Source organism: Toxorhynchites rutilus, chromosome 2 (assembly GCF_029784135.1).
Source record: "Toxorhynchites rutilus septentrionalis strain SRP chromosome 2, ASM2978413v1, whole genome shotgun sequence".
Classification (NCBI taxonomy): Eukaryota; Metazoa; Arthropoda; class Insecta; order Diptera; family Culicidae; genus Toxorhynchites; species Toxorhynchites rutilus.
The window spans coordinates 50935416-51079594 of record NC_073745.1 but is presented as its reverse complement, the minus strand read 5'-3'; the positions used below and the strand labels follow the sequence as shown (position 1 = coordinate 51079594).

General features: G+C 39.1%; 3 protein-coding genes across 10 annotated transcripts in view; all 3 read left to right on the top strand.

The window, feature by feature from the left end:
* The window catches only part of LOC129770286 (uncharacterized), a 76832-nt gene extending 19541 nt beyond the window's left edge, over positions 1-57291 (top strand). For all 4 annotated transcript variants that reach the window (XM_055773021.1, XM_055773019.1, XM_055773020.1 and 1 more), the window contains exons 4-7: positions 38561-38670; positions 38733-39741; positions 55761-55904; positions 55971-57291. In XM_055773021.1, the coding sequence (XP_055628996.1) occupies positions 38561-38670; positions 38733-39741; positions 55761-55904; positions 55971-56298 (1591 nt within the window). In that variant the 3' untranslated portion in view covers positions 56299-57291. The remainder of the gene's footprint in view (positions 1-38560; positions 38671-38732; positions 39742-55760; positions 55905-55970) is intronic.
* A 17140-nt stretch (positions 57292-74431) lies between these two features.
* Positions 74432-75997, top strand: LOC129765736 (alpha-2Db adrenergic receptor). Its single transcript, XM_055766158.1, has 3 exons — positions 74432-74658; positions 74720-74840; positions 74900-75997. Exons 1-3 carry the CDS (start codon positions 74432-74434, stop codon positions 75995-75997), a joined length of 1446 nt encoding a protein of 481 aa, XP_055622133.1.
* A 10344-nt stretch (positions 75998-86341) lies between these two features.
* LOC129768990 (sphingomyelin phosphodiesterase) lies at positions 86342-136050 on the top strand. 5 transcript variants are annotated; one of them, XM_055770963.1, is made up of 7 exons: positions 86342-86887; positions 128137-128286; positions 128351-129880; positions 129943-130052; positions 134527-134711; positions 134780-134962; positions 135542-136050. In XM_055770963.1, the coding sequence occupies exons 2-7, from the start codon at positions 128223-128225 to the stop codon at positions 135591-135593; spliced, it is 2124 nt and encodes a 707-aa protein (XP_055626938.1). In that variant the 5' UTR covers positions 86342-86887; positions 128137-128222; the 3' UTR covers positions 135594-136050. The 5 variants fall into 5 exon arrangements, with proteins under 5 accessions (XP_055626938.1, XP_055626935.1, XP_055626939.1 ...); XM_055770960.1 differs by lacking the exon at positions 135542-136050 and adding an exon at positions 135182-135432; XM_055770964.1 differs by lacking the exon at positions 135542-136050 and adding an exon at positions 135099-135324.
* Positions 136051-144179: the final 8129 nt, after the last annotated feature.

The window sequence follows — 144179 nt, the reverse complement described above, 5'->3', positions numbered from 1 at the left end:
TACCTTTAAACTAGAATACCCCCTAAAGCGCTTAACTTTATCCACATTGTTGATGAACGGAAGCCTCTTCGTGAATCTGATTTTGAATCCATGTTCCGATATTCTGCGATGGATGCTTCGGTCAGATATCGGCAGTGCGAGGTTTTCCTGGATAGTATAGATTGTGACTTCAGGTGATTTCTTTATTTCCCGAATGATTCTTGCATCTACTTTTCGGGGACGGCCTTTTCCGGGTCGGTCGGCTACTGAACCAAAAGCTTGATGGTTTTCTACGATTGCACGAACTGCTACCCGACTGATCCCGAACTTCTCAGCGACCTTCCACTAGGACACTCGGTTCGAATGATCTTTTACTTTCCAGCCATGCTCCTTTTCACTTATGAACCCTTTGTGAAAGTTGCTTTTTGCTCGAATAGATTTGGTGAAAAATCAAATGCCCCAAAAAAATGTAGACAATGTCGGAGGATCCTTGAAATATCAAATCATCAACGAGGGACTTCCCGATGGATTTCAACATAGTACTACGTCTAACCGGAAGATATAGGGTGTATAATGAAAATCTAGGAACTGAACAAGTAGAAACAGAAGAAATATTTCGAACGCTTATAGCTTGAGAATTTTTTTAATAGATCGCAAAGATATTTGCATCAATTGCATCAAACCGCAGCAGCGGCAGCGGCGACAACGTTTTAATTTTGTTTCACTCATACACTAAGAGCCTCCGCAGACTGCAGATATTTCATCGATCGAGAGTTTTGGGTAGTTTGAGCTAGTGCAAATACCGACCCAACTGAGACTATACATTGTGCGCGTATGCATATTTCTACGTACTGATCAAGAAGCCGATCAAACTGTTTTTTTTATTAATTCGTTTATTTTTGCAGGCTCAGTAACTTAAGTTTAAAGGAGCCGAATTCTTAAATATAATTTTAAAACTATATATATAAACAATTTTTTTACATCTATGGTTAGTAAGGTGGAAAACCGATTACTCGCGATGTACTCGAGTTTAGAAGGGTGACATATTTTTAGGAGAAGGATGGGGACGAATTACCCGCAAAGGAAGGAAAGGAGGGTATAAGGACATAGGGACAATCACACACGAAGATCGATAGCTTTAAGGAAAACATATATATGGGACATGTAATAAAGGTCTAACCGAGCCAACACATCTCTCACCGGCACATTGGGCTGTCTTCCTCGGGCCCGAAGGGAGTTTTCTAAATTCGATCTGGCGACCAGATACACCTCGCACGACCAAACAACGTGCTCGATGTCGTGATAACCTTGGCCACAAACACAGAGATTGCTGCCCGACTCAATTCCAGTCTTTTGAACCACGGATTGAGGCTAACCTTAGGGATAATCGAGTGAAACCAACGGCCCAATTCATCTTCATTCCACTTGCGTTGCCAGTTAGCGATGGTATTTTTGCGGACTAAAGAATAAAATTCATTGAAGGCGATTTGACGCTGATAAATATCGCCTTCAATTGCACCTACCTTTGCTAATGAGTCAGCCCTCTCATTACCCGGAATTGAGCAATGAGTAGGGACCCAGACAAAGGTAATGACATAACAGCGTCTGGATAAAGCACTCAAAATTTTTCGTATTCTCTCAAGGTACGGCGAGTTCTTTTCCGGCCTCACTGAACGGATAGCTTCGACAGAACTAAGACTATCCGTTACAATGTAATAGTGTTCAACAGGTCGTGAAGCGACGCTGTCCAGCGCCCAATGAATTGCTGCCAATTCAGCAATATACACTGAGCAAGGATTCTGAAGACTGTGTGAGGTGCTAAAAAATTCGTTGAACACTCCAAATCCTGTGGACTCATTTATAGTGGACCCATCAGTAAAGTACATAAAGGGTGTGTCACATCAAATTGCATCACGGAAAAAACGCTGTAGAAATTCGCCCAGTAGACCGATCCTTTTGAAAATTTTAGACAGTAAAATAAAAACTATTAAACAACTTTTGGCATTTTCTTTTTATTCATACTTCGAGCCCAAGCCCGTATGCTCGTACCTTTCTCTTTACCCCGTCCATAAGGTTCTGTACAACGTCAGGTTGTAGTTTTTTTTGAACAGAAATCCATTTTCTCTTGAAGTCCGCCTCCGATTTGACAACTTTTGGGTTCTTCCGGAGGGCCTGCTTCATAATCGCCCAATATTTCTCTATTGGGCGAAGCTCCGGCGCGTTGGGCGGGTTCATTTCCTTTGGCACGAAGGTGATTCCGTTGGCTTCGTACCACTCCAATACGTCCTTTGAGTAGTGGCACGAAGCGAGATCCGGCCAGAAGATGGTCGCGCCCTCGTGCTGCTTCAATAGTGGTAGTAAGCGCTTCTGTAGGCACTCCTTAAGGTAAACCCGCCCGTTTACCGTGCCGGTCATCACGAAGGGGGCGCTCCGCTTTCCGCAAGAGCAGATCGCTTGCCACACCATGTACTTTTTGGCAAACTTGGATAGTTTCTGCTTGCGAATCTCCTCCGGAACGCTGAATTTGTCCTCTGCGGAGAAGAACAACAGGCCCGGCAGCTGACAAAAGTCCGCTTTGACGTAGGTTTCGTCGTCCATTACCAGGCAATGCGGCTTCGTCAGCATTTCGGTGTACAGCTTCCGGGCTCGCGTCTTCCCCACCATGTTTTGCCTTTCGTCGCTGTTAGGAGCCTTATGAACCTTGTATGTACGCAGGCCCTCCCGCTGCTTGGTCCGCTGGACGAATGAACTTGACAAATTCAGCTTATTGGCGACATCCCGGACCGAACTTCTCGGATCACGTCTAAACTGCTTAACTACGCGCTTGTGATCTTTTTCACTGACGGAGCATCCATTTTTGCCGTTCTTCACCTTCCGGTCGATGGTTAGGTTCTCGAAGTATCGTTTTAGTACTCTGCTGACCGTGGATTGGACGATTCCCAGCATCTTACCGATGTCCCGATGTGACAACTCCGGATTCTCGAAATGAGTGCACAGGATTAATTTACGACGCTTTTCTTCGTTCGACGACATTTTTCCAAATTTACGAAAAATTGACAGTGAAGCATGGCCAACGTGATCTATACACTCTTATCTGATTATAAGCGAAAGCTGAAATTATAATTCCTAAAAATTAAATTTCTACAGCTTTTTTTCCGTGATGCAATTTGATGTGACACACCCTTTATTATCACAATTGATACCCCTATATTTTTCATCGAAGATCGTTGGAGCGATCCTCGATCGTTGGTAATCTGAATATCCATGGATATCTTGCTTCATGGACAGATCAAAATGCACAGAGGAATTGATGTAGTCAGGGAAACAAACACGGTTGGGAATATACGAAGAAGGATCAACCTGCATGGAGATGAACTCATGATATGAACTCATGAATCCGGAGTGAAAATTTAGCTCGATCAGCTGCTCAAAATTTCCGATCACCAATGGGTTCATGACCTTACACAGGATGAAGAACCGAAGAGATAATAAATTGAAGCGATCTTTTAGTGGGAGTAGGCCTGCCAAAACCTCGAGACTCATGGTATGCGTTGAGGGCGATCAAACTGTTGGACAATAAAAATTCTACAGTCTGCGGGGATTCTAAGAACACTGTTCCACGAATATCATCAGCAACAACCAACAAGTTTTCATTCGGACGAATGGACGACCGCAACCCTTCGCTTTCGTGAATTCGATCAGTTGTCTAGAAAATTGCATTAGCAAAATGAAGACACAGATTTCGACATCGCGAGAGCAAGAATGAATCCATTGGCGCTTTTGAGGGCCACCCAACCTTCCACAAAAGAGTTTTTGAAAGTGTACTTAACAAATGTTGTTCCTTTCGTGTGGTCCCACGTCATTCCGGTTATGTCTCAGACATTACCCACCAATCTTTTTTAAGATACATTATGTCTTTAACATTTTTGTCGCACTGGGCTTTTATTTTTTACGTAGAACTACGTCTAACCGAAATATATGGGGTGTAAAATGAAAACTAAAACAAAGTACATGCAGAAGAAAGTGAAAAATTTCGAATGCTTATAACTCAAACATTTTCTTAATGGATTGGAAAGATGTTTGCATCAATTGATAGGACATATTTCTACACATCTATCACAATGAATAAAATTTTATTTTCCATTAGGGCGTTATCTAAACGCCCTAACTGCCACGTTTTGATTGCGGTTTCCCCAACACAGACTTCTAAACCGAGGTGTATGGGGGAAACCGGCATTGCGAATACATCAAAGTAGGGTGTGTTGAAAATGTGTTGCTGCTTATGCTTTCTCTATTATAGTGACTTTCAACACATTACGGCTGGTTCATCACTTTTACTTCCATTTTTGGAAGAATGTCGGGAGTGAGAATTGAACTCGTGTATGGTATGGATGTTACCACTACGCCAGATCGCCTCCACACCGAAATGTGTTCCCTAACAGAGATTTCAAAACCAAGCTGCCAGGGGGAAATCGGCATTGCAAATTCATGAAAGTTGGGGGAACTTTTGTTCCCATCGAGATGTGTTCCCTAACACAGCCATCAGAAACCAAGGCGCCTTACATTATATGGCGTTTGTTCAAATTATTTACTTACACAGCAAATATGTTGAATTCAATTGATTTCAAAAATTGTTTTATTAAATAAATAATTTAATCAATACAACCAAATGATTACTAAGCCAACGGTAGTTCCACGTCAACCTTACAGTTGTATCATAGATATAACCAACCCTAGTTTTGAGATAGTCTCCGCAGAAAAACATATCTCTGAAGGACTAATAGGTAGATATTATGTATCTTCAGCAAAGTTTCATCCAATTCATAGCTCTACGATTATGCTGATGACAAAACTCTACTATCTCAAAAGTAGAAAAAGTTCGTTTTTTCAAATTTTTATTGTAACTTAGTAAGAGTTTAAATGAAACCGTCAAATTATCCGAATCAACATTCTGAACAATTTTTCTGAAGACACTCAACCTTTAAAATGTAAGGTAAGACGAGAAAAGATTTTCGACCATCTTTTTTCAGAATGGCCCCACTGTGCGACGGTCTGTTTGAGGCGCACCTCCTCTACGTGTCACAGATCCGAGCTTCTGGTACTTTGCCCAAATATCCTGTACAGCATCACGACTGATACTATATTTTACAGCAATTTTCCGTTGTGATAGATTGTGCTCCAATGGATTTTTTTCATGTCATTCCTGTTTTAACCAAAAATTACCGTTTTGTCTCATATTCCGAGCAGTCTCAAATTCCGAACACTTCATTTTCAGATATAAATTTACTAAACTTTTATGTTATAAATAATTGAATAATGAAAACACAGACATTCTTTAAAGGTATAGGTTTCATTTTGACACCATTTACAGGTATCAATACAGCCTATAATATATAATATTAGACATTTGCAAAAAAGTGACAGTCAAAACCAATGATAAAATGTTTGCGTTAGCAAATTCCGTAAAAAACAAGCATCGTTCATTTTTCAGTGTTTGTAGTTGTTTAAACTGTTTTGATTGCTGTTTCCATGTTAAGTGCTAGAGAATATAAGAACATACAATGACTGGGTGAAAAAAAAAATTATATTTTATGCAGAAATCTTCATTAAAATTAATATTGAAGTAGTGCAAATGTAAATTTACTAAACTTTGATGTTATAAATAATTGAATAATCAAAACCCTGAAATTCGCTGGGTTATAGCCTTCATTTAAACATCATTTACAGCCTACAATTTATAATATTGAGCATTTGTAAAAAAGTGACAGTCAAAACCAATGATTAAATTTTTACGTTAGGAAATTCTGTAAAAAACAAGCAATTTTTCAAGTTAATTTTTCAGTTTTAGTAGTTTTTCCAACTAGTTTGTTTGTTGTTTTTATGGTAAGTGCTAGAATTTGTACGAATCTACAATAAATGGATGAAAAAAATGATATTTTATGCAGAAAACTTCATTAAAATTAGTGTTCGGAATATGAATCAAGTTGATTACAGTTGCGAACACTTAATTTCTCAATGTGAATTTACGGAACTTTCATGTTATAAATAATTTAATAATCATAACCTTGACATTATTTTGGTTATAGACTTCATTTTAACATCATTTACAGGTATCGATACCGATACAGCGCCCTTGATCCCGAAACCATATAAACTATAAAAAGCAAATACAATCAATAATTACGAAAGCAATATCCAATTTTTCTGCGAGTATAAATTTTTTTCCAAAAAAACTAGCTTATTGACTTTATTTTGATATATCGATCATATGAATCGGTCCAGTAGTTCGAAAGGTATGATTGAAGAAAGAACGAAAAAATGAAGATGTTGGCTGAGGCCCAGCAGCATTGAAAACCCAGAAAATCAGAAAGTGTTGAAAGTTGAACTGGATTTGTAATAACGCCTAAAAACATAATACTACCATATGGTCGAAAAGTACCGGGAATTTTTAAATAAAACAAAATAGAGTTAAATATCAGGCAAATTTTTTTCATCTCCTTTAAAATGAGGGGCTCAAAATGATAAGGGTGTGAGTGACATCATCCATTTCTCTATATCGACTTAGCTGCAAACATATTCCTAGATGTATTTGATAATCTGGAAGATAGGTCAGAACTCAATCTGTCGGATTCTATAGTAAACTCAAATTGGAACGTTTTTGCTGTTGAGTTATTAACTAAAGAGAAAGTTGGATAAGTGAAGTCGATCAAGTCACTTACACCCCTTTCCTTCTGAGCCACTCAAATATGATCCATCTGAAGCAACACACATGTGCCAACGCTTGACCCAGTCCTCTATGAATTCCTAGTAGGCCGACGAAGGGATGGCCTTTGGTTCCCTCGTCGCATTCTTTTTAATCATCTTGATCGTCTTAAGGTCGTACCAACATAAGAAAAACAAATAAACTGGTTCCCGCATGCACGGTACATTTAAACAAAAAAAAATCCGGTACTTTCTGATCATAGTGTACCAATTCACATTGTTTTCTCTTATGGTTTGCTTATGGTATCCAATAGAAACATTCGTATCTTTGAAAAAATAATGGTTGATAGTCGAAATGTAGATTCAACATACGGGCCGAAACAAATTCTTAAAATAAATCAAGGTTCTAGAGTAAAAATGGGACGCATTTCAGAGAAAAAGGAGTCAGATTCAGTATCATTGAAAAAGTGCTACTTACTTCGTGTAATTTACTTCATCTCGTCTCATATGCTTCTATTCCTGCTAAGCTTTTTTATCCAGCGTTATTTTAACAAGAAGGGTATTCTGTGTAATTTAATTTGCGATAGTTAATGAAATCATTGAATTTTATTACTTTAATCCCTTGAACGACAATTTATTTTTCGTCAGCTCTGCTCTGGCAGACGATTTAATTTTCTTAGTTTTAAGAGAAGAGATGTCGAAACTCACGGTTCATATTCACTCAATTCATTTCAGTTCAAAACGCTTCAGGTCTTAGATGCATATATTTCAGAAACAATCATGTCCGTATCTCCTGAACCCTACATCTAACCCAAAGTCTGTTGCTGAATAACGCACCGTCCATTTTTTTTTGTCATATGCGGACATGCGAAATATTTTCGTAATTCTGCTTTCAAAAATCAATGTTTAACTAATGATACAATAATATATAGTTTTTATTTTTGAGAATCGGGAGTTTCGTGAAATCGTGCGGGAAAAATGCTGGAATTCAAATATGGAAATTGAGTGGTTACCCTGCATTAGCACCAGTACTAGTTTGAAAAATAATTGGATACACAGTCAACTCTCTATCGAGATACAGAACATCGAGTTGAGGAGAGTTGACTATAAATGAAACAGAAAATTTCGGAAATATTCACATTTTTCTGAAAATCGTGATCAATTTACCCCAGTTTACGATACCACTATATTCCTGGCACTGCAATTTCTTAGTGTTTCCACATTTTCAGGTTTATAGCCTTCAAATGGGGCACTGGGCAGTAAATGGGAATCACACTGCACAACCTATTTTATTGCTTTCAAGAAATCAGCTCGGTGCGTGGACCCATATTGGACTTATAAGCTTCTAAGCAGCGGAAAAGCACGACGATATAGAAAAAAGACGAGAGAGAAAAAACACTGGGTAATTGGATGCGACAATCGATCAGGGGTCACGTTTAAAAAATAAACAGGAAGGGACAGTTGTTTGTTATGATTTAGTGGATGACTTTTTCATTCTATGAATCGCGCCTCTATGCTGTGTTTGTGTGTGTGTAGTATTAGTCATCAGCACTGTGCAGTTTCACGTTCGACGCGGAGATCATTAAAGGGGAAATCGTGATATTTTCACCAATTGATTGGATAGTGCCATTCCTCGATTTGATTTATTACCCGTGGGAATATTTATTTGCTCGTTTTAACCCGGTGACCTTTCTCGACCCAATTATTTGGAATATGAGTGGTTCGTTCCAAGATGAGGAATGACACCGATTAATCAGCTAAAAAGCTTTTTTGTTTTGTTGGAGTTCATCACTGCTACCGAAGTGTATGAAGTTCCGTGAAACAAGAAGTTCGTGAACAACAAAAATCAAAACAAAGCGATGAGAGCATTGCTCCCTTTTTGTGAATACACCAAACTTTTTTTGTGTTGCTTTCGCTTTTTTTTCCTCTAAACAGATCATCATGTCATCGTTTGTTCTGGGTAGGATGAATATCGAAAAATAAGAACGGTCAATACAAGGCAATGAACGCTGGGCAGCGTAGCAACGGCGGAAACCGCGATGTAATTACAAAACAAATAAGTGCAATATAGTGGCGCGCTTTGCCGGCTATCCTCATCCCTCGCACAATCGTCGATGAGTTGTGATATGTTGTTATCCTGAGACAAATGAGATCACGTGCGAGCGGTCGACCGATGGCAATGTCCGAACCATAACGTAGGCACGGTTCCCATCCCCTGACAGTTCTGTCCTCATCGTGGGTCGGGGAAGTTGAGCTGATAAATGAATCGTTTTTCGGGCTACTGATTTTGGCTATTGCCAATTGGAGATGAAATTGTATTAATTGATATGTCTCTATTCATGATTATATCTATTGCAAATGGGACAGATAAGAGAATCAATCAAATTGGGCATCATTAGTATAAGCAGTTTCCCGCAAAGTTGTCCATCCGTAGCCATCCGCAGTACACTTGAAGATCTTAGGTTCGGTAGAAAGCAAGCTGTTGTGAAACTTACGTTTATGAGATACTTCGTTTTTTTATAATTCCTTAATCATAGTCTTAATCGCCACAAAAAATCTGGTCTTCTAACTGCAGGCTGCTATAGATGTCTTCAAATATTAGGTCACTCCATTTAGTTAATGCATATTTTTTTAACTGGGAATTTATAGCACATGTTACAACGTTAGATACCATGACGTCTCTAGATCATTCAATTAAGCATTCGTTGTAGCAATTAGCTTCGCTTTTCAAGCTTTTTCATACATACGATGGTTCGCGGTTTTGAACTTTTTGAAAATCAAATTTGAATCTAATAAAAAATAATCCTGATCAGTGCCACAAATTATCAAAATTTATTCACGAATGAAGGAATTAACTTTTTCTCAGCGTCAAATGAATTCTCTTCTGTTGAAACTCAACATCATATCTGTCATAATGAGTATAACACAAGGGTTGAGACGCGTGAACTTTGTATATTGAACGAAAACAGCACGAAGTAGATTCTTAAAACATAGTCAAAGAGTTATACTATACATTTCAATGCTTAAATCACATGAATATAATGTGAAGAATGGCCTTCCCTTCCCATTATTAGATTTCACTCTCAATTGATTGACGTTGAATTTTATGCTTAGATTTTCACTAACACGCAGTGATCTTCAATTCTGACGCTTTGAATATCATGACGGAAATGAATATCCAAATATAAAATTAACTCCATGGCATGTTGATGTTGATGTTCATCCCACTCGTGTTCATTGATAGTGTTGTTTCATATTTATCGACTCTCGCTTGAGCAGAAAGGTTATCAATACAAATAGGGCTGAAATTCGCCGTATTTGAATGTCGTGAACGTGAATATTTTCGGCACTGATCCTGATACAGGTCAGACTCGCTTAGGGGTTGTCCGTGGATAGAAAAAGCATGATTTTAGACACCCCCCTCCCCCTCCGTGGACAAGCGTGGACATTTCTTATACCCCTCCCCCTGTTGTCCACGTGGACATTCCTCCGGTTTGAGGAAAAAATCAAGAAATTCTATTTTTTTCGCCTAAATTTCATTTCTATTGATCTTTGTTCGAAAACAGAATTTTATCGTCTGAACATCAATGACTTTCGCTTTTACAGGTTCGGTAGTGCCTGATGGCTATAATGAACCTAGTAAAAATAAAGCATCTGCAGTATCATCGTGATCGATGATTCCGTTGACCTAGAACCCTTAATTGTTAAATCATGCTAACTATTGTCCTGAAAAATTCGTGCCGATTCTAAGGAAAAAACCAAAAGCATATTTTTGTAGACATACATCTTTTCGATCATAGATGCACCGTTTTTTCCTGAATATTTCAGCATCCTTCATGCAACTTGAGAATTCCAGCCTCTCAGAACTTATGCTACGCAGTAAGTTGAAGTTCTTACAAGAATGTTAATGTTAACATAATCTGAAGATGCAATATCTGGTGTGTAAGGCGGGTGGAGTTTTAGAGATGCCCTAGAAGCGTTCTGGATCGTTGATTTTCATACGTTCAGCTGCTAGCAGTACTTGTTGGAATTCATCGTAACTAGTTGCTTGGTAGAAGCTCATGATGCAGATTTTCTTCCAGTCCTACCAGATCCAGCCATAACTTTCTTCGAGCGAAAACCTGCTTCGGGGTTCCATTCACTTGTTAATATTTTTTTAACCCAACATTCTTGTGAATGATTTGCCCTTTACAATTCGCTACAAATATGTATTTTCGTCGCGTTTATGAAACGAATCGCTGATTGAGATAAGTCCCTTTAAGTGTTTTTCGGTAAAATAAACCCTTATTCCGGAATCCGGTCGGATTTGAAATTAGCACAATGTTGCGTTCTTTAAGAGAGTATTCTAGTCTAGAAATTTGAAAAAAAAATCTTTTTTTTTCATATTTCTCTAATTCAGACATTTAAGTATATACCATAGAAGAGACTTTTCGAAAATCTCATTATTTACCAAGTTATAGCCGTTTTAGTGATGCGATATCTTATATAGTACGGCCATAACATTTAACTTCAAACGCGTTTTTCTAGAAACAAGTTTTTTTTTCAAACTGGCTTACACGATATCTCAAGTTCTACTTATCCGATCTATGTTTATATGAATACAATCTGTATGCATCTCTCTATCGCATGAACATAGAAAAAATTATAATTTCGTAACTACTTTTTTACAAAAATCAAGAAACTTAAAAAAATATTTAAACAGCATTTTTTTTTCTTCGAGTTTCCGCCATTTTGTCAAAAAACACGTTTTTGGCTTTTCCGAGATTCATGCGATAGTGGAAAATCTACTGATTCAGAATCTGTTCGATTTGTTTATTTCAGATAACCAAAAGGGCTCGAATCGTGTACGCCATGGCACAACTTTTTTTTTAACACCCTCACTTGATCAGCTTCTAATTATGGATATATTTTTTTCTGTTCAATGTTTGTTTTATTGTTGAAAGATAGATAAACAAATAGTGATATAATGGATGGTAAAAATATTCTTTGTTTTACTTTTTCGGACCTCGAAGAAACGTCCGAAATTCGTGTCTCTATCCCTTTTAATCTGATCGAGTCAAATCCTATCGGATTGTGCAATTGTTGCAACCTTGAAATGCAGAATGCTAAAGTTTATTTCGTTCGAATTGCGATATGTCAAATCCGATCGGGTTCCGTAATATGGGTTAATATGTAGTACATGCATGTTTGCATGTTGCATGCATGTTGTTCGTGATGATTCGTTTCTCATGAACGGTGATTTTCGACATCTGTAGCGAATCTACTAATTTATGGGCATCAAGGATTAATCTTTTCTTTTAATCAATCAGCAGTAGCCGTATGAACTTTCCAGACAACTCAAAAAAAGTGTATTACAAAAATTACCAGACATCAATGAAGAACACCATCATTGCAAGAAATAGATCTCCAGAGATACGGCCCGTACACTCATGGAAGAATTTGTTGTTCGTTTCAATGTTCAGAAATCCTTGAGAGTTCTCGAAAAAAAAACCAAACAGTTTTGTCATCAAGAGCAAAAGCTGAATTCAACCCGCACTGAAGTTGTGATTTTTAATACTACAAAAAATCCAACATTCTTTGTGGTATTGGGTGCCTGACGGATTTAATGGCCTTCTATTACCGATTGGAATAAATTGATGGATCCTAGTTCATGTGCGTTACCTTCAGAATATACATTTCAGGAAAGAGGTTCAGTCATATGAAAAAATATGGATGTTCGACCGAGCAGCACTCTCAGGCAGTTCAGTCTTTTTATTGATGAACACTGAATACTCAGGGCGGGTGTGAGGTTAAAAAAATCGTGTAAATATAAAACAGATCTCATTCAATTTTTACTATTAACTTGAATGTTTTACTTGACAAAATTACTTAACCTATCCACGTGGACATTATCAAAACCCCCTCCCCCTCACCGTGGACATGCGAGGACATTTTCGTAACCCCTACACCCTCTAAAGTTGTCCACGTGGTATGTGGACAGACCCTTACATTCAGACCCCAAATATATTTTTTTCCCTCTTTTTTACAAAATTACTTCTTTCTAAAATTCAAAATTTTTGAATTACTAGATCGGCTCAGATTTCGGACAAGGCTTTCAAAAAATAAGTGGTACAATTTTCAACCAAATAAAAAAAAGTAAGTTAGCAGCCCTTCCACACCAGCTGTCATATAGTTTGCTCCTGGTCGATTATTACTTACGAAAACAACACAGCGCCCACGTTCCGAAAGTTTTGAACTTGAAGTTGTAAGTATTTCCCCAATTCCTTTGTAAACGATTTAGAAATTGAAGTACACCACCTCAGTTAGTAACTAATATGAAATGAAAAATGTGCATACAACGGGGAAACAAAGATCTTATTGATCAGATAAAATTATGATTTGGCTTCGGATGGTGGTGGGACACATTCGGACATCGTTCAAGGGGAACATTCGGACACTGTTTAATACAGTGGTGGTCAAGTATAGACATGGTGCGGGTCGCATTAAAATTTTCATTAGAGAACTACGTTTTTCAGGAAGGGTGTCAAATCAGAAACCAGGTCACGTTTTTATGAAATGAAGTTAACGTTAATAACTATTTTAATTGTGAACGAATTCTCATGATTTCCACACCAATCGAATCGGAAATTCTCTAAGATTTGTAAGCATATCAACTATACATTACAATTCGCTAATCTCTAAACGGTTTAAATTCATGAAAACTGGAAGAAGTTCCTTTTTTCCCATACAATTGTTTTGTCGATTTGTGTGCTAACCCTACCCGTATTTCAAATGCTTACAACTCGAACATTTCTTAACTAATCTGAAAGATGTTTGCATCAAGTGATAGGAAATATTACTACGCGTGTATCACAATTAATAAAATATTATTTTTCATGAGATGAACAATTGAATAACTGTAAAATGTCAAGCGTTATCTAAGTGCCCTAACTGCTAAGTTTTTATTGGCCCGATTTACGGTTTCCCCAGCACATACTTCTAAATCGATGTACCTGTGGAAATCCGCTTTGCAAATATACATGCAAGTTGGGGGTATTTTTGTTCCCACCGAGGTGTGTTTCCCTAACATGGACTTCAAAATCAATGTGCCTGGGAGAATCCGCTTTACAAATACATGCAAGTCGGGGTATTTTTTGGTGTTGAGTACTTTTCTACTTGCTTGTCGTTGTGCAGACCGGAATATGTTTCCCTAAAACGTACAGGGTTTTCCAACTTTAAATTCCGAAAGTAAATTGAAATAAAACACACTTAGAATTCGAATTTCGACAAAACTTTTATTTCAAATTAAAGTTTGGTGTGCCATTATGTGTGAAATACAATATCATTCAAATATCCACCTAGGGCTTCCTCGCACACCTTGATCCGGAACAGGTAATTTTCGATGACTTTTCGGCACATATGGGGCGGTATCTCGGTCATAACTTCACGAATGTTGTCTTTCAAATGTTCAAGAGTTTGCGGAGAGTTGGCATAGACACGGTCTTTCGCATAACCCCACAAAAAAAGTCTAGCGGGTTCAAATCGCATGATCTGGACGGCCAATTGGCATCACCAAAACGCGAAATTATGCGTCCCTCAAATTTCGTTCGCAATATGGCCATGTTCGGTCGTGTTGTGTGGCACGTGGCGCCGTCCTGCTGAAACCACATGTCATCCGTATCCATATCTTCAATTTGTGGCAAAAAAAAATCGGTTAACATGCGGCCATAGCGCTCACCATTCACAGATACCGTCTCGCCGTCCTCATTTTCAAAGAAATACGGCCCGATGACTCCACCAGACCATAATGCGCACCAAACAGTGACATTTGGCGGATGCAATGGCCTCTCAACAATCACGTGTGGATTTTCTGAGCCCCATATACGGAAATTTTGGGTGTTCACATAGCCACCGATCTCGAAATGTGCCTCATCGCTGAAGAAAATTTGATGCGAAAATTCAGCATTTTGTTGCTGTTGTTCGTTCACCCAATCGACGTATGCCCGACGCATTCCATGGTCACCACGCTCTAATTTTTGTACCAGTTGGACTTTATATGGATGTAGGTGCAAGTCCAAATGCAAAATTCGCCACAATGATGTGTTTGATAAGCCCAATTGCTGCGCACGCCGTGGAATCGAAACATTCGGGTCATCCTCCACACTGGCAGCAACAGCAGCAATATTTTCGGCCGAACGCACATTACGATGATGCACAGGTTTCACAATATCCGCTACGGATCCAGTTTGTTCGAATTTACGCACTACATTAGCGATTGTATGCTCTGTAGGCCGTCCATGACGACCAAAATCCGTCCGTAATGCTCGAAAAACATTTGCCGGTTTTTCATCATTTTTATAGTATAATTTAACAAAATTAACACGTCGTGCGATGCTAAAACGATCCATATTGTAAAATGGCAGACATTCAACTAACGATATGACGCTTTGGTTGACAGCTATGTCAAACGGTTGTCAGCGCAGGACTGTATACTTTCGGAAGCCCGAATTGGAAAACCCTGTATATATTTTTATTCAATCACGGAGACCAAGGTTCTTTTTGACAACCTGGGAAGGTCGCTACCCTTTTAATATTCCTCTAATCGACGATATATTCTTAACCTGAGAAGGTCACCGAAGAAATTCTTTTAAACTCGCTAAAACTGACTATGTATTTCGATGTTCGTCACTTTCGTTATCTTTCAAATAGTTATTGTTAAAACTCACGTAACTTAGTAATTTAGACAGTATCTTGAAAGTTTCAAATAAGAAGTTGTGTTTATTAATAGGGGTCGATTTTTAGACCTCGTCAACCCCCAAAATCAGTTTTCGTTTATGTCGACCCCTGGGAAATCGGGATCGACCCCAAGGGGTTCCTGGTCTAGATAAATTTTCGGAAAACAAAGTATGCCAAGTTGCTTAATTAGGTAAGGTCTTCACGCCCAGAAAGTTTCATTAAGTTCTGAGAGGGTCATGCCAATACAATAGACAAGTGGCGCGAAATCCGTCATATAAAAAAAAAGATACAACATCCATCGGAAGCTAATTGGAATGACACAGCAGCAGTATTCATAGAAAGCCATACAATTTGACACTTTTATGATGGCTGCATTAGCGGATGGAACTTTCCATCCCCAGCAATCACTCCAATCGTACATTAAGGCATACAATTAAACACGAGGAAGCGGTGGCGCCTTCGCCAGTTCCGAAAGCCAAACACCGTCAACACGAAATTCCGCCCTGCGCTTGGCCTTTTTTTTTGCATTATCGTTTGCCTGTATACTGTAATAATTTCCCACTAAATGGCGCTGGAGCCGGTGGCATCTATAACAACAGCAATAACAACCAATGCACCCATAGTGGCACCGGGAACGCAGAGCAAAAATAATCGAATGAACAAACAAAAAACTGTTTAAACGAGAAAGTAATTTGATCCTGATGGCAGCAAAAGTGCACTTGCTTGTACTTGTACCGTCGGTTGGTGCGATTTGGAGCCGCCGTGCTATTCTACCAAGCGAACGCGACCTCCTGCGACAAAACTGTCGCGGAACAGTGCCAGTAGTTCTCTTCCGTTCGTACAAACGGATCCGATCCATTGTCGCCGCGCGAGTGGAATCCGCCGAGTAAATAGTGTAAGTAAAAGTGCTCTATTTATTCAGAACGAAACAGAAGTTTCAACAAGCAAGCGAAGCAAGGGCAAACGAAGTGCCACACGACTTACTTCTGCCATAAAGTACTTTATGCCATTAGGAAAGCGCTGGCACTGGCGCGGGAAACAATGTTGCAGAGGAAATCTTCACAAATGGGATGATAGTTTGCGTTTTTTCTATTTAATTTTGCGGCGTCCCGAGAACAGAAAACTAAGTGCATCCTTACCGCTTTGCGACGGTAACGAGTCCAAATAGTGCTTGCCAGAGATAGGGAAGTAAGTACATCTTCATCCCACATTCGGTGTATTGTCGTTATCCCCGCGGGTTCATGAGTGTTTACTTTCTAGGACACGCTAATTGAGTTCCTTTTTTTTTTGCCACGCATTTCACAATGATTATTCGCGTAGAGGAGAAGGGATATGAGTACGATGTTACGTACACTGTTTACACAAGTTGACATAATCTACGGAAGGATCGCAGCGTACTTTGAAGTAGCCATCAAGCGGCAAAGATTTATTGCTGTAGTTCACGAATGTGGAAGGGTGTGTCACCACACGAGAGCAAGTTTTATCGCAAGGACACTATAAACAACTATACACAGTTTACGCTCACAATAAATTGAAACGCCATACATTGGAGCTCCATGAAGTCATTCCATTCAAATTATGTACGCTAATTCATCACGATGCCTATTATCGTTACTGTGGTGTGATGTCGTGCCGTGGTGTTTGACAAATGTTTGTTCAAATATGCATGAAACCAAAATTGTTGCAGATTTTCATGGTATACTAGGCTAAGTTAAAATTCTGGCTGCAGGCGGAAATTTGGCTTGGAGATGTTGATAAACAGATACATAGGTAAAAAGTCTAAATTGGATAATTTTTTGATGGTTTTAAAACTAGATCACGTTTCGCTCAATATTCAGCGATCATACTCTGAGCATAATCGTCATGACTACAGAATAATCTGTGTTTGTACAGATTTTTCAGACATTCCAAAAGCTATTGAATTATTGTTAATATTTATGATTTTTAAATCCATCTATTTGATTTATCTGTTCAATCGAGAAAACCAAGAACTAGGTCGTTTACCTTCGACAGCATGTACGACCATACGGAGTAATCCAAGGGGTGTACATATGGTAAACTAGGAAATCAATAATTTTTGGACAAAAAGACGGTCAAATTTCTCATACAACAGTTCTGAGCCAGATTCGCAATATGAGTAGTTGCCCTGTCCTGCTAAAAAACGTATAATCTTCCCATGCATGGTTCTTCAAGATTCAGGAAATCATCGTTTTCGTAATTTTAAATGTCTCAACCAGAGGCATTGTGGTGGACAGGATTGCCAACTATAATTTGAAAAAATCAGGAAGACTGAAAATAAAAATCAAGATAAATCAGGGGTGGCATTGCGCATTTCGAAACGAGTAACTCGTTTCGAGAAAATTCGAACTCAAATCGAAATGGTTTTAGTATTAAGTATTTTTTTCAAGTTCATATTTTCGGTGTACTAGATTTGGAGCAAAATTTGTCTCCTAGAGAAATGTAAAATTTTTGGGTTCGTAAACAAAACTGGTCAAAGGCATGTCAAAATGGTCGAAACGCACAACATTTCGAAACGCAAACTCACTCGTTTCGAAATGCGCAATGTCACCCCAGGATAGCTCATATTGCTCATATATCCATAGCTCTGTTTCACAATATTTCGCCATCTTTCACACAGCTTAAATATTCTATCCTCACAGAACATGTTTGCTTCCTCGTCGAAAACTGCTGCGAGCCATACATGTGAGAAACAGGTTGCTTGGTCCTTCGAAGACCGGATATGTAAAAGAATTAATAAGCATGGTATGAATCCTCGCATAAGCGGAAATGCTAGTGTATCGCCTGACTTTTTGTTCGTTTATATTTTATCCCGAAAACCCAACAGCATCACTACAGTCAATTGCAGAGGCATCAATATTCAAATTTTCACTGAATTCATCATCCATGCTTTTTTTTCTCGTGTTCACAAGCTGTTGCTTAAAAAAACATCAGAGGCAAATACCTCTGTATTGTCAGCTTGTATTGGCCTCCGAGAGCTGCGGTTAGCCGCAAGCAACTTGTTAACATGTGCTCACTCCTTCCTGAGCCACGATTGATCTTGGGAACTCTCATGGAACTGCCTGGGAGGAACAGTACGACGACAATCGTTCATTGTTGATATATGACCTTTGTAACAGCTTAAATATGACCGTTTTGAATACTGGGGAAACAACACGTGTACCTAAACCTCCTGCTAACCCAAGTGCTCTTGACCTCTCGCTTTGCTCGAATTCACTATCGTTAGATTGCATGTGGAATGTAATCCAGGACCCCAACGGTAGTGATCACTTGCCAATCAAAATTTCCATCACCATTGGGTCGAATTTTTCTGAATCTATAAACATGGCATATGACCTCACAAGACACATTGACTGGAAAAAATATACGGACGCGATTGCTCTAGCCATAAATTCCAGAGATGGTTTACCTCCATTGGAGGAGTATAACTCCCTTTCTCGTTTGATCTATGACAGCGCGGTTCGTGCTCAAACGAAACCCATCCCAGGTTCCACCATTCGCCGAAGGCCTCCCAATCTATGGTGGGATAGCTAATGTTCCAAGCTTTACATAGAAAAATCGAATGCATTTAAAGCTTTTCGGAAACGTGGAACCCCTGAAAATTTTCAAACGTATTTATCCCTTGAGAACCAGTTCAAAAATTTGATCAAAGGGAAAAACGTGCTTATTGGCGAAATTTCGTGGGAGGTTTGTCAAGAGAAACGTCAATGAAAAAATTATGGAAAGTGGCTCGAAACATGAGAAATCGCTCTTCAACGAATGAAAGCGAAGAATATTCACATCGATGGATTTTTAATTTTGCACGAAAGGTTTGTCCTGATTCCGCTCCTGTGCAAAAAATAGTTCGAGATATACCACAAGATAGGTGCGATCTTGATTCCGAGTTTTCGATAGTAGAATTCTCTCTTGCTCTCCTTTCTTGTAACAATTCTGCTCCGGGATCGGATAGAATTAAGTTCAACTTACTGAAAAACCTCCCTGATGTGGCGAAACATCGCTTGTTGAATTTATTCAATCGGTTTCTGGAGCATAATATTGTTCCAGATGATTGGAGACAAGTACGAGTTATAGCTATTCAAAAACCCGGAAAACCCGCGTCCGACTTCAATTCGTACCGCCCAATAGTAATGCTGTCTTGTATACGGAAATTGTTGGAGAAAACGATCTTGTTTCGCCTTGATCGATGGGTTGAAACGAATGGCCTACTCTCAGATACACAATATGGGTTCCGCAGGGGCAAGGGGACGAATGATTGTCTTGCGTTGCTTTCTTCAGAAATTCAAATGGCTTACGCCGAAAAAAAACAAATGGCTTCAGTATTCTTGGACATAAAGGGGGCCTTTGATTCTGTTTCAATAGAGGTTTTGTCAGACAAATTACACTCTCGGGGTCTGCCGCCTCTATTGAATAATATGTTATATAACTTGCTTTGTGAGAAACATTTGAACTTTTCTCACGGAGATTCGGCAGTAAGTCGGGTCTCTTACATGGGCCTCCCCCAGGGCTCATGTTTAAGCCCCCTTTTGTACAACTTCTATGTAAGCGACATCGACAATTGCCTTACACAAAATTGCAGCCTAAGACAACTTGCAGATGATGGAGTGGTGTCTGTCGTAGGATCAAACGAATCCGACCTGCAAGGACCCTTACAAGATACTTTGAACAATTTCTCAACCTGGGCCATTGGGCTAGGGATCGAATTCTCCACGGAGAAAACAGAGATGGTGGTTTTTTCTAGGAAGCATAGACCAGCAAAACCAAAGCTTCAACTTTTGGGTAAACCGATCACTCATGCTATGTCATTCAAGTATCTTGGGGTCTGGTTCGACTCCAAATGTACTTGGGGGGCCCATATTAGGTATATGAGTAAAAAATGTCAACAAACAATAAACTTTCTCCGTACAATTACCGGCACCTGTTGGGGAGCCCATCCCGAAGATCTTATAATGTTGTATCGAACAACTATTCTCTCAGTGATGGAGTATGGCAGTTTCTGTTTTCAATCAGCTGCCAAAACACACCTCATTAAACTCGAGCGAATTCAGTATCTTTGTCTCCGTATTGCGTTGGGATGTATGCCCTCAACGCATACCATGAGTCTCGAGGTTTTGGCAGGCGTACTCCCACTAAAAGATCGCTTCAATTTATTATCTCCATCCGTCCTCATCCGTTGTAAGGTTATGAACCCATTGGTGATCGGGAATTTCGAGCAGCTGATCGAGCTAAATTTTCGCTCCGGATTCATGAGTTCATATCATGAATTCATCTCCATGCAGGTTGATCCTTCTTCGTATATTCCCAACCGTGTTTGTTTTCCTGACTACATCAATTCCTCTGTACATTTAGATCTGTTCATGAAGGAGTAAATCCATGATATTCCAGATTATCTTCTATCGTGGATCGTTCCTACGATCTTCAATACAAAGTATGGGCGTATCAATTGTGATAATATGTACTTTACTGATGGGTCCTCTGTGAATGAGTCCACAGGATTTGGAGTGTTCAACGAACTTTTTAGCACCTCCCACAGTCTTCAGAATCTTTGCTCAATGTATATTGCTGAATTGGCAGCAATACACTGGGCGCTGGCCAGCGTCGCCTCACGACCTGTTGAACACTATTACATTGTAACGGATAGTCTTAGCTCTGTCGAAGCTATCCGTTCAGTGAGGCCGGAAAAGCACTCGCCGTACTTCCTTGAGAGAATACGAGAAAATTTGAGTGCTTTAACCAGACATTCCGGGTAATGAGAGGGCTGACTCATTAGCAAAGGTAGGTGCAATTGAAGGCGATATTTATCAGCGTCAAATCGCCTTCAATTAATTTTATTCTTTAGTCCGTAAAAATACCATCGCAAACTGGCAACGTAAGTGGAACGAAGATGAATTGGGCCGGTGGTTTCACTCGATTATCCCTAAGGTTAGCCTCAAACCATGGTTCAAAAGTCTGGACTTGAGTCGGGACTTTATTCGCACCTTCTCCTGACTCATGTCCAATCACTGTTCGTTAGACGCGTTACTTTTGCGTTTCAATCTGGCCGGTAGCAATCTCTGCATTTGTGGCCGAGGTTAACACGACATCGAACACGAACACGTGTCGACATCTGGATATGAGATTAGGCACTCCTTAAGGTAAACCTGCCCGTTTACCGTGCCGGTCATCACGAAGGGGGCGCTCCGCTTTCCGCAAGAGCAGATCGCTTGCCACACCATGTACTTTTTGGCAAACTTGGATAGTTTCTGCTTGCGAATCTCCTCCGGAACGCTGAATTTGTCCTCTGCGGAAAAGAACAACAGGCCCGGCAGCTGACGAAAGTCCGCTTTGACGTAGGTTTCTTCGTCCATTACCAGGCAATGCGGCTTCGTCAGCATTTCGGTGTACAGCTTCCGGGCTCGCGTCTTCCCCACCATGTTTTACCTTTCGTCGCGGTTAGGAGCCTTCTGAACCTTGTATGTACGCAGGCCCTCCCGCTGCTTGGTCCGCTGGACGAATAAACTTGACAAATTCAGCTTATTGGCGACATCCCGGACCGAACTTCTCGGATCACGTCTAAACTGCTTAACTACGCGCTTGTGATCTTTTTCACTGACGGAGCATCCATTTTTGCCGTTCTTCACCTTCCGATCGATGGTTAGGTTCTCGAAGTATCGTTTTAGTACTCTGCTGACCGTGGATTGGACGATTCCCAGCATCTTACCGATGTCCCGATGTGACAACTCCGGATTCTCGAAATGAGTGTACAGGATTAATTCACGACGTTCTTTTTCGTTCGACGACATTTTTCCAAATTTACGAAAAATTTACAGTGAAGCAAGGCCAACGTGATCTATACACTCTTATCTGATTATAAACGAATGCTGAAGATATAATTCCTAAAAATTAAATTTCTACAGCGTTTTTTCCGTGATGCAATTTGATGTGACACACCCTTTACTGTCATACATTGAATCGGTGCGTTACTATCACAGATGTCACTGGTGTCTTCCGCAGCATAAACCTCTTTGATGCCTGTCAGTGAACGCAACATGACGCAGTAAGTCCTTCTCGAATATACACCCAACGTTAATTTTTAGCACATGTTCTGGCATCCCGATTTATTACATTAAATGAGCTGAAAGATACCATAAAATGTTCTACTCCCCAATACATGTATATCATTTGTATAATATATATGCTAGAGCCAATATGAGGGAGCGAAACAGGAGACACATTTAAATGAAAGCATGCGAAAGCTTTTCTTATAGTTTGCCAAATACACGGCCCAGACAGAGAAAGATATATTCTCGTTCATGTTCTTCTTTATCGTCTTAGAAAACACCTTCCAACTTTATTTTATGATGAGGTGTAATATTATCACGATCCTTTATAATAGCGCTGGCAGCTATATGGATAGCGTGGTCGTGTAAAGTAACTTTGCATTCCAGCCGGCCTTGGTTCGATCCCCATTGACTTCGTATGGTTTTTTTTGCATAATCCCAAATGAAAAGAGAAAAGAAAGCAGAAAGAGGTGTCTGCACGCATACATACAAACCATTTTAAAGCTTTCAAAATAGCTCATTTTTTGCGCATTTGACTCTCATGCACAGGAAATGGCATCTTTTCTGCCAAAGATGACATGTTTTCTGCCAACGCTAGTTTGGGTGTACCAATGGGTTGGAACTATCAACGTATCCCAAAACATGGCACCATTTGTTGAAGTAAGCCAGTAAATTTTCCTTTTGCATATATGGTACTCCAGAAACAATCTGATCATTTATATTTCGATAGCGAGCTATAGCATGATGGGTTGAGCTAGCGGGAACCCAACGAAACAAAGCAGAAATGCTGTGTTGGAACGCTCAATGTGAAAAAACTTTTTGCTTCTTAGCAATTAAGCCAACGCTTTTTGGTACTGTACTTCACTACCTTCCGTATGGCTATAGAGTACACATTCAACGACTACACTTGTAACGAGATCAACAGCAGGTTTTCTCAAGCTTTGAGGGTATTTGCTATTGATAGTTACACTCCATTACCACAGACAACGACAGACGAATTGTGATGTGATGATCTAAGTTGCAGTTAGGTGACGGATGGATGATCCGTTTTTTTGGTTAGGCTCAAACATACGTACGGTTACCCCATCAGGCCATTACCATGAGTCACCGACAATTTCAGAATCGGCTTTTGATACGACAACTTTGAAGGATACGAAAGAGAGATCTTCTAGACTCTTCCCTCGCGGTACTAGCTTGGTGATTTTTAATAGAGACGAGTCAATGTTAACAATATCATGAATTTGCTTCTTCAAGTCCAAGTTCAAGTTTTCGTTCTGTTCCGGTGCGAAGGGGGTAACATAGAAAGACACCATGTCGTTGTCAGCCTAATCCTTTTAATGACGAGGTCTGGTAGAGTACTAGGAAATTTATAGTAAAAGGAATTTGTAAAGGGACAAAATAAATCTAATATGACCAAAATAAACCCATGGACGTTCGCTTAGTAAGAAAACGTGACAGTTTGATAGTATTTATAACAAAAAAACCATTTTGGGCGAGACGAAGTTTGCAGGGTCAGCTGGTAAATCATAAAATCGATCTTTAATACGAAGCATGAATGTATTTTTAACGTTCCAAGAATTAGAAGAGACAAAATTTCTGAGAATGTATATGTATTATATGTAGTGTATCATTCACGTCCAGCAATAATTATCCATTATTTTTATTTTAAATTTTGACATCATCATAACTCAATTTCAACCCCCCTAAATAATTAATATCATCACTCGAAAATACCAACGACTAAACATGCATCGCTTTGCACCACTCATCATTCGGTGCGAACCATCGACAATGTACACTGCACCGTGTATCCTGTTGGTCCTACTAGCCGGAGGCCGGTATCCAGTGTCCGGAATCGTTTACGTACGGGTGAAAAACGAACGTGGTCCAGCGGCCGTTCAGGCGGGTATCAACTGTCTGGAGCTGCTCGCTAATATGTACTTCTATCTGACCGAATCTTCCCAGATCGAGAACATTATGGTGTTCCACCTGCAGAATCTGAGCTCGCCAGCGAGGGAGATCGAGCTGGGCTTCATTCACAACCATCACACCATTTACGCGGACGAGCATCATGAGCCATTCCAGCTGAAGGTGATGTCCGATGGGTTACCGTTGAAAACCATACGGAGAAAGGGTTTCGAGCGTCAGTTCGATTACTACGTAATCGTGACCGACGAGTACGACAAGCTGGTGAGGGCAATGCAATACGTGAGTAGGGCTTTCGCCTTCAATCCGATGGGTAAATTCATAGTTCTGTACAACAATCCGGACGATCGGGCCGTGGAAGAGCAATTCACACTGAAAGCGTTAGATTTTTTGTTCGTGCAACATCACTCGGTTCACGTTTTGGTGGCGTTTGCCATGGATATGGGAACATACAATGTGTACACGGGAGATCCATACCACGGAAACAGGAATGATTGTGGCCGTATGAAGTCGATCAAAATTGCAACCGTGACTAATGGCACCTTCAAGAATATCCCACTTTCAGTAACCATGATCCGCATGCCGAAGGTACCTCCCCAGATGGAATCGTGTACATTCAAACTGTGCACCAGAGTTGCCGAGCCGTTCATCGACTACGGTTGCGAAACTGGTCTTGAACTTCAGATAATGCAACTTTTGCAGGAATCTATGAAATTTAGCGTGAATGTTTCGTGTAGTGCTATGGAGCGTGGAGAGCTGTTGGAGGATGGAATTCATTGGTCGGATTTACTGGGAAAACTACGTGCTGACGAATGTGATATTATAGCCGGATCTTTCTTCCCTGACTATGATGTACACATGGACTTCGCAGGCACAACACTCTATCTTGAGGACGATTACACGTGGTTCATTAAGCATGCTGGATTGGATGGCCATTGGAAAGTACTTTTCCACATCTTCGAGACTTATGTTTGGGAAGTTCTGGCCCTAGTACTGCTAGTATCCTCGATTGTATGGTTTACAGTTGGATCTGCACTTCCAGAGCTAAGAGCCCACAAGGAGTTCTCCACCTGTCTGCTGAAAACATGGTGTGTTTTTCTGGGCGTTTCCACCGATAATCAACCTCGCTGCAACTCGTTACGAATTATTTTCGTGGCCCTCGCTCTGTACGGAATGAATGTCACAACGATCTATACTTCCCAACTGATTAATGTTTTTACATCACCCCCTGGAGGCTACCAGATGGACACTGTAAAGGAGATTCTTGACACTGGAATCCCAATGGGAGGTCGCAGAGAGTACAGAGATTGGTTTGAAAATGATGACTGGGAGGATTCGCGGGTGTTTCGAATTTACAATCACTTGAAGAATTTCCAACCTTCCGTGTCTAACCTACGGGCGGTTTCGAATGGTGAACGGGCGATTTTGATGAGCCGGATGTATGTGCGCAACAGTCGCTACCGAAACGACGTTCACGGTTTGACGCTCAACGCTTTCGATAACCAGCTGGAATTGATCGTGGAAAAGGGGTTCCCTCTGCTGCCGAAGTTCAATCGAATCATAGGGAATCTCAACGACATGGGCATCACCTGGAAGCTGCAACGTGACTTCGTTTATAACGTTACCATTTTGGACAAGATCAGAGAGATTCTGAAACCGGACGCAATGCACGTCCTGCTCGAGGATAGCGATATAGTGCTCACGATGAATCATTTGCAGAGTGCGTTCGTAACCCTACTGATGGGACTTAAACTGAGTTGTGTTATTTTTATCCTTGAAGTAATGAGTAAAGTCGGATGGAAGCGACTGGTTGAGTTGTTTATTCGAGAGAGAAGAAATTGCAAGTCGTGTGAACAACAGCAGAAAAGATTGAAGATCAGAAAACGTTTCGATAAAAAATAGCGATAAACAGGAACATTTACAGGCAGAAAACATTATATTATTTTTTTATTAGAAAGATACCATCAACAGTGTATATTGTGAGGAAGCCAATACAAAGAAGTTTCGTACTGAACTCAAGTTTTTCTTAGTTTATCTATTGTTGCGACTGAGCCGTCTTAGACATTCTTTTCATTGATAATGAGAGACACGACCGTCCTCTTTGACATCTAACTGTAGACTCTCTACTTTTTCGTTTCTTTCCTCCTTCTCCTTGGAAGATATACAACTCTCTAAATCTAACGCTATCTTACAAGCTTTGAATTTTCCATTAGCATAGAAAATCTTTGTTGGATTCTTCACTATCTGGAAGCATTCCTGTTACAGTATTAATTTTTATCAAACCTATTTATAAAGCGGCGTTTTCAACGTTTTAAATTGTCTTTTCAGATTCATCTAGTTTTCAATCAATAAATGTTCCTCGACTTTCAATCGAGATGTTTCGACATGTTTGTTGTTTATTTGAAAATGTTATTGAGTGTTTTGAGCAGGATCCATGTCACAGGCATAATCAGAGTATATTGCCGAAATGTAGTGAAAATATATAATTGCAAATAAATAAATTGAAGTTGCATCAGAGCCGAACATTAACTCACTTGAAAGAACAGATATAATTATTCACAAGATCTTTAGGTCCCATGAAGCTCTTACACGAATTCATCATGAAATCTAGAATTCAATTATAATTTGGTACATTGTTTGCTTTGCTTTTTTAGACCAACACATAGTATAAGTTAGTATAAGGTAATTAGTTCCCCTTCCCTTGTCCATCCTTTTGTATGCGAGAATAAAAGCAATCGAATGTTTGGAAAGTATGTATGTGAGTGTGTTTGGAATTAACCCGGAGTAAGCCGCGAGTAATCGTTTCATCAAAGCTATATTTTTTATTATTAAGTTTATGTTACTATAATGGTTGATTGGCCAAAATTTGCCCTATGGGACAGCTGAGCCTAATTTATTCTAACTCTTTGTGGTCGCTTGTCTGCTCTCAGCCACCATACCTTTTTTACCGTTCTGGTCGTTTGTCTGCTGTCAGCCACCACAGCAAGAAACCATGCTAATCTTATATTTTACTCAACCAAGTATCAGTTTATGCATTTCTCCGCCTGCGAATGACGGATCTCAATAATAGCATGTCCGAATAAAAAAAAATTATTGAGAAACCAGAGCAGTGGGTCCAAAGCCCCAGAAAAGGAGGATGGTTGTAATAGCTGTTATCCATGGTTATTATGGAAAGGAAGTAATGGATAAACCCCTAAACCAAGGTGTGAAGCGACCCGTGCCGAGGGATGAATGGTAGGGGGGGTTTTAAACCTTGCCGTTAACGGAGCCTGTGGAGCACCAGGGCACCCTCTACAGTATCGTCTGCCCTTGTTGCATTAAGCCGGTCACTGATGCAGTGGACCTTTTTTACCGCGAGACTCGTGGGACTTCTATGAATAATCCACATCCAAATGAACAAAACGAGCGGTCGAAAATAACGCAGAACACTAAGGTTCTGCAAATAAATCTCCATCACGCTAAAGCAGCGTCTAGCGTGCTGTCTAGGAGGTTTATTGAAGACGCTATGGATTTAGCTTTAATTCAAGAGCCTTGGGTCCACAAAGGAAGAATACTTGGTATTCATACTGGTTCATGTAAGTTATTCTACGACGACAAGCATGACTTCCCAAGAACTGCTGTTCTAGTAAAAGCAAATATTAAATGCTTTCCTATAACAGAGTTCATTCAAAAGGACATCGTCGCGATCAGAGTTGAGATACCAACCGCCAAGGGAAGATCCGACATAATAATTGCGTCGGTTTATTTCCCTGGTGACGTACCTGAGGCACCTCCCCAAGAGGTTGCGGCGTTCGTAAATTATTGCAGAGAAATCAAAAAAGACTTCATCATCGGCTGTGATGCCAACGCTCATCACACTTTGTGGGGTAGTGACATAAACAGTCGAGGTGACTGTCTTTTAGAATTTCTCTCTTCAAACAACATTGACATTGCCAATATAGGCAATGAACCAACGTTTATAAACGCTATCAGACAAGAAGTCCTGGACCTAACACTGTGCAGTCCGGTAATTTCTTCGAAAATACACAACTGGCACGTTTCGGAAGAGGCGTCTTTGTCTGATCACAGACACATTATCTTCGAATGGGATGGTGGCTTGACAGTACAGAGAGAATATCGTGATCCAAGAAAAACCAACTGGGAACGATATTCACTTGAACTCGAGTCAGAAACTCTTAACACAAGAATAAGGTCGATTCAACAGCTCGAATCAACTTCAAAAGAATTAAATGATACGATAGTTTCTGTCTACAACAGTAATTGTCCACTTAAGAGAGTTTCTTCGACAAGAAACGTTCCATGGTGGAACAAAAGGCTCGAGCGGCTACGTAAAACAGCGCGGTAGCTGTTCAACAGAGCTAAAATTAATTCGGATTGGTCTCAATATAGGAGCGCCCTAACCGAATATAACAGAGAACTAAGACGATCTAAACGAAAATCTTGGGTAAATAACTGCGAAAGCATTGAAAGTACCCCAATCGTTGCAAGACTAAGCAAAACTCTTGCAAAAGACCACTCGAACGGGCTAGGTTCCCTCAAAAAGGACGACGGTTCGTTCACAAAATCTCCCTCAGAAGTATTAGACTTACTGATGAAAACTCACTTCCCGGGATCTACATCGGTTCATTCTGATACCAGTCCTAGCTACAACCGCGACATGAAATGCTCTCGAAGGTATTCTGCAAAGGATGTCGCAAAGATAGTTGCTGGAATGGTTTTCACGAGGGCCAGAGTAGAAAACGCGGTGAGATCCTTTCAACCATACAAATCCGCAGGTGTAGATGGATTTTTTCCAGCCCTGATTCAAAAAGGAGAATCTAAGCTGATTCCATCTCTGATCGAGATTTTTAAGGCAAGTCTGATACTAGAGCACATTCCTTCCACATGGAGACTCGTTAAAGTGGTTTTCATTCCAAAAGCTGGGAAACGTGATAAATCACTCCCAAAATCATTCAGACCAATTAGTTTATCATCAATACTGCTGAAAACTATGGAAAAAGTATTATATGAATACATAAAGTCTGTATTCATGTCCAAATGCCCTTTATCTAAATACCAGTTTGCCTATCAATCAGGCAAATCCACAGTCACAGCGTTACACACGCTTGTGACTAAAATTGAAAAATCTCTTTCGTCAAAAGAAACTGCATTATGTGCGTTTCTTGATATTGAAGGGGCTTTCGACAATGCTTCTTATGTATCAATGGCACAGGCTATGAGAAGAAGACATTTCGATGACTGCATAGTCGAATGGATCAAAGGCATGCTCACAAATAGACAAATCATCTCGGAGCTGGGTGGGTCGTCGACATCTGTGATTGCAACGAAAGGTTGCCCACAAGGAGGGGTTCTATCACCTCTACTTTGGTCACTGGTGGTTGACGACCTCCGGATTAGTTTGGAGGCGAATGGTTTCGAAACCGTGGGTTTTGCTGATAATTTAGTCATAATGGTACGTGGTAAATTCGACGATGTGATATCGAGCAGGATGTAGATGGCCTTAAACCTTACACAATCATGGTGTATCAAAGAAGGTCTGAGCATAAATCCCTCAAAAACAACAATTGTTCCTTTCACCAAAAAGAAGAAACTGCATCTGCAGACTCTAAATCTTGGAGGAGAGGAAATAAAATTCAGCGTTTCAGTGAAATATCTAGGCGTAATCCTAGACGCTGAACTAAACTGGAACGCACACTTAGATGCAATTATCAGTAAGGCCAACATTGCCCTATGGGCATGTTCTAAAATGATAGGCAGAACATGGGGCCTTAAACCAAAAATGGTTATGTGGGTCTATACAGCAATTGTGCGGCCTAGGATAACCTATGCCTCATTAGTATGGTGGTCAAAGACTAAGGAGAATGTAGCTACAAAAAAGCTAAACAAACTCCAACGACTGGCATGCGTTGCTGTAACAGGAGCAATGCGAAGCACACCCTCAAAGGCATTGGAGGCTATCCTTCACTTGTTACCTTTGGGTCAACATGTTCAGCTGGAGACTAATAGAAGCGCTCTAAAGCTAAAAAGATATAAAAAAATATTAGACGGGGACAATACTGGTCACTTGAGCATCCTGAATCTCTTACCCGTTGGACCAACCTCAGAGATGAACAGCGATTGGATGGAACCAAGGACCAATTATGACATTCCATACAGAGTGATCGAACTTTCTCGTTCAGTATAGGGTGAGGGTGGTCCCGATGTTCGTAATGGTTCAATCCTGTTCTACACCGATGGGTCGAAAATAGGTAACAGAACAGGTGCTGGAATGTATGGTTCCAGAATAAAAATTTCTGTAGCTATGGGGAACTGGCCAACAGTTTTCCAGGCAGAAGTAGCTGCAATAATAGAATGTATAAATGTCTGCCTTAAAAGAAATTATAAACATGCTAACATTTGCATCTTCTCAGACAGTCAAGCAGCACTTAAAGCCCTCAATGCTTTCAAGTGCTATTCAAAAATTGTCTGGGAATGCATTTGCCTTTTACGACAACTGTGTCAGAGAAGTTCGGTACAACTGTACTGGATTCCTGGCCATTGCGGTATAGAGGGAAATGAACAAGCAGATGAACTCGCAAGACGCGGCTCAAACTCACCCTTCACTGGTCCAGAACCATTCTGTGGAATTTCTGAATGTGTGTTGAAGAATGAGCTGAAGAAATGGGAAGACCGGGAAGTAATGGCCAACTGGATGGCTGTACAACTCAACCAGTCAAAAAAAATTTATCACGCCGAGTATTAAAATTACTCAACAATTGCTGAGTCTTAATAAGAAAGACTTCAGCACATTCACTGGTCTTATAACAGGACATTGTCCGAGTAAATACCATCTCAAAAACATAGGTTTAGTGCAAGATGATATTTGTCGCTTTTGTAATGCCGAAAGCGAAACCTCGGAACATTTGCTTTGCAAATGCGGAGCACTAACAAGACGCAGACTTCAACACCTTGATAAGGCTATTCTGGAGCCCAAGGAAGTTTGGTCTGTGCCGATCAGGACTATAAATTTTATCAAACAGATTATTCCTGATTGGCACCTATCTCGCTATAGCTTTCAGTCTACTTCTTCATCAATAAGCAGTAGATAAGCTTGAAGCGTAATACAAAAAATGGGGCATACCACAATAGTTCAAACTAATGGACGCAGTGGTTCACACCCAACAAGGGAAAAAAATGCATTTCTTGAACGAAGCTTGATGTCTAGTGAACCTGTTCACGAATCAATACGGTATCCTATGAGTAATAGATAACAAAGTAGTCACCCACACAAGACAACGCACAGTGCGTTGAATGCATGGAAATGTGGGACAAAAATCATAACAGCAGAATTTAGTCATTGTAACACTTTGGTGTGATGGAAAAGATTATCATATGTATCAGAGCTACTGTTTGCATAAATGTCTCATGTTACTTGAATAATCGCATGAGTGTCCCAAGCGATTAAATCTTTGTTTACCTAAAGTGAAAAGTTCTGATCATTTCGGATACGTAGAAATCATTATTTGAGTAACTACTGGTTCAAATTATGTTGAAGTAGTTTTTAAAGAGCAGAATAATTGTTTGGATAAGTGTCTTATGTCATCTGAATAATCTCATGTAAAAAATCTTTGTTTGTTAGAAGTGAAAAGTGCTGATCTTTTCGGATAAACATTGCTGACATTAATTACACATTTATTGCATCAACGGCAAAAGTGTCTCATATTCAACGGATAATAAAAATAAAATGATGTATTGATTATACTTCAAATGTTTTACTCTTGGAGACTGTTTCGAAAGATTTCACAAGAAATAAAACATCACATTAAAACACATTGTTAAGTTCACAAAAAAAAAACTAAAAAATGTTTATTTTTCATAATATTGCATGTATCACTGCTTTTTCAAGGAAAAATAATCCCGACCAGCACGGCACCCATGCCCAAATGTAATACGACCGCAAAGGGTTAATAAAGGAAAAAAAATATCTTTAGGTCACTAACAAAATATAAAAGATACTTAGGTGGAAGTAGGATGATCGCCAGCTCTTAGATTGCGGCAGGGTTAACTGATTGTTATTCTTCTAAATTAATTTATATTTCAATAAGCTGTTTTTTTATTTTTATTTTGTTTTTGATCGAAAAGTGCCTTTATTGATTTTGAGAAGAAGGGGTTAAAGTTTGAAGTTGTGTATTCTGCATTTTAATTCTTGTTCTTTTTTTATTAAACGGTTTTATTTAGCTTTACCCGTTTATGTGTACGTTTGTACGTTAATTATGCAACTTTGTAACTTTGTAACTTTGCAAATTTGGCTGTAGCGCTGTCCCACATTAATTGATATTTAACCACCTTCCTGTTGATTTATTGATCTGAAGTTTTGAAAACATCTTTATCTCTGCTGTCATCATGAAACTGCGTATTACTTGATCTTGAAAATCCAAAATGGCGGATTAAATATTTTCTTAGAACCGCTTCAATATGGATATCAAATAAAAGTGCTCGACTAGTAGAACACAGCAGATAAAGAAAAATCCAAGTCCAAGATGACCGCAAGCCCCAAATAACCAATTACTTTTTTATATACAGCGCGGAATCGATTATATACAGTTTATGATTTCTTTTTTCTGTATATAATCGAATCCTGTATATAATCGTGTCAAAAAAAGTTTGTTTTCTATTTGTTTCTTTTTTTTGCATGTATTTTTCGTTTTTTGAAAATAAAAGTGGAATTTGATTTTTGATTCATCCCCTTAAAGTCAGAAAACACCTTTCTCTCATGAAAAAAATAAATTTATCCAGATTCTCTCAGAAGGTGATAGAGGATCATATTTTATGAAAAAAATACTCCTACGCATATGTTCGAAATTCAACAATAATAGAGTTATAGAACTTTTTTTTTTGTTTCGTACTCTGTTGCGTCAAACCGGCTCTACATTAAACAGTACGCTACAGAAGACGATTATGATACCCTCATTTGAAAGATGAGAAAATTTAGTACAGGATATTGTAGTGGAACAACAAAATTAGTGGATTTTAATAACATTTTAGAAGTGAAAAACTTAAAAGTTCATTTTTAAAGTGTTATTTTAATTTTATTCTCGAAATTTATATGAAACTAGATTGTTTCTATCAATTAAATTCAAGCTCTTTAATCGCTCTACAATTTGTTCTTTGGCACCCAACTTCTATCTTTCTTAATTCAGCTGAAATATCGATATAGACAACTACTGGTGAAAATTCAAGCAAAATCTTCAAAAATCACGATTTTTACCCCACTGTACATGTAATAGCCACTTAAACTTCACCTTAAAGTTGAAAGTTTCTTCTTGAAATAAGTCATATTTGAAATATAAAAAATAGTTTCTCCGAACTGTATATAATCGAGTTCAAGATTGTGTATAATCGAATCACATATAATCGAGTCCGACCTTTAGTTTCATTCAGCTTGACCTGTTTGCATGTATGTTTGAATGTTTGTAGGGTTGTCGCACTTTAATAGAAATTTGACCCCGTTCATTGATTGATCTGAAATATGGATCACACATTTATATCTGCTGTCATAAGATTGCTTATTCCATATATATAAAAAATATTTTAAAATTCGATTTGGCCGCCGCTAAAAAATGATCGAATTACCTGACTTGGAGAACACATTACATGATGAACAACATAAATTCGAAAAAGGTTGCCGTCACTAAATGGTCGACTATGTATTTTTTATATCGGTACCAACTGAAATGATTTGACTAATAAAATACAGTTCGTCATGAAAATATTCCGAAACAAATTAGGTATGAAATAAAACTTTTGAAAAAATTGTTAAATGGTATAATAAAATATACTAATGATATAGATAATGTACTAAAAACTAGAAAATAAAATAAGTAAAAGAAACTTTTGAGGTTCATTGTTATTAAACATATAAATAATACAGATAATTAGTCAATTAAGCAAGTAACGGTTAGTAGTTATCACACCTCTTCCTTCATCAATCTAGGGCATTGATGAGACTAAAATTAAATCGTGGGCTACGTCGGAATTCCATTATCCAAAATAAGTTTTTTCATCATATGCCCCACTATTTTTTAGTGATAGTGATATCTGCTAACTGCTACTTGCCTAAGCATTTTCCAACTTTTAGTACATTACAGTGATGCTTCTGAATCCGGAAGCTTTTTAATCCGGACACTTTTTTATTACATTCAAAATCATGCCGAAACCATGATATTTTTTGCATGTTGAATTAATGTGAGTGATAGTTACTATTGTGTCAATTTAGTTTAGATTTCGATTTGATTAGGTTGTATAAAACAACCGTTCTATCTGTTATGGAGTATGGAAGTTTTTGCTTCAGGTCCGCTGCCCGTACTCATATTATACAACTGGAAAGGATCCAATATCGCTGTTTGCGTATTGCTCTAGGATGTATGCAGTCAACACATACAATGAGCCTAGAAATTTTAGCTAGTATCCTTCCTCTTTCTGTGCGCTTTTTCGAGTTATCATTTCGTTTTTTGATACGTTGTGAAACACTCAATCCAAACAAACTTTGAAAAAATGCTAACCTTAGGCACTCAATCTAAGCGAATGTCGCTATATCTTGAATTTCTGACCCTGGAAAGCCCATCTGCTTTACTTGGTTTCCAGACCATTCCTTCAATTTTGTTCAATCCTTCTATTAATTTTGACTTGTCAATGAAAGTTTATGTGAGTGGTATTTCCAGTGATCTCCGCCAAATAGTCATGCCTGCAATTTTCTTGTCAAGATATAAACATATTGACTCAACCAAAATTTTTTTTACTGATGGATCTAGTCTTAATGGTTCCACAGGTTTTTGGGTATTTAATATTAACTTCTCCATATTCCGTAAGCTTAGTTTACCCTGTTCGGTGTTTGTTGCGGAATTGGCTGCAATATACACTGCATTACAACATATTCAGACCTTGTCCCCTGAACATTTTTACATTTTTTCTGATCTTCTCAGCTCTTTAGAGGCACTTCGTTCGGTAAGGTCTAGATATTCTTCGTATTTCTTGTCTGGAATCCAACATCTTTTAAGTGTTTTGATAAGTAGATCATTTAATATCACTTTTGTATGGATTCCCTCTTATTGTTCGATACCAGGAAATGAAAAAGCTGATCTTCTTGCTAAGAAGGGCGCTGCGGAAGGACTGTTATTTTATAGGCCAATTACTTTTGATGAATATCTCCATTTTCCTCGTGAACGTGCACTTCAATGTTGGCAGACAAGTTGGAATGGTAGTGATAAAGGTCGGTGGCTGTATTCTATCATTCCTAAAGTTCCCCTCAAACCATGGTTCAAAGGATATAATTATTCTCGTGATTTCATTCGAGTAGTGTGCAGACTCATGTCTAATCATTATTCCTCGAATGCACATCTTTTTCGAATTAACATCAGTGATAGTAACCTATGTATTTGTGGTACAGGTTATCACGATATTGATCACATTGTATGGTATTGCTCTGAATTTCAAAATAAAAGGTTATCTTTTATAGAAAATTTTCGCAAAAAGGGAATGCCACTCAATGTTTCGATCCGTGACGTTCTGGCTACTCGTAATCTCGATGCAATTATGTTGATTTATTACTTCCTCAAATCCATACACTTTCAAGTATGAGTATGTGTATATTTTTCTTTTATTTTTGATTATCGTTTACTTCTCCAACTTTTTTGTTTTTTGTTATGAATATTTTTATTATTTATCAATAATATATGGTTATTTACGTTTTCATTTTTCTTCAACTATTTTCCTCAATACTCAAAAATACTCAGATGCACGCAATTGCTCGCAATCTTCAAGGAGGTGGTTTTCTCTATAAAAAATCCTCAAGAAGAAGTCTTAAATAATATTTCATAATGAATTGTTGTATAATTATTTATATTGTTCTATTTCTTGAAAAAATCATAGGGTTTTTATGCCTTTATGAGAAAGAACATTTGCATAGTTCTACTCACAGAGGCTTTTCCCTATACATAAACACGGCTCATTGATGCTTAACGTTGCTGAGCCAGTTGAAAATAAATTAAATTTAAAAAAAAAATCTTTGATTTACATTTTGCATAAATTATTGTATTCTACTAATCAAGCCCTTTCATTTGATACCCATATTGATAGGTTTTTGAAAACATATTTTCGTTTTCACCGTGAAGTGTGTACGGGAACAAGGTCCTATAATCTAATGCCAAAAGTAGCCCTCTCATTATCACCAAACTCTGATCAATCGAAAAGAAATGTTTTTAAGGTAGCATCAAGGTAGTCATTTGCTGGAAATGAGATATATTCCACTTTGAAGGTAGTAGCTCCATATTTCACAAAGTTAAGTAGTCTAAAAATAGCTGAAAAAAATAACTTTGCTCCGTTGTTTTTTTTTATTATTATGTTGTTCGAAGCGTATATTCTTTGACGTAGAACTAAGTCTTTCAGGAAGGGTGCCAAATCAGAAAACTGGTCAAGTTTTTAAGAAATAAAGTTAGCGTTAATAATTATTTTCACTGTGAACGAATTCTCATGATTTGTATACCAATCGAATCGGAATTTGTTTGATATGCTATACATTACAACTCGCTAATCTCTAAACGGTTTAAATTCATGAAAACTGGAAGAATTTCCTTTATTCCCATACATTTGTTCTGCCGATTTGTGTGCTAACCCTACCCGTATTTCAAATGCTTATCACTCGAACATTTCTTAACAGATCGGAAAGATGTTTGCATCAAGTGATAGGAAATATTTCTGCGCGTCTATCACAATTAATAAAATGTTATTTTTCATGAGTTGAACAATTGAATAACTGTAAAATGTTAAGCGTTATCTAAACGCCCTAACTGCCAAGTTTTGATTGGCCCGATTTACGGTTTCCCCAACACAGATTTCAAAATCGATGTACCTGTAGAAATCCGCTTTGCAAATATACATGCAAGTCGGGGATACTTTTGTTCCCACCGAGCTGTGTTTTCCTAACACGAACTTCAAAATCAATGTGCCTGAGGGAATTCGCTTCGTCAAAACATGCAAGTTGGGGATTTTTTTCCCACGGAGCTGTGTTCAAAATAAATGTGCCTGGGGGAATCCGCTTTGCAAATACATGCAAGTCGGGAGTATTTTTTGGTGTTGAGTACTTTTCTACTCGCTTTGTACTGAGAAGCCTGGGAAAATCGTCATTTCAGATACTAGAGTTGAATGAACTTTCGCGCTTCGAGAACTACGTAAACATGAAATGTGCAATAATTTCAAAGGGAAATGTAAAATACAATAATCGTTTGACAACTTTTCCGTTCAAATATTTTGGTAGTTCTAGGAATTATATCAAATGTAAAAGGACGTTCATCAAATTTATTTGTAACGAAGAACATAATCTATTACAAAAGTTTCGATGCATTCTAAAATAATATTCGAAGTGGTAAACAAGTGGATTCCATAATATAATTTCGTAGTTCTACGTCGATGCGGTCGTGTCCTAGATACAACCCCTTACAATTTTTTCTTATATTCTAATATTTAAATTTTATTATTTAAGTTATTGTAATTAAATTTGTAGGTATTGCATAACTTGATATTTATCTTCCCAGCGACGTCGGTTGATACAATGAAACAGTACCCGTGTTCACACATATTTGTTCACAAATCATCATCAGGATTCGATAATCATTATCGAATTTGTAAAGATATTTCCTGCATCCACGAAAACAACTCGAAAATAATTTTCCCATCAGACAACAAATACCAATTGAGAACAAATCATTGAAAACATGGACCTCTTGAAAGCTTTTCGAATACATGAAACAATTGAATATCGATAACATCACCACAAACAATCTTTAATTGAGCAATAATTTTCCCCAAATTCGTTTCAACGACCGAATCTTGCAATGAGGACCTTAGCCTTGAAGTGTAGAATAATCTCATTGTGTAAAGACAAGCAGCTAAGAAAAGAGAACCGTTCATTTTACACATGAAAGCGCCCGGGAAGAAGGAAGACAAATAAAACTGTCTTTACGACAATTGCAATCGGTATGATAAATCGTCTGCATATTTCCTCGTGTGAGCCAGACAATCGCAGAAAGGATAACGTAAGAACGTCGGGGAATTCCCAAAACTATAAACATGACAAATCACCGCAATTAAAACTGTATAAATTAGACGGAACGTTGTACTGATGGTTTTATTTTGCTGTCTCTTTCCAGATATGTGATCCATCTAGCGGATACGAGTCCACTTTCCATCGTTATCACACCATCTTGCACCCCAACTATGGAAGGGGAAATCCGATGGACGGTCGTCTACAACGAAACGAGTGGGTGGTAACTGATATATGATTTCCCTGTACATCCGCTGACATTATCCTTGTCTTGACAGGCATCCTTGAAATCCACAACGCTTTCAACCGAAGTTCCTTTCTGTTGCCCTGTGCGGTACAGGGTATCTACCACGTGTGGGTTCAAATCACCAACGTGTACTGTTCGGCTGAGATTTCCTACAACACACGAAACCTCGTCGACCTGTGGCCACTGCTGAACCGAACTGCACTGTCCCCTATCAAGTTTCATCAGCATCCCCGGAAGCACCAACTGCTAGTCAAGTGGGAAAAAAGTAAATTCGATATTCACGCGATGCACTATTGTTTGGTCATAAGTCGGGATCGTCCCCAAGAAACCCTTTGTCGGGCACTTGCAAATAACCAACATGGATCCAAATGTGGTGCAAGCAGTACGGAAGTGCTCCAGCGAATCAGCATTGAAGAGGAGAAAAAGATTCATCCGGATGCGAAGACTACGATCGTGTGCACGGGTGTTCGAACGAAACAACTGATTAAAGGTCTGAGATCGAACACCTCGTACTTCTTGGAAGTTTTCTCTGTGCACACTCAGAAGAACAATCTTTCCTACCTGCTTGGATCGACAACGGTTCATGTGAATCGAACCCGTCCCACACAGCTGATCGAGGGGAAATTGTTCGTCGGGAAATTGTCTACCTTAGGCGGATTGACCCTTTTCAGTTTCAAGGTTCCTAAGAAATCATCGAGTAATTCCACCCTGAAACTTCTGGTGACACCCTGTGGAGGAACGGTGAATCTGGAGATTTACCGAAAAAAACGGCTAATTCTGAGGCCAATTGTTGACATTTACTATCCCAGGGTAATTACGCTGGGGAAGGCTGTGCCTGGCGAGCGATATCTGATACAAATTTCGGAAGCAGACGAACACTACCGAACCAACCGGATACAGATTGCGGTAACCACGCGGGATGCGTTTGTGAATCTGCCCCAGCTGCCCGGCAACACAACGGTGGCTGAGCTGACCCAGCTGAGGACTTGTCACGCTACCACGATCGCCTGGTTCAGTTCACCAGATCAGAGGAAAATAAGGTAGGCTTTGAAGGAAACTTGAGACTACTATTCACAAAAAACGATGAGAAGATACGTAAATGTGTTACTGCTTGGTTTTTTTTGTTGCAAAAATATAATTCTATTTCCAAGATCATTGGTGTTCTCGTGGCCGATTGGTTAGCGTCACACATAGAATGCCGAAGGTTTCGTCTAAGAAATTTCTACAGATTTTCACTGTAGCCTATTCTTTGCCACTCAGAATACATTCAAGGCGTGTTATGTAAGTTGGTGTTAACCAACTAATACATGCTCGTGCAGACTTATCCTGTACATTCGCAGAGGCAGTTTGGCGTTTTAGGATGGCCTTTTTTCACCGACGTTAATAGCTCTGTTGGGGTTATCACTCGCATTATTTCAACCAAACTTTTTTGCAGCCTTGTTAACGCTCGACATTTCCATCTCGCGGGGAACAATGATAGTATTCTTGGGCACTAGCAATTTATTATCGTTCTTTTTGCGTTCAATTTGATTTATTTCATTCCGTTTTTTTAAAGTTTCAATTTTTATTTTTTTTTTATGATTTTTTAAATAACAATTTTTGTTGAAAATACTACTAATCTTTATTCAGATGACCACCATTTAGAAAATTATTCGAATTTTCAAAAACCACTACGTAACTGTTTAGATAATTCATTTTTAGATGCTGAAAAAAAATCCACCCAGATCGATCCACTAGATTCTGAGAAAAACGTACCTCCAGCGATTGACACCATTCGATTTCTGTCTGTTTTTTCAAAGATTTTGTGAACTAACACAAATTTTTGCTAACTAGATAGAAAAACCAATTTTACTTATTTATTTAGTTCCTAGAACGTCCTTTCAGGACCTTTCCATACAGAGAAATTTCTGTTTGAATGAAACATTATTTCTTGGTCTTTGATGATGAATAATTCTATGAACAACAATCGCACTGCAAACCGAAGTGTAGTTTTGAAAACTTTAATAAGTTCTGAACACTTTTATTTTTGACATAGGACTATGTCTTTGATTTCAATATAAGGGGGTAACTCTACGAAAAATGTAACGATTCATTGAGAGTTTTCAAACGCATATTACTAAAAATCGTTATTACGACATATGTTGTGTTATATACCATTAGACAGTAAAGGGACTGGCCGGGTAATGGAGTAAAAAGTGCCCCCAAACCCAATCAGCAGCTGTATGCCAAATATTGTATAGGATATAAATAAGTGCACCCTTGGCCGAGTGGTTAGCGTCTCACATTATCATGCCGGGTGTTCGGGTTCGATTCCCGTTCTGGCCGGGAGATTTTTCGTCAGAGAAACTTCCTTCGACTTGCACTGTGGTCACGCGTATTCTAGAGCTTGCCCTTCGGAATACATTCAAGGCGAATTATTTGGATTAAGAAATCTCAACTAAGTCTTAATAAATAACGCTAGTTAATGCATACGTTGAGACGGCAAAAAATCCACAGGGAACGTTAACGCCATTCAAGAAGAAGAAGAATAAATAAGATATTTTGGCGGTTTTTTGAAGCCCTATGTGGTTTAACATAGGGTCTATGGTGTAAAACGTATTTTTTCGTTTATTTCACGCCATCCTCAAGGGCTTCGAGATAAAAATTTGAAAAAATACTTAATATGCATTTTACTACGGTGTATCAAGAAAAATTATCAAAAAAAAATCATCAAAAATTTAAGTACTAAAAAAATATTGAAATTTTGAAAAACTTTTTTTGGGGATTCAGAGATTCAGTACTGCTCTAATTCATATTTATATGTGTTCCCACGGCTTTTCTAGATATGTGTGATTTTTTTTCTGTCTTGCGTGGAACACAAAATTTTTTTTTAACATTTCCAAAGGGTCTGGTTGGGTAAGGGAGTAAAAAGTGTCCCCGAACAAAATCATCAGCTTATATGGTACACCATAGGATCTATGGCCATTATCAATAGCTTTGAGACAAAAATAAGAAAAAAAATACTGAAAGTACATCTTACTATTTTTTCATGAAAAAATCTAATAATAAAAAAAATTAAATACGCGGTACAAAAAAAAATTATATATTTTCCGGCATTTAAAAATTTTGAAAAAAAATATAACTTTGAGACCCACTTCTGCTCTTATTTTTATTTGCATGTGTTTGTATGTGTCTTTTTTTCTACATGTGCCATAATTTTTTCTGAATTTTTAAGAGCATTGCTATACACAAAAACAACGCATTTAAATAAAAATTAGAGTAAAATTGGGTCTCAAAGAATTTTTTTTTTCAAAATTCCTATATACCGGGAAATGTGTAGAATGTTTTTTGTACCGCGAAAACCACTCAAAAAATTCTGAAAAAAATCATATATACCTAAAATAGACGCAGGAAGAAATTTGAATACGAACTAGGGTAGTACTGAATCTTAGAATTAATAAAATTGAATTCAAAATAAAAATGTTTAAAAAAAAAAGTTTTTTGTTTGAAAATATCGATCGATACACCTTAGTAAGATGTACTTTAAGTATTTTTTCATATTTTTGTCTCAAAGCAATTGAGAATGGCGTGAAAAAAAAACGAAAAGCTGCATTATTCACCATAGATCATATGGTGAACCATATAAGGGCTCAAATATATGGTACTACTGCCAAAATGTTTTATTTAGTACCCTATACAAAATTTGTCATACAGCTGGCAATCTGGTTTGAGGGACTTTTTACTCCCTTACCCAGCCAGAACCTTTGGAAATATAAAAAAAAACATATTTTTGTACCGCGCAACACTGAAAAAAATCACACATATTTAGAAAAGAGCCGTAGGAACACATTTGAATATGAATTAGAGTAGTACTGAATCTCTAAATCCCAAAAAAAATAATATTTTTACAATATTTTTTTTAGTACTCAAATTTTTTAATGAAATTTTGTTTGATAATTTTTCTTGATACACCGTAGTAAGGTGCATTAAGTTTTTTTTTTCAAATTTTTATCTCGAAGCTTTTGATGATGGCGTGAAATAAACGAAAAAGTACGTTTTCACTATAGATCCTATGTAAAACCACATAGGGGTTCAAAAATACGCCAAAATTTCTTATTTAATATCTTATACAATATTTGCCATATAGCTAGTGATTTGGTTTGGAGGCACTTTTCACTCCCTTACCCGGCCAGGTCCTTTTTCCAGCAATTTCTTGCTTAAAAAACGGACAGAAAATATTGTAAAAAAATCAAACATTCTGACGATTAAAATGGATATGTTTTTTCGATGGCATTAACCACTAGCTTTCTTCCCTGACGCAACAAGCAACCTTTTTGCCTACATTCGGACGTTAGTTCACAATGTTAATCGCTGCGTATTATGAATTATTTTCCATTTGCCGATAATAGACACTTATCAGTTGTTGCATTGTATGTTGTCCAATCAATTCATGCTTTTTTTTTATTAAATCGTTTATTTTTACAGGCTCAGTTACATAAGTTTAAAGGAGCCAAACTCCTATCTGTATAGTTACAAGTATACATAAACATTTTTATTAATTCTAATGTTAATGAAGTAGAGAACCGATTACTCGCGGCTTGCTCGAGTTTAGAAGGGTGACATTTTGTTTCAGGAAAAGGATGGGATATAAGGATATGTTGACAATGTTCACACTCACATTCGCACTCACATTCATCATACTCAATTCTTAAGCCTATCTTATATCTAACATGTATTTACATTTCACCTTATTCTATTGTTAGTAAGAAGGGATTTGATTTCTCGCGAAGGAAAAGGAAAAGGAGAATATAAGGATATAAGGACAATCACACACGAAGATCGATAGCTTTTAGGAAGACATATATTTGGGACATGTAATCAAGGTCTAACCGAGCCAACACATCTCTCACCGGCACATTGGGCTGCCTTCCTCTAGCCCGAAGAGAGTTTTCTAAATTCGATCTGGCAACAAGATACTCCTCGCACGACCAAACAACGTGTTCGATGTCGTGGTAACCTTGGCCACAAGCACAGATATTGCCATCGGCAAGATTAAAACGAAAGAGTAGCGCGTCTAACGAACAGTGATTGGACATGAGTCGAGAGAAGGTGCGAATAAAGTCCCGACTCAAGTCCAGACTTTTGAACCATGGTTTGAGGCTAACCTTAGGGATAATCGAGTGAAACCACCGGCCCAACTCATCTTCGTTCCATTTACGTTGCCAGTTAGCGATGGTATTTTTACGGACTAAAGAATAAAATTCATTGAAAGCGATTTGACGCTGATAAATATCGCCTTCAATTGCACCTACCTTTGCCAATGAGTCAGCCCTCTCGTTACCCGGAATTGAGCAATGTGAAGGGACCCAGACAAAGGTAATGACATAACAGCGTCTGGTTAAAGCACTCAAAATTTCTCGTATTCTCTCAAGGAAGTACGGCGAGTGCTTTTCCGGCCTCAGTGAACGGATAGCTTCGACAGAGCTAAGACTATCCGTTACAATGTAATAGTGTTCAACAGGTCGTGAGGCGACGCTGTCCAGCGCCCAATGTATTGCTGCCAATTCAGCAATATACACAGAGCAAGGATTCTGAAGACTGTGGGAGGTGCTAAAAAGTTCGTTGAACACTCCAAATCCTGTGGACTCATTCATAGAGGACCCATCAGTAAAGTACATATTATCACAATTGACACGCCCATACTTTGCATTGAAGATCGTAGGAACGATCCCCGATGATAATCTGGAATTCCATGGATTTTCTCCTTCATGAACAGATCAAAATGTACAGAGGAATTGATGTAGTCAGGAAAACAAACACGGTTGGGAGTATACGAAGAAGGATCAACCTGCATGGAGATGAATTCATGATATGAGCTCATGAATCCTGAATGAAAATTTAGCTCGATAAGCTGCTCAAAATTTCCGATCACCAATGGGTTCATAACCTTACACCGGATGAGGAACCGAAGAGATAAATTAAATTAAAGCGATCTTTTAGTGGGAGTAGGCCTGCCAAAACCTCGAGACTCATGGTATGCGTTGAGGGCATACATCCCAACGCAATACGGAGACAAAGATACTGAATTCGCTCGAGTTTAATGAGATGTGTTTTGGCAGCTGATTGAAAACAGAAACTGCCATACTCCATCACTGAGAGAATAGTTGTTCGATACAACATTATAAGATCTTCGGGATGGGCTCCCCACCATGTGCCGGTGATTGTACGGAGAAAGTTTATTCTTTGTTGGCATTTTTTACTCAGATACCTAATATGGGCCCCCCAAGTACATTTGGAGTCGAACCAGACCCCAAGATACTTGAATGACATAGCATGAGTGATCGGTTTACCCAAAAGTTGAAGCTTTGGTTTTGCTGGTCTATGCTTCCTAGAAAAAACCACCATCTCTGTTTTCTCTGTAGAGAATTCGATCCCTAGCCCAATGACCCAGGTTGAAAAATTGTTCAAAGTATCTTGTAAGGGTTCTTGCAGGTCAGATTCGTTTGATCCTACGACAGACACCACTCCGTCATCTGCAAGTTGTCTTAGGCTGTAATTTTGTGTAAGGCAATTGTCGATGTCGCTTACATAGAAGTTGTACAAAAGGGGGCTTAAACATGAGCCCTGAGGGAGGCCCATGTAAGAGACCCGACTCACTGCCGAATCTCCGTGAGAAAAATTCAAATGTTTCTCACAAAGCAAGTTATATAACATATTATTCAACAGAGGCGGCAGACCCGATCAATTCATGCTCAATTCACATTTTTATCGCGTAGGATTTGTTACAGCTTATGCAATGTATGTCCAGGATATCATGACATCGAGCATGTTGTTTGATAATACAAAATGCAAATAAAGCATTTAACTGCCTGCTGATTTAGAGGTTCGGAAGTATATACTCATGCATATCATATCAGATCATATCATGCATATCAGATAATGATAGCTTGATTGATCTTAATATATGTATGTCTTCCTTAGAAGCCCACTTCATTTCCTCGAATGCACTTGACCATTCTCCTTTCCCTTTCCTCTACAGAGCACACAATGAGATCAGTTCACTTCAGCAGCTACACGAACTTCCCAAGATAGCACTGATAGGCATAGGATACCTAATATATATCACTTGGCTATAAAATTATTACAGCCACCTACAAACAATGTTCCGGACAACGAAGGAGAAATGCTATTTTTATATATAATATATTTCTGTAGTCATAGATTTATTTGAGGCTTATATTAATGTAGATCATAACTATTTAGACTTGTGATAAATGATAAATGATAAATGATGACTCTTTGTATTTTTCTGCATAATTGAACAAGCAGAAGAAAAGGGTATAAATAACTTTAATGATATTTATGTGCACATTTTTGAACAAAATGTGGTTCCGGATTCTACCACTTCATCTCATCTAACCCGTTTAGAAGATACAAGTTCATACAAGTAACATTTTTAAGGGCCTCCATTTGATGTATCAATAGAGAAAAAATACCGTGCCCCTAGGCTCAGACCCATCAATTTTTTTCTCTCTCTTTTTAGTGACTTTCAACACATTTCGGCTGGTTCGTCACTTTACACATTTTTACACAATTTGATATTTTGACAAAAAAAGATTTATTTATTTTTTGCATCGATTATAATAAAATGCATACTCATTTGTTTACTACGAATACTACATTTACATTTGCAAGTCATTCTTGTGTTTGATGATCCTTATACATCGGTTTTCTGAATCTAGACTGCATACTATCATTTATAAAAAAAATCGAGCTGCCACCACGGTGTTTGATCAAATCTTTCGATCTCAAAATAGCGTCCATCGTATCTTTGCTGAACCGATTTCCAAGCTTATTTTTGTTCTGATAATATTCAGAAAAAAAAATGCTCGACAGTTGCCGAGGAGTGAGATACAGTGAGAACGTTACAAATAGTGATGTCTAAATTTTTCATTTATTCGATTATCGATTAATCGTTGGGGCATTTTTTAATATTCGATTCATTCGAATAATTGTCTTTCAATATTCGATTAATTGAACGAATATTATTTCTTGAAATAATATCGTGATCTTTCGGGTTGTCGATGTTGGATGGTTGGATAAAAAATGTTGGGCAAAAAAAATCGTTGTATTCATATTTTGATTTCACATTATTCGATACAAAATTAATCGATTATAACTTCAGATATACGAGGGTCTCCGTAGCCACATTGATTGCGCGATCGCTTAGTAAGCGATCGATCCCTGTAAGAAATTTCGTCCTAATGAAACTGATCTATTATTGCATTGTAAATACTTTTATGATCAGTCGCACCAAGCGATAATGCGGCGTAAAAGTCGACATGTACCTTAATGTTGCTTTGTTCAAATGTAAGAAATTTCTCATGCGGAAAAACACTGTACCAATCTGTACTTTTTGACGAAAATCTGTACTTTGTATCGTACAGAATCTGTACCAAAAATAGCGAAAAAATCTGTACCTTTCCAGATAAATCTGTAGGTGTGGCAACACTGGTCACCCGTTATTATTTTTCATTTTTTTTGTTAGGTTGGCACTTAATTGACATTCTACAAAATTTGTAGTGTAACAGTTTTATATTTCTAAAAAATACGCTGTATTGAGTATATCTGCTATTGTGCGTGCCTCAATTCTGCACAATTTGCAAAATCAATCGTTATTCGCCAAAAACGAAACTAATTCCATTCAGCAACCACCGAATTTACTTTCCTATTCGAACGACTCAAGAAACCACGTTTCAGCACCCGAAATAAGATAATGAAAAAATCGAATATGTTGACCGCAAATCGAATATAATAAATGTTTGGAGGATTGGATCAAGCGCTGGCATAAGTGCATTGCAGTCGATGGGGAGTACTTTCAAGGGGACAATATCGATATTGATGTACAATATTGTATTTTTCATTTCCTGAATGAATTCCGGGAACTTTTTTATTCAAGAAATGAACTTATTTCAGATGACGAAGAAAAAGAACCTACTAAAGAAAATTCAATGGAATAAATTCTTCTTAAATCCTGCGTTCTGAGATAATATCCTAATTCTGAGATAATATCTTTGTGCCTTTTTTTATTTTTGACAATAATTTGAAAAACTTCGAATCTTTGCATCTTGGGTATTTATTCTTGTGTAACTCACTTATATTTTATATGTTATGAAGCTATAGAATCCTTTTCACTTTGATTCGTGTTTTAGCTTACTGCTTAAAGCTAATTTTAGTTCACTCTCTCTTTGAGTCAACATTGCAATCATTTCCACAAAAATGGAAATGATTGCAATGAATGTTCTAGCTTCGTGTTCTGTTGAGCAATGTGCCGACATTTTCAAGCACTTTGAAAATAATGTTAAATTTTAATTTAAAGAAAGTTGTAGAATTCGCCCAGGTACAAATGCTGTGATTTAATATTTTTTCAGTCGTTAATAAGGTCTGAATCACCAAAAATCTCCACATCGAATTTTCTTCGCTTTACTTGGGATAGTGTTTTAATGTTTTTTCAACTGACGACTTCTAAAAGTATCTGACCACTCTTAAATTTTTCTAAGGCTGCAGAAAGTGTAGGATATTAATTTGGCAGTCACTTTCATGTAACAACCCGCGATTTTAAAACGCTTACAGAAAATTCTGTTGAAATTCGTTGAGAATCCAATAAGTTGATAAGTTTGTAACTAGAAACGTTCTATTTAGGGCCTTCTGTGTAAGATCGTGCAGTTTTTTCGATAAAATAAATAGTTTATTTGGTGAAAACTTTCCAATTTTCAATTTTCCCTTTGTAAAGCAGTGGCATCTATACTGCTTCTCAAAAACAATTTTTTTTTCGCCGCACTACAAATAATGTTTTTATATTTTGTTTAAATAAGCCATTTTTGTCTTAATTGTTCTATTGTTTATTTTATACTGGCAATCAAGTGAATTTACAAGGCAGCGGCAAAAATATTGCCACCAGTGTTTTTGGGGTTAACGGGCAGTGGTAACTACAGGTCGGACTCGAATCTATATGATTCGATTATACACAATTTTGGACACGATTTAAGGGGAACGAAAAATATACAGGCAAACCTGTTTTCGTGCGATCCCTTTTTGTGCAATTCCTCGTTTGTGTGAATCTCTTTGTGCGATTTTATCATGAAATCGGTGTCAATAACACAAACCAATATCACAATCAATAAAATCACACGAAAACAATCACACGAATGCGGAATTGCACAAAATGCGATCGCTCAAAAACAGTTTTGCCTATATGTATAAAAAAGAAATAAATAAAATTATTTTTTTTAAATTTTTGACTCGATTATATACAGGGTTCGATTACATACAGTTGAAAGAAATTGGAGATTGTATATAATCGAGTCCGCCCTGTATATTGTCACATTTTTTTTTCAACTGACTCAATAGTTTTTTTTTTTTTTATCCAAAAAAAATATATATATTATTAAGGCTCATATGGCGTCAGCCTAACGGGGCCGGGAGTTCAATATTTTTACAAAGTTTGCTTAGACTATGTTAGTAATATGTAACCGATTACTCGCGGTTGACTCGAGGTTAGTATTACAAGTGTTCTCAAAATTGGTATGTCGCAGTCATCGATGCTCTGTACGTGTGCCCGACACAGGATACTTCCTATTGGGATGCAGCTGACCATTAATCAGCAACGCCCCCCTTGTCTGTACCCCATATCTAGCGTGGTGCGTCTTTCTCGACTCGAGGAAACCAGGATAGAATGGTCACTAGCCGGCGCAATCATCAGCTCGTGTAGAGTTGTCATAAGCGGTACAACCTTTGGCTCTTGTTGAATAATCAGTGGACTGCACAACCTTCGGCCCGTGCATCTGTAAAGAGTGTGTGTATGTATTGCCGCGACTAAGTAAAAGTTTATAGATCGGATAGGAGGGATATGAAACGGGGACACAACGAAGGAAACATCATTAAACGTTGACATCGGCGTTTCTGAGGAACAAGTATAGATGAAGCAGAAGATCAGGATCCCGGCTACCTAAGATATCCCGGACGGGGATATCCGATTGTCTGCCTTGTGCTCTCAGTGCTCTAGAGAGCTGAGAGCGAGCAGCATGGAACCGGATACACGACCAGACAACATGCTCGATGTCGTGGTAGCCATCGCCACAATCACAAAGATTGTTTGCTGCGAGCCCAATGCGATAGAGATGCGCGTTTAGGTTGTAGTGATTGGACACAAGCCGAGATATCACGCGAATGAAATCACGACCTACATTCAATCCCTTGAACCATGCACTCGTCGAGACCTTAGGGATAATCGTGTGTAACCAACGACCGAACTCATCACCACTCCACATGCGCTGCCAACTTACGAGCGTATACTGACGAGGAATGTGGAAAAATTCATTATTAGCAATTTGCCTTTCAAAAAGTGTGCCTTCTAAAGCGCCCACCTTAGCTAGCGAGTCCGCTTTCTCATTCCCCGGAATCGAGCAATGAGAGGGAACCCATGCTAAGGTAATCTTGAATAATTTTTCGACCAAAACTCTCAATAATTGTCTTATTCTTGTTAGGAAATAAAATGAGCGTTTATCAACTTTCATTGAGCGGATTGCCTCTATTGAGCTGAGACTGTCTGAAAAAATAAAATAGTGGTCGATGGGCAATGTTTCAATGATCCCTAATGCGTAATATATCGCACCCAGTTCAGCGACATACACGGAACAAGGATCTTTGAGTTTGAAAGAGGCACTGGAATTTTCTCTGAAGATGCCGAAGCCAGTGGACCCGTTTATGAATGAACCGTCAGTAAAGAACATTTTATCAGATCCAACTTTCCCATATTCTGCCGAAAATATCGGTGGAATATAATCGGAGCGTAGATGATCTGTGATTCCATGGATCTTTTGTCGCATGGACAGATCAAAAATGACAGAGGAATTGCAGAAGTAAGGGAAGCAAACTTGGTTGGAGATGCCTGGTGAAGGGTGCACGTCGTGTGTAAGGTACTCATGGTATAAAGACATAAAACTTGACTGAGGAGTCAGTTGGAGTAGATTTTCGAAGTTATCAATTACCAATGGATTCATGATCTTGCAACGGATGAGAAATCTGTAGGATAATTCTGTGAACCGAAGAGTAAGCGGGGGTACTCCTGCCAAAACTTCGAGACTCATCGTATGTGTCGAATGCAAACACCCCATGGCTATACGCAAGCAACGATATTGTATTCTCTCCAGCTTGAGAATATGAATCCTGGCAGCTGATCGGAAGCAAAAACTGCCATATTCTAACACTGATAATATCGTTGTTTTGTATAACTGAATAAGTTCTCCTGGATGGGCACCCCACCATGTTCCGGTAATTGTTTGGAGAAAATTGATTCTTTGCTGGCATTTCTGTTTCAAATACGCAATGTGTCTCCCCCAGGTACACTTAGAATCAAAATATACACCCAGGTATTTGAAAAACATAGAGTGTTGGATCTTTTTGTCGGATAGGTAAAGCTGGAATTGGGCGGGTTCGTGCTTCCTAGAAAAAACGACCATTTCAGTTTTCTCCGTAGAGAATTCGATTTCCAGCTTGAGGGCCCACGTGAACAGATTGTTCATGGTATCTTGCAACGACTTTTGCAGAGCGACGGGATTAGTACCCGTGATGGAAATAACTCCATCGTCTGCAAGTTGTCTCAGCGTGCAGTCTCTAGTTAGACAATCATCCATATCATTGACGTAAAAACTGTACAAGAGGGGGCTTAGGCAGGAGCCTTGTGGTAGGCCCATAAAACTGTAACGAGAAGATTTCGAGCTGCCATGAGAGAAAATCATGTGCTTTTCTGACAGTAAATTGTACAGGAAATTGTTAAGAATTGGTGAAAGTCCACGATTATGAAGCTTCTCTGAGAGAATTTCCATGGAAACTGAATCAAATGCCCCTTTGATATCGAGAAAAACGGAAGCCATTTGTTCTTTGCGAGCAAATGCGATTTGGATTTCAGAAGATAGCAGCGCGAGACAATCATTTGTCCCTCTACCTCGGCGGAAGCCAAACTGCGTATTTGACAGCAAATTGTTCGTTTCGACCCACTTGTCCAAACGAAGTAGAATCATTTTCTCTAACAATTTACGAATACAGGATAACATTGCAATCGGCCTATACGAGTTGTGATCGCTAGCCGGCTTGTTGGGTTTCCGTATGGCTATCACTCTCACTTGTCTCCAGTCATGCGGGACAATATTCAGCTCCAGAAACTTGTTGAACAAGTTCAGCAAACGCTGTTTTGCCAAGTCGGGAAGATTCTTCAACAAGTTGAATTTAATCTTGTCCGACCCCGGAGCTGAATTGTTATATGAGAGAAGGGCAATTGAGAATTCCACCATCGAAAAATTCTCATAATCGTTTTGAAGTGGAATGTCGCGTACGACGTTTTGTGCAGGAACGGTGTCGGGGCAAACCTTCCTTGCAAAGTTAAAAATCCAACGGTCAGAGTATTCCTCACTTTCGTTTGTATGGTTCCAGCCACGCATTTTCCTAGCCGTATTCCAAAGAGTGCTCATAGCGGTCTCCTTTGACAAACCATTGACGAACTTCCGCCAATATCCACGCTTTTTTGCTTTAATCAAACCTTTTAGTTTGGCTTCTAGAGCTTGGTACTTTAGAAACCATTCCACTAATCCAGTTTTCCTGAATTTTTTGAAAGCGGATGATTTTTCAAGGTAGACCTTTGAACACTCCTTGTCCCACCAAAGTGATGGAGGACGACGTCGGAAACTGGTAGCCGGTACACGTTTCTTTTGAGCTTGAAGTGCGCTTTCGTAAATCAAACTCGATATAAAGTTATACTCTTCGAGTGGAGGAAGTTCATGCATTGAAACAATTGCTTCAGATATTATTTCCGCAAATGTTCTCCAGTCAATATTCTTCGTGAGGTCATACGAAATATTGACTGACTCACGAGAGCTTGATTCATTAGCGATCGATAAAATTATTGGTAGGTGATCACTACCGTGGGGATCTTGGATTACCTTCCACATGCAAGTGATATGTCTAGCATGCTTGCCCGTGCAGGAGGGTTGGCTATTCTGGTTGCTTCCCCAGTATTCAAAACTGTCAATTTGAAGTTGTCGCACAGATCATAAATCAAAGTGGCACGGTTGTCATCGTAGAGTGATACCCATGCTGTTCCATGGGAGTTGAAATCACCTAAGATTACCCGCGGCTCCGGCATTGCCTCGATAGTATCAAAGAACTGATGGCGGCCCACCGTAGTTCTGGGAGGGATATATATCGAAGCAATGCAGAGGTCTTTGCCATTGATTTGTGTCTGGCAAGCAACAACTTCAATGCCTGTCATCGATGGGAGAGTGACTCTATAGAAGGAGTGACATTTTTTAATCCCCAATAGTACGCCACCAAACGAGTCATTTCGATCGAGGCGAATAATGTTGAAATCGTGGAAATTCAGCTCATCGGCTGAAGAAAGCCATGTTTCACAGAGAGAAAATACATCACAGTTAGAGCTGTGAACTAAAAATTTAAACTGATCTAGTTTGGGAATAATGCTTCTGCAATTCCACTGTATTACAGTGGTCAAATCCTTGACCTCTTGCACTGAATCAGGCATCGAGGGAAATGAACACTGCCAAAAAACCACATTTTTCTTTCAAAAATGTTCTCACAATCGGAAGCAAACATAATACTATGCTTTTAAGAGGGTCGTTTATATTTAAAGCATTTAAAATGTTGTCCACCAGGTCAGAAAGCGCAAGCAAGCCAGATTGTGGCTGTTGCCTCGACCGCGAAAAAGGAGCAGACGTGTTGGGTGCTGCTCCGGGAAGTGCTGAGGACCCCTGGTGCGTAGAAGAACCGCTTAAACCAGGAGGTACTTGCTTCGGTCTATTCTCAGCACGTTCGATTCGAGTTTTCATTCCAACTTGGGAAGTTTCGGTTTTCTTTCTGGGGAGTGATGGAAAAGAAGTAATTTTTCTTTTCCTGATGGCACCCTGCGATGTACCAGAACTTCCTGCATTGGGAGCGTCAGCGACAGGCTCGTCGTTCTGCAGAATGGAGTAGGGATTGTCCTGAGTCGTTGGAACGGGACTCTTAAGCATTTCTGCATAAGTCCGCTTGGAACGTTCTTTTAAGGAACGCTTGATTTTTTCCCCTCGTTGTATGTACACCGGGCATTGAGTAAGATCATGAGGAGTCCCGCCGCAATGAAGACACTTGCGCTCTTTCGGGCAAGGATTCTCATCATGGCTCTCTCCACAATCTGCGCAACGTTTTTTGTTGCAACAATAGGCGGCCGTGTGACCGAGTTGCATACATTTGTTGCATTTCAGTACTCGGGGTACAAACAACCGAACAGGTAAACGAAGTGCACCTATTGCAACGTAGTTAGGAAGGGCAGAACCCTCAAATGTCACACGAAAAGAGTTTGTCCGATTGAGGACTCTTTTGTCATTTTTAAGACACACAGATTTCAGTCGATCGCATGCAAGAATCTTCACACTTTTAAGTGAAGAGTTCTTGAAGCGACCGACACCATCGAGTATCTCTTTTCGAGTCAAACCCTTTTCGTTTATTACACCGTCTATTTCAACGTTGCAACAGGGTACGTATACGCAATACTCAATCGCAAAGAGATCACAGCGCGTTATTGCATTCGCTTGGGTCCTGCTGGAGACGACAACTCGTAATTTGTCTGGCCCCATCCGAGTAATCTCGGTAACTTCGGAAAATTTCTGTGTCAACTCTTTTGAGATGCGAATGACGTTAAGAGGTTTGGATTTTCGTCTAAAGTATACGATAAATGGGCCTTTGGCGCCATCAGGGTATTCTTTTAGACGAAAATCCTGCTACTCGTCTTTTTCCTCATCTTCAGAGCTTTGTATCTCGTAAACAGAATTTTCCTCCTCATCTTCTGTTTCATCCTCCTGCTCTTCAGGAGGAGGTTCATTATCTGATATATTCTTTGGCGTGGATGGGGGATCCTCCCCGCCCTCTGCCATATTAATAAAAACGAAGAAGTAGACAACTGTTCGATATGAACAGAATATAATAATTTGGAAAATATAAATTAGTAAAAGAAATTATATTTCTATATTAGTTATTGTTGAAAATTTCATTTATTTCAATTTTTGTTATTATGTGTAATTTGAAAATGAAAAAAGTTCCAATAAAAGTTCAACGGTGATGTAAGAAATGAACACCCCTAATGCCAACGCTTGCCGAATTGGTAAACACAAAGTTTAAACAATGGTGTAAATCGTGCACAGAAGCTATACAGAATGATGGAAGAAGAAAGAGGAAAATAAACTTCTACTTGCCGCCGCTGTGTAGCGTGTGTGATGATGAGTCTTGCTGCCGGATTGTCTCGATAGCGCACCACTTTTTATGAGCTTTACTTCGCTCGCAGCGCACCAGATGAAAAAATACACACTAGAAACGGATGTAAAAAAAACACCTGTATCGGATCAAATATAGGTTCGACCGATCCTGCTTGCGAGTTGTCGAAGCAATGAAGCTCTAAAAGTTGTACGAAGACAGTTTTGATGTAGAATTTTAAATATAAAAGTTAGAGTGAAAAAAAAACCCGGTTTTTCATGGTTACCCTAATGTAACTTAGATAGAAAGCGCCAAAAACAACTTCGAGGGAAATATTTATTCTTTAGACAAAAAAAAGTTATATTTTGTACATCATCGACAAGTTTGATCACCCTATTCTTGATAACATCAAAATGAGCGCTCTCTCATATGTAACAACTTTGTCTAAGACAGTTTTTGTCTAGAGAATAAGTGTCGAGCTCTAAATACTAATACGCTTAAATGCATCTTCTGGACCTATGCGCATTGTGCAACGTAATGGGGATGAAGGGGATGAACTTGTATGTTTTTGCTGTTTATTCAAGCCAATATATCACAAACTACGTTCTGAAGAAAACTACCTGCGAGAATGCGTGCCTGCCTGTATACCAAATGTACATATTATGCCATGAACACCATGACCATGTACTTTATTCATTCAAATTGACTTTAAATTTATCATTCAAATTAAAGGTTCAACACCCAACATCCTAAGAATCTAAATTGTTTACTTATGTTCCAGATATTGCACATATATCTTCAAGCAGCACACGAAGCACCAGTACTACAGCAACATAAAAATGCCATCCTACTGTGAGCTGGAGAGTCGAGATATTTACAACCATCCGCAGCTACAGCAAATGCACTGCATCTTCTCGGACCAATTGTAAGTTTCGATGCCAAAACGTTTCTTACATCATACAATTCAATCTCAAACGCACTGCTCTTCCAGGAACCACACCGACCTTACGCCCATGTCGATGTCCATAAACAACCTTGCGCCGGCTCACTACTATCTGATATTTGTAACGGCAAGCTTGGGAAACAGCCGCAGCCTCCCATACCGCTCGGCAAGGATAAAAACTCATCCGTATTGCCGTGAAAACGATCCCAGCAACATCCAGCAGCAGCAGAGGCTCCGAGGCGTTTCCGTTGCCAAAAAGCAGCCGCACCATCCTCGAAGCAATAGCAGTGTAAACATGTTAAAGTCGGCATCCAGCAGCAAACAGCATCAGCTGATCGAGAGGAGAAATAATCGCCTCAAGAGGGATGATGATTAGGATGCCATCCTATTTAGAACGCAAAGCAGTAGCAATTCTTAATACGATACTTTACCGTACCACTGATTAGTGCTTGGTTTTACAGCGCGTTTAGAAACCGTGTTACCCAGTTAGCATCCACAACGGATTTACAACTAACAAGCAGGCTCGCATCCTAATTGATTTGGCACGAGGTCAAACGGGCTAGACTTGTCGCTTATCACACCCCGAAGAGGTCCTGATTTATAGCACTCGTTTCTCGTTCCTTGACAACGATGGCATCTAATGGCACGCGTACGCGTACAGTTACACCCATGAGATGCGTTCAGTTCCCCCCAAAAAGCAACAGAAAAATTCATTGAACATAAAAAAATTAAACGAACAAGTCACTCGGGAAATTTATTTCCATGCGGCAGCATTTCCGTTTTTTTCCGGGATCGTACAGAGGGAGTTGGACCATTCTACCGGCGAGTAACGGCGAAATAAAATTGTATTGCTTCAATAAATTAGACAATACGACAGCAAAGACAAGTGGAAAGCGAAAGTGGAATGTGATGCAAAAAAAAAAAGAATGTTGTAAAATTTATGACAGCTGGAAGGATATTGCTTTCAAGTGCTGCTTCATGTGTTTTCGGTAGTTGGAGAATGAGGCATACAGTAGCTTTGTAACTTGGTAGGGCTTTTCAGCAATGGCGAAAACGCTGTTTGTTCTGTATAGTAGAAGTTAAGCATATTACTATAACCACACTATGAATTGTACTAGTAACGATTACAAGGATAGATTTTGTTCTAGAAGTAAGGTTCTACATTCGAGAGGACATTTTGACATCGCTATGCTTATATATTGGTTTTATGAGCGCGAATACTTCTATTGTACGGAAGACTATTTATTATACGATATTTTCTACTTTAAAAAAATATTTGACGATAAGAATTTCTACAAATACACACACAATGTTCTTGTATGATCATAACGATTAATTGTGCTGGATTTACGAATAAAATACCAAATTTTCATTCACTACACTATGTTATAGAATAACAACATCATTATGATACTCTGCCCTTAACCCTTCACCGAACTCTATAGTCTCGGGAGTATCTACGAAATAGACGATCTGTTCATCTGTTATTATCATGAAAGAATTTATTTCGCTAATATTTTCTATATCTTGCCGTTGAAAAAAACTAGAAGTGGGTTATATCTTTGATATAACTGCAGAGTGGACGTAGGACTAACGTTGACTTAGCAACAAATAAGTAACAAGCATATAAATCTCAGACATTTCATCTCTTAGACATATCACTTCGTTTAGCCGGAAAAGCATCATTAACGCTCAAAGGGGGCATCGATTTCTCCTCGGAAATACCCAGCGCAAATAGTACCCACTCCCCAAGCCCCGACAACTGGAATAATCTTGAGAAGAAATGAATTCCTTCTACAAATTACACAGTAAAAATAAAGCCTCCTTCCCAACATTTCCAACTTCCCGATAACGATCGTTTGCAGCATTCGTAAACAAATATTGATATGTAATATAACATCTACTACACCATATCATATCGTGTTCTTCACTATCAAATCCATAGTCAATGGCACCCATCGATACCTCGGTTTTCGCTAAATGGTCCGACTGCAGAGGAGAAATGGAATTGAAAAGCGACAAACGGAGATGTTGGAAGTTGAAAGGAGATTGGCAGAAAATTTCTGCATTTCTGCAGATGGTATCGATGTGGCTTCTTCACACTTCTTGCGGCTGGTGCACTTTTCCGAGCTGATTTCGTGGTGCCTTACCACCGAAAGACTAACGAGCTGTCTGCTGGGTCCCAAACAAACGAGTCCTCACGGTGCGAGAGTAGAGTAAGAAATGAACGAAAGCAAAAGAAGCTTCATATTAGAAACCATAACAGTATGAAATGTAAATCCCACCCCTTTTATTATGTTCGTAGCTTAGCCTGAGAGAGAAATGAATAACATCGAAGTAAGTATACAGTAATGTATTTGAAACCGGACGCTTTTTGATCCGAACACTTTGCATTACATACAATATCATACCGCAGCCATAACATTCTGTGCATGTTGAATTATTACGATTGATAGTTACTAATCAATCGCATTAATTCAACATGCACAAAATGTTATGGCTGATCCGCAAGCTACCTTTGCAGCATTTGGTTCGTGGAATTGTCCAGGACTTCGAAACCGACTTGCGCTTCCAAAGTTTTCCGCCGTTATGACACTGCAGGAGGCAAGCGAGGCATATTTAGTCGGCCTGTTCGAAGATACCAATTTGTGTGCTAAGCCACGCAAAACGCGTCATATTATGCTCAACGACATCCAGCTGGCCCATCGTATCCGAGGAGAGCGTGCTTAACACGTTGAGCCCCGGCCAAAATAGAGGACCAACAGTGAGCTTTTCGTCTGGCCCACGTCGGTCCCAACGAATCGATAGTGAAATTTTCTAAATATCTATTTGTAGCCTGGTTGTTGTCGTTTCCAATGCCGACACTCTTCGAACGAAAATTCTACTGTCGGTCCGGTGAGATTGCCACAAAAAAGACGTAAAATTCAGTGTCAGTCCCCAGGGACCGACGCGGGGCTTAACGTGTTAAACAACTGCGCTTCCGCTTTCGTCATTATTATCTTAGTACCTTAGCATATAATCAACGGCCCTTTTCCGGGACACCAAAATTTTAGGATTAGAGTTCAGAAAAGTTTTTGCAGACCGAAATGAAAGAAGCATTTAGCGAAAATGGTGGTGTCGATGATAATTCGATACAGATGGGTGCCATTGACTATGGATTTGATAATGAAGAATACGAAATATATGGAAGTGAATATTTCACCATATCGAAGAAATCATTTTGAGGAAAGCTGTGTATAAAATTATTTGTGTATGAATGCCGCAATCGATAGTCGACTCTAATTTGCGCTGGGTATTTCCTCGGAGAACTCGATTCTTCCTTTGAGCATTAATAATCTCTTTCTGGCAAAACGAAGTGGTATGATGATCACATTATTCGAAAGATAAAATGAAGAAGTTTTCTGCCAATTTCCTTCAGCCTCCAAACATCTCTTTCCCCCGTTTGTCGTTATTGCGTTCGCTAATCCTTTCTCACAACACCCATTTCTCGTTTGAAAAATTGTTGAGTGAACATCGTTTGCCAGTACGCGTAGAGCGGGAATTCCTAAAGATTCATTGCACCTCTAATGAATTGCCGAAAGACGTAAGATCGCACGTTGATCGCACTTGATTGAAAAATCCAAAACGAAATGTATTTGGTCGCAGCATTATACGAGTAGGAAGCAAATAATCGCTCGAAAATTACATGATTTTCGCGATGTGAAAAATTTTCCGTTTTTCATGTTATGCATCCAATATTGGATACGAAAATTATCTACTGATGGGGAAAAATAATATTCAGAAGCTTTCCTGTTAATTGCGATTGATTGAAAAATCACAAAACCAAATGTATTTGGTTGCAGTGTTATATGGATAGAAAACATTAAAATAAACTCTTTCGCATGAATGTATTTGTCAATTCTCAGGGGAACTGGCAGATTATTTTTCACCAAAGATGATAGTAACGAGAGTTCCGCGCGTGTATGTGTGTGGCGGCTGCTCCGATGTTTCAAGCGGAACCGTGGCATCACTCTCCTCCTGATGGATTCCCTTCTGGCCTGAGGTGCACAAACAGGCTCTTGGCGACACCATTCATCAGCGCTTTCATGATAAACGAAGTTAGCTTCACCACAACAGCGACAACATGCTCCAATCGCTGTTAAATTATAACTGAGTGGGTTTACGAGCGGCGCTCGCTTATATACCGATTGGTGATTTCAATAGCCTGTTTTGAAAGCAATTTTAAGGCCATTGAAATAAGTTTTTCTATGAAAAAGTAACAAGTATATAACTCGTAGACATTTTATCTTTCGAATGAAGTGTTTATCATACCATTTCGTTCAGTTGTTTAGGAGCTATTACCGCTCAAAATCTCGGTCTCCGGCGTAGCTCTCTCGTTTTCGAAACATTGATTTTACACCCCGGTATAGAAATGAAAGACGTAGTCCTACGTCAAAAAAAAATCTAGACTCGAATTTGCAAATTTGTACTGCACTGTTCTGAAATGTGATGTGCGTCACACATGGCACATGTTTCTGAAGGCCAAGTGTTCAGTTTAAGTTGTTGATTTTGATGTTGTGTTAAATTATAGAGGCTTCAAACTCGGAGAGCTGATTCGTCTCTAGTTTAATATCACTGATAATGCAAGCAAACTGCAGAGGCTATTGTACCCAATCGAAAGAATTTCGCATAGTCGCAAGATGTGCAGTCCCCGAGGAGAAGCTAACACTGCATCGCAAGCCCCACCCCATAGCTAGCTGGAAATGCATAAATGTATCGATCTGGCAGCGAGGAGCATCCCAACTTTCTAATTCAAAGATGTTTACTTACATACAAAGGTTATAGTTTAAGCTTGAGAAATCATTCGTTTTCAAAATATTCAGAAAAAAATCGAGGGATTGTATCCGAGACACGACGGCTTAGGACGTAGGACTACGCAATCTTTTTTCTTTCCAATTTGTTGGTTTATCATTTCGGGTATTATTTGCGAATACGTCGGAATTTCATAAATAACTCTTTAGTAAAAAGTTCTGGGGACTTTGAAAAGGTTTAATGCCTTGCGTGGTTTTGTAGAAAGATTCGAGAAGCAACGATTCTTTCTTGCCTTTGCGAGAACAATACACTAATTAGCCATATGTCGCAATTTTTTTATCCCATCTGTTTATTTTTATTATTAGGCTCATCTAGCAATCCAGCTGTAACAGAGCCGAATTTATCGTGTACATTTCTCATGTTGCCATTTAGGCGTAAAAGTTTTCCTATCTCATCGACACACATTTTTATCTAATACACATCAGCCACATAGGCGTAAAAGCATTCCTATTCTATCGATACACAACACATGTTGCCTTTTTTCGGCGTAAGAATATTACTATTGTTCGAAAGTTCACAGTTGGACACAGCGGGACTGTTGATATGAGGCTTCCATTGTTGTGTTTATAAATAGCTCCAATTACCGATGCAGCAGATCGTTCGTATGTGGAATGAGAGGCTGGGATTGCCCAGCTCCCATGTAACAATTCAGCTCCGGGATCGGACAAGATCAAATTCAACTTGTTGAAGAATCTTCCCGACTTGACGGACGCTTTTTAATCCGGACAATTTTTTTTTCAATGTGATAACCATAACATTTTTTGCATGTTGAATTGATGTATCTGATTGTTATTATTGCGTCAGTTTAGTATAGTGTCAAGCATTGTACCTAGCTGTTGACAAAAAATGGCAAAAATAAAAAAAAATATATAGGTGGTTCACAAAACCATGTCTTGAATAAAAAGCATTCTTATTGAAAGAGTTGCATAAGAGTGTCCGGAATTAGAAGCAAAAGTGTCCGGAGTGCCCGGATTTAAAATCACGACACAATGAAGTAACAAATTTTGAACAAATATAACATGATTTTGTGGAATTCTGTGATTCATAATTTACATGAAAGCCTTCTTATTCTACTGGAACGTTAATTTTTCATGCTATGATATTATCAATATTTATCAATTTTTTTAGTAGTTGAAGTTATCATCGTAAGCGATTAAGTGTCTGGTTTTCGATACATTACGATATTTGTTTCCATGGCAATCGAGTAACAAGTGCTACACAAGTGCTTTCTGTTGTGCTACAAAAAAATTCTTGGTAGAAAACTACTCAATACCTTTGGTTATGCAAACATTAGTAGAATGTACATATGTTCTGTACATATTACCAACCGTATGGCGTCGTGCACTTATTACGTAACGCGATAAGGGGGGGGAAGGGGGGTCGTGGTTGCGTTACTTTCTGTGTATTAGAAATAGGAAATTGCGTTACGTAGGGGATCCAATATCCGGATTTTTAGCGTTACGTAATTTGTGCACGACGCCTATGTAAAATGAAAGTCAGATGCAGTGTACATCCCTACCAGAGGTTAGTATATTTTAATCGATAATAAAGTAAATTTGGATGTTGTCGTATCTGAAGACTGTTGTGAGAAAAGCGCGCATTAACCATTTTTATTGTTGTCATAAGGCAATACGGAGTAGGAGTTTTGTTATTATTCTAACGGTTCACCCTAATACCATTCACCCGAGGTACATTTATCCGAATTGAACACATAACCGAATGCAACATTCACTCGAATGAATATTTACCCGAATGCAGCAAATACCCGAATGCGACATTTACCCGAATGCAACATTTGCCTGAATGTAACAAACACCTGAATGCGACATTTACCCGAATGCAACATTTTAACGAATGTAGCGTTTACCCGAATGAAGAAGGAAAAACTCTAACAAATCAGATTACGAGTTTTGTCAAATCTCCTGTTGATAAATATTAGGCTGTCTAAAAAGTCCTGCGGTATTTTTTTTGAATTTTCATTTGTTCATATAATTAGTTACAATCATCTGTTTTAAGTCAAATATGCGCCGTTTTGTTCGATGACTTGTTCCCAACGAGATGCCAACTTCATAATACCCCTGTTATAGAAGCTCGCTTCCTTATTGTCAAAAAACTCGGATAGCCAATTTTCACAGGCCTCTTATGTGGCTAACTTCTGACTACCTAGCTCGTTCGCCATGGACAAAGCAGGTGGTAGTCACTTGGTACAAGGTCCGGACTATACGGCGGATGCAAAAGAACCTCCCATCCGAGCTCCCGGAGCTTCTGGCGCGTCACCAAAGAAGTATGTGGCCTGGCGTTGTCCTGACGGAAGACAATGCGGCCTCTGTTTATCAAAGATGGCCTCTTCTTCATGAGTGCTACCTTCAAGCGGTCCAGTTGTTGGCAGTACAGGTCCGAATTGAGCGTTTGGCCATAGGGAAGCAGCTCATAATAGATTATTCCTTGACAATCCCACCAAACACACAGCAGAACCTTCCTGGCCGTTAATGAGGGCTTGAGCCGCTTCAGCGGGCTTCGACCACGACCGTTTGCGCTTCACGTTGTCGTAAGTGGCCCACTTTTCATCGCCAGTCACCGTCCGCTTCAGAAACGGGTCGATTTTGTTGCGATTCAGCAGCGATTCACATGCGTCGATACGATCAAAGATGTTTTTTTGCGTCAACGTGTGTGGCACCCATACATCGAGCTTCTTTGTGAATCCAAGCTTCTTCAAATGGTTAATAACGGTTTAATGACTTATCCCCAGCTCTTGGCCGATGCTACGGCTGCTACTATGCCGGTCTTCTGCGATTTTGTCGCAATTTTCAACGACAGGCCTTCCGGAGCGTGGCGCATCTTCGACGACCTCTACACCAGAACGAAAACGTTGAAACCATCGTTGTGCGGTGGAAATGGAAACTGTATCGGGTCCATAAACTGCACAAATTTTATTGGCAGCTTGAGATGCATTTTTGCCTTTGTCATAGTAGTACTGTAAAATATGTCGGATTTTCTCTTTATTTTGTTCCATATTTGCGACACTATAACTCACGAACGACTTAACCAAACAAAACACTGTCAAGGGCTATATTATAGCGCGCAAAAATACCTTTCCAACAAGCTGTAGTATGACTCGATACAATGAATACAACTAGAACTACGCGCTTACAACGACACCTCGCGGAAATACCGCAGGACTTTTTTGACAGCCTAATATGATTGAATCGAAACATGAGAGACCATCAAAAGTACAAAGAAAATGAAAAATTGTATTGAGGAAATTTGAAAATGATGCTGGAGACTTCACTGTATCATTTACAGAAATTAGTTTAGACACAATGAATTGGCTGTCTTTTTGTCTATCAGTATCCCTCTTTAAGGCTAAGAGATTATTTAGAAATAAACACGGGCTATGGAATGTTTCGAAACTTAAGCTGGTAATTTCAATATACAAATTATAAAGCATAAATGCCTGGAACATGTGAAAAGAATTTGTGAGAAATAAAATTGTATTTACGTATTAACGCCGCCGCAGCGCAATTATTTTCATCAATTTGTTTGTTTGTTATGAAATTTATTCTGAGATCAATGAAATGGGGGCGATGTCCCCAGGTAACGCAATCCGAGTCGGCCGCCGACCCGCCGTAGTAAGCGGCGGCCCTTGCAAGCAAGCTTGTGCTCCGCCGATTGGCCGGTTAGTTTAAAACATAGGACACGATCCGACCGAGCGTTAGTGTGCGTCGGACGACATACGTTTGCTCTCGGTCGGACGATGGAAGATCCATAGCGAACAATATCTTTTTCATGACTTATGACTTAAATACAGCACACAACTCCGCTTCCTTTCGTTTTTGCTCTACTCACGCAGTATACGAGCTTTGGATACCAGATTGTGTCTGAAGGTGATTATTTTAATAACGCTTATCAGTATTGAATATAAAAACACTTTCTAAATAAATATGACTGTAAATAGTACACTTGGGTAAGTGTTACTTTCGGGTAAATTTTGTAATTGGGGAAATGTAGACACATGACCAAGTGAGCTACCTATTCAATCAACAATGGTATGTGTGTTCTATCGTTTCCATTGGCTTCGTTCAGCACAAAACTTTGAATCTCAAATATCATTTTTACGCAAGACAGGTAGTGATCGCTTCATACATGGCTGACTGCCATTGCCCTGTCACACTTGCAGATGCAGAAAAGTGTTTGAATGACGGCGTGTTCAGATGAAAGGTTTGAACCCGGTAGTCATTATTGCTAATTTCGTAGTGTTGTGTTGCGTGCGAGTTGGGTGGTATAGTCAATTTTAGCCTTTTGATAACATTCTTCACGGTGAAAAATTTTCACCTAAACAGAAAAGAAAATAAGGATTTTCGGGATGATATAAAAATTACAAATAAATTACCTTCGATGATTCCTCATCTATGCTTTTTTTCCCTGCTGGGTACATTTTCCACTACGACCAGTTAATTGGATTGATTTCCACTTGCTGACTGTAGGCATGATCCTAATAAGGTATTACAGGTCGGACTCGATTATCCGGAATTTTAGACTTGATTATCCGGAGTATTTTATTTTCGATTTTCGGAAATTTTGGATCATTTGTACAATAAAACCATTCAACTTTTTTAAAATTTTTATTTCTCACCTAACTTTCTTCGGAATATTTTAATTATTTACTGTATTCTATCATTCAAATCATTTTATTTGATAACAATACAGCGTAACTTCGATATAACGTACATTTTACTTTCAAAATTATACGTTATATCGAAACATAATAAAGAACTCAGAAACGTAGCTTATATTACTTTATTGTGTTGCTGTTTGATTAAGGTTAATGGATAAATTCAACTGGAAGACGAAGCCAACCTTTCTCATGACGTTTCTCTTCGTACTGTTGATTAAAATTTGATTCATTCAGAATCCGGAATCACAAAACAGTTGTACTCCGGGATTGGTTGAAAGTACAAACCAAGCTTTAGTATCAAAATACAGATAATTCATTATTCTTTCAGAAAAACACTATTCAAAAAATTATTCCTTTGGACTTTGAAAATGTGTACGTTATAACGAGGGTACGCTATATCGAAGTTTCCCTGTATTGAGGGGAATGCAAAAAATACATAGTCGACTATTTAGTTGCGGTTACCTTTTCGAATTTATATTGTTCATAATGTAGTCTATTCTCCAACTCAAGCCATTCAGTCATTTTTTAGGGGCGGCCAAATTGAATTTTCAAGCAGTTTTAGAATGACGGTATAATTAAAGGTATGTTCCAAATTTCAGAACAATCAGTGATCAGGAACGGGGTCAAATTTCAATTAATGTGGGGCAATCCTACAAACACTCAAACATACATACAAACAGGGCAAGCTGAATGAAACCAATAAAAAGGAATCAGTTATTTGCGGACTGTGGTCATCTTGGATTTGAATTTTTCATGATCTACTATGTTCTACTAGTCGAGCACTTTCATTTGATACCCATATTGATGTAGTTTTGAAAAAAATATACATATTTGGCGCCACTTTGTGGTGGCGGCCATTTTGGATTTGCATTTTTAATAAATAACTGTGTTGTACTAGTCAATCCCTTTCATTTGATACAGGTCAGACTCGATTATATACAGACTCGATTATATGTGATTCGATTATATATAATTTTGGACTCGATTATATACAGTTTGGAAAAAAATATTTTTTTTATGTTTCAAATATGATTTATTTCACGAAGAAATGTAACCTATCAACGTTAAGGTGAAATTTGAGTGGCTATTACATGTACAGTGTGGTAAAAATAGTGATTTTTGGAGATTTTGCTTGATTTTTACCAGGAATTCTTTATATCGATATTGCAGCCAAATTACGAAAGATAGAACTTGGGTGTCAAAGAACAAATTGTAGAGCGGCTTGAGAGCTTCAATTTAATTGATAGGAACAATCCAATTAGTACAAGTTTTAGGATAAAAGTAATTAATTTTTAAGTTTTTCACTTCCAAAATGTTATTAAAATACACTAATTAGATGTTCCACTACTATATCATATACCAAATTTTCTTATCTTTCAAATGAAGGCAACCGAGTTGTCTTCCGTAGCGTACTTTTTAATGTAGAGCCAGTCTGAGGCAACAGATCGAAACAGAAAAAAAGTGCTATAACTCTGTCATTGTTGAAATTCGAACATATGCGTAGAAGGATTTTTTTCATCAAATATGATTGCCTATCACCTCATGAGAGAATCTGGATAATTTTTTTTTTCATGTGAGAAAGGTGTTTTATGACTTCAAGGGGATGAATAAAAAATCAAATTCTTCTTTTATATTCAAAAAACAGAAAATACATGCAAAAAAACGAATAAAAAATTTTGTTTTGACTCGATTAGCCGGAGAATTTGATTATCCGGAGTGAAAAAAAAATCAATACTCCGGAAAATCTAGTCCGACCTGTATAGCACGAATAAACTTTATTGCGTTATTGGAGGAAGTTATCCACACATCCAACCACAACCACACACATTAAACCTTTATCAAAGAAATTGCGCCTTCTATAAAAAAGTGCTTCGCAATTACATAATAAATGTTCCGAGCTTTCACTTTCTAGGTTACAGAAACGACAGGTATCATCTTCCAATTTACCTAGTTACATTAGGTGGTATTTACTTGGACAATGTCCTGTCACTAGGCCACTGAAAATGCATAGGTCTTTTTTTGTTAGACTGAGAAGTCTTTCAGTAACTTTCTTACCTGGTGATATAAACGCTTTAGCCTGTCGAGCTACTGTACTACGTGTCCAGATGTCATCAATCTTTGATTTTTCCCAGTTCTTTAATTCCATTTTGAGGATACATTCAGGGGCCCCACAAAATGGTTCTGGTCCTAGGAATGGTTTCGGTGATCCACATCTAGCCAACAAATCTGCTTTTTCATTACCTTCAACTCCACAGTGCCCTGGAACCCAGAATAGGTTCACTGAACTTTTTTTTAGCTATCTTTGAAGAAGTTGAATACACTCCCAAACTAATTTAGAAGTACAGATAACTGACTTCAATGCTTTCAGTGTAGCTTGACTGTCAAAAAAAATGCATATGTTTGCATGTCTATAATTGCGCCTTGGACCAATTGTTGCACATTCAATAATTGCCTGTACTTCTGCCTGAAACACAGTTGGCCACATGCCCATTGAAATTGATATGTTCACTCCAGGACCGGTTATTCAGCCCCGGCTCTTTCGTTAAATCTGGAACCATCAGTGTAGAAAATTATACAGCCTGGGTGAATATCAGGTCCCCCTGACTCCCATTCAGTACGGCTTGGCTCAGTCACATTGAGTAGTCGTTCAAAGTTGTATTGCCTGCTCATCCAGTCCTCATGAGTTAGTATCGGATTAGGTTGAATTCCTTTAGAATACATAAATGACCCTTAAGGTCTCCATCAAAGAACTGCTTTGTTCTTTTCAACCTTAGTGCGTTTTTTTCCGCCTCCAATTGAACGAATAGATATAAGGGAAGTAGATTCAACATTGCATCTAGTGCTTTAGATGGAGTACTACGAATTGCTCCTGTGATGGAAATTGTAGCTAACCTTTGTAATTTTCCTAGCTTTTTCTGGGCGTGCTTGAATTTTGTTTTTAGTCACCAAACTAATGACGCATATGTTATTCTAGGTCTCACTATAGCAGTGTAGATCCAGTAGATCATTTTAGGTCTAAGGCCCCATTTATTACCGAATGTTCTTTTACTAATCCATAATGCATTCATAGCCTTATGTATTATTTCATCTAAATGCGAGTTCCAATTGAGCTTGCTATCAAGAGTTACTCCTAAATATTTCACCTTTGTAGAAAACACTTTTTTAGTTCCCAGCAAATGCAAATCTGGTATTTTAATTTTCCTTCTACGTGTAAAAGGAACAACGGTAGTTTTATGAGGATTTATAGATAAACCCTCATTCTTACACCATGCTATAGTTAAGTTTAAAGCATATTGCAATCTATCTCTGATTACATGCTCATATTTTCCACGAACTACAATTACAATATCATCTGCAAAGGCTATGATTTCAAATCCTATCCTTCCAAGGAGTGCCAGTGGGTTATCTACTACCAATTACCATAACAGAGGTGAAAAAATCCTCCTTGTGGGCATCCTTTCACAGTTCTTATTGTAACTGTGGCCCCTCCTTGATTACACGTTATTTCCCCTTTGTGTAGCATTTGAAATATCCATTCTACAACAGTTTCATCGAAATTACGCTGTATCATAGAATTTCTCATTTCTCATATCTAAGAACACGGCTAGTAGCAACTGTTTGACTTCAAGTGATTTTTTCAATTTTCGTTACTATGAAGTGCTGTTACTGTTGATTTTCCTGGCTGGTATGTACAATGAAATTTACTGAGTGGTGTCGATTTCAAATATTTCGATTTGATATAGTCATCAATTAGTGTCTCCATTGATTTCAGCATAAATGACGAAAGGCTAATAGGCCTAAATGATTTTGGACTTTTTTATTAGCTTTGGAAATAAAAACAACCCGAATTTGTCGCCAATTCTTTGGAATATAGTTCAATCGTAAGCTAGCTTTGAACATTTCTGTTAAGCAGGGCACTACAGTTCCTCCACTTTTCTGGATCATCACAGGACGGATCTTATCATTACCCGGTGATTTAAAAGGATCAAATGAATTTATTGCCCATTCGACTCTTGCATGAGTGAAAATACAACTCGCTAGATCTTGCTTCTCTGCACTGATCATTTCATGCCCAGGTTTACTGGTTTTACCATTGAAATCTTCAGACGGTAAAGTGTGATTCTGTTGCAAACCAGTATGTGGAACTATGCATGTCGTCCTATCACTCAAGACCTGGAAAATGAACTTGCATCATTAAACTCAAGGTCTCCGATGCATTAGAAGTGAACTTTCCGTCTTTTTTTTTTTTTTTGAGAGTTCCTAAACCATTGGAATGATCATTTGCCAAAACTTTTTGTAATCTTGCAACGACTGGAGTACTTTCAATATTTTCACAGGTGTGCCTCCAATTTTTACGTTTAGATCTTCTGATCTCTTTAAAGGGTGTGTCACATCAAATAGCATCACGGAAAGAACGCTGTAGAAATTTAATTTTTAGGAATTAAATCTTCAGCTTTTGCTTATAATCAGATAAGAGTGTATAGATCACGTTGGTCATGCTTCACTGTCAATTTTTCGTAAATTTGGAAAAATGTCGTCGAACGAAAAAGAGCGTCGTGAATTAATCCTGTGCACTCATTTCGAGAATCCGGAGTTGTCACATCGGGACATCGGTAAGATGCTGGGAATCGTCCAATCCACGGTCAGCAGAGTACTAAAACAATACTTCGAGAACCTAACCATCGACCGGAAGGTAAAGAACGGCAAAAATGGATGCTCCGTCAGTGAAAAAGATCACAAGCGCGTAGTTAAGCAGTTTAGACGTGATCCGAGAAGTTCGGTCCGGGATGTCGCCAATAAGCTGAATTTGTCAAGTTCATTCGTCCAGCGGACCAAGCAGCGGGAGGGCCTGCGTACATACAAGGTTCAGAAGGCTCCTAACCGCGACGAAAGGCAAAACATGGTGGGGAAGACGCGAGCCCGGAAGCTGTACACCGAAATGCTGACGAAGCCGCATTGCCTGGTAATGGACGACGAAACCTACGTCAAAGCGGACTTTCGTCAGCTGCCGGGCCTGTTGTTCTTCTCCGCAAAGGACAAATTCAGCGTTCCGGAGGAGATTCGCAAGCAGAAACTATCCAAGTTTGCCAAAAAAGTACATGGTGTGGCAAGCGATCTGCTCTTGCGGAAAGCGGAGCGCCCCCTTCGTGATGACCGGCACGGTAAACGGGCAGGTTTACCTTAAGGAGTGCCTACAGAAGCGCTTACTACTACTATTGAAGCCGCACGAGGGCCCGACCATCTTCTGGCCGGATCTCGCTTCGTGCCACTATCCAAAGGACGTGTTGGAGTGGTACGAAGCCAACGGGGCCACCTTCGTGCCAAAGGAAATGAACCCGCCCAACGCGCCGGAGCTTCGCCCAATAGAGAAATATTGGGCGATTCTGAAGCAGGCCCTCCGGAAGAGCCCAAAAGTTGTCAAATCGGAGGCGGACTTCAAGAGAAAATGGATTTCTGTTCAAAAAAAACTACAACCTGACGTTGTACAGAACCTTATGGACGGGGTAAAGAGGAAGGTGCGAGCATACGGGCTTGGGCTTGAAGTATGAATAAAAAGAAAATGCCAAAAGTTGTTTAATAGTTTTTATTTTACTGTCTAAAATTTTCAAAAGGATCGGTCTACTGGGCGAATTTCTACAGCGTTTTTTCCGTGGTGCAATTTGATGTGACACACCCTTTATTATACGAAGTGAGTGCTTCCCTATATACATGCCACTGCGAAGTACGCTTTGCTCGGTTGAACATTTTTCGAGCGTGTTTTCTTCAATGTTCCAGCCTAGCATTCCACCTTGGTACTTCCGTACCTTGACTGGGCAGCTCTTATTGTAAGCTTGAATGATTCTTGTTGTATCATAAACAGAGGTTTTTTCGAGTTCCTCACTAGTTTTAATACTTTTTTCCGGGAAGCTACCCCTCACCGCTAGATAGGAATAGTAATGTTCTCAGTTTGATTTCCTGGGATCCCTAAAAGTTTCTCTAATAATATTATTCACTTTATAGTCAAACATTATGTGTTTGTGATCGGACAGCGATATTTCTTCAGAAACATGCCAATTAAATATGTTTTCAGAGAGAGTATTACTGCAAAATGTCAAATCCAAAACTTCCTGCCTTATGGAGTTCATAAAAGTACAGTTGGTACCTGTATTACAAAGATTTATATTATTGGTTGTTAAATATTGTAATAAACACTCACCTCTTGTGTTAATATCTGTGCTGTTCCATATCGTATGATGTGAGATCTGAGATTTACAGAAAGATATAAATGCTTGCTCTCCAGAGGGAATAACTTCATTTACGTCTCCTGGAAAATATGCAGACGCCACGCAGATTTCTGTTCTTCCACGAGTAGTAGGAATTTCAATATTCCGCTACAATATCTCGTTGTATAAATTCTGTAATAGGTAACATTTTAACGTTCCCGTTCACAAGGATAGCAGATCTTGGAGACTGCTGTGTTTTATCATATATCAACTTACACGATTTAGTTTCTATACCTAATATTTTTCCATTATTTGTCCTTGACTCATCCATGCTACAAAAATAATTAAACATTTTTATTCTGAGATTGCTACCTGTCCTATGAACAGTTTGAACAGACGGATGAGACGCCACTGGGTAAATGCTGCATTCGGGTAAATGTTCCATTCGGGTTCCTGTCGCATTCGGATATTTGTTACATTTGCGTGGTTGGAATTCAGTTAAATGTCTTTCGGGTAGCTGTCGCTCGGGTAATTGTCTTTCGGGTAAATGTGACACAATCTATTCTAATGGCGGGTTTACATTAAGGAGAGCTATAGCTATAGATGGATTTATTCACGTGAATATAGATGTAAACGGGTGAGAATAAATATGATACACTTATTCGTGGTATATATAACTTGAATAAATTCAGCATATGTAAACGCTTGTGAATTTCTCACTGGTGAGAAATCACTAAAGTTGGATGCAGTTCTACTTCAGGTGAATAAATTCACCGAAAATATGAATATATTCATTCACGCTAGTGTAAACAGTTGATGCGATTTCTATAAATCTCATCATATTTCTTCACATGAATATATCACTAGTCTAAACCCACCCTAATACGTGCTTTTTGCCGAGAAAATTAAGCCGCTATTGGACTTACGGATCATGGTTTTGCTAGACATATAGAGGAAGGGTGGTAAAGACCGACACCTTAAGGAAAAGTCGATTTTTTTAGGAATGTTTTCAAAACTAAATGTTTTGTCTTTCCCTTCGGTGGAGTGTCTGTCTTATCCGACTTGATTAGTATTCTTTTAACATCAATATTTCTGGAATAAAAATGAGAAAACTTACCGCTGATTCGATAAAATGGGAGGAAAGTGATGCTAAAACACTCACGTAACGAGAAATATAAAAAAAAAAGTTAGCCACGAGAAGCTTATTTTCTGCAGATGAAAATTTACATCGAACTGTTCTTTACAGATCAGTTTTATGTATTTAATCAGTACGGTAGAAAATGACTACAGATTAGTATCATTTACAAAAAAAAAAGTTATATTTACTAATTATTTCTCTCAGTGTAGACAACAGTGTGAAACAAATATAATAGGAAGGATAATTGGTCAGCGTAATTTTCCCACATTCATATAAAAGGGCAAAACCTCGTTTAGAAAATGTAGGTTGTTTAACGTCCAACTGACCAACACGTGTTTCGTTTTATTTGCAAGAAATACAAATAATTTCAAATGCCAAGAATTTCTATTGCAAAGATTTATCCAACTGATACCTGTGCCAAGGCAAACGTAGGTATCAGTTGGATGCTTATACAAGCTTATACAAGCAGTGGCGTCGAGTGAAGTTTTCGCACACGGGGCGGAAGAGTCGATTTACACCCTCCGTCAGAGAAGGAGAATCTATTATATCTATTCAATTTATTCATATTTATTCGGTTCATTCTGCACCCCTAAAATAAAGCACACGGGAGCGGTCCATCACCCTCCCCCCAGGTGATGCCACTGCGTATAAGACCATGTATTTCATGGCTCTTCGAATTCCAGTTCCAGCTGATACATCGGTGGCATTCATATCCAGCACCACTATTCCAGTGGCAGCCTCCTAGTTCCAGCTACCAATAAGGTGGTAGCCCCTCCCTGCAATAAGTTAGTTTCAAGTCGTCAACAAAGAGCTATTAGTGATGTTCGGCGTTTATGTAAATAATAGTGCCACATTGAAAGCATTTATGATTTAACCCCCAATCAGAATAGCTAGAATGTACCACATTACATGAACTCGATATACGCATTTCTTATCGGAAACCCTTAGTTTTTTGGGTTTGACCATTTGTTACGTTTTTTAGTTTTTCAAAAAAGCGTCCCAAGTATCTCGGCCTTCAACTTTTCTTAATGTTTGAATCCTATCTCTTGATTACACCAAAATACACAACTTCACCACACTCTATGATTCTGCATTTGAAAAATATTCGATCGATGGTCGAAATTTTATATAAACCTCCAGCCTTCCTACCTTTTTTTTCACACACACAAGATTGAGTTTGTTGATGTAAACATTAAACTTTTTTTCAGGAGCACAGTTTTAGAAAAAAAATCATCGTTCAGAATTCTGTACACAAATTTACTGCGTATTCACTAATATCACTAGTAATTAATTTGTCTTACACGCGAGTGATTGTCTGCTGCTTATCTTTTCGATAGATAGCAGACTGTCTAGTACTACTCTAACATGTATAGTCCCTCTTATCAGCAGTTTTTCCGATATGAAATGATTCGTGAAAATTTTCGCCTTGTAGCGATTTTTCCTTCCTTTCTTTATAGATATAAACGTAACTGTCGAAGTCAGTCGTAAATCTCATTCTGCACTCTTCAACCAGAACATTGATCCGCGTTCATCCGATGCATCCGGCCTGTGGATAGGATGCCCGTTTTGAACCCGTTCGGAGGTTAGTTCTATTTAAGACGTCTTCGCGTGAGGTTTTCGACCAGCACACAGTATCGACAAAATGGCGACCAAAATCACCGGAACAGAATACAAGCGGTTAGCGGCGTTGAATTTCTCGGATGAAGGTGTCACGCTGCGAAACGATGAAGTTCAATGGATTGCCCAGTGGGAACACATGCTGAAGAACCTTACTACGCAGCAGCGGACCGTTTTCACAGCGATTGTGATTGTGATAACAGCGTTAGCGGTTTTTGAGAATGTTCTTACGGTCATTATCAATATTAAAAGGTGAGATTTGTCTATAAGGGTAAAAGCTTTCCCAAAAAAAACATATTTTTTTCAAACACAGGAAGCAACGTCATCTATTTCGACTCTGTCTACTTTCACTGGCTTTCAGTGATATCATTTTCGTGGTCGTGACTTCCATCATATACCTTTCGCAGTTCAACGGTGAATATAATTCGTTTTGGGTAAATAACTACATTAATTAGTGTTTCCTGTATAACAAGATTTTTTTTTTCATCCGTAGACGCTGGGAGATCTAATGTGCTCTGTGGCGCCCTTTTTGCAGACCATGGCAGTGTTGGTGAACAGCATAACACTTGTCGTGATCGCTCTAGACCGCTATATGGCGGTCACCCGTTTCAACAACGGTTCCTGGGAGCCAAGTGGAATATTCTGCTTCATCTGTGCGGTATTAATATGGAGTTTAGCAGCAGGAGTATCAGCACCAATGGCAACACTCTACCAAATCTACAACATAATCCTTCTGATGTCCGAAGCTGTCAACCCAGAGGCGATCACCGGATTCCTTTTAGCCCAGGTCTGTGGCACTGAGAAGAGCAAGAATGGTTACTACTTCGTTATCGTGTTCACGGTGATTTTCATCCCACTGCTGCTAGCCTTTCTGTGGCTGAATTCCGTAATTGCTAAGGAAATCTGGGTTCGTCGGCATCCGATTCAAAATCGCTACAGCTCTCCCAAAAAGCGTCAAACATCCAGTTCGGCAGACAATCCCAGCGAACGAAAAACCACAACTACCAACATTATATCGGAACGGTCGATCCATTCTCGAAACTCACAACCAACGCCTGCCATCTTCACCACGCATAGCTGCACGTGCACCAACTGCTGCGACCCTTTTGCGCCTCCTAAGGACGCTGCCCCACCACCGCCTCCTCGAGCGACTACCGTAAAAATGATTGATAAGACCATAATCTCAGCAGCGGACAGCAGCCGCAAACGTCGTCAGCTGCGTATGTTCAAGGCCATCGTATGCATCATGGCGGTATTTTTCGTGTGTCGCTTACCGACTTGGATTTTTCTGCTTATCAAACTGCACGGTGTCGCCAATACCAACGTGTTCTGGGTGCTGCACTACACCTTTGGGATAATGGCGATGCTGAACTGCATGCTCAACCCATTGCTTTATACCTTCCTCAACGAGACGATCAAGTTTAGCGCATTTCTCAGAACGATTTGCATCCGCACTTGGTTGGATCCTTGCCGCGAAAGGATGAATGGATTTAGGGTCAAATTTTGGAAGTGGAAAACCCACAGCAAACAGGGTAACAGTACGGTAACGATTAGACGAACACACAGGGATGGGATTTTCCTGGGAGAGTGATAGCTGAGAGCAAATTACGATGTGCATATTAACGCAACAATTTTCAGAAATATCAGTTTATGTAGTGCTGTGAAACAACGCAGTGTTTTTGAAGACATAAGACGAAAGAAAGCCCACATACCTACGGATACGCCTGAATGTAGATAATGAAAGAACAATTGCTGTCAGTTCATTGCGCGCCAAAGCAACACGTGCATCATAATAATATATATATCTGGGATGGCCAAACGGCAGTTCGCGGTCTATCGGTCGCTCTCGTAGGTATTCATAGGCGCCCGCCAGTGGGTATAGGTTAAGTCACCTCCAAAGCAATGAATTAAATGCCCCCCAACTTTTGCCGTGATCATTTCATCAGGCGTTCAAGCAAACGCCAATAAAACATATTTGTTGTAAGAGTAGATATTTCTTCGTTAAAGTTCCCCTTTCAATATTTTCTTTCAGATTGTTGGTTATTTAATATTCGTTGTTCGACCATAATTTGTAATAAGGCAAAAAATTGTTACTAGGAACAATTTCAACAAATTGTTGTATGTTGAAAATTGAAAACGTTCGAAACATCCGGAATAAGGTTTCGAAAATCAATAAAAACTATTTTTTTTTGTAGAAAACTTCGCCTTTCAAAGCCGAATGCGAGTTTTATTGAAGTATTGTTATTTTAATTTTAAAAACGATGATAAGTAATGTCAATTAATTGAATTATTAAATTATTTACCAATTAGGTCGGGGTTCTGCCAAAACGAACCGAGCGCCATTTTTTTTCAAAATTGAGTTACTCACATCACTGTGTTCAGAAACTGATAATCTATCGACAATAAATTAACCGTGTCATTCGAACAATTGACAACGGCACCAAAACAAAAATTCTATTTTGCAGGTTGTCAAAAAAGCCTCAATTTTGGAAGAAGAACTTACGTATGAATAATAGAGCGGGGCACGATTTTCAACAAGTCTAGTCAGTTTATCTGCTTCGCCGACGACGTGGACATAATCGGAAGAACACATGCGACGGTAGCCGACTTGTATACCCGACTGAAACACGAAGCAGGGCTGATTGGGCTTGGGATCAATGCGTCTAAGTCTAAATACATGCTAGCTGGAGGGACTGATCGCAACAGAGTTCTTCTTGGTAGTAGTGTTGTGATCGACGGCGACGAGCTCGAGGTGGTAGAGGAATTTGTCTACCTTGGCTCGTTGATAACAACTGACAACAACAACAGCCGTGAAATTCGAAGACGCATTGTCAATGGAAGTCGTGCCTACTATGGGCTCCGCAAATCCTTGAGGTCCAACAAACTCCGACCCCGTACGAAGTGTACCATGTACAAATCCCTAATTCGACCGGTTGTTCTCTATGGGCACGAAGCATGGACGATGCTTGAAGAGGACTCACAAGCGCTTGGAGTTTTCGAACGCCGAGTGCTCAGAACAATATACGGTGTTGTACAGGAAAGCGGAGTATGGAGAAGGAGAATGAACCACGAACTGGCGCAACTCTACGGCGAACCCAGCATTCAGAAAGTCGCCAAGGCTGGACGAGTGCGATGGGCAGGGCATGTTGCAAGATTGCCGGACAGCAGCCCTGCAAAGATGGTGTTCGCATCGAATCCGGTAGGAACAAGAAGGAGAGGAGCCCAGCGAGCGAGGTGGTTGGACCAGGTAGAGCAGGACTTGGCAAGAATCGGTGCAGCCGGGAGTTGGAGAACTGCAGCCATGGATCGGGACTATTGGCGAAAAATTGTGAAGAAGATCTAATCTCTCAATGGGATGTAGTATCATTATAAATAAATAAATAAAATGAATAATAGAGATGCGGGCAAACTATTCATCAACACACGTCTGTGGATGTCCAAAAACTGTTATAATAAAATGTCTTGGGGCAACGTCTGTCAAATATCAAGCAATTTTACGAAAAACCTCATGGGAGACACCCCGACCCTGGATGATCCCTTCTTTCAGTTAGACTTGAGGAGGATATTAGGAGGCCCTTCACCGTTTTTTCACCGTCAAACCAAAATGGAACCTTCACATCCAAATGGACACAGCATTCTTCGTGCAAAGTTCATTTAACAGTCAACATCTGATGAAATATGTATCTCCTGTAAACCACGAATTCTTCATGAAGATGGTTTCCGATGATCGAAACATTGTTGATAATTATTACCTGATCAGCGACAAAGAATCTTGAGTTTTCATCGACCATTTTAACATTATTATTGCAGTAGGTATTCAGACTTAAACACATCCAACCACACTGGACTGAAAACCAAATTCTTTAGTTTTCATTCTGCCAAAGTGAACAGAGTGCAAACATACCAAAACTAAAAATCATTTATTTTTATTATTTATGTGTTATTTTAGATAAGGTAAATGATGTTGGTTTGCCCGATTTTAGGTGTTTTCACGCAACTAGCAAGTGCAAATCGATTTTTCTCCATGAAAAGCACATGTAATCAAGACGAGTTTGGGTTTGTTGAACAGGCCCAAGTCTCTAGTTGCTAATAATAAGGCGCTAACGATTCTCTTCAAAGAGAAAATATGATCATGGTTTAACGGTTTTTTTTGGAAATCAGCATTCTTGAATGAAAAAATTCGGATTTTCAGGTAGATGCTGCATTTCCATTGCGGCTACCATAGTCATCATTGTAGACAAACCAACATGAGTGCATCGGATAAACCATGATCAGGTTTGGGGTAATCAAGATGCATTAGTTACATGATTTTGATATATAAATCTGGTACAAATGGTATGCAAGCATGATGTTTCCAATATTTGTAAATGTTATAATCCAGAAAAGGTCTGAATACGTACCACACAATCATTTTTTTTTTATCCAGTTCATTTATTTGTAAGGCTCAATCGCATAAGCTTTGCGGAGCCGCTAATTCAAGGTTTGTTTATACAAAGTTTCAACTAATTTCTATGTTTAGTAGGATTCGACCGAATACTCGCGGTTTACTCGAGGTTAAAAGGGCAACATTTTTGTGGGACGGGTCAGATTGGGGATATGGATATGAGGTATCGTTGTCTCAACCGAGGGTTGCCGCACGCACTGTAGCATTGTGCATAATGACCAGGGATAGCATCTGGTGTTCGACTAGCTGTCGAGGGTGGGCGACGGTGAGATGGGGGGACAAGACAAACAAACTAATAACGAAAAAGAAAAACACAAAAGCATTAAATACTTATACTAGACCGTTTCACAAACATATAGATCAACTGCATATAGCAGATGTCGCGAGTTCCCAACACGTCTCTAACAGGAACATAGGGTTGTCTTCCTTGGACCTCAAGGGCATTCAAAAGGTACTCTCTGGCTGCGTAATTATCCGTACATTGCCAAATTGCGTGATCGATGTCATCGTAACCGTTTCCACACCGACAGACGTTGCTTTGAACAAGATTTATTCTGTGGAGATGCACATCTAGCGAGTAGTGGTTGGACATAAGTCTACTCATTACACGAATGAAGTCACGACTTAAGTCCAAACCTTTGAACCACGCTCTCGAAGAAACCTTTGGAATAATTGAATATAACCACCGCCCAAGACTTCCAGTGTCCCAATCGGTTTGCCAACTCAAGAGGGAACTCTGACGCAGTAATTGGAAAAATTCATCGTATGAAATCTGTCTATCAAACAATTCGCCTTCCTGGGCACCCACCTTTGCGAGAGTGTCCGCCTTTTCATTGCCAGGAATTGAGCAATGAGAGGGGACCCAAACAAAGGTTAACTTATAAGATCTTTCGATCAGTGCACTCATCTGCTGTCTCACTTTTGTGAGGAAATAAGATGGGTGCCTACTAGTTTTCATCGACTGGAGAGCCTCAAGCGAACTGAGACTATCCGAGAAAATGAAGTAATGGTCTGCAGGCTTGTTGGAGATCATCCCCAATGCGAAGTCGATTGCTGCCAGCTCAGCAACATAAACGGAACAAGGTTCGTGCAGTTTACGGAAGGCGCTTGAATTTTCATTGAAAACACCGAAGCCAGTGGATCCATTGAGGCGAGACCCATCAGTGAAGTATCTTTTCATGCAATTGACTTTTTGGTACTTTCGGTTAAAAATACGGGGAATGAAAGTTGGTCGAAGCTGATCTGAAATCCCAAGTATTGCTTGTTTCATCGACAGATCGTATTCAATTGAGGAACTGCTGATGGTGAAGTGAGCACGGTCTGGAGTAAACGATGGAAGACAAATATCTGATGAAATATAGTGATGATAAATTCTCATAAACCGAGATTGTATATTTAGATGAAGCATTTTATCAAAGTTTCCAATCACAAGTGTGTTCGTGATACCGCATTTCACCAGTATTCTGAGAGAAAGTTCCCAGAATCGGTTCTGTACCACACAATCATCTGGTGGTTTATTGAAAGTTAGCACTGAGCGCGTAAGGCAGACAATCGGATATACCCGTCCGGGATATCTTAGGTAGCCGTGATCCTGATCTTCTTCTCCATCTATACCTGCTCTTCAGAACGCCGATGTCAACGTTTAATGATGCTTCCTTCGTTGTATCACTGTTTCATATCCCTCCTACCCGATCTATAAACTTTTACTTAGTCGCGGCAATACATACACACACACTTTTTACAGATACACGAGCCGAAGGTTCTGCTGCCCACTGATCATTCACCTTGAGCTGAGGATTGTACCGATCATGACAACTCTACATGAGCTGATGATTGCGCCGGCTAGTGACCATTCTATCCTGGATTCCTCGAGTCGAGAGAGACGCACCGCGCTATATATGGGCTACTGACTAGGGGGCGTTGCTGATTGATGGTCAGCTGCATCCCAATAGGAAGTATCCCGTGTCGGGCACACGTACAGAGCATTGGAGACTGCAACATCTCAATTATGAGAGCACTTGTAATACTAACCTCGAGCCAACCGCGAGTAATCGGTTACATATAATATAAGTATACTTCTTTGCTGTGTTGGCTGAGAGCGGACAAATGACCGCAAAGAGTTAATAGAGATTTTCTGAGAAAAACACAGATAAAAAGATTTTTTGAGACAAACAAACACAGATTTTATTATGGCAACCCAGCTCCTGGCCCGTCAGGCTAACGCCATATGAGCCTCGATAAAAATATATATTTTGGTTAAAAAAAAAGTTAACGCAAATGAGGGGTACATTGACACCAATAAAAGGTGGGCTTTATAAAGCTTTAAAACATGTGAATCCGTACAAATATCCTGTAAAACTACTGTAAATCATGAGAAAGACAACTATATGTTTGGAAACATTTGAATATCCGATTTGACACAGGTGCACTGAACTATTGAGCATTCAAAAAAATGGAAAAACCAAGATCATATTTTCGACTGGACAAACCAACAACATTTACCTCACTGCGTTATGCGCAAAATTTCTCCTCCTCAATGTATCCTAGTATCGTAATCCGATCGATCCGATGATCTGATCTACTTGAAGAATAATGAATAATTGTTCGACGAACCTAATATTGGGATGTCAAAAAAGTCCTGCGGTATTTTTTTTTGAATTTTCATTTGTTCATAAAATTAGTTACAATCATCTGTTTTAAGTCAAATATGCGCCGTTTTGTTCGATGACTTGTTCCCAACGAGATGCCAACCTCATAATACCCCTGTTCTAGCTTCCTTATTGGCAAAAAACTCGGATAGCCAATTTTCACAGGCCTCTTTTGTGGCTAACTTCTGACTACCTAGCTCGTTCGCCATGGACAAAAACAGGTGGTAGTCACTTGGTGCAAGGTTCGGACTATACGGCGGATGCAAAAGAACCTCCCATCCTAGCTCCCGGAGATTCTGGCGCGTCACCAAAGAAGTGTGTGGCCTGGCGTTGTCCTGATGGAAGACAATGCGGCCTCTGTTTATCAAAGATGGCCTCTTCTTCATGAGTGCTACCTTCAAGCGGTCCAGTTGTTGGCAGTACAGGTCCGAATTGAGCGTTTGGCCATAGGGAAGCAGCTCATAATAGATTATTCCTTGACAATCCCACCAAACACACAGCAGAACCTTCCTGGCCGTTAATGAGGGCGTGGCCACCGTCTGAGCCGCTTCAGCGGGCTTCGACCACGACCGTTTGCGCTTCACGTTGTCGTAAGTGGCCCACTTTTCATCGCCATCACGCTTCAGAAACGGGTCGATTTTGTTGCGATTCAGCAGCGATTCACATGCGTCGATACGATCAAAGATGTTTTTTTGCGTCAACGTGTGTGGCACCCATACATCGAGCTTCTTTGTGAATCCAAGCTTCTTCAAATGGTTAATAACGGTTTGATGACTTATCCCCAGCTCTTGGCCGATGCTACGGCTGCTACTATGCCGGTCTTTCTCGGCTAGTTCAGCGATTTTGTCGCAATTTTCGACGACAGGCCTTCCGGAGCGTGGCGCATCTTCGACGACCTCTACACCAGAACGAAAACGTTGAAACCATCGTTGTGCGGTGGAAATGGAAACTGTATCGGGTCCATAAGCTGCACAAATTTTATTGGCACCTTGAGATGCATTTTTTCCTTTGTCATAGTAGTACTGTAAAGTATGTCGGATTTTCTCTTTATTTTGCTCCATATTTACGACACTATAACTCACGAACGACTTAATCAAACAAAACTGTCATGGACTATATTATAGCGCGCAAAAATACCTTTCCAACAAGCTATAGTATGACTCGATACAATGAATACAACTAGAACTACGCGCTTACAACGACACCTCGCGGAAATACCGCAGGACTTTTTTGACAGCTAATATATAAAAATGGAGTGATGTCTATCTGTCTTTCTGGCTTTCTGATTCTTATGGACTCGAAAACTACTGAACCCATCGACATGAAAATTGGTATGTAGGGGTTTTTGGGGTCATGGAAGGTTCTTATGATAGTTTGAGACCCCTCCCCCCCTCTCTAAGGGGGGCTGCCATACAAATGAAACACAAATTTCTGCATTACTCGAGAATTATTCAAGCAAATAAAACCAAATTAGGCATGTGGAGGTTTTAGGGTGCAATAAATGTTTCTATGGTGGTTAGGCACCCCACCCCATTCTCTAAGGGGGGGCTGCCATACAAATGAAACATTTTTTTTTAATTCTTTATTTGAGAGGCTTTCAGCCTCCTGGGCTGGTTCGCCTCACAAATGAAACACGAATTTCTGCATTACTCGGAAATTAATCGAGCAAATAAAAGCAAATGGGGCACTTGGAGGTTTAAGGATGCAATAAATGTTTCTATGGTGGTTAGACACCCCACCCCCCTCGCTAAGAGAGGCTGCCATACAAATTAAACACAAATTTCTGCATTACTCGAGAATTAATCAAGCAAATGAAAGCAAATTAGGTACATTGAGGTTTTAGGATGCAATAAATGTTTCTATGATGGTTAGACTCCCCACCTCCCTCTCTAAGAGGGGGCTGCCATACAAATGAAACACAAATTTCTACATTACTCCAGAATTAATCGAGCAAATGAAACCAAATTAGGCATAGGGAGGTTTTGGAGTGCAATAAATGTTTCTATGTTATGTTAGACTCTCCACCCCTCTCTCTAAGGAGGGGCTGCCATACAAATGAAACTCAAATTTCTGCATTACTCGAGAACTAATCAAGCAACAAAATTCCTACGTTGGTAAGACACTCCACCCCCCTCTCTAAGGGGGAGCTGCCATACAAATGAAAGACAAATTTCTGCAAAAACTAATCAAGCAAATGCCAAATTTGTCATGCGAATGTTTTAGGGGACACAAAACGTTTCCATGGTGAATAGACACTCCTCCCCTCTCTCTAAGGAGGGCCTCCTTCGCAATTTGGGATTTGAGGGTTTTTGGGTATGAGAAATGTTTCTATGATGGCATGACACTCCTCCCTCCTCTGGAATGGAGAGGGGGTCCCAGAAAAAAAAATTACACATATTTCAACCAAAAATATTCCAACCAAACATGACAATTGGAAATTTTCGGAAAACTCTAAAGGAAAAAGGGAAAATTCGGAAAATTTAATTTTCCGTATTTTCTACGCATGATGAAACGCACTCCTATATCTTCGTCTATCTATACCAATGAAAAATTATGGCCGAATGTGTTGATAAGAGCCGAACTCGAGGAAGGAATTGTCCGATTAAGGGCTGTCTTTATTCTATCGTATTTATTGTATAAAACATTTATTCCATGTAACGGAGAATGATGATTATAATGATGAGTTTTGTTAGAAATACTAGGAATTTTATAGTAAAAGGTAAATACAATGGGGTCGATTAGAAGATCAATCAATGAACAGTTCTGTGATTGGACCCATGAACTTGCTCATAGTAAGGAAACGTGAATGTTTGAAGGAGTTGATAACAAAAACAAATTTTGGGCGGGACGAAGTTTGCCGGGTCAGTTAGTAGTAAATAAAAGGCAAAATGACGCGAATTCGCGTGAATCAACACATTTTGACCACTAATTTAACATTCATTTCGAAAATATTGAAATCAACTGAAAATTCATACAACAATTCATTCATGTACATTATCCGTTGATTTATTCATCAGGAGAGAGATTTCGCACCAACTGGTCTCGAAATACACAACACCATCTCAGAATTCTTTCGAACTTTGTGCATGGTGCAGTATTACAGTGACTGGCATAAAGAACGGCCCACCCAATTTGCTCTCGGATTCATAATTATAATATGGAAGTTTCAAGCAAGTATTTCAGTTTTGTGTATTCTAATGATTGTTTAAAAACTTTATCTCTCGGAGTATCCAAAGTCTAAATGCTTCCGCATACCAAGCGAACGACCGTGGATTCATTACACAACGTAAATTCAGGTGTATATTCCACATTTAAACTCCAAATCTCATATTCAAATTTTGTAGGTTTCCGAATTTTAGATTTCCGATTCATATTTTATATGCACATTTTAAATACTGTTTACTGATTTCTGAATCGAGTTCGAAATTTCAGTTCTGATCCATTGCAGTTTTAGATGCAAGATCTCATAATCCCAATACCATTTTTTTTTATTTTTTATTTTTATTTTTACAGGCTCAGTTACATAAGTTTAAAGGAGCCAAACTCCTGACTGTATTGTTACAAGTATATATAAACATTTTTCCTTAATTCTAATGTTAATGGTGTAGAAAACCGATTACTCGCGGTCTACTCGAGTTTAGAAGGGTGACATGTTGTCTTCAGGAAAAGGAAGGGATAAAAGGATATGTTGACAATGTTCACTCTCACATTCACACTCACATTCATTACACTCAATTCTTAAGCCTATCTTATATCTAATATGTATTTACATTTCACCTTATTCTATTGTTAATAAGAAGGGATTTGATTTCTCGCGAAGGAAAAAGAAAAGGAGAATATAAGGATATAAGGACAATCACACACGAAGATCGATAACTTTTAGGAAGACATATATTTGGGACATGTAATCAAGGTCTAACCGAGCCAACACATCTCTCACCGGCACATTGGGCTGCCTTCCTCTAGCCCGAAGAGAGTTTTCTAAATTCGACCTGGCAACAAGATACTCCTCGCACGACCAAACAACGTGTTCGATGTCGTGGTAACCTTGACCACAGGCACAGATATTGCTGTCGGCAAGATCAAAACGAAAGAGTAGCGCGTTTAACGAACAGTGATTGGACATGAGTCGGGAGAAGGTGCGAATAAAGTCCCGACTCAAGTCCAGACTTTTGAACCATGGTTTAAGGCTAACCTTAGGGATAATTGAGTGGAGCCACCGGCCCAATTCATCGTCGTTCCATTTGCGTTGCCAGTTAACGATGGTATTTTTACGAACTAAAAATCCCAATACCATATCTTACTTTTTTTAACTGTGGGTTCAGATTTTAGTACGGCATTCCGATATTAGTTTCCACAGTTATATGTTCCGGATCATTTATTAGTATTCGATATTCGTTATTTCGGAATCGGAATCCTGATTCCAGGCACAGAAAATAATTATGTGAATGAGATTTGATAGTTTCTTTCTGACCATCACTTGCTTCAATCACGCCAAAATGTTATCAATGGAACAAAGTTTACTGAGAAGGAAGCCAAATTGACAAATTGATCGAATATTCTCAGGCATTCCCATTTTATTTCTCCCTACAAATGTGCCGTACCATTGAAAGGCTTCAATACAATTTCCATCCAAACTGTTCATCAACGACAATTGCTTGCAACGACAATTCATAGCTTTTGAGCATCCCCACCGTTGGGCTCCCCCTTGGAAAATCGCTCTTTATCTCTTTCTCTCCACTCCACGATCGCTCTCAGCTCGCGGTGGGTCCGCGAGAAAGCAGTACGCATCGAGTGCCAGCAGCCTGCCAGCGGCGCCGTCACCTCGGACTGATCTAGTCCCCGCGTTCACGGTCGGACCATCGGCGATCAGTTGAGTGTTGCCCGTGGTCTCGAGCGGACGACGTCTCTCGCTCTGGTTGGTCTCGTTGTCCTCCTCCTATCGCGACATCGTATCAATCGCTAGTTTACGCGCGGTTGCTCTATTTTTTGTGCCCAATTTATTATTGAGTGGTCGTTTCCGAATTATCCACCGTCCAAAAGCAATCAGATAAGCCAGAGGCGGTCCGGTCTGAATGTAACCTTCGGCATTACGGAACATCCGTGCTAGGAGAGCGCTTACGGGTGGCGAAATTAGGAGATCAGTTTGATCGCGCGAAAGATCCTTGTGTGAAACGTGAATAATTAGTCTGATTTGCACTAATTCGTCCGGATCATCCGGAGACCTCATCCCAAGCTTGGTGCTGTGCTACTTGGGAAGCAATCGAACAAGCGAAGATCAAGCGGTCGAGAAGAATCGAGTGGTTGACCTGGGAGCTGGGAGTGATAATTGGAGCACTTGTTTGCAAAACGCTTCACGAGTCTAGAGCGAAGCGGTATCAGCGAAAAAGTAAGTGTAAACAAAGAAGCCAGATGATCTGCTGTCTTAGCAGCTTCGGTCGCCAAGTGATGCTTCGCTTTAAGTGATGCCAATGATCTTTGGGACGGCGTCTCGCTAAAAATGAAGCCCGCTGGTGTATGTGTATCGCAGGATGTGCTAACCACAGGACGAGACGCATGACGGTTTAACAAGCGAATTTTGTACCATCCACCAGAGGAGTTAGATCAGCCGAATGAAGTCATGAGAAAATGTGGCAATGAAAAAAGAAAACTAAAAACAACCTCATCTGATAGGCACGAAAGGAAATCAATACGCCAATGACCACCAACGGTAGTGAGGTGCAGAAGTAAAACAACAACAAAATCGCTAAAAATATTCGTATATAAATACAAAAACAGTGTTTTGATAGTAAGTGAGGTACGCAAAACTCAATTCCATGTAGAGAGTTGAATAACTAAACGAGCTTATTGAAGTTTGAGAGTTCGGTGAAAGATAGCAACAGTGTCTGCAGGCAAGCAGTTAACAACAGGGAAAAATAGTTTCTCCTCTCACTTCGACTCGATCGAAGCGAGCTTCCAGTGAACAGCGGTTGGGCAGAGTTGAACAAATGAAGGGAAACTTATACCAAATATATCTATTTTCGTTTCATAAACTACGACAGGACATGATAAATAATGATCGCGAGCGGCTTGGTACAACAAAATCAAAAGTGTTCGGCTACTATACGACCTACAAAGTTGAATGTGTCCACCGTGTGTCGTCTGCTGAATGCTAATCAGTCGAAACCGCGCAACCACCGAGACGTCGTCATTATGGTTCGAAGAGGCCGTCCTTCGAAGTGTTGTGATTGTGTGTGGTGAGAGAGTGGATATTGTGAATACGAAGGTGAAAGTACTTCATTTTGATAAATGCAGCTCCCAATAAACCTCCAGACTAGACATCGCAGTGAGTTTTTTTTCGAGTGGGGGTCTAACTGCCCACATTGTTTTCTTCGGTTTCTTTCCACAACAACTTGATATAATTTATCAGATAACACTGCCATACTATGTATGGCTCGAATGTACAAATCAATCAGCCGTAATTGCACCAGATTGATGCTGGAATAGAACTGTGTGGATCAATTTCCTTCTGGCGGAGGAGACAAAGTGCTATTGTTTGTGTTATGCCATTCGCGTCTCGCGTCTCGCGTCTAGCTGGCGTGATTGACATGTTAAATTGACTTCCCAACATCTGCCGTGCAGTGATGGACTGTGACTCTTATTTCATTCAAGTGTTGGAATTGCATACAAAAAGATAGTTGTATTTAATGTAGTCAGAAGCATTCTTTGATGTCACATCGATGATACACGGATATTAATTTGTATACTCTTCCCGTCCAGTCAGTGATAAACATCCATATGATAATGTGTTTTTTATATTCATATTACATTCGCATCCTAAATTGCTTCCGACAACTTTTCCTTCTCTTTACTGCTTCAAGAATGCGTGAAACAATATCACAATTATTGGAATTCATATTCGAAGGTATAAAACATCAAAGGCCCATTAAACTTCTTTTCTTCCGGGGGTATTATAAGATTTTAAACTGCAGATTTTCATCGCGATATTTGATATGTTTCATCATGCCCACACCAGACGCTGTCTTAAAGAGCACTGTTGGTTTCACGCATAACCGTTGCCAATAACAATGTCTTATCAATATGATTTTCATCCAGACTGATGTTTACGTGCCCTTTAACGGCAGTTCCGTTCCATTCATTCGTTACAGCATAAGCGAATAGCGTGTTTTCAGATATAAAAGTTTTTAATATTAACACAATATTAATACCTACCAAATGACCACTGGTAAAAAGTGGTAAAGGGCCTGGCCGGGTAAGGGAGTAAAAAGTGCCCCCAAACCAAATTACTAGCTGTATGGCAAATATTGTAAAGAATATTAAATAAGAAATTTTGGCGGTTTATTTGAACCCCTATGTGGTTTGACGTAGGATCTATAGTGAAAAACGTACTTTTCCGTTTATTTCACGCCATCCTCAACAGATCCGAGATAAAAATTTGAAAAAATACTGAATGTGCATCTTACTACGGTGTATCAAGAAAAAATACAGAAAAAAATTAATCAAAAATTTTATACTAAAAAAAATATTGAAGTTTTGAAAAAAAAAAAAAGTTGGGATTTAGAGATTCAATACTACTCTAATTCATCTTTAAATGTGCTCCTACGGCTTTTCTAGATTGATAAATATCTTCAAACTATTTTCTCATCTAATAATAAAAATAAATAAATACACAGTACAAAAAAATGTTATAGATTTTGTGGCATTTCGAAATTTTGAAAAAAAATATAACTTTGAGACTCACATCTGCTCAAATTTTTATTTAAATGCGTTCGTACGTGTCTTTGTTTTACATGTGGCGTAATTTTTCCTGAATTTTCAATAGCATTGCAGCGCACAAAAATAATTTTCTTCATCGTCTGCATTTTTTTTTTTTTTTGGAAATCGATTATTTTATTGTATTCGTGTTTTCAATTGTAAGATTAAAATATTAAAAAAAAGCAAATCGGATTTTTTGAGGTGTTCTTTTCATTAATCCGAATGATCTTTCCACAAGGACTTTATTTTTTTCTCACAAAGCTCTATCATACTGATGAATTTGGTACACCTTCTAAATCCAATGTAAAGATAATCTCATATATTTTAAGATACGAGAAAAAAAGTTGTACAGCGCAATGCTCTAAATATACCGACAAAATTTAGACATATGAAAAACAAAATTCAAAAAATATTAGAGCATTAATGGGTCTCTAAATTCAAAATAAATTAAAAATGCAAAAAAAACATTTTTTTTCGCGCAACCCTCTTTAAATTCAAGAAAAAATTACGCTACATGTGGAAAAAAACAACACATACGAACGCATTTAAATAAAAATAAGAGTAAAATTGGGCCTCAGAGTAATATTTTTTTCAAAATTTCGAAAATATATATACTTTTTTTGTACCGCGAAAAACACTCTAAACATTCGGGAAATAATCACATATACCTAAAATAGACGTAGGAAGAAATTTGAATACATACTAGAGTAGTACTGAATGTCAAAATAAAAAAAAAATAATTTAAAATAAAGATAAAAATTTATTTTTAAAATTTTTTTAGTGTTAAATTTTCTGATGAAAAAATTGTTTGAAAATATTGATCGATACACCTAAGTATGTACTTTATTTTTTCAGTTTTTTTTCATATTGTTGTCTCAAAGCTATTGAGAATGACGTGAAAAAAACGAAAAGGTGCCTTTTTCACCATAGATCATATGGTGTACCATATAAGGACTCAAATATATGCTACTATTGCCAAAATGTTTTATTTAGTACCCTAAACAATATTTTCCATACAGCTGGTGATTTGGTTTGGGGGACTTTTTACTCCCTTACATAGCCAGATTATTTGGAAATATATAAAAAAAAATGTTTTTGGGTACCGCGCAACACTGAAAAAAATCTGAAAAAAATCACACATATGTAGAAAAGCCGTAAAAACACATTTAAATATGAATTAGAGTAGTACTGAATCTCTAAATCCCAAAAAAAAAATTAAAATTTCAATATTTTTTTTAGTACTAAAATTTTAGATGAAATTTTTTTTTTATATTTTTTCTTGATACACCGTAGTAAGATGCACATTCAGTATTTTTTTCAAATTTTTATCTCGAATCTTTTGAGGATGGCGTGAAATAAACGAAAAAGTACGTTTTTCACTATAGATCCTACGTCAAACCACATAGAGGTTCAAATACACCGCCAAAATTTCTTATTTAATATCCTATAAAATATTTGCCATACAGCTGGTGATTTGGTTTGGGGGCACTTTTTACTCCCTTCCCCGGCTTCCCCGGCCCGTATGCTCGCACCTTCCTCTTTACCCCGTCCATAAGGTTCGGTACAACGTCAGGTTGTAGTTTTTTTTGAACAGAAATCCATTTTCTCTTGAAGTCCGCCTCCGATTTGACAACTTTTGGGTTCTTCCTGAGGGCCTGCTTCATAATCGCCCAATATTTCTCTATTGGGCGAAGCTCCGGCGCGTTGGGCGGGTTCATTTCCTTTGGCACGAAGGTGACCCCGTTGGCTTCGTACCACTCCAACACGTCCTTTGGATAGTGGCACGAAGCGAGATCCGGCCAGAAGATGGTCGGGCCCTCGTGCTGCTTCAATAGTGGTAGTAAGCGCTTCTGTAGGCACTCCTTAAGGTAAACCTGCCCGTTTACCGTGCCGGTCATCACGAAGGGGACGCTCCGCTTTCCGCAAGAGCAGATCGCTTGCCACACCATGTACTTTTTGGCAAACTTGGATAGTTTCTGCTTGCGAATCTCCTCCGGAACGCTGAATTTGTCCTCTGCGGAGAAGAACAACAGGCCCGGCAGCTGACGAAAGTCCGCTTTGACGTAGGTTTCGTCGTCCATTACCAGGCAATGCGGCTTCGTCAGCATTTCGGTGTACAGCTTCCGGGCTCGCGTCTTCCCCACCATGTTTTGCCTTTCGTCGCGGTTAGGAGCCTTCTGAACCTTGTATGTACGCAGGCTCTCCCGCTGCTTGGTCCGCTGGACGAATGAACTTGACAAATTCGGCTTATTGGCGACATCCCGAACCAAACTTCTCGGATCACGTCGAAACTGCTTAACTACGCGCTTGTGATCTTTTTCACTGACGGAGCATCCATTTTTGCCGTTCTTCACCTTCCGGTCGATGGTTAGGTTCTCGAAGTATCGTATTAGTACTCTGCTGACCGTGGATTGGACGATTCCCAGCATCTTACCGATGTCCCGATGTGACAACTCCGGATTCTCGAAATGAGTGCACAGGATTAATTCACGACGCTCTTTTTCGTTTGACGACATTTTTCCAAATTTACGAAAAATTGACAGTGAAGCATGGCCAACGTGATCTATACACTCTTATCTGATTATAAGCGAAAGCTGAAGATATAATTCCTAAAAATTAAATTTCTACAGCGTTTTTTCAGTGATGCAATTTGATGTGACACACCCTTTATTATTTTTTATAAAGTCTATTGAATTGAAATCCACACTTCCTACTCAATTTGAGTTTGCACAGACAATATCTTACGATTTTATTTAGGATCTCTCTATGTGCTTATGTGAAGTGAATTCTATACTGGATACAGAGCGTTGACTTCTAGTAAACCTCGAAGTAAAATAATGGTCATTCAGACGTTGAGAGTCTGTCTCTCAGTAAATGGATTTCCGTTTTGGGAAAAGATGACTATCATCAACACCTCTTAGTGAATTTATTGTTCCCAAACTATTGCATATTATAGCAACACCAAATATGGTGTGAAGATGACTGACCAATTAGCACAACATAAAAATTTTAAAGTTGACCTGTCCATCCTTTTTTTCAACATTTTGGATTTGGCTGATATAAATGCTTGGATTTTATACAAGCAAACAACCGGAGAAAACATACCGCGGAACTTGCCACAGAATACCAGGTTTTTCAGGACATCAAGAAATGAAAAGTGTGAAGTAAATTTCAGAATCAAGAATCACGAATCAAGCACAATTTCAGAGAGACGAAAAAAATCAAATTGGATGTTGCAAAAAAAAAACAATAAACATATGTCCTACATGCAAAAAAATATGTTATGGAAAATGTTTAAGGGGTAAACCTTGCATCTGTAATAATTGTAATGGCAATTATTTCTCTAAAGCCCGAAAAACAGAAATATTTGTTATTACATGATAATTATTTTGTGTTTTATTGTCTATGCAAAATTCTGTATTATTCATAATCAATTAAAGGAAACATAACGAATATTCGAAAAGCGATTATTTGACCGCCAGCGGTAGAAATCGGTATATATAAAATGATGGTAGGTTTAGTGTCAAAATTTTATTTTCGAATAAAATTTTTTAACAGTGCACTTCAAATGTTACTTTCATTGATTTCTCAACAACTTTATAAAACATCATATTTTAATTATACATCTGGATTTTGAGTTACGATTTTTTTTAAAGAAAGACCAATGATTTTGAATACGCCCTTTGAAAAATCAGTCGTAATTCAAATTGGTAAAGTAGTTTCGATCGCCGTAGTTTCCATCATAAGTACCAAGTTTAAAAAAAACCAAGGAGGGCCGAGTCAGCGGTCGGCTGATTTGGCTTGGAATTGCTCTACCATATTTCTACCAGTAATACATCGAAATCCGGACATTGATGAAATTTATGAATCACAGAATTCCACAAAATCATGTTATATTTGTTCAAAATTAGAAAATTTCTTCATTGTGTCGTGATTTTAATCCGGACGTTTTCTTTTAATCATAATTTGAATTCCGGACATTTTTGCTTTTAATTTCGGACACATTTTGTCAGCAGCATTCCTTTAAGAGAAATTATCTATTGATTATTGTGAAACTTATTAACGGGTGCGTCATAAGTAGCGGGACTAAATGTAAACACGTTTAGTTTTTAAATTATTCAATTATTTATTGCATTTTCACAAGTCCATACAATGCACGATGGTCCAGAGAATAAATTTGAATGGAAATTTTCTAAGCGCAAACAATTGCTCTCTAGACAAAAAACTTTCTGGACAATGTTGTTACCAGTGTTGCCACAATTTTATCTGTACCAGAGGGGCTAAAAATTTACTACAAATACTACATTTACATTTGCAAGTCATTCGTATGTTTGATGATACTCAAACATAGTTTTTTTCTGAATCCAGATTGCATACTATCATTTATTAAAATTTTCGAGCTGCCGCCACGATGTTCAATCAAAACTTCTGATCTCAAAATAGCGTTCATCGTATCTTTGCCGAGGCGATTTCGAAGCTAATTTTTGTTCTGATTATAATCAGAAAAAAATCGCTCGACAGTAATCGAGGAGTGAGGTATAGTGGTAACGTTACAAACAAGGCATCGAAGCGCCGAAAATGCGAGCGAAACGTCAATTCTTTTTAGGCATCAAATTTTTGTCCACCATTCCTGCACATGCTCGTTTTCTGAAACTGTGATGTCCTTACGGAGTAATTTTATCTTTAGGGTACGGAATTCATTCTCCATATCTTGAATATTTCCATCGTAGAACCCTGAAAATGGCTATGCTTATTAAATTGGAACAGTTTCTGGAATTTAAGATTTCCTCAGCTCTGCCATTCCTACCAAAAAAATCTTGCCGCTTTTCAAATGATCATCAAATTTAACACGTTAAGCCCCGACCGAAATAGGGGACCGACAATGAACTTTTCGTCTGGCCCGTGTCGGTTCCAGCGAATTGATAGGGGAGTTTTCTAAATATCATTTTGTAACTTTGTTGTTGCCGTTCCCAATGCCGACACTCTCCGAACGAAAAGTCTACTGTCGGTCCGGTGAGATCGGCCCGAAAAAGACGGAAAATTCAGTGTCAGTCCCCAAGGACCGACGCGGGGCTGAACGTGTTAATAGCATTGGACATTACCAACATAAGATTCCTCGCAGATATTAGTGAAAATGATAAAAAAAAAATTCAGCTCTTCATGCAGCATCATAAATTCAGGTCTGTAACAAACGATTCAATCTGTTCATCTGAGGCAAAACATACTCCAACATACATTCATACAACATACTTTCACACGCGGAAAAATTTTGTACCAATCTGTACTTTTTGATAAAATTCCGTACAGAATTTGTACCAAAAATAACGAAAAAATCTGTATCTTTCCAGATAAATCTGTACGTGTGACAACACTGGTTGTTACATATGATGGAGGGCTCATTTTCGTGTTGTCAAAAATGGGGTGACAAAAATGTTAGGTAAAATAAAAAATCTAAATTTCTTATCTTTATAGATATTTCGACAACGTTGTAGGTCCAGTTAATTTAAGCAACTTTGAATAAAAAAATATAGCTATCTTTCAATACAACCGATTCAGTGGTTTTGTGCTAAGTTACATTAGGGTCACCCTGAAAAAAACAGTTTTTTGCTCTGTAATTTGCTCTAATTTGCTGTTTGTTTTTCAATGAGTGACATTTGTATGACGGTAAAGAGATTTTCGGGAGCAGTACAATTTGCATTGAAATGTTGTTCTATTGCAGACTATTCTCAACATCACACAGTTCGACACTGTTAGCCTTAAAAATATCATCTTGTATAGCTAAAATTATGAAAAATCGAAATATCGAAAATCTTTTCCTCAAATGTTCACTGCACACTGACCCATCATATTCCGCGGTAACTTCAAAAAATGACTGTTTTAGTTAATAAAAAATAACTGAAGGTAACGTTTTCGCGTGGAAACGGTGTCCAAACAAATGTGAACATAAATATCCATATCACGAGATAGTAAGTAGATATGGAAATGTAGCGACCTCATTCACACACTTCTTCATCTGTATAACCCTGATATGTACCACACTGATGTTCGATAAAGTAGTGAAATGTCAAGGAACTTCCAAACGAACGAATTGAATGTAACATTAAAAACTTTAATGTCGCGAAAACATAATGAAAATCATGTTTCCGAAACTTGCTGACAGTCCTACCCAGTTCATTTTACGTACAGCTTATTTACTGCCATTTTTTGCCTAGTATTATATACAGTTTGTTAGGTAATCTACTGAAAATCGGTTCATGCGAACCAATTTTATTTGATTTTTAATTAAGTGCTATGGATTTCAACATAGCGATAGTTGTAGATTTAATCCTTCTTCCCGTGGACTCGCTAGGTTCTACATCGGAACGTGTACTAGATGTCTACGGAAGCATCTACATGATGTATGATATGTTCCCACGTGTATACGGGGTATGGCTATTAAACAACGACACTGCGCGCCTGGAGGGCGCCCTAGAGGGGTGGGGGACCTGCCCATAACGCGCTGTCGGTGAAGCAATTTTTAGCCGATAAGGGCATTCCAGTGCTCGAACATGTCCCGTACTCGCCAGATCTAGCCTCATGCGACTTTTTTCTATTCCCCAAGATCAAATCCCCCGGCCAGAACGGAAATCGAACCCGAACCCCTGGCATGATAATCCACTCGGCCACGGGAGCACTCATCCACCATAATAATACTTGAATAAGTTCGAAATAATTGATTTTTTAAGTAACTGTCCCTGCCCTTAACATTTGACTTCATATCAATTTTATGTTCCCAGAATTTTCACGCGCTGACAGTTATCCAATTTTTGAATTGTTAATTCAGTATGTTGTCTTTTCATACATTTAATTTTCCAGTTTTTGTGTGCATAGTTGTGATATTTGAGTACCATTGTAAATCATCAAACAAAAAATTGTCGGCTCCGTAAATCTATTATCGTTGAGCATTGCTAATAAATGGACTTAAAAGAAGGCACTAACTTCAGAAAGCGAAGTTCGACTTATCCTGGAATTTGCAAACGGATTATAAAAAAATCGAGAAAACGAGCAATTCAAATTTATATATAATTTCCATATTTACAACAAAACATAACCCCATAAAACGTTGAACGAGAAACTTCAACTCAACTACATTGGATCACAAACGGAAATCATTTCAAAATTTTCATAATCCAAAATAATTGTTCACATTAGCCAACAATTACGACTCTATCGTTTTTTTTCGCACGGATGACCTGAAAAACTACTTCGCACCCAAAAAAACCGATGCGTGTTTATATAAGAAATCTGATAATGGAGGAACCTATAACGAGCTCGAAAACCTGCTCGTGGATAAATTATCTGCCCCAAGCTCAACAAGCGAAAATAAAACGCACGAGAAGGAAAAAAAGGCGCGCAATAAACTTTTACCAGCCAGGCGCCACCATACCATTTAATATTTGGTGGCATGTGGAATTTCACGAGATCAATCCTAGGCCACCGGGGTCCAATTGGGGGCTATGCGATAATGACGACCAGACAACACACACAGGTGTCTGGCGTCATAGACAGTTTGAAGAAGAAGCAAAAAAAAACATATAAAAACGGCTGCGGGACTGCCTTCCAAATCTCCGAAGTACCGTTTAGCCACAGCATCATAACGCAACGGTTCCCGGAAGTATCGGCCGCCATGCGGCTACTCTCCGAATTATGTGAGTAACTCTAAAAATAATGACCAACATCCGCATCAGGTTGCCACAACCCCAATCCCAGCTGTCATCTTTGGCAAACACGATTCCTGCTGAGTCAGCTTAATGCCAAAAAATAAATAAAAATCAAACCATAAGAAATTGTTGCCGATGCTCCGGTGCTGCTGCCCCAGGCCCCAGACTGCAGGCGCGCGTGGAAATTTGTGTACACTTCGCCCACAATTTACCATCTACCGTTCGCTATCAATGGAACGAAAGAGAAATGGCCTGATCGAAGGTATGGACCAAAGCCGTTGGGCTATTCCGCGATGGCGGCGGTGGCGGTGGTGGCCGCGGTGTTGTTGTATAGTAGGTACTCGTATTTACTTTCACTTCACGCGTGCTTTGCCGGGCGAATCGATACCGCTCGGCCGATCAGGGATGTGAGCGTGACGACGCGAGTGGCTCGCCAATTCCGCGCGCATGATATTTGGAGGCGTGAATTAACTTACCGACCGCCATGGATTTGTTTTGCTCGAAAATCGCATGCCAATTTGATGGATGTGTATTCTACCTTCACACACTGACTGTGGTGGCGTCGTAATTCGTCTACATTCAGCCACTGCATAGGAGATGGGTGCAAATGGGACACAAGCTCAGGTGTGGCAGGCTGGTGCCATGTGTGGAGCTCTCAATCCTCCTTGTACGGGAATGTTGCGTCCTACAAACTGGACAAAACGAAACCCGTGGACCGTCGCCTCTACCGGTAGTCATCGGTGATGTAATTCGGAACAGTGTAGACATACCTACGTTTTGTTTGGCTCACTTCGCAAGCTTACTTCACGATCCGGCAAGTGTTTGAGGGGTTCGAGAAGGAAGACGGGAATGGACAACACACAATACCTTTGGTGGTGACGAGTCGTTGCGAGTTTCTTTTCAATTGCAAACTTTCAGTTACGAAGTCGCGAAACGATTTTATGCCTTTTCATCGGTGGTACATATTTAATGTCTTTCTGGACTATGAGGAACGAGCATGGTTGCCTCAACAACGAGGTAATTGAAGCGATTAGCATATGTGCATAAAGTTACGTCAGCTTTACGTTTTGCGTATTGGCGACAATCGCAAATATCTAACACTAAACCTACCGCGAGGGGTCCCATTTGACCCATTTTAAACTTTTTGTCAGAATTTACTTGCAAATTACATTGTCACAACAGCATTTGCCTACACTACTTTTCTTAAAACATACAACGAGGAGGCGATCTGGCGTAGTGGTAACATCCATACCTCTCACGCTCAAGATCACGAGTTCAATTCTCACTCCCGATATTCTTCCAAAAATGGAAGCAAAAGTGACGAACCAGCCAAAAAATCACTATAATACAGAAAAAAAAGAAAAAAACATGCAACGAATGTATACGAAACATACAACGAATGTATTTTTCAGTGTTTAATCCTCTCTTGTAATTTTATTTACTGAGATATATATGTAATCCGCCCTAACTACCACAACGGGTCATTTGACCCGCGCAAACATTCATATGATATCAGATAGATTTGTGTGTGTGGTTTTGATACAAAACCATTGCATTACACATTTTTGCTATCGCTTTATATATTTTGTTGTATTTGTGAATGAATAGTGAATGATTTGAATTAATTGTATTGCTGACGCGAGCTAACAGTAACCATTCCATGCTACAGTGCTATTTCTCGTGTCAAAAATTGCAATATCATTATTGCAATTTATAATTGTTGTCCCAAAATGTCGCATTAATAATTGTTGTCCAAAAATTTCGAAATATACAGGAGAAAGGTGGTATGCCACATTTCTCAACAACACTATATAAATCAAGTCATTGTTCACGAACTATTCATAAAGGGTCATTTAACCAGCTTTGGTAGTGAAGTGTTAAGACTATGATGGAGCAAGGAAGGTTGTTTGGTTAGATGATGAGGTTTTGAGGATAGAATCAAACACTGATATCAGTTAAAGAACTACAGAAACAGATAAAGCAAGAACATGAGGTTCAGGGCCACAACAAGCTAGGATGCATCTAATCGGTAAGTCAGATTGCCTTCCTGGCATCTTAAGTGATTCGAATAGTTGAGCCATCATTCGCAGATATTTTTTACAGATAAGACAAATATAGTCCCAACTATATCCAATTTGTCGATACTTTAGGGATAATTGTATGCAACCAATGATCCATATTGTTCCATTTGCGTCGCGAAGACGAGTTTAAGACGCTTTTTAAATTTTTATGTTTCAGACGAGGAACAAAATTCTTGATAGGTAATCTTCGCCACTAAAGAATCGAGTCCCCACAATAGATTAAACAAGTCATCGCGTCTCTTACAAAAGAAAAAAAGTGTTGTCCACCTCAGCTATCACGCTTACTCGACACCTGGAATTGGCCCTGGGTAATGTAAACTTGTATAATTTTGTACATGAATTCACCTTAGGCAAAAAAACTGACCTGGTTCTCAAATTTGTTGGTATGAGGTTCGATTATTAGACCCAAAACACAATATCAAGGTTGAGCTCGAAATATAATGCTTCAATGTTGGTGGACTTAGGGAGTTCCCAAACAAACGAGAAATCAGCGATATATTGAGTGGTTTTCAAGTGATTCAATTCAATTTCATGTACCGTCGATGGGGGTGAAAATAGGTCAAAAAAGGTAGTTTCCGAACTTTTTGTTGAATAACTATCGTAAATTAGAGTAAAACACAATTCTGATTACGTAGAAATGTTCTCTAATGTTGAATACTCGTAAGTGTTCAAGGAATTGTTGAATAATATTATTTTTTTACTAAACTACGATTGAATGAAAATTGACCCAATCTCACCCCTTAGAGGGGGTGACAATGGGTCGAAGTATTGTATACCACTTTTTATTTAACATATGTTTAGAAATCGATTTCTCAATAATTTCAAAATAATTTGACGACATGTAGAGTAATGTGGGGCAAAGGTGCGCATTGCCCTTTTTTTAAGCAAACGAGCATAAAATTACGACAACAGTGTAGTCGTTTGATACATTATTACACCAGCAGCTCACACATATAAAAAAAGATACATTTCATGAAGGTGGCAAAAAGGTAATGTATGAGGGGTAAAAAGAGTTTTGCGATGTTTTGATCTATTTTTTCAGTTTTGAAGATGACGATTTACTTACCTAAAATAACTGGAAAGTTCGAAACTACAATGGCAAGGGAACCTTCATTCTATAGTAGATGATAGTGCGTATTCGTTTTTGTGAAAAACTTCAAGAGCTTTTGGCGCAAATGGCGCAAATGGCGGCAGACCTCGGTATTTTTGAATCAACTCTGAAGAAGAGGCTCATATCGGAAAGTGATTTATGATTTGAATCTTCTTTTATTGACATTTCTACTCCTGCTGGAACGTGTCAGCGAGCACCTAGTGCGTTCCAGATAGGTATTTAAGAGTGAGCAGTCTGAGGATCTGCAGGCCACTGGACAAAGTTTTCTTCGGTATGACTCTCAAAGATTTACGGCCCATGGCGTTCGATTTTTCGGAAGCCAACAACCTCCAGCATGAATTCAACAATTGAGCAGGAAGCAGGAAGAGATTGGGCTTCTAGCTTCATGTGGAACCACCGTCTGTCTTTTCGAGCCCCACAACAGCGCAACGAAGCAACAGCGCTCCGAGGCAATGCGTCGGAATTCTCAGAACCGAAATCCAAGATGAGGAATAAAAATAAACAATTGCTTAACATAATTCAAAATAAATTTCAAATGAAAAATGTTTTTATTGTTAGCATACATTCAATTCAATAACGGTTATGTTTCGTTTATGTTTATGTTTTCACAATGAACTTCAAATCAATATTATTATTTTTTCAACAATGAGTTTCAAATAAATCAAGTGAAGGTAACTATGTATTTATAAGTTTGATCGATATAAATAAAAATGATTTGGTGTCCGTTCCTCACGATTTAACTCAAGAACGTAGCCACGGATTTAAACAGTCAGTATCAGGATTGATGCGTCTTAGTCTGCACCAGTTTTATATGTCAAAAAATTAATTATATACCGCGAGTATAGATTACGTACATAAAAATAATTTCTGTGGGAACTTGAGTGTTTGAAATGATTTATATCAATACTAGCTGACCCGGCAAACTTCGTCGCGCCCAAAATAAATTTTTTGTTGTCATATCCACGTTTTCTTATTAAGCGCACGTTAATGGGTTCAATCGCAGAAATATTCATTGATTGATCTTTTAATCTACCCTTTAAAATTACCTTTTACTATAACATTCCTAGTACTTCTACCAAAACTCGTTATTATAAAATCAGATTATTTTCAGACACAATTCTCGTTCAAGATTTTTCAACCAATTGCAAATAACATGTTTCTCCGTTACATAAATGTTTGATACAAAAAATATGATAGAATAAAGACAGCCCTAAATCGGACAATTCCTTTCTAGAGTTTTACTCTTATCAACACATTCGGCGATCCATTTTAATTTATGTATATAGATGAAAGACGATATAGGAGTGTGTTTTATCACATCAAAGAAGATCAATTTCGTTAGCGCAAACAACAAATGGACTAATAACGCTTGTCAATATGTAATTATAGAATATATGCGAATTGAATTTTTGGAACTTTTCCATTTTTTTCAGAGTTTTCCGAAAATTTTCAATTGTCATGTTTGGTTGGAATATGTTTGGTTGAAATATGTGTATTATTTTTATGGGACCTCCTCTACATTCCAGAGGAAGCAGGGGTGTCATACCATCATAGAAACATTTCTCGTACCCAAAAACCCTCACATCCCAAATTTGGCTCAATTTGCTTGATTATTTCTCGAGTTATGCAGAAGTTTGTGTTTTATTTGTATGGCAGCTACCCCTTAGCGAGAGGGGAGGAGTGTCTATTCACCATAGAATCATTTCGTGCCCCCTAAAACCTTCACATGCCAAATTTGGCTCCATTTACTTGATTAGTTTCCGAGTAATGCAGAAATTTGTGTTTCATTTGTATGGCAGACCCCCCCTCCCCCCTTAGAGAGGGAGGAGGAGTGTCTTACTACCATAGAGACATTTATTGCACCCTAAAACCTTCACATGCCAACTTTGGTTTCGTTTGCTTGACTATGTTCCGAGCAATGCAGAAATTTGTGTTTCATTTGTATGGCAGCCCCCACTTAGAGAGGGAGGGAGGGGTCTCAAACTATCACGAAAACCTTCCCCGGAACCAAAAGCCCCTACATACCAATTTTCATGTTGATCGGTTCAGTAGTTTCCGAGCCCATTTTCGGATATCTTATATTGTCAGTCTCCTTCCTCCCAAAAATTGTTCGTCTATAACACCCACTCTTCTCCACCCATAAAAAAACACAGAACACCCCCTCCTGCCTACTGGACGGTGCCTACACTCCCTACCAGGGCCCGAAATCTTCGAAGGTGAAAAATGAGGACCGACTCTACTCCAAGTAGCTTCGATTCGACTAGAGCTGCTTCGGCAGTCACCGCCAACAAAAAAATGACGACTAGAAAATGAATTGACTAGCGTTGACTAGCGAGGATGACTGGTGAACTAGTCCAGTCAGTGGTTATATTAACTGACTCGACAAATGAATACAAATATGCCTCTTCATTCAACTGACTTCAATCCACATTTCCATTTCCCCCCGATACTAATTTTGTACACGCGTACGCACGTCCATATAAAGAGGAACGAAAACTTGATTCCTGATGCAAAAAAGTAGTTACCCCATCAATGGATGGTTTCGTTTTTCTACCCACCGTGAACTCAAACCCTTGGCTGAGTGGTTAGCGTCATAACTAACATGCCGGGTGTTCGGGTTCGATTCCCGTTCTGGTCGGGGGAATTTTTCGTCAAAGAAATTTCCTCCGACTTGCACTGTGATCACGCGTACTCTAGAGCTTGCCACTGAGAATGCATTCAAGGCGTGTTATTTGGCATAGAAATCTCAACTAAGTACTAATAAAAATGACGCAAGTAATACTACGTTGAGACGGCGAAGTTCCTCTAGGAACGTTAGTGCCATTGAAGAAGAAGAAGAAGAAGTGAACTCAAACCAACGAATTTAAACATTTATCAAGTATGCTATAAAGGTCCTCGCATTAGTATTAGTTAGTATTAGGCGTGCAAAATAGCGCACACACACTGCAGGCTATTTTACACGTGTGAGTAGTTTTCGTGTACGCTACAAAAAAATCTAACTCACCTGTAGCGTTTGTCAAACCACGATGAACTCAAACATCGATGCATGCAAACGTGTATGGGAGAAAGAGAGAGAGAGAGAGAGAGAGAGATAGAGAGAGAGAGAGAGAGAGAGAGAGAGAGAGAGAGAGGAACGAATTCGTTTTGGGGGAAGTCACTCCAAAATGCAATGAGGACAATTTGACTGGGAAGAAAGGAATGATATAGTCGAGTCGGTAGAGGGAGATAGCGACTAAACGTCCGACTGACTGTTCAGTCGTTTTGGCGGAGAAACTGCGTGAAGAGCCAAAAGTCATTTACTGACTGACTATGGATTTAGTCAGTCGGTTAGTCGGCCAACTATCCTCAGTTGACTATTACTATGCCGCGCCCTGCCCCCTATACCCAAAGTTAATTTTTAGCACATTTTCTGACATCCCGATTTATTACATTCAATGAGCTGAAAGATAACATAAAATGTTTTACTCCCCAATACATATATATCATTTGTATAATATATATGCTAGAGCCAATATGAGGGAGCGAAACAGAAGACACATTTAAATGAAAGCTTTTCGTATAGTTTGCCAAATACACGGCCCAGACAGAGAAAGATATATTCTCGTTCATGTTCTTCCTTATCGGCTTGGAAAACACCTTTCAACTTCATTTTATGATGAGCTGTAATATTACCACGCTCCTTTATAATAGCGCAGGTAGCTATATGGATAACGTGGTCGTGTAAAGTAACTTCGCATTCCAGCCGGCCTTGGTTCGATCCCCATTGACGTCGTATGGACTTTTTTTTTACACAATTACACAATCAACATGATCAAATTTTAATACTGAAATATATTGATATCGCGGGACCAAATGCGGGACGTTTCGCGGGACGTAACCCTACGCGGGACATTTTGTTGAAATGCGGGACTGTCTCGCGTAACGCGGGACGTCTGGTCAGTTTACAGATGGGGCGATATATTCATTTCTTCAGATAATCGATTAGCTCCTCACTCGCTCTTTCCCCAAGGTAATTTCTCAAATCCAGTACAATGTCAAAAACCTCACAGATGTTGTACCCATCGTGATGTATCTAAAAATGGAATGACATTGCTATTATGTTCCACAAGTTGGTTCGGCAGTAATTTGTCAGTCAGTGCCTTTTACAACACGTCCTTGGTTGAATTCGTTAGTTCCGCTGGAGTTGCTCGGACAAACGACTTGTATTGTTTCGTTTCGTTCGTCGAAAACGAAATGTTGATGTGTGGTAGAAGCGAAGCTTGAAAAGTGCGATGTTCCATGTGACATTTCCGGAAACATTAGTCTGCTTTTTGTATATTTGTTTTGACGGCGAATGCAAATGGGCGAAACCGAAGCCGCGGATCTGCTTCCTTTTATGTAGACTTAAATTATGATAATACCAAAGAGAAAAGGTTTGCTTGTATCCGTAGTTTTCACCCATCTATTTGATGTTACATCTCAATCACGTGACTGATTTACATTTGAAATTTGTTTGGAAATTATTGAAATCTGTATACATTTATATTCAAACCTTTCTCTAGAGATGTGTGTTATAGATACCATCGCGGCTTGAGTCTTTCCTAAATTGGATGAACGGAGGAGAATGTGTACCACTGCCACAACCAGTGGCGTGTTAAATAAGGTGAATGGAATGATCGGCATCGCATATGAAGGTGCGTTATTTACTTCCAACCACGCAAGAAGTTTTTCATCAAAACAGTTTTGCGGAAATCCGGCATACCAGTTACAATACATGCGGACACAACAGTCCGACCGGTTACCCTAGCGAAGCGGCGTCATCGAACGCGCATTGCGCATTGCACATTGTAAACACAACAAATTACACATCGTCATCTCTCCAATCGCTCCAATTGACCTCCGGAGTAGCGTAATCGTATACTTTCCGTACATTTCACGCCTCGTTGGAACGGGAACTGGATACGTCAGTTCCGAAGTGTATGCGCGCGTGCAAAATGTGTTCATGTTTTGTGGAATCACTACTGGCTGGCTGGTATGTTGCCATCGGCAGGGTCAAATGCACGAAAGTAGAAATGTCATCTGTTTGATTGTTGTTTGGTACGACATTCGCGATATTGGCCCATTTTCTAAAAACGAAAATTGTCGGAAAAAAAGATAATGAAACTTTCGCTTGCAGCGTCGACCCGTAACGTTTCATCTCACCGCGTTTTTGGGTCAACTATTTTATTGACATTGAACTAGCGCAAATTATATTGTTTTTCATGATCACCCAAATGAAGAGGAGCGTGAGTACCGTAATTTAAGGGAAATTTATTATCCGAACTCGTTTATTAATGCGATTAACAAAAAGAAGAAGTGAATGATAATTGCATATGATTGGTTCATAAGAAGCTTATTTCAGAATTTGTTTAGCGTTGATTGAAAGTTGATATAACGGTTTGTGATTTTCAATGAAGAAGAACAAATATTTGGGAATCATGCCGTTTGATCGTTTTAACTGGCTGCTTCTTTAATTATCGTGTTAACAAAAAGCACTGTACTTCAAGCAAAGTAACGATATATTTGATTTTAATTGCTGTATACGGTATTGTAACACCGGGAAATACTAGCGACAGCATTATTACTCAATATTGATAACAAATAAGAATAGGGTGATTTAATAATTCTATGATTCAGTACTCGAATTACTGGTACATGTGGTAAAGATATCTATTTTTCCTATCAGTAAAAATTTAAAGGGGGACCCCGTCCGAGATTTTCAATTTTTTAATATTTCCATTTTCGGGTAGTTCATAACATCAGAGTGAAGGGTGCCGACTGCTATCGATAAATGCATTCGAACAAAGCGACCTGAAATATAAGCATGGACACTACATGATGATTTTACAGCATGACAACGCCAGACATCATGCTCAAGGATATGTCAAGAATTATCTAGAAATAGTGAATTGGGAGTATCTCAATTTCATACATTGCATTCGCGTTGACGGCATTGAGCTTCGTATTATGAATCAGGAGTGAGCATGATAAGATGAGTTTACAGAAGGAATGAACACACTTTTAAAGTAAAAATTATGAATGAACATTATTTTTCCCAAATCAAATTAGTACTCTATGTAAATTATAATCACTTTAACCTGCAAGTGGTGAAAAAATGTCATACAAAAATTGTGTCGAAAGAAAATTTTATATTATAATGGTAAGTTTCGGTGAAAATATCCGAAAATTTATAGAAAAAGAGTTTAAGTTAGGGTCAGGACAACGTACTTCAAGTAATTGAATTACACCAAGAAAAAAATTTCATACAAATTTTAGCAATTTAAAACTGCCTTCAGGGTGACTTATCTGATAGAGAATAGTTTGCCTCATACAAACTAATGTCGTATCCATATATTTACACCGTGCCGTCGTCATCGCGAATTGAAATAATCTTCAAATCGTGCTATACAACATCTGTCGCAGAACAGTAACTCAACACCGAACCGAATCGGTTGGTGGTGGTGGCGACGACAGCAAGCGCTGCGGAACAAATGTTCACCCTTAGTTCTCCATCAAAAAACACGGCTCTTATCAGCATCAAATGAGCTGCACTTTGACGCCACTTTTAATCCGGAACCAACGCTCGGATTCACGAAAATTTAATGATCGTTCGAAAAAAAAGTCATTCTCGATTCTCATCAGTCATCCAACAAGCGACCAGGCCGCTTGTCAAACGGCCTTTCTCAAGGCCGAGAGTTTTGTATAGTTTTCCAAATTGCCCTTCCTCAAGGCTAGAGACGAATGATTTGAGATCTTTTTAACTGAAATCATCTTCATGAGCCCGAACACACTCCTAAAACATGTTTTGTGCGATTTTGTAGAAGTTTCTTGCCCCCGCGAGAACAATACATGAGATTTGTATCCTTATTTCCAATCTACATCTCTACTTCTGGACTGCAGCCACAGGCGATTGTATATTTGTTCCACCATCACCAGTATCTGCTTTCGGCAACGCATTTAAATCAAAAATGTTTACATGTGACTCAATCATACAAAAAACACTCTCCACTTAAGGATATGAAAACCGACGCGGTACGTCCTATGTAATGTTCTATGTATCTGCTTTGCTTCTGCGCGTCATTGCAGGCTCTGCACGATGCTTTCTTAATGCTTGTTCTGAGAAAGCATTCTAAGGTGGAACATTCAAAACGGTATCAAAATAGAAACTAAGGTTAGTCAGGAGGAGTACAATATTTATATAGGGCCAACAACATGTTTACCGCTTACCAATCATGACCGACTTTGAAGCAGGTATCCTTATTTATAGATTTTTGTGATTTCAATAGTTTGCTCTCAAAGCTGATTTCGAGCTATTAAAACAAGTGTAACCTCGATAGGATAGATTTAGCGTAACGAATAAATAAAAGACGTGTATTCTCTTGGATCGCTCTTTATCCACTAACTACTATCATATATAAGCTTGAGTATCTATAAAAGGGATCAAAATGAAAATGAACCAGGAATTCAAATAGGGTTCTTTAATTATTCTTTACACAAGTTTTTGATTCAATAAATAACAAACGGCACTCGTAGTCATTTTTTCCTTCCGAACATAGTGATTACAATACCACCACCTAGCACTCCAAACATAACGCTTTCGTTTTCGAAATTTTAAGCTTGCACTACAGACATGAAAGACATAGAGTTCTACGCCGAAATTATGTTGAATAATAGCATTTACAGCATGGACAACAGTAATCAAATGATGTCGCTGAAGCCATGATTGCAGTCACTGCCACAATTTCGTAAAGTACTGAAATTTTGTAAACTTTTAAAAATTATTAACTTTGTTTCCGTGATTTCTCTTGCAATACTTCTCGTTAAACTTTAGAAAATTGAGCCAGTATTCTAACAAAAACGACGGGTGGGTAATGTTGTGGACATAACCAGAGAAACGTGGCACTGCACCTTCTTACTTCCTTTTGGTTCTTCTTTTTCTTCTTCTTTTTTCTTTCTCTTCTCTTGGTTTGTTTCATTGAGACATTATCCTTAATCTTATAATATACCGGGAATATTTTGATGATGAAGATGGATGCCATCACTGCCGGCTGGTTGCTAGCTGGATGCTAGCTGGATGACAGTCGAATCGTAATTGCTGCTAAGAATTGAAACCATAGATGCAACGAAACACATGTGAACTCAACTCTCAAATCAGGAGAGGAGCAGCAAACATATTTCATAGCGCAATCCCTTATTCTATTTAGAGGCGAATGAGTTGCAAAGTTGAAAACCTTCCTAAAACAATAAAATAACTTATTCTATTTAATAAACGTATATACACTAGTCACTAATAGGCAACTGATGCATTCGTTTCTGTGTGTTTTGAACATATTTGGTATAAACAAGTCATCCGCGATTTGAAATCATAGTATCCATCCAGCCAGCGAGCGGCCAACATTATTCCTAATGCTGATATCACACACACAGTTTGATACAAGAATTAAAGGAATCGAGGATATTTCAAAGCAGCAGTGCAATTTTGTTTTATGTCGTTGCATGTCAGAATTAAGGCGTTAAATGCCAACAAGAGAGCGTTATTTTTTGTGAGAGAATTGCATAATTTTTTTTCTCAATTTCAGTTGCCCTCCTAAATGCTTTGACATATACGTGATACACGAATCAATTGCAGCGTTCGTTCTACGGACAATGAAAGAGAAGAGAAAAAATAATTTAAGCACCACCATTTCACGATAGGTCGCAGAGATATATGCACCAAATGATATGCATTATTTCTACCCACCTATCACAATAAAGAATTATACGTTCTTTGAAACTAACTTTTGAGCAGCTGTTAAATGTCGAGCATTATCTAAATGAAAAACTCGCGTTCTGATTTGTCGAATGTCATAAGTAATTTGTGCGCTCTCAGCTGTGCTGTAAAAGAGCGAGTAATGTAGCGATAATGATGTAACATGTCACTTTGCATCTAACGGAGTGACACTCTAAGCAGCGATCAGTCGACGGTTTAAGCTGAGAGTTAATTTGAAAATTGCCAATCGCTCGCGTAGCTCAGTGAAAAAAATAAAAAAATAAGGGTTTGTTATAAAGTACGCGTTTGGTTGGTTTGCCAATTTGAAAAAATTAAACTGAACTCTTAACTATCGATCTTGAGAGAAGCCTTTTCAATCAAATTGGTTTCAAATTGGTTTCTTTAGATTTGTCTTGGCTGAGAATTTTACTTAGGCTTTGAACCATACTGTATCGAGTTCGAGCAACTTTGATAACTCTAACAAAACATCGCTAAAAGATAGATGTTTTTTTCTGAAAAGGATGCATTTGAAGCTTGTTTCAGCACATACGGGGCCGGTTCCGCACATGTCACGTATTCGAACTTTGAAGTTTGAAGCTTCCAGAGAATAAACAAAGGTATGAAGCTTGTAACGTTGCATCAGGCGATAGGTAGACATTATTTTACTCAGTGACTGTGGAGGCGATCTGGCGTAGTGGTAACATCCATACCTCTCACGCAGAGATCACGAGTTCAATTCTCACTCCCGACATTCTTCCAAAAATGGAAGTAAAAGTGACGAACCAGCCGAAATTTGCTGAAAGTCACTATAATGGAGAAAAAAAAAAAAAAATACTCAGTGACTGACAGTGACAGTGACTTTTCGTTTCACTCTAGACAGCGATCAGCAAATGCCATATGCTGAGTCTGAGACCTAATATGAAAATTCTGTTCTTTAAGGCTACGATAAATTTACAACAAAATCACGTAAAAAATTCCACCGAAAAATTAATCGTAAAATTTCGTTCCTTCCCAGGTTAATATCGAAAATGACAATTGAACTGGAGGCGAATATAATACAATAAGTTCGTAGTCCTGCTTTAACAATGCGGTCGTGTCACCCTCGTAATCGTAAATTTTAGCAGCCATCAAAAATTGGAATATTGCTAGATATTTTTAGAAGTATTCGGTTAAGCAAAATGTTAAAATAATATTCAAAGTGCGGCGAGAATTTTTTTTGTTGGTGGCAACACCAGTGTTTTTGAGGTTAACGCTCAGAGGCAAATATATTGCCATCAATTTTTTGAACTCTTTCGATAGTTAATTTTTTATCAAAGGTAAATATGTGTTCTTCCTCATTTAAGGATCATGTTCTCTGATGTTTGAGTCGATAGCTTTCCTAATTTTCACGGCCTGACAAAAGGGTAAATGACCTAATATTACGTATTTCCATGTATTTATAGTCAACTGGTATCAAAATGAAACCGAATTTATTCAAGAATGCAAATGTATCTTCAAATATTTTAGAAAAATCTAGGCTCTGTTTTTCGAATTCTATGAATTTTGCCCTGAACAACTGAACTGCTTGTGTTGATCATTGGTCAACACTTCTGATGTCACAATAAAACTCACGTTTTATAATATGCCGTCTTTTTTATAATAAACTTCAAATGTATGTACAGTAGCGGACAATAGTTTGAAATATCAGCAAATAATGCTGCGTAATATTCTTGTGACTTGAACATTTCATTAACTAATATTTTTTTCTCAGAATTTAGTTTTGTTTTTCATTGTTCAACCATTATACAGACGGTGAGATTCACAAACATAACTATACCATGTAATGTTTACAGTAGTTCCGTTCATTTCCAATAAATTAGTGAAGCATTTGACATACACAAATTGGTAGTTTCTCGTTTGTTGAAGTTTTACAGAACAAGAAGATCGATTGCCACCCCGCCCGAAGATGAAATGGCGCTGATTTATAGAGTGATTTTGAAGCACCTCAATCCAATTGGTTAACTTTAGTGCATTGTTAACACTGTATTGAGTATAATTCCAAATTTGAGTATCATGAGCAATTATTCATGTCGCCAATTTCCAGTACTTCAACTTCTTGAGGCAACAATCAGTGTTTACCAACTGCTGATAGACGATATCTTCATTACCTCTGAATCTTAGCTTTTCTCTAACTGTGATTAGAGTTCTTAATCAACAGTTTTTCTGGAGACTCACTGTTTGCAAATGCGGAAAATACCAATCGAATTTAAGTTTCCAAAATGCAGTTTTTTCATAAATAGTCAGACTTTAACTTACTCGAACGGCTTTTTTTTTTGTAGAAGTTGCTATGTTAAATTTATATTGATTTACAAATTCCATCCTTCTCAGAAAGAAAAGAGTAATTAAAAATGCCAAGATAGCTAATATCTTCAAATCCACATAGGTTTCATAAATTCTGAAAGGTTACTAACCTTCTTCAAGAAGAGTTGCCGCAAAATACTTCGAAAGCAACACAATCGTTTAAAGTTCTTCTCCCTTTCTTAAAAATACTCTCGAACATTATTGATACGAAAATCTTCTTGCATAACCAATGGTTGGATAATAGGACTGATATGCAAATCCTCTTTTTTCGGTTTTGGAAAGCTGTTGATAGTGAATTAAAACAAACGATATCATCAGACGCCGTTACCGCTTCGAAAGATCAAGGTATTGCCAGCTGCAGCCTCTTCCTAAGATTTCTCTTGTTTTCCACTCAAGAGACTAACAATAAAGTTAACGGAGGTCAGCACTTTGCCGTTCCTCGTTAGTTATGCATAATAACATTGTTGTATTCCGCCATAGTATTCTCTCACCACAATCGAAAAACCAATAAATTTGGGTCAAAACGACTTACGGCACGTCGCGGTAATCCAATCTCAGCCAAAGCGCTCATAGCGCTCTATTATATTCAGTTCAACTTTCCCTTTTAAGTGACCATCTACCCTGGCAACGTGCAAGTGGTTGGCGGTGTGACCACGTGTCACCTCCCTCGCAAAACCGGTAGTCCGCTGTGGAACAGAAGCAAAAAAAACACAGACCATTCGTGCCGAGGTTAAGGAACTTTGGGTTGACAGTATGAAACAGTCTGTACTGAACCAGAAGAGAATGAGCGGCAAGAAAGATGAATATGAGTCACCATTCATGCACAAGAATAAAAATCAATCATGTTCGCAGAATCGTCACAAAACTAATTTCGAACGTCGATTCCGTATCGGCAGGCGACACTTTTATTACAGAGGGCGAGAACGCGTGCAGCGTGTTGATGAACTACTCGAAGGAAAAAAAAGGAAAGATGCCGCCGGCGATAAAACACCACAAAACCGAGAATCGAGAGCCTCTGGAATCCGGAAGGGAGAAAACATAAATCAATTGACTAGTCAAGGAAGCGTGTAGATGGCAGACTGAACTGAACTTTTACGAACTTGCACCCATCTCGTGTCTCGCCATGCAAGTTTACACAAGAAGTGCCGTTGCTACGAACGTTGAACTTTTGTGGATGCAGTTTTATCGTTTGATCTGCTTTTCGTGTTTTTACACTACCAAATTTGAAGATTGCGCTCAATGATGGTGCTGTGTGGGGTCAAACGAATCGTTCAATCGGAAAATTGTGATAATTGAAATTTCTTAACACTAGGTTTACGGGACGCGTCATTTTGACGCATTTCGAATTTAATAAGGAAAATTACAAAAAATAGTAGCATTTTTATTTCATTTCTTGTAATGACATTTATCCATCGACCGAGGTAAATATACAGTGATAGACATTCGTTTAGCCGCACTTGAAAAAAAACTTGAAACACTTATAAAACAACTAGGAATGTTCTTTTTATCGGGATACTCATTTGCTGTAGTGATAGTATGTTTAAGCAACTTTTATTGAAAGGGCGTGCGTCACAATCACACACACACACACACACAAGGCGGCATCGGTGTATATAAACATTCAAACGTCGTTTTTTCCCGAGACATACGTTTAGCCGCAGGGCATAAAAATCGAGTTTTCGCATAATCACCAAGCCTTCATCTGTGTTTACTAGGGAATGTTCAATTTACAAGATAAATATTAGATGTGCAACGTAAGAAGTTGGTCAGATTAGTGATTTACGTATAATTTAAATGAATGGCGAAAGGTATTCTATTGGCGGAAGAGGGGCGGAAACCAATAAAGATATTCAGTGAACAAAAGTTTTCTAATCGCTCGATCGTAACGAAAATTGGTCTATCTGAGAAAGTGGTACGAAATTTCTTTAAATAGTGCCAGACAAATGGGAACCCCAAAATTACTTTGCGTCTTAAAGGTCGAATAAGACACGAAGCAACCAGGAAACGATGTCCTGCTCATACATTAAGGCAGAAGCGGTTCTTCAGTAACGAAGAGGCATATTGCGCGCATCTTGAATGAGTCACCAAACATCATGTGGAAGAAACCTCAAGGGAAGACGAAACTGACCGCCACCCATAAGCAGAACCATCTCATTTTCGCCCGGCATTACATGAAATGGAAACTAGAATGGAGAAATTTTGTATTTTCCGGCGAAAAAAGATCAATTTGGATGGTCCGGACTGTTACAGTTACTATTGGTACAATTTGAGTCAACGGCATGTCGTGAGATCTAAGCGAAACTTTGGGGGCGGAAGTTTGACAGTGTGGGGAGCCGTTTCTTATCACAGCAAACTTCTCATTTGTTTCATTTTCGGGTGAAAACTCCGAAAAGGATCTCAAAATTACTGGAGGACGTTTTGATCGGCCATATTGAGAATAACGCTACCGAGGATGTCATTTTTTCAGCAGGATTATGCATAGATCCACGTTTCCAAAGCAATCGAAGGCATGATTTGCCGAGAAGGACATTCCGCTTCTTGAATGACCTTCTGGCAGTCGATTGCAATCCCATAGAGAATCTAAGGAGAATCTTGGCCGAGATGGTCTATGCAAACGGATGACAATTTGACAACATTTCCAGTCTCAAGTCAGTAATTCAGGAGTGTTGGGCTATAATCAATATGGCAACACTTTAAAAGCTGTCTGACTCGATGCCAAATCGAGTTTTCAAAGTGATCCGAAATGGAGATGGACATACTAAATATTAGCTACCGATTGGACTCGAAATTTGCCGCACAAATTTTCTTTTATTGAATTTTTAGGATGCGGCTAAACGAATGTCCACCCTGATTCCACATATTTAAATTACTTAGAAAACAAAAAGTGAATTTATACTTTTTTTTAGAATGAATTCGATGAAAATAAACAATAATCGTCTTTCATGAGCAAAACTGTACAAAAAAGTGACATATTATTAAAAATATTGAGGAAAAATAGGGTGCGGCTAAACGAATGTCTACCAGTCTAGTCAAAAATGTTGAAATATCGAAATCTATCTCTACGAATATGCGTCAATTTGACGCAATCGTAGTGTAGACAAAATTTTGTGTAAACATGCATACACCAATAATATATGAATTATATATAGAACTGTACCGACTATCTCGGTTATCCGATAAAGTTATCTCAAATGAACCCTAAGTCTACATGTTTTCATTTTTTTCTTATAGTATAGAATGAAATTGCTTTGAAATTGAAATTTTTGTTATACAGCTATTCCATGCCAAACTGATATAGTGATCCTCAGAATTTCGTGAAAAGTGGTCATTTTGTTTCTTATTGCAAAGATTTTTTTTTAATTTTTTCGTTAGGGTGACCATTTCGAAAATCAATTTTTTACAATTTTTCCAAGAATGACTTTTTTCCAAAATTCATAACTTTTGAACTACCGGACTGGATTCAGATGATCGATATACCAAATTAAAGCCAATTAGCTTTTTGAAAACATACCAAACATTCAAAAAATTAAAATTTATTTTTCGTAATTATTGATTTTATTAGTTTTTTTTATAGTTTACTCTCGGGACCAAGGACGTTATATTTATTTTGAAAGGATTTTTTCATGAAAAGATTCTTGAGGATTTTTCACATAACATGTCCGAAAATCAAAGACGTGTTCTTTTTCGGTTTTTAATTATGATTTTTCAAAGTTAACCGATGGTCCGGATAATCATTTTTCCTCTTTCAACAATAAATCCTATACTTTGAGTTACTAAATCGATATACATATTGAATTGAAGTCAATGAGTTAGTGTACTTTGAAAAAATTTTACACTTGCGAAAAAAATGGATTCTGGTCGCATAAATCTAGTCTAATCGCATTAGAATATTGAACGAAGACGGAAAACATGTTAACTTTGGAAAGTCATAACTTAAAAACTAAAAATGGCTCAATGGCTTCCGATCTGTTATGTAAAAAAACCTCAGCTTTCAGGAAAAAATATTTTTTTAAATATTGCGCCCTTGGTCCCGAGACCATGTAAACTATAAAAATCTAATATGATCAATGATCAGAACAAAATTCAGTTTTCAAAAGTAGTATTTTTTCAAAAAATGACTAAGTAACTGACTTTAATTTTATTTCTCGATCACCTAAATCGGTCCAGTTGTTCAAAAGTTATGAATTTTTGAAAAAAAAAATATTTGGAAAAAAAATTATTTTTCGGAATCGAAAGGGTCACCCTAACGAAAAAATAAAATAAAAAATACGTGTCTAATATTTTGCGATTAGAGACAAAACTATCACTTTTCACGAAATTCTGAGAAACACTGTATTGGTTTGGCATGGAATGGTTGTATATTTGTGTTGCGTCAAAATGACGCGTGTTCGTAGAGATAGGTATATAAGAAACGTCCGTAAACCTAGTGTTAATTACAACGAATACATCTTTGAAAGAATGGAAAATTATCCTTTTATGTTTGTTTGACTATCAATATTTAAGAAAATGATGAAGTTGTATCAATTCTGTTGGCAATTTTATAATTTAGAATAACACTTTGAAATTTTCTTTAAAAAAATAGAAAAATACTTCCAAATGTAAATGTGTGTAAAAAAAGATTTTCGGTTTTTGTTGAACCATGAACCATGAACCATGACACTCAACTTTTGTAAAATTCCTGAAAGTTTGGAGATAAAAAGATAAGGTATCACTTTTTCCAGGGAAAGATAATTTCGTCCCTGGCAGATAGTAAATCAATATTTATCAATATTACCAATCCAAAGAGAATGAGATTACAGTAACATCATTGTCATTTCATGTTTATAAGAAAAACATTCCACAGGCAATAATGCGAAACTATAGCAAATGGGAACGATTCGTATGTAAAAAATGCAATCGTTGACATCTGCAAAAACATGTGTCTATCCTGAACCGGTTGGATTTAATTTTGACTGCGGAAGTTGGAACTCATTTTCAAGTGTCGACTCACGGTCATTGGCCAATTATTGCAAACGAACTGAAAAGGTTGAGCTGTTCGCTGTCCGATAAAAATAATCCCATTCGCGAACAATTCACGTTCGTACCAATCAGTGTGACTCACTCATCATCAATTGAATAAACTTATTGAGGTTGATCGAACGTCACCGATGGATGATTAAATGAAATGAGAATGGTCAATCACGAGATCAATCGAATACCTAAATGACCAGAGCATTCAATTCAGCCTATGTTTGTACAACATGTTCATTGTATTCGATCAGTGAAGAAAGGTTTGGTGTTGTACAATCCCATCGATTGACAATGTAGAATTATTTTCAAAAACTATATTTTCAACATTAACTATTCGCTGTCGACGCTTGTCTTTATGTCTGTAACGACGCTTGTCTTTATATGTGAAGGATGCATTTTCCGGTGGAGACGTTGTGCCGAAATGTTTCCCCCGACTTCAGTAGACTTTTTGTATCGATTATAAATTCAAATGCGTGTTCTAGCTCACTTTAAGAAACGGTGTTCAGTGCCTCGAATGGACTCAATGTCATTAAAAAACTCCTTCTATTTTTTATCATAGAAGAGATAGTTCGGAGAGTGGAACCAAATCAACAAACATACACACTAACACTTCGTCAACCAAAAAAGCGTAACTACTTTTGATTATCACCTCGTAACTGAATTGTGGTCAGCATTCAATTTGCGAAGTCTAATAAATCAATTATTTACGCCACCATATTCGGATCCGTTGCAATTACGTTCTAACGTTTTGAGTAAAATATCGTTGCAAAAAAAATTGTCCATGAAAACCTTCCCACAATACACACTCTCAATTGTCACCCAGTGTGGTCTCAATTATAATAGTGAAGCAAAGGTCGCTGCTTGAGCAATTGATCAAAACAACGTCTCTCGAACAGCTCAAGCTGGTCGCCAAGTTGTGCCGACAAACGGCAATTTAATTTGCGCTTCATTCCAAACAACGGGTCTAATTGATGCTACGCGAAAACACGATCTCTCATTATTGACAGAAACAATAACGGTACCACCCGCAACTCGTAACGTGATGCAATTTGGAACATTTGACACGTTTAGTTATCGCGCAATTTATCCGGTAACTGTTTTCGGCGTGTGGAATTATATTCCGACATCGATCTATCAGAGTTAGATAGAGTCAGTCGAAAACAAATAGCGTTTTGTATTAGTTTGATTTGTGGTACCTTCAAAGAACATATAATATGTAGAAAGCATTATCCATTAATTTCTGCTACTTTTTCTCCTTTTCCAATTAATTCTTAACATAGCCACAAGACGCAAAGCGAATGAATAATTCTTTCTGAGAGTACGCATAGCATTCTACAGGGTTTTCCAATTTTAAATTCCGAAAGTAAATTGAAATAAAACACACTTAGATTTCGAATTTCGATGAAACTTTTATTTCAAATTAAAGTTTGGTTTATGCCATTATGTGTGAAATACAACATCATTCAAATGTCCACCTAGGGCTTCCTCGCACACCTTGATCCGGAACAGGTAATTTTCGATGACTTTTCGGCACATATGGGGCGGTATCTCAGTCATAACTTCACGAATGTTGTCTTTCAAATGTTCCAGAGTTCGCGGAGAGTTGGCATAGACACGGTCTTTCGCATAACCCCACAAAAAAAAGTCTAGCGGGTTCAAATCGCATGATCTGGACGGCCAATTGGCATCACCAAGACGCGAAATTATGCGTTCCTCAAATTTCGTTCGCAATATGGCCATGTTCGGTCGTGTTGTGTGGCACGTGGCGCCGTCCTGCTGAAACCACATGTCATCCGTATCCATATCTTCAATTTGTGGCAAAAAAAAACGGTGACATGCGGCCATAGCGCTCACCATTCGAAGTTACCGTCTCGCCGTCCTCATTTTCAAAGAAATACGGCCCGATGACTCCACCAGACCATAATGCGCACCAAACAGTGACTTTTGGCGGATGCAATGACCTCTCAACAATCACGTGGATTTTCTGAGCCCCATATACGGAAATTTTGGGTGTTCACATAGCCACCGAGCTCGAAATGTGCCTCATCGCTGAAGAAAATTTGATGCGAAAATTCAGCATTTTGCTACTGTTGTTCGTTCACCCAATCGACGTATGCCCGACGCATTCCATGATCACCACGCTCTAATTTTTGTACCAGTTGGACTTTATATGGATGTAGGTGCAAGTCCAAATGCAAAATTCGCCACAATTATGTGTTTTACAAGCCCAATTGCTGAGCACGCCGTGGAATCGAAACATTCGGGTCATCCTCCACACTGGCAGCAACAGCAGCAATATTTTCGGCCGAACGCACATTACGATGATGCACAGGTTTCTCAATATCCGCTACGGATCCAGTTTGTTCAAATTCACGCACTACATTAGCGATTGTGTGCTCTGTAGGCCGTCCATGACGACCAAAATCCGTCCGTAATGCTCGAAAAACATTTGCCGGTTTTTCATCATTTTTATAGTATGATTTAAAAAAATTAACACGTTGTGCGATGCTAAAACGATCCATATTGTAAAATGGCAGACATTCAACTAACGATATGACGCTTTGGTTGACAGCTATGTCAAACGGTTGTCAGCGCAGGGCTGTATACTTTCGGAAGCCCGAAATGGAAAACCCTGTATATTTCTGGTACAATTTGCGAAGAAGTGCTCCTGTAATTTACTCCAAACATTGATCAAACGGTTAGAAAAACGGCTAAACGTATCAATATGAAACATTCACAGGTGTTTTGATGATACACAATATTTGCAAAATAAAATATGATTTTATATAAAATAATTTAAAAAAACCTTTTTAAGCTAAACGGTTCCATTGTGATTAAACATAGCAATGTACTAAAAGCTAGAAAATAATAAGGCAAATAGCAGTTAGAAGTTATCACACCCCTTCCTTCATTAATCTGTTTCAATATAACAAAAGCCTTAAGTGCTACGCCTCACAAAATCTAAAACAAAATCTCGAACGAAATTTGTAATCTCTTTGAAAATTTCTTTCAGGAAGTATAAAACACATTTTCCGAAAAAAGTCGCGATCGGAACTACTTTTCATTTTTATATATCCAAATAACATATCGGTGAACTATCTTTCACAACAGGAAATATGCCATGCACTACAAAAATTAGACGGAACAAAAGGACCAGGACCTGACGGAATAGCACCTATATTCCTAAAGAACCTGGCTGAGGAACTGACCCTTCCCTTACATTGCATTTTTAATATGTCACTACAAACTGGAATATTCCCAGAAAAATGGAAACAATCTTTTTTGGTACCTATCTTTAAACCAGGCGCTAAATCTGACGTACGTAATTATCGTGGAATTGCCATTATCCCTTGTATTCCTAAACTATTCGAAGCAATAGTCAACGAAAAAGTCTTCCAACAAGTAAAGAATAGAATTACGTGTATGCAACATGGCTTCTTCAAAGGCCGTTCAACTGCAACTAATCTGTTGGCTTTTGTAACTTTTATTTTGAATGCAATGGAAAATGGCAAACACGTAGAAGCTCTTTACACTTACTTCAGTAAAGCATTTGAACGCATCGACATTCCATTACTACTCTTCAAATTGCAGAAAATTGGAATGGAACAAAGACTCTTAAACTGGCTCAATTTTTATCTAACAAACCGTGAACAAATTGTTCATTTTCAAAATTCTCTTTCAAATCCAGTAAAAGTCACTTCGGGAGTCCCACAAGGCTGTCATCTTGGTCCTCTTCTTTTCATTCTGTACGTTAATGACATCTCCTTCGTTCTCAAGCGTATCAATGTACTTGTGTATGCCGACGACATGAAGCTTTTCGCGGAAATTGGAAATGAAAACGACATCGAAGCATTTCTAAACGAAATACATGTATTGTGAATGTGAAAAAATGCAACTCTATAACATTTAGCAGAAAAAAACATGTATCAAATATTGTAATATGTCTTGGAAATCAAAATGTAGAAAAATGTGAAATAGTTAGAGATCTAGGCGTCGTCCTGGACTGTAAACTCACATTCATAGAACACTACAACTCTGTAATAAATAAGGCGAATAGTGTGTTTTTCAAACGCTTCTCACATAACTTCCAGGACCCATACACAATAAAGCTTTTATATATTACATATGTAAGGCCTATTCTGAAATACTGTAACATCGTTTGGAACCCGTATATGGTCGTAAATGAAGAACGCATTGAGTCAGTCCAGAAACAGTTTCTTCTATTTGCACTTCGTAAACTCAACTGGACCTCATTTCCACTTCCTTCATATGAAGCACGCTTCATGCTCATAAACATCCAAATACTAAAAGAACGCCGTCAATTTTCAATGCTTTCTTTTGTTAATGACCTAATTTCGCAACGAGTACAGTCAGCTGAATTACTAGAAAAACTAAATTTCTATGTGCCTGGGCGTCAACTAAGAACACGAAATTTGTTTCTAACCAAAACATCCAGAACAAATTATGCAAATAACGCCCCTATCAATCGCATGCTGCGTATGTACAATCAGCACTGCGAAATAATTGACACAACAATGAATAAAAAACAGCTAAAAGAAACATGTACCGCAAAAATAATATTTAACCTAAGAAAACATTGTAACATTAATGTATAAGTGTGTAGTCTACATTTGTTTGACGAAATGAATAAATAAATAAATAAATAAATGAAGTCCCAGAGTGTCGATTTTTCGAGATAACACCAGATCTCAACGTTTCATGCAATTTGAAGACATTCAAATAAAAAAAAACTCCAAAAACCCTGATTTCCTTTACTCCCCCCTTGGGTGATTTTTCGGTTTTCAAAAAACTCAAACTTTGACAAACTTTGTAATTTGCTATTTTGTGATTCAGGCCATCTTGGGTTTGGAGTTTTCAAGTTATGTGATCTACTATTCATGCCCTTTCATTTGATACTCATAATTATGGGGTTTTGAGAAAATATGTAGTCCGCCATTTTGTAGCGGCCGTCATATTGGATTTGTATTTTTCATAAATAACTGTGTTTTACTATTCAAGCCCTTTCATTTGATACTCATAATAACTGAGCCTTGAGAAAAATTTATATCGCCTTTTTCTGGTGGTGGCCATTTTAAATTTGCATTTATTCATAAATAACTGTGTTCTACTGGCCAAACCCCCTCTTTTGATACTCATATTGATGGGGTTTTGAAAAACAATATAAAGGGTGTGTCACATCAAATTGCATCATGGAAAAAACGCTGTAGAAATTCGCCCAGTAGACCGATCCTTTTGAAAATTTTAGACAGTAAAATAAAAACTATTAAACAACTTTTGGCATTTTCCTTTTATTCATACTTCGAGCCCAAGCCCGTATGCTCGCACCTTCCTCTTTACCCCGTCCATAAGGTTCTGTACAACGTCAGGTTGTAGTTTTTTTTGAACAGAAATCCATTTTCTCTTGAAGTCCGCCTCCGATTTGACAACTTTTGGGCTCTTCCGGAGGGCCTGCTTCATAATCGCCCAATATTTCTGTATTGGGCGAAGCTTCGGCGCGTTGGGCGGGTTCATTTCCTTTGGCACGAAGGTGACCCCGTTGGCTTCGTACCACTCCAACACGTCCTTTGAATAGTGGCACGAAGCGAGATCCGGCCAGAAGATGGTCGGGCCCTCGTGCTGCTTCAATAGTGGTAGTAAGCGCTTCTGTAGGCACTCCTTAAGGTAAACCTGCCCGTTTACCGTGCCGGTCATCACGAAGGGGGCGCTCCGCTTTCCGCAAGAGCAGATCGCTTGCCACACCATGTACTTTTTGGCAAACTTGGATAGTTTCTGCTTGCGAATCTCCTCCGGAACGCTGAATTTGTCCTCTGCGGAGAAGAACAACAGGCCCGGCAGCTGACGAAAGTCCGCTTGGACGTAGGGTTCGTCGTCCATTACCAGGCAATGCGGCTTCGTCAGCATTTCGGTGTACAGCTTCCGGGCTCGCGTCTTCCCCACCATGTTTTGCCTTTCGTCGCGGTTAGAAGCCTGCTGAACCTTGTATGTACGCAGGCTCTCCCGCTGCTTGGTCCGCTGGACGAATGAACTTGACAAATTCAGCTTATTGGCGACATCCCGGACCGAACTTCTCGGATCACGTCTAAACTGCTTAACTACGCGCTTGTGATCTTTTTCACTGACGGAGCATCCATTTTTGCCGTTCTTCACCTTCCGGTCGATGGTTAGGTTCTCGAAGTATCGTTTTAGTACTCTGCTGACCGTGGATTGGACGATTCCCAGCATCTTACCGATGTCCCGATGTGACAACTCCGGATTCTCGAAATGAGTGCGCAGGATTAATTCACGACGCTCTTTTTCGTTCAACGACATTTTTCCAAATTTACGAAAAATTGACAGTGAAGCATGGCCAACGTGATCTATACACTCTTATCTGATTATAAGCGAAAGCTGAAGATATAATTACTAAAAATTAAATTTCTACAGCGTTTTTTCCGTGATGCAATTTGATGTGACACACCCTATATCGCTCGTTCTTCCTTGTTTTGAGTCATCACATGTCTTCGTTTCGGATGAGCTGTGGACGCGATGAAATTACTCACTCGCTGATGTCTCTGGCATTGCAATTATTGCATCAAACTGACACCATTGCATTAACGTTCTGAGCTACACAATTGTGTGGGTAATCATCAAGCTAGGCTATCGTCAGCTCACCAAGAAAATAAATGATCTGGAACTTTGTCAGTGATTTGGTTTCGCATGACGGTAGGAAAACTCTCTCCACAAAGGATGACAGCTAAGCTAACCTTCCATACACAGATATTTCTGTTTGAATGAAAAATCACATCTTTGATCAAAAAATAATGATTAGTAGGAAGAAAAATATTCAAATTTTTCGAATCGAATTCAAAGAACTGCTAAACACACTAGTGTTTTAAACGGTTTTATCAAACGATTTTATTTAGCTTGCCCTGTAACATGTTTGTAACTTGTTTGTCTGTAGCGCCCCACATTAATAGGAATTTTGCCCCCTTCCTGTTGACCGATTGATCTGAAATTTGGAACACACCTTTATCTCTGCAGTCACTATAAAACTGCGTATTTCATGATCCTAAAAATCCAAGATTGCGGCCGCTACAAAATTACGGATCACATATTTTCTTAGAACTCCATCAATATGGGTATCAAACGAAAGGACTTGACTAGTAGAACACAGTTTTTTATGAAAACTACAAATCCAAGATAGTGGCGATAAATATATTTTTTCCCAAAACCTCATCAATATGGGCATCAAATGAAAGGAATTGACTAGTAGAACGCAATTATTCATTAGAAAAAAAACCCACCTTTACAAAACGGCAACAAATATTTATTCATTGCTTTGAATGCAGAACGATACTGAAAGTTTGCCTTCCTTTCTTGCTTGATACTTTGAACTGCTTCAGTTCATTCGTCTGTAACCTTCAAAAAGGCCCTTGGCAAACTTTACTTTATCCATAATATTACTCCTCCACCCCTATTGCCTTGAGAAAAGCATTCCATCCCTCGCCGTCCAGCTCGCCTAGCAAGAATATGTTGTCCAATCGATTTCCTCACGAAGAATGAAAGTTTGTCAGGTCAGGTCAGATTTTGTATTATACATACTTTAAACTTCTTCAGTTCATTCGTCTCAAGCTTTGATAAAGGCCCTTGGAAAACTTTATCCTACTCCTGTACTACACCTCCACTCTCATTGCCTTGAGAAAAGCACTCGATCCCTCGTCGTCCAGCAACGATGTTGTCCAGTCGGTGTCCACACAAAGAATGAAAAGTTTGCCTCTGCGAGATTCACTGTTTATACTCTAGGCAAATATTCCCCTTCGTTCTTCTTCTTTTCCTTTGTTCACGGAGACATTACATCTTACGATTTCTCCTTCGTTACTCGTCGATAAGTTGCTCGTTATTGACAGCTCTGTTCGGGAAAGCAGACAAAAGTACAGAACAAATGTATGAGGAAATGGGAATGCTTCCAATTTTCATTAATTTAAACCATATACAGACTATGGGATTATAATGTATAGCATATAAAACAAATCTTAGGTAATTTCCGACTAGTTTGGTATGTAAATCGCCGTGCGTGAACCTGACCTGTTTTCTGATTTGGCACCCTTAATGAAAGACGAAGTTCTATGTCAAAAAAAAAAAATAAAATAAAACGGAAGAACAGTGTGTTTTCCCTGATTCCCTGACTTACACGAACATTTGGTAAGTTCGAATTTATCTTCGTATTATTTACTCGCATATTGATGATTTGGCAAGGCATTTATAGTTGTGGAAAAAACAAAGAGTTTCATCAATGAAGCAACTATGAATGGACAACATTTCAAGGATATGTGTCTTCAGAAGATAATTTTACCATTCATTCGATCACACGAAGATCCTAGGAAGTTCTGGCCCTACTATGCTAGCTGTTATCACAGCCGAGATGCGCTAATTTCAAATAATTGAAAATGGAATATGATATTGATACCTTTAATAGGTTCTCGCTGGTTTTCAACGACGATGCATTCCTTGAAAAAAGTCACCTTTTTCGAACTAGAGACTAGATTCGATTATTTCTTTGGCATCTTTATAAGAATGTTAACGATGCTCAGTCAGATCATGTGTAGTCGATCGAAACAAATTAATTTGATTATCGCGCTGCGACAGGCGGAGTGGCCTTAAGAATACTCAAAAAAAAAACTGTTGGAAACGAGAAGTTTAACGTAAATTTACGTTCTGCGGCGTATAAAGTGGACAAGATGACTGTGCAGAATTTGTTGACGGGAGTTAACCGAAAGAACCGGCTATTCGGATTCGGTCAACAGGGAGCTTAGCTGAATATTTTTCTGTAATTTTGTTTTTGAACTTAAAAAAAAGATTTCTAAATGAAGGAATTATTTAATTTACATGCATTCTTGTTTGGCCAAATTTTGATCGCAGCACTCTTTACAGTGCATCGGACTTAATTGCCTATCAAGCGTTTCCGAGAAGCTTTTGACCGTCTTTGCAACATTTGACCGAGCAGTTTTTCCTCCAATACACGACTCAAGTGCATCATTCATAGTCAATAACGATTTTGATGGTTTCTTTCGATTTGAGCACCTCATGGTAAATTACACCCAGTAGAAACATCGAGCCATGAACATTCAGCGTTGCTGAAGATGTTGATACCTAGATCGGGCTTACCCCACAATCTTTCATGTGTATGATTATCATAATGTTATTTTTCATCGCCGGCCAGGCCTAATATTTCAAACTTGCTTATGACACTTTCCTTTTGGTTGGGTTACTATCTTAAGCTTCACGTGCATGATTTTCAAAATGTTATGTCTTGTAGATCATCAATATTTTTTTTTCTTTTTTGCATCGCTTCAAAACGTGTTGCTGACGACTGCCAACAGATATAAAATTTCAGGCACTAAACGTCGCATGTTACTAAGTAAACCAAAAAGGTGTCCGAAAACTGTTCAAATCATACTCACATCAACACATTGCATACACCGGCTAGTTCGGATCGTTTATGAAACTTCTTTGGTACAGGTTTTCCCCTATATAATGATCTTGGTGACCGGAATAAATCGCCACAGTAAACAACTGCAACAGAAACAACCGCTTAGAAAAAGTGTAGTAGGCTAGAAATATTTGGCGCGGGAAAAACATCATGTGCCTCACATTTCTATTATAAATTTATTCTCTTGTTCTCGTTTTTCGAAATTTATTCTGAGGACAATGTAATGGGGACGAAGTCCCCATTTGGCGAGGATAAGGAATCGAGGCGGCCCATGCCGCCAAGATGACGCAATCCGAGTCCACCGCCGACCCGCCGTCGGAAGCGGCGGTGTCTCGCACGCAAACCTGGGATCCACTGATTGCCCGGTTAGTTTGAAACATAGGATACGATCCTTTAGCAATGTCCGACCGAGCTCTAGCGAGCGTCGGACGGTATACGTCTGCCCGGGGCGTTACGTTTGCCTGGGGCGATACGTTTGCCCGGTTAATTCTTGTTTTGAAATACAATACCGCGCCACAATATTTATAGCCTACTACACATTTTATAAGCGGTGGTTTCTGTTGCAGTCGTTTTCTGTGGCGATTTATTCCGGGAACCAATGATCTTGTAATACCCCCGATTGCACAAGTTGTCGAATGCAAGTCAGATTGCTGTCGCTCGATCCCTCGATCAACTTACGAAGCATAAGTAAATTGTCAATTCACAAATTGTACCATCTCAAGGTTGACTGTCCGATGTGTATTTATTTTTGAATCGCCATGACAGATTGGCTCAATAAGCCGCTAGCATTTCGCCACGACCACCAATAACATGGAATTACTCGCGGAACACGAATGTGGTGAACGTGGGGCGCGTATGAAAATTACGAAGCCACTCTAGACAAACATAAGATCCATAAGATGCGTCGTTGTGTTCAAAATAACAACAGCAAAACGGTACAAAAACCTGCGCGAAGACAAAAGCGAGGTAAAAGTATGACTAATCGATGCTGCATACAGTTTTTACTTTCCACAGAGAACTTAATGAGATAATCAAAGGCTTGTGGATACTCGATAACATCGAGCTACACGAGCGCACCTTACCTGATCAAATATGGGAAAAATTCTTCCGCGAAATGTGTCGCCGCTCATCCACGCTGTCCATACCTGCCTCGAACATCCGTTACTAGCGTATCCATTTACGCACCTTTGCTACGTCCTCCCTTTTGAGGAAGGCCCCCCTTTTTGCGGCTGACCCACTTATTGATCATCTTATTGTGTGGAACAGGTTTTTATGTATGAACCGCAAACATAACGTGGGTTCCGTTGACCTATATTTCTCGCGGTCTCCCATTCTACATTGTTCCCGATGAAGCAATAACGGTCCGCGGGGAGGAGTCAATGTACAAAGGTCAATATGGGAGGCAGGCAGAGGAAATCATTCGTCCGAGATTAATATTCTAAACAATGATACAACGATGGCGTAGGTCATTATGCTTCTTTGTGGTGTTCCAATGGCGCAAATTTTACTTGTGAGAAATTCACTTGGAGACGCTACCAAGTCGGGCTTTATTCCCATGGAGACAACAAGTGTTGTTGATGAATCAAACAAGGAAAATAACAAAGGCTTACAACTAAAAGTATTTCATTCACCTGTCCCCACTTACGGGGTCGCTGGTGACAAGTGTATTGTTTTTCAAGCTACGAAGTAGTAATCCAAAGTAAATGCAATAAATAACAGCCCTTGTCAGGGTAGTTTTGTATGCTATCAGTGTATCTTTATAACACAACAACCATGTTTGCGACACACGGTTCGTAGTATTATGCAAACTGATGGAGCAGAAAACTGTTATATGATCAAACAGCTATGATCTGGCACTGGAAATTGCCATGACGCGATGTTACCCTTTTCACTTCCTACTGAATGAATGGCATTTTCCATCTGTTGGTTCACGCGAGCGAGTCATTAATCGGTTATCGCGAATACAGGTTTCACATCGAGGTCATATATATCCAATGGTTCAGTGGAAAACTCACTTTTCCTCCTCCGAAGAAATAATTACAAGCTTCGCGCGCCTAACAGAGGCACTTTCTCGGTGTAATCGCTTTGTCAGTGTTTACCCGCACGTTTGACAGTTATGGGAGGGCGCACATGTCTGCCAAGTATCGTCCAATCTTCTCGCTCGAACAAGCTAGCTTCCTACACAATGTGCCCCAGCATGGAAGTGGCGGATCTCTTCCTTCCTGGCCAATGATCATCATCGAGTTTTTCCTTTTCTGTACCGAGGCCACCAATCAGGTTTTGTTGGTTTCACTTTCAAGCATGCGCTCGTCGTCCATGAATGGCCGCTCTCCAACATCATCACTATACTCATTTTTTTCTGTTTTGTGTATTTTTTCTTACAGACGGCTACGTGTTCCTTGATCAACTATCAACAAAGCCCGAGGTCTACCTCCTCTCAACTCCCCATGTTCCCGGCTAATTGTACAACATGAGTCAGTACTACTTTCCAATCGTTCTAGTGTTCCTAATCGAGCTTCTACGGCTGGCCCAGTGTAAGTTCGACCGACATCACACCCCTGAAGTCTTTCTACCATCAGCTTTTCTCACACATTTCAGCCCACCCCTTCGTCTTCAGCGCCTCCGGCCAAAACCAGCGACAATCGCGAATCGAATGGCAACAACCAGAGGACACCTGGGACATCCAGGCGGTTCCCAGGAGCGTCCATCCTCTGCTGGAAAACCAACACAATGACCACCGGTTGCCACCCACCAGTTACCAAATGATCGACGCAGACAATCACGACGACAAACTGCTGAAGCGGTTGATGGAAATCAGAGAGAATGCCACCGCTCGGACGCTGTTCTCCTTCAACAAGGAGGAATCCCACCTGCCCCCACTGCTCACGAAAACCATCAAGTACTTCAACCTGCAACAGGTTGCGTTCGAGCTGGAGACGAGCGTAATGTCGCAAGTTTCCTGTACCGCTTGCAAAGCCGGCGCCGGACTGCTCCAACATTACATCCGAACCGGCAAGAGTAAGGATGAAATCATCAAAACCATCTACCAGTACTGTGTGAACCTTAAAATACAGTCACCTCGGGTTTGCGAAGGCGTCAGTCAGCTGTTCGGGGTAGAGGTCATCTACGTCCTGAAGCGGGTAACCATCGGTCCGGAGGAAATATGTAGCTTCATCATAGGAGACGCCTGTGGAGACATCTACAATCCGTACCACGAGTGGGAAGTTGATTTTCCACCGGTTGTGAAACCCGAAGTTAAGGAGTTACCATTGCCGAAGGAAACCGCTCCTGTCTTCAAAGTACTTCACCTTTCGGACACTCACTTCGATCCGTACTACGCCGAAGGATCCAATGCGGACTGCAACGAACCGTTGTGCTGTCGGTTGACCAATGGTCGCCCAACCACACCCAACGGTGCCGCAGGCAAATGGGGGGACTACCGTAAGTGTGACACACCGCAACGCACAGTGGATCATATGTTGAATCACATCGCCGATACGCACTCCGATATCGACTTCATCATCTGGACCGGTGATTTGCCGCCGCACGACGTCTGGAATCAAACCAAGGAGGAAAACCTCAAGGTGCTCAAAGAGACGGTCAAGCAAATGTCCGAGAAGTTCCCCGGTATTCCCATTTTCCCAGCCCTAGGGAATCACGAAAGCGCTCCGGTCAATAGCTTCCCCCCACCGTACGTGCAACAGGTCGACAGCTCGATCGCGTGGCTGTACGACGAGCTGGACATCCAGTGGCGCCGGTGGCTTCCGGCTAGCGTATCACACACAGTCCGCCGAGGGGCCTTCTATTCGGTGCTTGTGCGGCCCGGTTACCGAATAATCTCGCTCAACATGAACTACTGCAACAACAAAAACTGGTGGCTGCTGCTGAACTCAACCGATCCGGCAACCGAGCTGCAGTGGTTCATCTACGAGCTGCAGAGTGCGGAATTCGCGAACGAAAAGGTCCACGTGATCGGACACATTCCACCGGGCCACTCGGACTGTTTGAAGGTGTGGAGCAGAAACTACTACAAGATTGTGTCCCGATACGAGAGTATAATCGTGGCGCAGTTCTTCGGACATACACACTTCGACGAGTTCGAAGTGTTCTACGATCCGCACGATCTGAGTAGGGTTTGCGAGAAAAGGGGGAATTGAAACTAGGATTTATTTCTTATGCTTAAATTTTAGGTAGAGCTACCAGCATTGCGTACATCGGACCATCGGTAACTCCATACAATGACTTGAACCCGGGCTATCGGATTTATTACATCGATGGAGATCACCCGGATACCACAAGGGTGAGTACGTAACAGCAATTGCTGGAAAAAAGATGAAACGAAAACATGAGTCCGATTTCATTGAAAAAAATCAGGTCCGAAAGTTTTGTTTCGCCATTAGGGGTCAATCTTCCTTAACACGTTGAGCCCCGTACCAGTGTTTCCACATCTAAATCTGTACCAGAGGGGATGTTCATACATAGTTTTTCTGAATCTAGATTGAATACTATCCTTTAATAAAATTTTTGAGCTGCCGCCACGATGTTCAATCAAATCTTTTGATCTCAAAATAACGTTCATCGTATCGTTGCTGAGCCGATACTGAAACTTATTTTGTTCTGATTATACTCAGAAAAAATCTCTCGACAGTTGCCGAGAAGTGAGGCACAGCTAGAATGTTACAAACAAGTCATCGAAGCGACGAAAATGCGAGCGAACCGTCAATTCTTTTTTGGCATCAAATTTTTCTGAAACTGTGATTTCCTTTCGGAGTAATTTTATCTTTAGGTACGGAATTCATTCCCCATATCTGGTATATTCCCATCGTGGAAACGCCTGTATCATAACGTTATGACTTGTCAAATTGGAAAAGATTCTGGGATTTAACATTGCCGCTATCTAGAGCGCCGGATCACCAAATCGAATATTTTTCTCATTTACTTGAATAGCTCCACGAAAAAACTGCGACGAATATCCTTAAAAATAACCTGCCTTTTGCTGTCCATTGTTCTAAAAGTTCTGTTGCCGTCCCGACCAAAAATTCTTGCAGATTTTCAAATGATCTTCAAATTTAATAGCATTGGACATTGAAACAACGTGAGATTCCTCGACGATTTTTCAGCCTGGAAGAAACGATTCAAACTGTTGAACCGTGGCAAAACATAGGGGAAGTGGGGGTAAGACGGACATGTCAAGATGAACCTCAGTTGTATCTTTGGAAACTTTTTTTTATCCAGAATATATATTTTTACTCAGGCTCATATGGCGTCAGCCTGACGGGACAGGGAGTTCAATATTTCGACAATGTTTGCCTCGCAACTATGTTAGTAATATGTAACCGATTACTCGCGGTTGGCTCGGAGGTTAGTATTACAAGTGTTCTCATAATTGGGATGTTGTCTGCAATGCTCTGTATGTGTGCCCGACACGGGATACATCCTATTGGGATTAAGATGACCATTAATCAGCAACGCCCCCTAGTCTGTACCCCATATCTAGCGTGGTGCGTCTTTCTCGACTCGAGGAATCCAGGATAGAATGGTCACTAGCCGATAGAATTATCAGCTCGTGTAGAGTTGCCATGAGCGGTATAATCCTCAGCTCTTGGTGAATCATCAGTGGGCCTTCGGCCCGTGTAGCTGTAAAGAGTATGGGTATGTATTGCCGCGACTAAGTAAAAGTTTATCAATCGGATAGGAGGGATATGATACACGGATACAACGGAGGAAACATCATTAAACGTTGACATTGGCGTTTCTGAGGAATAGGTATAGATGAAGCAGAAGATCAGGATCACGGCTACCTAAGATATCCTGGACGGGGATATCCGATTGTCTGCCTTGTGCCCTCAATACTCTGGTGAGCTGAGAGCGGGCAGCATGGAACCGGATCACAAAGATTGTTTGCCGCGAACCTAATCCGATAGAGATGCGCGTTTAGGTTGTAATGATTGGATATCTCGGTGAAGCCGAGATATCACGCGAATGAAATCACGACCTACATTCAATGCCTTGAACCATGCACTCGTCGAGACCTTAGGGATAATCGTGTGTAACCAAAGACCCAACTCATCTTCACTCCACATGCGCTGCCAACTTACGAGTGTGTGCTGACGAGGAATGTGGAAAAATTCGTTATAAACAATTTGCCTTTCAAAAAGTGTGCCTTCTGAAGCGCCCACCTTAGCTAGCGAGTCTACTTTCACATTCCCCGGAATCGAGCAATGAGAGAGAACCCATGCTAAGGTAATCTTGAATAATCTTCGACCAACACACTCAGTAAATGTCTTATTCTTGTTATGAAATAAGATGAGCGTTTATAAACTTTCATTGAGCGGATTACCTTTATTGAGCTGAGACTGTCTGAAAAAATAAAATAATGGTCGATGGGCAGTGTTTCAATTATCCCTAGAGCATAGTATATCGCACCCAGCTCAGCGACATACACGGAACAAGGATCTCTGAGTTTAAAAGAGGCACTGGAATTTTCATTGAAGATGCCGAAGCCAGTGGACCCGTTTATGTTTGTACCATCAGTAAAGAACATTTTATCAGATATAACTTTCCCTTATTCTGTCGTATTCTATTCTGCGTAACTTATGTTTTCCAAAACTTAAAAGCAGTTGATCACACTTCAATATACTGGTTTTCGAAATAATTGACCAATTGTTTAAAAAAAGTGTTTTTCCATGTTTTGACTGAAATTAAAACAATCCGCCAAGTAGAACATTTTTATCGATGCGGGTATAATGGACATGTAGTGGGGGGAATATGGACAGGTTGATAATATACGAAGCGTAGGAGTTTATCGCACGCGAGAGGAATAATTCCGCTCTCTCTAAGTGTTTGTGTGTCCAGTAACTGAAATAGAACAAACAGAGAAAGCAATATAAAAAGGGGTTGAATATTCTTCCCTTCACATTCCATCATGCATTGGATGTGATTATGGAGGTGACTGTCCATTTCAACCCCACTAGTGCAACTATTTTAATAATTTAAATTTACCACCTACGAATGAATTTACGTTTTCGTACATACCTAATATCGCTTCTCTGTCAACTCACAAACCGAAATATAACCATCAGAGAATTCAATTTTGCAATTAAACCACTCACAATGCTTAATATGGAAGCCGCAAAAATTACATCCACACGCGGAATCATATTTGATTTTCTATTTTTGTTTCCCTATTCCAACTTAGATAAGTATTCATTTGTAATAGGATGGTTTACATATTATAGAATAGCATGTAGAATGGGTTCCCATCAACAGAAATTTGAAATTCATAATGCAACTATACAAATAAACCACCTGTCCATCATACCCCCACTGTCCGTCTTACCCGCGCCTCCCTTACTCCAGAAAAGCAACTGCGGCGTGAAAGTCTTCATTTATCCTCATGTTGCTTTGTTGAAATGTAAAAAATTTCACACGCGGAGATTTTTTCATCAATCTGTACAGTCGGAAATTTCAAGTGGTATTTGACATGCTGTAACTTCGTGGAAAATCAACGCATATCGATGGGACGCGTAGCATTACAACTTTAATGTATAAGAATATTTTACGTACATATTATTATCTTGGTGTGTGTAGGTGAAGTGGGCAACAATATCGAGAAGAAATGAAAAACTGATTTTCCTTTGTTTTTTTTTTCATAATGATGCGCATCCCATCGATATTTGTTGATTGTTCACGAAGTCACAACATGTCAAAAATCACTTAAAATTTTCGACTTCGCACTCTGTTCCTCTAATTTTTTTGTTGAGTGTATATTACTGCACCCAACCTGGTCGTCTTCGCAGTGTTCGAACCAGTCTTCAGAAAACACACTGCGCTGCACATAAGTTTAATTTTCATCAGTGCGCGCTCATAACAAATACGTATTCTCTCTTGGTACGAAGATTCGCCAGAGCACATGTGTACACAAGGAGTAAGAGATCAACTGAGTTTGCACTCAGTTGAACTCTTACTCCTTGTGTACACATGTGCTTATTGTACAAAACTTATTGCACATCAGCACCGCGTTGCATTCTGAAGACTGGTTCGAACTCCAAAGTTGGTGAAAACGATACGTGAAAGGATCCTTCGAAAACCTTGCCGCTCTAAGAATAAAATGTTCAAAGAAGTTAACGTGTCCAAAAAAATTACCTCATTGGAACATTGTGGACTTTGACGGATGCGAAACACATAAGCCAGCGGTCAGTACTCAGTGCTCATTTAAGATAAAAAGGGCTTAAATGGTAAAATGATAAGAGAAGGCACTGTGCAGATACTTATGAGTCATGTTGAAGGAAAAGCTGGAGGACTATTCTACCCTACAATAAATCGTGTACTGGTTTGAAATTGGAAAGGAAACATTACTATTAGAAAACCAATGTGGTTTATTTCATCTAGGAAGATGTATTGTATAATTTTCGCAACAGTCTATGAAAATATAAAAATATGAGATCAGTTTATTACCTTTCGTGGGATCATCTAAATTATTTTCATATGCTGTTGCAAGAACGAAGATTGGTCAAGCGGTCAAAAGTTACAAATTCACAAAAATTGGCCGAAAAAACTGTAAAAAGTAGGAGTCGGATTAAAAAACGGAGTTTTTGAACAATCACAATTCAGCCTCCAATAGGCTAGATAGAAAAACGGGTCCAATTTTTTCTATAAAATATATAGGTATATAAGGTTTGGGCAAAAACAAACCTTTTTTTATAGATCTTATTTCAAATTAGTGGTAATTATTCATCGGACGTATCCCTGACTAATTGCTTTTCACCCCGTAGTTGGTAGTGGATCATGAGTCGTGGATCATGAACTTGAAGGAAGCCAATCTGTACGATTACCCAATCTGGTACAAGTTGTACTCGACCCGGGCAGCGTACGCGATGCGAGGTCTTCGGCCTGCCGATTGGGACGTGCTGGTCAGCAACATGACTGATAACAAGGAGTTGTTCGATTTGTACTACAAGTAAGTGCATTGTTCATTTTCAGCAAGTCAAGAAACCCCACAAACAATCAAACCCATCTGTCCGACAGACACTACTGGAAAAATTCCCCTGTCCGGCCACAATGTGACTACGAATGTCGGAAGCGGATACTGTGCGACGCCAAGAGCGGTCGAAGTCACGATCGAAAGTACTTCTGCGAGGATGTGGAGGCCAAGATCGACGAAAGCAACAAGGGCTGGAAGGATTGGATATTCAGTTCGATAACTTCTTCGTACGTAACCTACCGAAAGATATTCTAACCAAACTGAGCTTTATCTGTACTAACGCAAACACATATTATCTGTCTCATCTTGTACAAATAAATTGCACACAAACACAAAAACTGTGAAAATTGGACACTCTCTTAGCTTGAAGTTAACGGTGGTTGGAGCATTTGTATAACACGCTTATGATAACTTCAAAATTTACGGTGATGGTTTGATTTTTGCAGCGTTGTTCAGAAGCACACCGAAAGCATTGCTGGCAACGAACAGCCGAGTGTTTATACGGATGATGACGAAACGGAAGAGCACTGGCAAGAGATTGAAACCGCTTCAAAAGAGAATCGCTTCAGACCGAGTGTTCAGTTGGTGACAGGGTGAAGAATTGTATTTTAAAAATATGTACTGCTTATGTAGTTCAGACAATGTAAATAGTTACTGCTAGAAATCAATAAAATTCTAACATTAGTGTGTCACATGATGCTACTTGTTTTCAAAATATCAATTGACCATAAACGGAGCGGTAAATATTGTAAATGTACCGTTGCATACGTTGAGCATTTCCTCTAATCACATTTCTATTTCTCTAGGATATCTTATGCTCTGTCAGGGATAACGCGAATTTTTTGGCGCAAACGATGACGTACCGGAAGTGTTCGTTGAATAGCACCATCATCCACCAGCAGAAAGACGAGAAACGCCAGCATTACCTCCTTATTGATATTAGAAAACAAACACAAGCCAGAACCTCATCATACTATGAAACAGCAATGGAAAACAGTTCACCACATTGAAAAAAAGAATCTTCAACCGAGGTAAACAAGGCGCAGAGATACCTATAGCCCAACAAATCATTGCCATTGCCGGATAGTGTTCATCGAGTCTTGAAGATAATTACTAGACAGAGGAGAAAAAGATTGTGATAAGTGTGAGAAAACGGAGAGCAGATTCCAAATGCACTCTAATGCGAGTGAAAAAGAACAGTTACTGTTGATCCAAAATCCCATTATACATCAGTGTTTTTAATGTGGAAACAACAAAGTCAGCTACGAACAAAACAATGTATCCATCAAATATGACTGTAAATACATCATCTGAATTTTACCAAAATAAATTATTTATGTAGTACAAGTAAAGTGAGTTTTTTTTGTTAAAGTTTGTTAAATTATTAGTTTTTTAAACCACCGAATCATTTGTTCATTGCCCGACAAGCATGTTTCTAACCGTTAAGTCAACGCCGGTCCAACAGAATTTTCCGTATGATTCGCGCCGCACAGTGGAGCCGTTTTGAAAAAGACGGTCAAAAATCTTTTCTTGTTTTACCTTACATTTTATGGGTTAGGTATCTTCACAGAAATTGTTCAAAATATTTATCCGGATAATCGTACATATTCATTTAAACTCTCACTAAGTTGGAGTAAAATTAACTTTTTGTGCTTGCGAGATAGTTGTCTTTTGTCTTCAGGAAAAATGTAGAACAAACAATTTTATGAAAATTTGTTGAAGATGTATAATTTATATGTCTTAGTACTGCAAAGATATAACTGTGTTTCTTGGAAGAGTACCTTAAAACTAGTTTTGTAACTTAATTTCCACCCGAATTATATTGCTTCAACTCAATATTTTTCACAAAGTTTTGGGTGACATTAAAATACATAGCTTTGCTGAAGACTCTAATAGTTTTGACACCATTTATCAAAAACGTACACATCTGTGCATCAATACTCAACGTCATGTGTTTCGTTGGGCTTTGGAGTATACATACACTTATTTTATAACTCGGGTTTATAGCATTGGCGATTCGTTGGAATTTGTTTTGGCTTCATACGACTTAAGGGAAATGTTCACATGATAACCATGCGGATCGGGATTTTGATTATTGCCATTCCGCTCATTGACCACGCGGTTCGATGATTGGCTGATCTTGGACTGTTAGAAAGCGAAGTGTGGTTGTTGTGTTGTTGGGCTGGATTTCGTACAAAACTGTTTATCTACAATATATCAACACGTTGAACTTCGAATTTTCCTTGCTGCTCTTTCCATTCAGCCAGCACCAAGAGCGTTTGCAGAATATCAGTGTCGGTCCCAGCTCCCAAACATACTTATTGTGTGAATAGAAAATAGTCAGGAATTCGACTAGAAAGCGATCACATTTTGTAAAATATCCGAAAAAAATCGCACATATTTTTATTTTCTTATTTTGTAACGACACACAGGGTGTTCAATAAGTTCGAATACATTTTAAAAATGCGTTAAAAAATGAAAATACAAGATATTCTTTCCTGTGTCAATTTTTATTGAGACAATGATAGGCTAACCTCTCTCAGTTTCTATTCTGATTTCGCATTTTCGCATGACATTGTCATGACAAATGGTTTGCTTGTTTACGACACATTAGCTGGGAGGATCCATCAAAACGGGAATTCGGACCTGAACCTGGGATCATAAGGGTAATGACCGGGTCGAGAGGTTGACGACGACGGTTGAAAGATATGAAGGGACTTCAAAAGAAACCTTTGAGCTAGGCGGTCGAGTTTTGAAGAGAAAAAAAGAAATTTCGCGTGTGAAAGCGAGTTGTTCGCGCGAATCAAATAGTTTAGAAAAGCGGTGAAATCGAATTCGATCGGAGAAAAAAGTAGAAGGTGCGATCATGCGTTAACCACGAGTGCTCGCGGAAATTAAACAAAAGTTACGGGAGTTCGCGGTAGAATTTCCCGGCCAAGACTGGCACAAGCCTCCTACAAACGGAACAACGAGACGTCGCAACCCAGCTTCAAGGTGAGTATAGATTAAGGAAGTGGGTGGTAAGGCAACGTAGCCAAACGCGAGGTTTATCCCTATTACAAATAAAAGAGCGTATGCCGAGTCAGGGGAGCTGGAAATGCTCCCGTAGCCGAGTGGTGTGCGTCCCACATTATCATGCCAGGGGTTCGGGTTCGATTCCCGTTCTGGCCGGATGATTTTTCGCCGAAGGAATATCTTCCGACCAGGGTTACCAGTGTGTTTTAATCTGTACCAGAAGCGAAAATATTTTTCTCATCTGTACTTTTTCTTCAAAAAATCTGTACCATTGGAATTATTCATTGTAGAGAAAAATCATGAAATATAATAAAAAAAACTCATTTGTTTACTAGAAAATATTATATTCACTTGCTTACTTTATATCTGGATTTACTTACAACAAATACTAGTACATACGTATTAACGCCGCCGGCAATTTTTATTATGAATTTATTTTTCCGTAATGAAATTTATTCTGAGGTTAATGTAAGGGTGGCGAAGAAACCATCTAACGAGGAGATGGATCCAAGCCGCCGAGGTGACGCAATCCGAGTCGAATTCAATGTATATTAACATTTGCTAGCCTCGAATCTCTCGTATGTTTGATGATGCTGTAAAAATCTGTACCAAACTGTACTTTTTGACGAAAATCTGTAATCTGTACCGTACAGAATCTGTACCAAAAATAACTAAAAAATCTGTACCTTTCCAGATAAATCTATACGCGTGGCCACACTGCTTCCGACTTGCACTGTGGTCACGCGTATTCTAAAGCTTGCCACTCCAGAATACATTCAAGGCGTGTTTTTCGGCATAGAAAACTCAGCTAAGTACTACTAATAAGAATTACGCAAATAAATTCTTCCAACACCACGCTCGGACGATATTCGTCGTGTGGGCCGGTGTTCCACCCCATGAAAAAACGTAATGGTCCTTTCTGTACAGGACCCGAAGTGCCGGGGTCAAAACGTTCTCCAGAACCTCGGTCTTATAGTTCGCAGCGTTCATTTTCACGTTTTTTTCTCGATAAAAACCAGTGGGAGCTTCCCACGCCTGGACACAGCCCCCAAACCATCACCGACGTGGCGCTCTGGAACCGCGGGATGTTTATTTCGGACGGGGGGTGCTAGCCAACGTCAGCGACCACAGCCGATCATTTTGGACTGTGCGGCTATTGCAACACAATAGGGTTTCTCATACCCAAACACGAACTCCTGACCTGCGTGCCGCGAAAGTATCAGTTTGGCTCTGTCCAGCCTCTGTTTCGTTGTAACCCCCATTACCCCGTGAACCTTGCGTTTCTTGTACAATCTGTATCCCAGGTCCTTCGTCATGATGATGAGGGCAGTCCCGATCGACACATCTAGGTCAGCTGCGGCCTTCCGAACCGAGTTGTTGATTTTTCGACGAACCCGCTCCCTCACCACCATGATGGCTGCTGGTGTCCTCGCCGAACGCGGCCGCCGGGATCTCGCACGGTTCTTGACCGAGCCCGTCTCCCGATACCGACGGATGGTGGTATAGATGAAATTCCGCTTCACTCCGCGGGATTTCAACAACCGGAATATGTCGTCGGATCGCTCACCTCTCGCAAACAACTTTACTACGACGACGCGGTACTCCTTCATCGTGCGCGTCGGTTAGGCTTGAGGTAAGGCTAAAGCTGACACGAATACCAATACACAGCTGCGCTGCTGCGTTAGCCTATATATAAGGCTAAAGCTGACACGAATACCAATACACAGCTGCGCTGCTGCGCCCGTACAAAACGATGAAAAATTGTATTATAACTTATTGAACACCCTGTAGTGTTCGAACACGGTTGCTGCGGATGTTTTAGGGAAGTTCCCAATAAATTGATATACTTGATGAGCCCTCGTCGAAGTATCCCAGTGTCCCATTATCCCAGGTTTATTCATGTTTCGAATGGCTCCTATCGGTAAATACCAAACCCCTCAAGATTCGCCGATTTCAGTTTGACGTTAAACGCTGTCTCGAAGTTTTGGATCTGCTTCTCGAAGCAATCAAACCTTCGCTTCGCCTTACCGAAGCTGTCGAGGTACTTTAACTGACCGTTACGCCACATGAGTCCCGTCTCAAACTGGCTCGACACGCGTCGGGTTGTCCTCTTGCAGAACCGAATGCTTATAAACGGACTCTCCGCCACTGATACTCCTACATTGTTCATGGAGAAGAATAGATCGTGTAACTGCTGCCTTCTTCCGTTATCCCTGAGAGCCGCCAATCAGGCTGAGTTTTGCAAGCGATCGGGTCGCCAAGCTGACCCTATTTCAGTTTCAAAACTTGTATCAGACCGACTTTACCAATTTTTTTTTTTCGGAATAATGTACATTTGGTACGTCTGGTAGGAAGTTGGGAACAATTGAGAAAAACGGTGAAGGGAATAGATCTTAACCGGTAGTATCAGAGAAACAAGTAATACCCAAAAGCAATGGATAAGCAGGATGATCAAGCTAATTTTTTATGCCAAAAAATGTAAACACTTGTCATTTCTTACGTTTTGAGTCGCCCTACACCTGCTAAAATTACGTTGCGGTCAAAACAAACAACAAAATAAAACCAATTAGCAAATTGGAAACAGTCCGTTTTGTAAAATTCGATACTTTTTATGAGCCTAATTCACCTTAGATCATTATTCAGTGTATCCTATGAGGAGGTAGGTGACTCTGGTATCGATACTCAAAAGCTTTATTTAGAAATTTCAAGTCAATTCGGGGTAAAGCCGACACCTTCAGTTACGTCCTAATTTTTTTTTTTTTTTTTGTAGACGCCTCGTGTTTATTTTCAGAAGACAAAACGACAGAGTTGTACTGATATTCAACGGAAAACAGCCAGAACCTACGCTGAGCAGAACATGTCAACAAAAAAGGCCGCCAGAGCTCGTGGTATTCCTCGATCAACTCTCATCGGCCACATCTCCGGTAGATGCTCACCCAAGCATTCTATGTTTACTCCTGACCATGGACAGGAGTTTGTTCTTCACCTGCTTGATCTTGAAAACACTTTTTATCTACTCCTTATTACCGATATTCGTCGTCTGGCTTTTAAATTGACAAAAAAAAACACTGGAACACCCTTTCGATATGAAAAGAAATCGCACAGATTTCTAGACTGGAATCCGAACCTTTCGTTCCGTAACCCTACATCAGACTACATCAGCAGCAAGAGCTGTGTTAAATAAACCATGAAGTGTTTTTTTTTATGTCCTACCCTAAAAGTGCCCATTTAGGAACAAAAGTCATTTTTTGTTTTTTTTTTTAAATAGATCAACTATATTGAAATGACACAATGGTCTACTAATTATCTACATTTGTGTAGTATTGACTGGAATACCGAAAAGTTTGAAAAAATTAGAAGGGTCTGAGCCTAGGTGCACGGACGGTAGTTTGACGTCTTACATTAAGGGTGCCAAATCAGAAAACAAGTCACGTTTTTATGAAATAAAGTGAAGGTTAATAATTATTTTTGCTGCGAACGGATTTTAACGATTTGCATACCAAACGAATCGGAAATGTTCTAAGATTTGATTGATGTGCTATACATTACAATCCCATGGTCTGTCTATGGTTAAAATTTATGAAATCTGGAAGCATTCCCATTTTCCCATACATTTGTTCTGTTCATTTGTGTGCTTTCCCGAAAAGAGCTGTCAATATCGGGCAACTTATGCAGCCGCTAGAATAGAAACAACGAAGGGGGATAGCGAAAAGAGAATATTTGCGAAGTAAACTCCACCCTTGCATAGTAAGTAAGCTGTCGCTAGCGTATATATATTGCATCTCCTCTGAGGAAAATTCTCTCTGTGCCCAAAACAACAAAGGTCGCTTATTCTGCTCGTTTTGTGTTTTATGTTTCCCCTCGAGCTGTGAACGCTAGCGAATATTTCACATGAAGTGTGTTTCGATGTTTCATTTTTATCGATGCAACTGTGTGCATCTGTTAGACGCGTGTTTGATACTTGTTGAATAGCGATACACGGAAGATGCCTCTCGTTAAATACCCAGTGCAATGCGTGCATTGATATAAAGAAACAAATTGCGACATATGACCAACTAGTGTATTGTTCTCGCAAAGGCAAGAAAGAATCGTTGCTTCTTGAAATGATTCTACAAAACCACGCAAGCCATTAAAACTTTTCAGGGTCCCCGGAACTTTTTACTAAAGAGTTATTTATGAAATTCCCACGTATTCGCAAATAATATCCGAAATGATAAACCAACAAATTAAAAAAAAGGTTTCGTAGTACTACGTCCTAAGCGGTCGTGTCTCGGATACAACCCGTCGAATTTTTTCAACTGGACTTATCTATAACAGGGCATACGTTAACTGGGCTGCAAAGCAGCTATGTATCAATAATATAGTGTCATCCTCAATTTCAAGTATTGTTTTTGCTATTTGCAGTCTAGTTAGCGAGTAAAATTCGTTAATTGTATTGATTTCCCAGCCCAATTGACGAACGATCACTATATGGGTCACTCGTTACTTTGATGAAATCTTGGATGAATTTTAGTGACGCATGAAATATTGCATCTGATTACTTCAATTTGTTTACATTCGAAAAAGGTCTTGCTATTTTGTTTGAATTATTGCACACAGCACTGTGTTGCATACAACATTCATGGGAACGAAGCTGAAATAAAGATTGCATAATACATGATTTACCTTCGCGTCCATTCGCAAAACATACCTCTTTTATTTGTTGAATTGCTCACTTGTTTTATTACTTCCACTATTGATGCCCCAGACGAAAAAAAATGCAGGATAAATTTTCCGTCTAATGGTATATTTTATAACATATATCGTGAGAACGATTCTGCCTAATATGTATTTGAAAACTCTTAATAAACGTTACATTTTTCGTAGAGTGACCACCTAATATAGAAATCAAAGACGTAGTCCTACGTCAAAACAATTAATCCTCTGCGGTCGTATTAAATTGCATGTGTGTCGTACTGGTCGGAATTATATTTCCATGAAAAAGTAATGATACATGCAAGATTATGAAAAATATCTTTTTTGTTAACTATATCTATGTATTAACTTAACAATGTATTTTAATGTGATGTTTTTATATAAAAAAGAATTTGTCGCTTGAGACACTTTCGCGATTATTCAAATAACTTGAGACATTTATGTGGTTGAGAGCAGACAAACAACGGAACGGTAAAAAAGGTATGGTGGCTGAGAGCAGACAAAGGACCACAAAGAGTTTATATTGAAACACTTTGATTTCAATGCGAGTGGATTTTTTTGGCCATGTACGTGTATAGCCTCTCAGTACTTTGAAATTATTGTAACAAGTTTTCATTCGTTTTTCTCAAGGTGTCGATTTTACCCGCACCCGCATATTTCACCTAAAAACATCAATTTTTGTATTCTATCAAAGTTCTACTCAATGAATAATGAACAGATTCGGCAGAATTATGTATGTTGAGTTTGCATCATCCCATTACGCGAAAATGTCATGGAATGCACCGTTTCTCGTCTCTCGTTACCAGTAGTACCTAAGGTTTTTTTTAGGGGGTCGGTCCTACCTAGCAAACATTAAATCGCATAACAAGCGTATATATAACATCATATGCCCTAAAATTTGGTTGGCATATAATGCGCCTAACTGGCATATACATGCAAAAGTGGAGGCCATATACACCCAGCAAACATTTAATCGTATAATTTTGCACGTGCTAAGTCTTACAAGAAATCAGAATAAATCATAATCGCATATAATATCAATCAAAGTATGTATCGTGTATATTGGAAATCGCATAAAATGTAAAAACTCGATTTTATATATCATTATCAAATTAAGTCGCAATTCGGTATAATAAACATCAGTTTTATGATGTACATTGTCATAAAAAATATTTAATTCACATCATATGCGTATATTACGCTGATGCAGTTTGTATGTCGTATAAGCGTACAATTTAAATCGATTCAGTACTGCATTAAATCGTGTTGTATGCTGAAGAAAATCATGAAACAGTAAATCATATTAGATCGTAATAAAGAACATATGACATCATATTGAAATGTCAATAAAGTTGACAAGTTTAATTTCATAACAGCAATGTCTGAACACATACGGAAGAATAAAATAATTAAATTTAAAAAAAGTGGCTCTTATAGTCGATTACTCACAAAACATCGCAACCGCTGGAGAGAAGCTAAACGGATCGAAACAAATATGAGCGAAACTCATAACCAGATGAAAATGGAATGTTGAATGAATCACCAAAACAAAACAATTTGGATTTTGATTTGATTGCAGGATTAAATCAATTCAATGACTTCATTGATGATGGTAATTTATTTTTAATTTTTAATGATTTCATAAAACGTGTTTAATTTCAATCTATTACAAGAAACCATAGATTTTTTATGGATTTACAGAAATGAACTGCTGAATGTCAGCACTCGAAATTG

What these genes read in the sequence shown, in the direction of transcription:
- LOC129765736 (XM_055766158.1), top strand. Translation starts at nt 74,432, where the DNA reads ATGGCGACCAAAATCACCGGAACAGAATACAAGCGGTTAGCGGCGTTG. An exon ending in GTCATTATCAATATTAAAAG is followed by an intron (nt 74,659 to 74,719) that starts GTGAGATTTGTC and finishes TTTCAAACACAG; the next exon opens with GAAGCAACGTCATCTATTTC. An exon ending in GTGAATATAATTCGTTTTGG is followed by an intron (nt 74,841 to 74,899) that starts GTAAATAACTAC and finishes TTTCATCCGTAG; the next exon opens with ACGCTGGGAGATCTAATGTG.
- LOC129768990 (XM_055770960.1), top strand. Translation starts at nt 128,223, where the DNA reads ATGAGTCAGTACTACTTTCCAATCGTTCTAGTGTTCCTAATCGAGCTT. An exon ending in ATCACCCGGATACCACAAGG is followed by an intron (nt 130,053 to 134,526) that starts GTGAGTACGTAA and finishes TTCACCCCGTAG; the next exon opens with TTGGTAGTGGATCATGAGTC. An exon ending in TTCAGTTCGATAACTTCTTC is followed by an intron (nt 134,963 to 135,181) that starts GTACGTAACCTA and finishes TGATTTTTGCAG; the next exon opens with CGTTGTTCAGAAGCACACCG.